Below are 121,896 nucleotides of genomic sequence, written 5' to 3'. Positions count from 1 at the left end.
AATGAATAACAGAGCGGCGCACCGCATTGGTCAGTGCTTGTGACTGACAGCTCTGGCGTTGCACGTTAATTGGTCGCAGCTGGGCACTAGGGGCGGGGCGGAGGCTGGCTCCGGGATTGGCTGCTCTGCTACTCGCCGGTCGCGCGTGCAGGCGGTGGGCGGGATTATAGGCGGTGCCGCCGGCGGCGGGTGCGCTGTGGGGCTCCATTGGCCGCCGGGCCCGGCCGGGGCGGGGCTGCGGGAAGCTGCGGCGTTTCTGCGGGCGTTGAGGCGGCGCATGGGCCGGGCCGTCACTTCTTTTGCCCGGCGTGCACGTTGTTTCGGCTCCGCGCAGCAGCAGGGGGCGGTCGGGGGAGGAGAGGCGGCCGTGCGAATGATGACGGGGCTGGTGGGCAGCCCGGTGGCTGCCGTCATGCAGGAGAACTTCGGGTGCTCCGTGGCCAATCGCTTTTACCAGCTGCTGGACGACGAGTCGGACCCGTTCGACATCCTGCGCGAGGCCGAGCGCCGCCAGCAGCAGAGGAAGAAGCGCGACGAGGCGGCGGCGGTCGCCAGGAGAGCCGTGCCCGGTGGCCGTGTGGGTGGCAGCAGGAGGGAGACCCAGAAGGAGCGCAAGCAGCCGGAGAGCTGTCCGGCACCCTCTCCTGCGGCGCCGCCGCAGCCAGGTACGCGTCCCGGCGGGGCGAGGGCGGGGGGACCGGCGGCCGGTGTTGGGAAGGAGGGAGGGAGGCTGCCGGCGCTGCCGTGCCCGGTGCGGGCCCTGCGGCGCGGCGTTGGGTGGCCGTGGGCTCCGCGCTTCACCGGCCTCTTGGCAGCCGCGGCGTGGCGGGGGTAGCGCTGTCATGGTAGGGCCGACAGAACTCGGTTCCTGGTGTGGTCAGCGTGGTGAATGCGCCTGAAAGTCCCCTCAGAGGAAGCGGTGACACTTGGGCACCGTCCCGATACAATGTTGCGGAGCGCTTCCAGCCGAGAAGGCCTTGAATATGTAAATGAAAACTTCAGCAATATCCCCAAGAGACAAGTGCAAGAGCATTTACTCCTACGCTGTGGCATCTACAGTTTTCATGCTGGTTTAGCGGCCCTGTTGCTGCCTTTCATTGCTTGTCACCCTGGACAGTATCCTCCCGTGTCTGAAGTTTCCAGGCGTGAATTCTCGGTACCTGTGAGTTTTCTGGCCTTTCAGTGTCTTCAGGATTCTTACGTCTCCAGGGATCTGTGCTTATCTTGCCATGAGCTTGCCTTGATGATCCAGCCTTTAAATAAAAGCTGATTTCCTCGGGTAACTCTTCGGCACGGTGTTCAGAGATGGTCAGCTGCAAGGTTTTGATACATAGTATTACTTGGGGAAAGAGGGAGTCGGTTGGCTTTTGTACTAAAAAAAGTCTGTCGCAGTCCTCTTTGCAGCTGGAGGCTTTGTGGGCTGTAGCTCCTTGCATTTGGAACTGATTGTTACATCTTAGTGAGTCTGATTGGTACTACTTACTCGGTATTGAGCTTCAGGTTGCTGGATTCAGTATCTAAAGTGTCTGAGAATTGATGGATTGTTTCCAATTACTGAGAATCTCAGCGCAGAAGATCTGATTTCACCCTCTTGAGTTGTGAATTCCCGTTGTCCTGCAGGAAGCAGTGAAGCCTAACACGTAATCTATTATTAAGATATTTTCTTCCTGTAGTAAAAGCTCCCGTTAAACCCACAGTAATTGTACTGTGTGTTTTAATACCCTAGAAAAAGGCCTTTGAACTGGCGTTGTTGCTCTATCAAGTTGTTGCCAGTGCTACAAATTCTGTTGCTTACGCTTACAGTCTCCCACTCTTCCCAACAGCAGTTAGTTGATGCATTTGTAGCAGTTTGTGGAACAGAGAATCTTTCAGTGCTAAATATGTGCTGGATAATAAACACCTTTGTAGAGGCAGACATCAGCAAGTTGTCACTGTCTTTTTGAACAGTTATATGAAACTAGTCTTTTTGAGGTTTCTCTGCAGCTATGTGACTTTGTCCCCTAAGACCAATACTCAGACAATAACAGCTTATTTTATTTAAAGGTTACTTTACTGTGTTTGTCAACAGAAATTGAAGGAGTCTTTTCAGTGAACAGCGAAGTCTTTAAGTTCTGATGAAAAGTTCTTGAACAAGAACTGGTGGTTATTAGTAACTCACCAGGAGCATGGTAGTACGTGAAGACCGTGCTTTACCTCCTGCTTGCCTGTAGGTGTCTTCATTCTTGGCAATACACAGTGGCCCTGTGGAGTGTCTTTGACTTTTCTCTGCAGCCTTGGTGTTAAGGAATCTCTTTTCTCATACAGAGACAACAGGCACGTGCACCTTGTTTCAATTTCCGGCTAATTTAAAACATAGAAAAGACTGCTGACTGTAGTATCCTTAGTGAAAGGGCATAAAGATATATTCTAAGTAGAGTTATTTCGCTTCTGTATTTAAAAATGTACTTTCTTCTTTAAACATAGCATCTGTTCTGGGTTTTGTCTTGGGCTTGTTAGGAAGTAAGGACTATAAAAGTACGGTGTTTAAGATGCTAAAATCGTGTGGATAGTCAGGATTTCGTCTTGACTGTGTGTTCCTCCTTTGAATGTACTGTCTTAGCAAGTCTGCTCTGAATGGCAGAGAACTCTGAGTTAGGGTAAACACACAAGTGGTGATGTAGCTGACAAATGTTAAGCAAGTGGCACGTTGAGAGAAAAATCTTGTGGTTTTTTGGAAGGGAGGGGTCAGCTCTTTATTCGGACCATACGAAGTTGGTTTGTTACATAGGGTTCAACCAGAAGGCTTCTGGATTTTATATATGGTTAGGGTGCTATCAACTTAATAGTTGAGAATGACCAACCTCTGGGGAGTGTCCTTGTACCCGCACGGTTTGGCATAAAGCTTCTAATAATAGATGCATTTCTAGAAGAGTGCACCTCTGTTTGGGGAAACAAATAATAATGATTAAAATTACTAAATTGATAAACTAATTGCTTAAATTTTCATTAAAAAAAAAAGAAAAACAACATACTAAGCTTAAGACTTTATTTCTAGACTTTCTTAGTGATTTTTCCCCCCTGATTTTGGGCATAACTATCTCTAACTTCATTCTACTTATTAGTAATTAAACACCACAAAATAGCATCTAGACCCATGTGAACAGCAGAATCAGATTCTGGTGTTATTACAGTTGAAATGATGGAATTCACTGTATTGTACTGTGTTCTTGGAATCCTCTCATTATAGAGTAGGGTTGAAAGTCTGTGTTGGAAGGGACCTCAAAGGATGGTCTGGTTCAACCTCTTCTAGGAAAGGCAGCCTTGAAGAGCCCATCTGCTACTTTGTCCAGTTACATTTTAAAGCCTTTTTTGACGGATGCTAACCCTGAGAATGTTGTTTCTGTGTAAGGTAGCACTAAAAAGAAATCCTTAACACAGATGAAATCTCTTTTTGTGCAACTTGTCCCCACTGCAGCCACTCACCCTCATGGGGCTTCTTGTGAAGAGAGCCTTCATCACTGTAGCCTTTCGAGTACCTAGGGTACTGTGATGTGGCTTATATGAAGCCTTCTCCAGGGAGAAGAGACATGGCCCCTTCAGTCTTTTCTCATAAGGCAGACTCACCAACCTTTTCATAACCTTCACAGCCTTCTTTTGGATATTCTGCAGCCTGATCATCTTCATAAACCCCCCCTTTGGACCCTTCCAGACTGTTCTATCTAGTTGCTAGGGTGTTTGCTCGTTTGGACTGCCCAAAGTCTTGTTAAGTTTCACGATTTGTTTTATTCTAGTATTATTTCTTGAGCATATTAAATCTGTAAAAAAGGGTCTTTAGAAAGACTTGAAGCACATCTAGTCGTCTATCTTGCTTTACAGTAGTCACATTTTTCTGATATTATGTTATAATGTTTGGGTGGAAGGTTTAGTCAAAAAGTTCTGTAAGGTAGCTTTTTTTTTTTTGTCTTTTAATGTAGTTCTTCATTGAGTTTTTCAGAGCAGATTTTATTAAATTTCTGGAGATACTTCCAGTTTGAAGCAAACCTCCTGAGAGGACTTTGCCAGATAATGCAGTACTTTGACCTTTAGAATCCAAACTATTTATTATGAAATGACAGAACTGTAAGGAGACAACTTTTTAAACTTTGTTTTTTATGGAGAAAATGGTCTCCTATTTCATTGTCCACCATAACCTATACTTTTGACCTTAAAGGTGTATTTTTCTCTTCTACTGGCTGTTGTTTTGTGACTTTTAGACTATATTAGCTGAGGATTTGGGTAAAGGCTGGTTGTAGTTATTGCAGCTCTTGTAGTTGCACCACTTGATGTTAACTCGGTTCATACTTGCTATAGTGACCAAACTGCATTTGCCAGCTCTTTATTCAAAAGGCCCAGTTGCAGAGCTTGCATTCTTTACCAGTACAGGAAAATTAAATTTGTTGATCATGCAATAATACTCGGTTCTTTTGAAATCTCTAAATCTTTGTTGCTAATACTTCTAAAAGGTTTTCTTCTTTCATGACTCTGGTAACATTTATATATAGTTCCTAAATACTGTGCTTTTAGCTGTCGTTTTAAAATGGCATGCAAGTTTCTATGGAATTTTATCTTGGACTGACTGTAATTTTCATATTCTTAAAAAGTTTATCCTGATAGCATTCTTTCAACTAGAGCATCATAAGGATTGTCTGGAGGAAAGTTGTGGTAGGCAATTCTGTAATTCAGTAAGTACTGGCACACATGAAAACAAAATGCCACAAGATAGAATCTTAACTCCATGTACCTCTTTGGTGTATTGCTTGCAATAGCTGAAGCTTTTTTTTTGTATTTTGGGATCCTCTTATTCTTCTGCAAATCTTGTAATTAGCCATGCTTAAATTCATGAAATTAATTGTTTGAAGTTTGGTATTAGAATCACATGGTCACACACCTTTAAAGGGGAGAAAATAAAACTGGTTTTGGAGCCTTAATTCTTCTACACTCTAAAATACAGCAAAATAAGTGCCTGAGTGTCTGAATTGCCTTTTACTGTTTCCAGTTATGAAGTTTTGTTGTAAAGGAAGATTATTTGCCTATGTATAGGTTGTTAAAGAAGTTTATTCACCCTAGGCTTCTCACAGCTGAGTCTCTGACATCAAGTTTCTGGGGAAAAAACAATAATTTTGTGGTACTGCAACAGGAACAGCTCAAGCTAGGTGTTTCACCAGAGGGACCCAGAACAAAGAAATATCTGGGATTTTATACCCTTACAACCTGTGCATCTATTCTGTGCATACTTCAAACACCTTGCATGCACCTCTTACTCCAATGGTGATTTTTGTTTTGAGGTCTTCTTGCTCACATGCTTATCACATTCTTTCTCTGTAGCTGTTTTTAGCTGGATGAGTTGCAGCTTCTGATTATAGGTATGTCTTCTTAATCTTCTAGCTTGGATTCTCCTTTCATTGTAGCTAAATAGTACAAGACTCATTCAGCATTTCAAGGTGAAAGTTTGCAGCTTGTGGCTAAAACTTCAGCACTTTGCTTGTGCTAAGCAAAGCAACTTAGATAAAAGAATCCAGCAAACTAAACTCAGTCTACAATAGTCCTCCCTTTGTTTTTATTAAACTTTCCCACTATTGTCAGAAAGAGGTCATGGAGTCTTTCAAAGCATTTAACTGCTGTCTATAATGTCACATACGGTCTTATTGCAAGTAACAGGCATAATATCTTTAAAGCTTTAACGGCAAAAAAAGTACACAGTGGGATAGTATGTGACTGTTTCCATTTAGGTTCTGATTTGGATTTCTGTGAAAATACTGTAAATAATACTTCAGTAATACCATTGGGCATGCTTTCTCTTCTCCCCCCCCCCCCTTTTCTTTTCTCTTCTCCCCCCCCTTTTCTTTTCTCTTCTCCCCCCCCCTCCTTCGGTTTCAAGTGCATCAAAGTTTCTCACCAGTGCATAGCCTCTGTTTTCCATTTACACAGTATGAAGGTGCATTGGTGAACAGTGTAAGATCTAAGGTCGCTAGAGGCTGATTTTACGGATTTGTCCATAGCTGGCTGGAGTAGAACACCTTGTAGAAATCATGATGTAGCTCACTGTTGGAAGGAGCAAATAGTAGAATTGCTGAATTCAAGACATGACATCCTTTTAAAGTAATAGTAATTAAATTAGTGATTTCAAATTCGGAACAATTAATGTTTTGCGGTTTGTCTGCTATATTGTTTAAGAATCAGTTTGTGTTACACACACAGATATGTGACCTATTACCAATATTCCTTTTACAGCTTGGAATATTCTTTCTTTCTCCAGACTCAAATTCCACTCCCTCTGCCCAGATAATTTCTTTCAATGATTTCCTTAACTGCCCCAGCCTTGGTAGTTGGTGTCTTCTCTTACCCTGGTGTGCTTAAAAAATTCCTCAAAATTGTTTTCTTTGTTGCTTTGTTGCTGCTGCCAAGCTCCGGTTTGGTTTGCACTTACATGCAGAGCTGAAAGCTGTGCTGATTCACAAGCAGGTCACACAAACTTCTGCCTGGAGGGTGACTTGTCCTTCTAGAGAGATACAGGTGCTGCATACTGCTTTAATCCACTACTTAATGTCTGTCATACCAGTTAAAGATGTTTTTGTGACACTTACTACCTGTAGAACATAGTCCTTCTAGTGTTTAAAATCCGTCTGCAGTAAATGAAGCCACCTGTTCGAATCAAAGTGAAATAGCCTTGCAATGAAATTCGGAGTAGAACAGACAGCTCCATCCAGTATGCTCAGTGCTGCTGACATGTAATACACTGACATGTCTGGCAAAGAAGACTTGTTTTGAAGTACTTCTAAGTGGTACTGGGTAATAGAATGAAACACTATATTTTTTGAAATTACTTCTGCATCTTTTTTTGGGCATTGTTTTGCTAGTTCTAAGGAGCGTTTTGAATCTCAAGGTGAAACTGAGGTTAGTACTAAGTATGTAGGGATGGGTGTCTCTACTACATTCTTGCCAAAGGCATCTTTTTAGAATAACTAATGCTTCTGATAGCCAATGAGAGGATCAAAAATAAATAACACCATAGTCTTCTATGCACTGTTGTGCATTCAGATCCAAACAAAATAACTGAAATGAGGTCAGAAATTAGTAGTTATTTTTTTCCACAGCAAGATTCCGATTTAGAATTAACAATTGCAGAGTTGGTAGTCTAGTTGAGATGTGTGTTGCGCAGGTGTTTCCCAACAGCATGTACAAATCTGTATCTTTTATAATTTTGCATTGTGTTAAAATGTCCTGATTTGAAGAACTTGATCAGAAACTGATTTCAGAAGTTGTCCTTTATCCAGAGATTACATCATAATTTGGGTAATACAAATATGCTCACTGCTCTAAGGATCAAGTAACTCCAAAGCTTCAGAAAAGAGAATTACTGGAATGTATGATGTCAAGTAGTTTGTAGTTTAAAAAAAAGCAAAGCTGAAGTCGCTTAGCACCTCATATAAAACTATCTTCTCTGTACAAATATGACTTTTCTTACTGCATAACAAAAAGGTTTAATCGCCAGTTGGATAGTTCCTTGAAGTTTTCTTTTTACAAATGATATTAGACTTCATCCTCACCACCTAAGCTTTTATCAAAAATCTTGTATATGGGCATTTCTATGGAGCTGTGAAGTAATTTGCATCTTAATATTGTGGCATGAAATGACCTTTTTTCTCTCTATATTCTAGCAACACAGGTAGAGTAGCCAGGACTGTCACTTGTCCACTAGCCTGAGTTCAGTAATCTGCTCAGCATTCCACAGGTACTTCTTGTGGAAACAGTAGCCCAGTTTTGTTTGACACCAGTCTTGTTCCTGGCTTGATTGACTAACATTATTGTTTAAAAAAGGTGTTGGTTTAGATATAGAGGCCTAGCAGACAAAATGGCTTGCTTGCTTTCTTCTGGAGAACTTGGTCCTGGATAGAGAACAGAATTTAGGAAAATGGGAAAGGAAGCACATAAAGAACCTTAATCTTCTGCTAGATGTATACAGATTGAGTGTAAAACTTCAGTTTACTCAGTTTTCAAATTACAATTCACAATTTCTTTCCATTCATTCTGCCCAACCTGATCCTTCTCGACCCCAACCATGGCTGAACAAAACTCTAAAAACCTTAAATATATGTTATCTTGGAATATGTTTATGTTCTGGAATTAGTAGTGTTGAAGTCTTTCTACTTTTTATTTGGGTCTCTGACACCTGAACTCAGAGACCTTTAGTGTTGTTGGATATTTCTTTCCTCCAGGGAACAGCAGTTGTGAGGAGGTGACCCTATGAGCAAAAAGAGATTTCTTTTTTTAGACTGTCTTTTCTGGAAATCTCTGACCTGTGTCAAAATCCATAGTATTTAGCAGGTTCATCAATACAGAAGGAAAGATAGGTGCGTGTCTTTCAAACAAATATTGTGTGGCAACATTAGCTATAAGGACTTTTAATATTTTGGTGGACTTGGCTTTGGATGCATAGGCAACTCGCTTCAGTCAGTAGTTTGGTAAGTGCAATTGTGTTACTGTTGAGCTGTCAGTAATCCCTGTGTACTTTTGTGTAGGTCCAAAGCGAGCGCCCAGGCAGGGAGAACAACAAGGATTTAGCGGCAGAAGTACAGAGTGGAAACAAGGCAAAACTGAATGGAGACCATCTTTCAGGGAATACCGTCCCTATGGAGCCCAAAGACAAGTGGAATTCTCAGTAGAACGGTATGTATTCTGCCGAGAGAACTAAGGTCCCTCACAGCAGATCTGTGCATTATTAGTGTGCAGGTTTTTTTGCAAGACTACTTCATGCCTGTCAGAGCTGTAGTTTCAGGACTTCCTTGGAGGTTGACTTGGAACATTTTTGTTGAATGTTAGAAATGTAAGGCAAGAGTGAAAAATGTAAAGATCTGAAAATGTACCCCCTAGTCAGCAGCATCTTTATAATGTTCATTTCTGAGCTCACATAGCAAGCTTTGCAGAACATGTGGGAGGTTCCAAGTTGGAATTTACTGCTCAGACAGTGAACGCATATTGATTTTGCTTTCTTCGTAAGTACTAGAAGATTCCACCTAATCCTTTAATACTTCAGAATGTGGCTGTTCTTATTTTATACCATGATAGTTGATATTTAACAAGTTATCTGAAATTTTTAGCGGTTGCATATGAATATGGGTTTAGATGGTGGAGCTATTGCATAATAAAGTTGTGAAGATTTGACAGTTTTATAATGTTTTCTTTAATTTCTGTAATGTTTTCAGTGTTAATAATTGCTGATCTTTCTGTTCCTGTGTGCTGTAATGATTCCTCCAGTTTATGTCCATTTCTAATGACAGAACCAAAACAGCTGTAGTGTGTACTGTATCCAGATGCATGCTAAAAATTGTGCAATAGCTGTTATATACTGATGTGTCCCACAGCTGCATAAATATAACAATATGATTTTTTTCTTATGGTTAAAAAACAAAAATCTGACTAATTATCTTCTTTTTAGACCAGTGGAAAGATTAGACTATGAAAGACCAATAAGAGGTCGTGGTGGTGGAAGAGGTGGAATGAGAGGTAGAGGAAGAGGTGGTGGATTAAATGGAAATTTTGATGGGTTTGATCAAAGAAGAAAACGAGAATCTGAAAAACAAAGTGGGAACGATAAAACGTGAGTGTTCTGTGTGCCATTTCTTACAAGTAAATAATAGTTAGCACTGCAGTAGTGTCTTTTAGGTATTCTGTTCCCTTCTACTATGTCTAGGTTGGCTGGCAAAAAGTCAATACTGCTTTTAGTTTAAGGTCATAAAAAAAGGAAAAAAACCTCTTAAACTCATAGAATTGTTTTCTTCTCTAGAGGAGTGAAAGCAGATGACAAAAAGGGTGAAGGTGGAGCTCGCAATTGCAGAACAATTAAACATGATGTGAGGTATGTCATATACTTGTGCCCATCACAGATTGTAATTTTTTGTGGCTGATGTTAGATCATAATTTTCATCAGTTTCATGGCCATTTTGAGCTTTATAAGCATCACTTTCTATTGTTGTTGTAATTAATGTAATTTTAGTTTTCTTAACTTGGCTCCTTCATGATGGTGAGATTAAATTGAAGCAAAGGCATGACGATATTGGTTTACTCAAGACTGCCAGAATCCTTTGACTGGAGCTGAGTTGTCTTTTAATGGAGATAAGTTATTACTTTTCTCAATAGTCAAATAAGTGTGACTGATATTTAATGGAATTGCTCCAAAATGCTGATTCTAAGATTCAAAGTCTATTACTGGCCTTAAAGTCCAGTCTCTCTTTGGGACTTTTATGGATAATTTCTAAATTGCAAAATTGTAGCATAATTCAGTGTGGCTCTGAAGGTAATATTGAGCTGACTGTGCCACTGAAGTACATTTTAAAGTGCTAGAAAAATCACAGAAGCATAATGTGACTAATGACCACTTCGAGTTAAAAAAAACCCCAGGGATTTTCCATTTAGTTCTGTATATCTCTTAGTGGTACTGGTTTCTGTTCAGATTTGTTAACACCTTACTGATTATGTTGGCTTTTGTCTATTCCTTGCATCTCTTCAAATAGCTTTTGTTCTTGTATACATCTAGAACTCTTTAATTGAAGGCTGATAAAGGATGGAGAAAAGGCAGTGCTTTTAACTTATTGCAAATATCTTTGGCCACATACACATGCACTGACAAAATTGTTTTAAAAACAAAATTTTATTTTAGAATGAAATCTAAGTTTTAAAACTTAATGGATTTGGACAATAATGCTAAAAGTTTGAAAAATACAGTCTTGGTGTGTAATTTTTGGGCCTTGATATTCCAAAATCTTCTGAAAGGTTATACTAATTTCTCTCCCTTATACAGGATTTCACATTAAGAGTAGACTGATTAGGTATTCTGGCTTTTCAAAGGATCAGTTAGGTTAACATTGTTCTGAACTGATAGTACAGAACTAGCTAGCAGAAAACTGTTTTCTGTAGGATATCAGAAAAGGCTTCATAAACTTACAAGGTATTTATTTGCCCTTACATGTTTTCTCCCTAGTTAAGGTTTGGTGTTTTTTGTTTTTGTTTTTTTTCAGTTCAGTAGCATCAGAACTTATATTAACGGTTTTGTGATATGGTAGAAGTGACATAAAATTAAAGCTCTGAAAAATTCTAAAAGCATGTCTGTGCTCTAATTGTGCTAATCATGCATTGAAGCTAAAAGGTGTTAATTTTAAATATGTATGCCTGCTGCTGGAATGAAAATAAGTTCCTGCTGTCATTTGCAAGTGAATTAAAGTCCATGTTAAAGAAAATGTAAACTTTAATTCTTTAAAAGAGGAAAAAAGGCAACCCCTTATGTCAGTGTTATATTGACAACTAATACTAATCTTAATTAGTATTCAGGATTGAATTATTTCACCTTCATACATGTTTTTTTTTTAAAGGAAACAGAAATTGTGTTTTCCCAATATTACTCATTTTGTTAGTTGCTCAACTACTTGCTTAATATATCTTTCTGCTTATGATCAAAGAGTTTTCCTTTTTTTTTTTTTTTTTTCTCCTTACCAAGGGATTCTGGTAAAAGGAGTATATTGATTTGGTTTTCTTCCAGTGTGACTCATGAAGACTTTTGATTTTTATTTTTTTTTTGTGTGTGTTTTGTTTTGGTCTGTTTGCTTACTGTTTTAGTGGGACGGAACAGACTGCATATGTGGAAGAGACTGTGGAAACTCCTGAACAGCCAGGGACATCTGAAGGGGAGCCTCTGAGCAAGTACAGTCAGACAAATATTTTCTTTCTAAATGCAAAGGAAACTATTAACTCTTACTGATGTACTTGTATTGAGAGATACACTTGAAATGTGAAGTTTTGAAAGTGCATGTATTTAAAAATAGAAGAACTTTGTCTTATATTTGTGAATATGGGAAGTGTGCCCCTAATTCTGACTAAAACTTATACAACCAACAGTTGGAGATTGCATTTAATTGCACAGTGATGCTTAACTTCCTAAGATTTGGTGATAATTTAAGGGCAAGCTACATACTATGTTTTACCTTTTTAGCTTGTCTGACAGTAGAAACTACCATGCTTTTTGACATTCTCTGAGAACAGATATTCAAGGTGCCCATGCAATTGTACACATTTAAAATATACACTGAGCTACTCTAAGTTTGTATTCACCAATCACTAATATCATGCAGGTATCCACTATTCATGAGAGGCCACGGCAGAACTTGGAAAGACTTTCTAGAAATGCAGTGAGCCTTAGAAGTAGAGAAATGGGAGAGAAATGTGCCCCTCGTCTAATGACTTTCATTCTAATCAGTGTCACAGCAAATAAATGAACACTGGCTTAGGAAAAATAACTGGACAGTCTTTAAGTCTCTAAAGAGACTTAAAGAATGATTAAATAGCATGTGGTGTATATCTCCTAATGAGTGAAAGATGGTTAGTGAAGTATGTCAACCTCTTCTATTGCTGTGAAGCCTTTTTTTACCTCATGAAACAGCTCCAGATATTAGTGATATGGGTTCATTTCTTAATTATAAAGCTAACTAGACAACAAAACCTGTTTTATATGTTCAGGTTGTTTAACCCTGCAAGAAGTTCAGTTTTGATTCTTTTAATTTTAGAGTAGGTTTTCATATATATTAAAGGTATATACACATGGAAAAATTATGACTGTAAAAAATGTTTCTAGGCTAACTTGTATCAGCTGGTCAGTGTAGGTACTGGATGGACTGTATTAGCTAAATATGAAAAGTGTTATTCAGCTTTTAAATTTTTTTTTGTCAGTTGCTTTGTTTCACACTTGTACTTGTTTCTACTTCAATTCAAGCTCTCTGTAGATATGTCCCAATATCAGTTCTTTCTAGAGCTTAAGGCATGAGAAGTGTATACAGTGGAAAAGGCCTCTGGCAAAATCTGCCAGTTAAATTAACTCTTTCATCTTTCTTAGAGATCACTAAGTATTCAGTCGGACTGAGAGCCTTTCTGGCGATTTTACTCCTATTTGTATTTTTTTTTTTAATTAATTTAGGCATAGTCCACTGAAATTCAAATGGTTCAAAAAAAGCAAGTAACCTACAAGTACAAAAATTTGCGCTGTGTACTCCTTTCAGTGCAATAAATACTTTCTCAAAGGCTTACAAATCTATATACAAAACATGAATTGCATAAATCTCCCTGCACTTCTTTTGGGGGGTGTCACCTTCGTATTTTACATGAGGAGATATTGTGTGAATAGTGCCTAGTTCATTCGGGATGGTTGTATGGCATATACCTTAACATGATAGAATTGTTGTTGTTTTAATGTTTAAAAGCAAAAGCTTGTAGGATATGGTGTTCAGGCTTCAGGATGTATTTAAAGGATGTATTTACATGCTTAGAGGTTGCCCCTGCTGTCCAGATAGCCTAATTTGTGTTACCTTCTGCTTTTGGCTACAGCCTCAATATTATAAAGGGTTGTGTGTTTGCTTGGGCTGCTACTAGGATCTTTCTCATTTTCACTCTAAAATGCAGTGACTATAAGGAAACCATTTATTTTCTACTGTTTTATTGCAGTTGTGTGCTTGCATTGAGAAAGAGATAGAATGAGAAAATAAATAAACCCAAGTCTTCATTCTTGTGTTTCCATTTAAAATTGCAAGTAAAAAACTGTACTCTTGGAAGTTGGGAGTAACATGTCTGTGTGAAGATGGTGTGTAGCTTTCTGATGTGATACTGGCTAATTTCCATGCAACTCTGGATAAGAGGTTCTATGGGCTCCTGTAAGTTATGGGCCTTCTTCTTTAGGACTCTGTTTTGCCATTCCTGAGCTTCTATTTGCAGAGTATTGTGGGGAAAGAGTTTCTTTAATATTTGTATAATAAATCAAGTTGTTTTTTCCTGTATCCTCAAATCTTCTTGAATGGATCAGCAATGTTTATCTCTAATTATATCATCCCAAACTGCATGCTAATACAGGGCTTTTTGCTGCAAAAGCAAAACCTAACCTCAACCCTGTATGAAATACACAGGCAGTGCAGAATAAACTTTCCTCATATTCCTGATTTTGGTTGAACTTTTCTTCACAGTCTAAACTCACTTTTGTTGACCAATTCAAATCAGATTTTTTGGTTTTATTCAGTACACTACATGGGCTAATCAATTTCTATTCCTAAAGGCATTTGCAGAGCTTATATTTAATCTTGTGGGGTTTTCGATCATGTGAGAAAAAAAAAGTAAGTTTTCCTTTTTGGTGGAGCTATGTATCATTGTGGTTATGTATTAGGAAGCTTTAACAATTTATCTTCAAGATCTTTTAGCTATTTATAGAATTTATTTGTTTTGTTGTTGTTTATTGTTCTTTGTTGTTGTTTAATGGTGATATACCATTCATAGATCAGGCCAGAGCTTCAAAAGTATTTGATTCAGTATTTTTCTTCCATAGTAGTTTGTGTGATTGTTGTTTGGTCCTACCTTGTTTAACTTTAAATTTTTCTACAGCTGGTGATAATGCTCTTGTGTGTTTACTGGGAAAGCTTCATGTCATTGACTTCTTGATAAAAGCTGGCTAAGCATTTGCTTTGTGCAGCTGAATAATACAAAAGCTGATTGGAGAGAGACTTCATCATTATCTTTAATGATACGAAAGTAATAGCTGAGCTAAATGGCATTCCTTTCTATTTACCTTCTGGTAAAAAGAAAAAGTATTTTGTTTACTGTATCCACAGTAATCAAGGCATAGTTAAAGCGTTATTGCCATCCACTGGAGACACTGAAGCTGTAGGAACCATTACTGAAGGCTCTCATTTAGTGATTTGGTAGGACTTTGTGTGAATTCAGTTTGTTCACGTCCAGAGGTTGTGCTTAGTTGTCTGCAGTGTTTTGTAAGCATGATTGCCGGTGTGCCAAGGAGCTTATTAATTTGATTAATGAAAATGCACATCAAGCAGTTACTAAAAATGTATAAGGTTAGGAGGTAGAAAATAATGCACAGAACACTCTTCCATGCTGGCTTGGTGCCCAAGATAACTTGCTGCAATTGAATTTCTGTCCAAAATGTGACATGCGGGTTTCTGTTCCTGTGCTTCATCATAGGTATTTCCCCTTGGGAGTTTTGACATCCTAAAACAAATTTGTACTGCCAATAACCTAGCAGTTAAAGCCAGCCTTTGCAATAAAAACCAAAACTGTATTTTGCAGTTGAAAAAAACCAAATATTTGCAGTGTAAATCCAGAGGTATTTCCTTTGGAACTGACAAGTGGGTGCTTTTGATGTATGTGTACTTTTCAAAGCAATAGCTCTGTTTGCTTTTTGAGAGATCAAGTTGCTGTGTGGTCAAATGTCCTCATGTTATCTTATGATCATAGCAATTTAGACCTGAAAGGGGTCTTTTGGGGCCAAGGCATGATCAATTTTAGTTGTAGCTTCTCATTGTCTAGTTGATTTTAATGTACTCTGCTAATCAAGATTTCAATGTCCCCTGATGTTTTTTCTAATACTTAGAAAAATAGAAGCTAGTATTTTAGGTTTTTTTCCTCCATGATATCTTGTCTTAATGTTATGGATATGCAAAACTTTTAAAAGCATTATTTATATTTCCTTTGCACTTCTTTAAAGGCTTCCCATGTACATCATGTGTTCTAGACTTGTGTCTTGCAGTGCTATTGTAGCCTTCTCACCTGTTCCCATGCAGAAGACATTATTCAGTTGAGATGTTGCTCCACCCAACCAGCAATAACATCTGTTCCAAACAAAACTGTTGATGTGGCTCCTCTTCATACATAGTATATTCTTGCAGTCAAGTATCTGTTCCTTCTTCAATACTCCTGCACAATCTGGGGAATTGAGGTCCCTCCTTTAGAGCTTCTGCCTTGTTAATGCTTCTTTCTGTGTTTGGGTGGCTGATACTTTTGCCTGAGTATATATTTCTAGTTGTTCTTGGGACTTTCTGGTGATTGTTGTTTTGGTTGCTTGTTTTCAAGTCACTGGATCACTTTAGCATCTCATACCACTGAGTGGTTAGCCATTCAGTGTTCTTGAATACTTACATTATTGCCCTTTTTTTGTGCAATCTTTGTGCCACAAAAAATGCATTAAATATTAATTTTCACTGTTAAACTCCCGCTCACGTTCTTAGTTCTCTTTTGCACATTGAAATATTGATAGCTAGTTGTCAAGTACTTTTTGCTATCAGTTCTGTATCTTTCTGCAGCTCTTGCCAAGGATTGAAACATTGTCTCTGTAATATGGTGAAAGGTTCATGGGAGAGGAGGAAAAAAGATTTCCCAAAGTTCAGATATGCGATTTATTGAGTGGGTTAGGAAAAATTAAACCAGTTTAATAGACACTTTTATTATGTTATGTTTCTCTGTAATTCCTCTGAGTGTTTACCACTGGTCTTGTTTTTCTAACACTTATTCCCAAGTTGGAAGCTTCATATAATTGATCAAAAGTTATCTGGCTTCTTACTCTTGAAGATAACTAATTGAAATGTTTTGGGTGCTGTGTGTTCTTAGTACTCTCACAGGTGCAACAGTATCCGTTGGTGTTTTCCCAGAAGTAGCTGCTTTTTTCACCAGTACCCTTTTTATGTGACTCAGTAAACTATTTATTGTTCTTCCCTAACAGTCCTTCCAACACAGTTTCAAATTGTTGTGAGCATGGAACTACAGACTGCTTACCAGTCTTTTAACCTTGAATTTCTGGTAGATAAATTAGGAATTTTCAAAATAACAGGGCATAAAGGCATGTCAGAGGGCAGGCATGTAGTACAGGACTTCTGTATTTGTTACTCTTCTGTGAAATGAATTTAGAACTGTGTTTATCCTAGAACTAAAATTAAGGGTTGCTTTAGTGTTCACTTCTGCTTCTCCCAGTCATATGCTGAATGTTCAGAAAAATACTGTCTAATTTTGACTGGCAAGAAATAGGAATGTTTTACTGCAGAATCAGGTAAGAAGAGGGACCTGGCCTGTTCCTATATAGGTTAGTTCTACAATGTACAGAACAGTCCTCAAAAAATTGTATATTCCAATAGGTTGCTTTTATAACTTTAAAAATAAAATACACACAATCACTGATTGTCACTTGAGTCTGCATATTTCCATGATAAAATTCCAACTTGCACCTAAAAGAACTGTAACTTTACGTTGGGGAAATTATAATTATTTGATAGGACTGTGGAACTATGACTGAATGAGGAAAACCAAATCCATCTCCATTCTCCCCTAAACAGGTTCTAATGAAGGGACTTCCCAGAAAAGTTGTTAGGGAAATACTTAGTCAGTTCCAACTGCTATTGTAATTCATAGCAGTTTTCTGCGTAAGGAGAAATGGTTTCTCAAGTGTCTTGGAGTAATCAGTGTGGGCTTTCCTGTAGTTCATAGTATTTAGCTTGTTGATGTAGCAGACAGTTATGGTGATTTATGAAGTTGTGCTCCCTCTTTGTGATGCTGGTTAGTAGCAAATAGCTTTCTGTAGGTATCAATAAATGTACACTTTTAGTGTTCTAAAAGCTGCTCTCCCGGGCAGGCCGTGATCAGCAGCAGAAAAGTGGCAGAAGAGTACTCAAGCAGTGGAAGAGAAGAGTTTTTTTGCTTATGTATCTTATCTCTCTTTGTCTTACAGACATAAAACCTTCTGTCTTTGCAGTTCAAAAGTATGCAAGGCAGCCTCTGACGTATTCCATATGTTTTTCTAGAACATATATTATTGTACTTAGTGACAAATGAAAATTTGACTAGGATTAATCTGGTTTTGCCAAGTGATAAATATTCTCTGCTTGTCTGTTACTACATCTGACAAAAAAATCCAAGGAAGCATCTTGTGAAATTAACAAAGGAAATGTTAATAATTACCTGGAAGATCCCATGGTGCGATCATCATATGATGATAATTTTTGATGACTGAAAACTACACTGAAACATGAATTCATCTCATATCTTCATTGTGCAGTACAAGGCAATGAAACCATGCAGTTGGGGTGTTTTAAAACTGCTCTGCGTGTTTTTGGGGTTTTTTATTTACTGTGGCTATATTTGCTAGGGGTAGATCCACTATTAAACTGTGGGATTAAGAATATGCCAGATCAAAAGAATGATTTTGTCTAGAATCTGATTCTGCTTGAATTCAGGATGAGACTAGGTGGAGCTGCAGAAAGCATTAGCTCATATGACTAATTTCAGAGTGCATAAATACTCTTAAGCTACATTAATGTAAAACTATCATGCAAAGTTACTGTGGCGAATAAGTGAAATTGACAATAATTTGGTGAGAAACATTCTAAATGTTTTGTTTAGTATCCTTATTTTGGAGATAAGTGTTCTTGTTTATCCTGGAATGTTGCAAGCTAATGCTTTTTACTTTAAAACTGTAAACTCTAGACCTGCTGAAGGAGAGCCAATGGAAGAAGTGGTTCAAGAAATGACATTAGATGAGTGGAAAAATCTTCAGCAACGGAATCGACCAAAGCCCGAATTCAACATTCGGAAGCCAGAATCCACTGTTCCTTCCAAAGCAGTGGTGATTCACAAGTCAAAATACAGTGATGATGTAAGCATTGACCCAAGAATTCTGCAAATTCTCCTTTATGCCCAGGGTTAGGAAATGGTATCTATGGTTTTTTTCCTACTAGTTTTAGTATAATCTGAATAGGCAAGAAAACAGTATGTAAGCTTTATCACTGCAATGACGTGTGCCCTAAAACTGGCTTTAAATTGTATGTTCAACTTTTTTGTCTCAGATCACTGCCCCTATTTTCTATGCAAATATATCAATACCAAGTTTTTGTACCTTATGGCTCAGCTGCTGCCACCCGTATAGGTCTCTGGTAATGCTAAAAAAACTTGATTTATGAAACTTTTTGGTTTACTATACACTTCTTTACTTCTATAAATTACTTTACACTTCTGTACACTTGGTTTACTATACACTTCTTTTCCTCAGTTTAGCTTACTTGCCAGTATACACTTGCATGTATCTCATTGTGGACTTGGAAATATGAATTTTTCTTTTTAGGGTGTGTGTTTTTTCAAGTCCGGCTTCTTAGAGCTTGTGGTGCTGTAGTGTGCATTCCCTCCCCATTTCCCCTAAATTTTACTCCGTGATACTATTTAGATTGAAATTTCAGGGAGAACTACTTGTTCCGAGGAGAGAGGGGAAGCTTCTTTCAGATTCTAGCTTACTTAGATTTCAGATTTTGGGGGTCACTATATATATGCATATAGTCTAGCACAATGGAATTTTGATCCTTGAAGTCTACATGCATTTATGAATGCACAGATTTTCTGTACTTATATTAAGATCAGAACTTGCTTAATCACTTTTAGATCATTGAGTCTGCATTCTTTTTAGTGAAACTTTTTAGGTCAGAGTTGCCATTATCCCCTCTTTTCTGCGAGAGGTAGTGGTAGAGCTGGGGGGAGAGTGCTTTCCATAGACTCTGAAGAGAGAACACAGGTGTGTGAAGAATACATACACGCTTCTGTTCCTTTTGCCCATGAAGTTTCTGTTCTGGTAGTATCAAGAGACCTTGCTAAAATGAACACAGAACAGGAGGTACAGAAACTGTGTAACCTAGGCAAGTGAAATTCCTGAATTAGACACTGAATAAATGATTAATCAGTGTAAGGGATGAATTAACATACTCATACTTTATCATTACTACAGTCCCCCTTAAAGTTATGCTGGGCAGTAGTCTGACAGTAGCTATTAGGAGCATGCAGTTAAAACCACAGTAATCTCATAGCTGCAGGCATGTAGATGAATACATCAATTAAGTACCTTTGGTATGACCTTTTATCTATTACTTTGAGATAACTGTAGAGGTAAGTAGCTTAGGTTTGATGCTCTAGTCCCTTTGAAAACCTCCTAGATTATATTTCTGACAAACCTCTTCAGTATTATGGAGTTGGTACAGAATCTTTTGTTGCCAGGAATATCTGAGCCAGCAAAGAACTATCCCAGGCATCTGGGAAGCTGCAATTACTTCATCAGTGTTAAAATCCTGTGCAAGTTAAGGCCTGTCTTCTTCTCCAGATGCCATCTTGGTTCATCTGCTGCTAAGTCTGTAATATAAATGTGAATGCATAGCTGGGAGGGGAGAAGCTCATCCATGGAAACTGTAGGCTTTAACCATATCTTCTCTCTAGTTGCAAAAAGAAGACTTTGAAGATGATTCTCATGTCTTTCGAAAACCAGTGAAAGATATAACTTCTCAGCTGGATATTCATTTTGGGAGTCTTCCTCGCCCTGGCCGTGGATCAAGAGGAGCACGAGGTGGTCGTGGTCGTGGCAGAAGATCTGAAGAGACAGGGCCTCGAACAGAAGTAGTGGTAATGGACTTCATGGTTTTGTTGTTTATTTGGATTTTTGTTTGTTGGTTTGTTTTTTTCTGTTGTTGATGGTGTTTGTGTGTGTCCTGCCCCTTTCTGTGTAGAATTTTGATTTCCGTAGTAACAGGTTTGTTTCTAATTCCCGTCTCATACATAGTATGTTGTCCTGCATATTGAGTTCCTGGCCCATATTATGTTACTTGAAATTAAATACTGATTCAGGCTCACAACCCTAAATACATACATTTCAAAAGGTCTGATTACTAGATGCTCTAATGGTTACTAGAGGAAAAAATGCAATGAGTTTTGATGTAAATTGCGAAGTAATTAAAATAACTAAAGGCTTGTATCTCTTTGAAAAAAATCAGTATGAAACAGTAACACTTTGATTACTGACAGTGAGATCAGTAAATCTGTGATCCTACAGAATGATTCATGTGTTCAATATAACTATTATAAAAAGCTTCCACTTATCTTGTCCTTTGTGAAAAAAAGCATTTGCACACTGGAAAATGGCATCTTTATTCTTTATACTATAACAGAAGCTTTACTGTGACTAAAATGCTTTAAGACCGGGAACTTTCAGAATAATATGGATTTGTTTCACCTGGAAGAAAAAGGTTCTTTATGGTAACAGATCACAGAGATTAAAATTACAACCCAATATGTTCAGTAGTCCTAGAATACAAAAATATAACAATGCTGCTTCTAAAAATATGCAGTATTTTGCTTGAGACTGCTTTACTTTTTTCTTCATTCCATGCTGCAGAACTTGTGACCTTCTGGTCCTCTCTAGGCAGCATTATAAAAACATTCACAGAGAAGGAATTATAGTAATCATAAGTTCTGAGGTAAAAGTTTGTGATAGTGATAGATACAATTTCAGTAGAAGTAGCATTTAGTAGTAGTAGCATTTGAGTAGAAGAATGAACCCTTTTGAGGGTAAAATATATATACATAGCTGTCAGATACTTTTGAAATGCATTCGTTTTTATAAAACTTCTTTTCTTCCTTTATAGGTGCAGCTTGTTGCTCCAAATCCTGATGATCCTGAGGATTTTCCAGCTTTAGCTTGAAGACCCATCATGAATGGTGGTATATCTCAAAGTCAGTTTGTAACTATGAAGAGACCAGCTCTATGCTGGTGTGGATTAAGGAAGCCTGTTTGTTTCCTTTTGGAAAGTTGTTTGGGTGTTTGGTGTGGAATGTTTGCAGCTGTCTGCTAATAGAGTTGGGTTCTCGAAATATGGGTGGACTGGGATCCTGTCACAGGTTCCAGTGTCTGCCTCCATTTGTGAAACCTATGGGAAGGCTTACAGTATTTCCCTACTAGGCTTCAAGTGAAGTTAAAGGGAAGAGTGTTTAAAAATGTATATATAGAGATTATATTAAGTTCTCCATGACACCATGGTGAAATGCAAACTGTACAACATGATCTACAATTGGGACTCAATTTCACTGTACATTTGAAAGCTGTTTCCTTTGGGTGAAGTGTATACTTCAGACAGTTGCAAGTTGCCGTCTTCAGTTTGGCAAATAAAGAAAAGTGCACACTGGTTTGGGTTTGAGGTATTATTTTAAGAAGTCAGTGGTAGGTAGAAGCTTTTGCTATTTGGATGTAGTCTGGGGGAATAAAAGTGGGGGGAAAAAACCCAAACCCTAACCAGCAATCTGTACTCACCAAAAAAAAGTGAACGTTTCTCTAAATGGAAGTGATCTTTAAAATCAAGGCAGCACAGGATTTTTGAATTGACACCTAACCATAAATCCTACTTCAGTAACAAGATATAGTCTGCAATTACTTTGAAAATTAAGTAAAATAATAATTATTAAGGAAGCTCTTAATTTTAGCAGGAGCAACTGCAAACTGAAATGTTTCATGCCTTACCAAGAAATTTGTTGGGGATGAGATGCAATGTTCTTTCATTGCAGCTTTAACATACTTGAGCCAGATTTTTTAACTGTTTCCTGTCCAAGGGGGACACTGAGAGCTGTTCTGGGGGATCTGAGAGAAAAAAGAAAATGGTGCCAGAGGTGATGACAGAAATGAGAGGACAAATACACTGGACATTTTGGAAGTAGCTGTCAGCCTCACAGGAATCTTCAAATGCCTGCTCAACTTGAACACATTCTTTCAAAGCAGATGATATAAACCTTTCACGTTTTCTAGTTCTGTGCCTCACTTCTGAGTGGTCTCCTTTGAGAGCAAATAGTGGATACTTAGAAAAAAAGTTTTGCTTTGGAGTAAGCTCTAAGAATACTCACAATCTTAAAAGACTTTTCTCACTGATAAGGCTTTCTTCAAATAGGATGTAGTCATCCTAGAAAGACTCTTTTCTATATGCTTCAAACTGATGGTCTGCAGAGTAGTTAAGCCCAAAGAATTTCTTTTTACACTGTTAAATTACTTATATGACAATTTGCTATAACATGAGATTTTGTATTCTGCAAGAAGTTCATTGTAATGGCATAGAGATGCTCTGACTTGTAATAGGAAGAACGTGCAAAAGCAAAGTGCTGGTGTTAGAGGAACCCATGCTACTGCTAATTGAGTAACTGAACTGGATGAAATAATACATGACTCCTTCACTTTGTAGTCACAAGGTGTTACTTGAAATCACTGCAGTTTAAGATTTGCCTGATGTCGCCCTTTTTACAAGTAAAGTGTTGTTTGTTTCTGCCAAAAATGGCAATTTAATTAATGTGTAATGGAAGTGATTTTTGTCTGTGGGGTTCTTGGAATATTTTGCTTGTTCTTCCCTTCTTTTTCCCATTTTCCCATTGGACAGGGAAGGATGTATCTGAATTTTTATTTATATTTTTACTTGCTGGGGTGAGTATATGCATAGAGATGTGGAGAGCTTCTTTGCAGGCCTTCCTTCTATTTCCTGTCATGTTTTGAATGTAGCCTTCTCTTCTACTAAGGCCTCTTTTTGCTAAGGAAAGTGTTCATATACTTAAAAGTAACCCTCCCTTTTTCTACTAAAAATTTAAATCTTTGCTATGTTGTGCTACTGGGCTCAATCTTCTGTGATGCAGTCAGTATATTTCTGACTGTTCTCTGGGAAGGCTGACAGAATTGTTTTATTTTCAGTCTTCTTCCTGCTGTTGCAAAGTTACTGTATATTCCTCTTTGATCTGCCTTTCAAAACAGAATGACAAATAGGTTCTTTGGGGAATGCTTTAAAGGACTTGTGAAAATGTATCTGTATAATCCACTTTTGGTCAGCAGTTTGTTAAACTCCTGGTTAAAAGGAAAAAAGACTCATTACAAAATAGTTTAATTAAAAACATAACAAACCAACCAACCAAAACTAAAAAATACAACCCATTGAATCCAAAACTTTGTGATAATGAGATTTAGTGTAAATGATTATTGCTTAAACCAGAAGTTTCTTACAGCACCTATGTGTGACAATTTTATTTTTCAGTCTGTCAGACTTGAATATGACCTAACAGTTTCCCTAGTTGATGGTATACCCATGTATAGAAAAGAAATTAATTGTGATGACAGTGATGCAATTTCTTTGCCTAGCTGTGATAAAAGAACTGTAAATCTCAGTCATCTGTCATATTTAAGATACCAAAATAGCTGTATCTGTTAAGCACAGATTTGCTGCTGTCACTCCTGGTGTAGCTTTACTCCTTCATGTAAAGCAGTTGACAGCAGGTGTAAATATATACACAAACACTAGTAGAACATAGCATGCCTATTAAGAAGAGATTAAATTGTGTTGCATATCTTAGTCACGTTATTCTTTAATGCACTACTGCCAGCTACTCTTTGGAATAATGTGGTGAGTGGCCTAGGAAAAACTGCTACATTTCAGGTTTAAGTTTTAGATTCATGTAAGTTGCAGTAAGTTTGCAAAAAAAGGAATTTGCCTCTCTCCGTGACTTTAATTTATATATGATAGTATTGATACCATGTAGTTCAGTTGAATCATATGCAGTACTATAGTTTAGGATTGGCAAGCATATATTAATATGAAAGTGCCTTTAAAAGAAAGAGGAGAGAAATGTCTGTACTCAAGATAAGAATACCAAAGAATGAATAAAAAGACTCAGAAGTAAAACCCCCTGAGTTGATAAATAAGAATATTGGGCATTTGAGCCCATAGGAAATGAGCTTTCAGATGGTTGCACTCTTTTTGTATGAAAACAGGCCTTGGAGTATAAGTTTGCTTTGGGCCCAACCCCAAAATCTGTACCTCTAGTACACTTATGCCATTAAGATTATTTTAAATCTTTCACAATTTTAACATCGTTTTTCCTGTTTTTCCCCCAGAGCTGTCACAGGCACACACACGTGCATTCATAAAAAACTTGAGTATGTGTGTATATATACACATATATACATATATACAAATATACACATGCAGTGTTGGAAGTAATGCAATGCTGACTCATTATCAGTGGATCAGTAATTGAATGTGAAACATGATTATCTTTGCATAAAAAGTACATTTTAATCACTGAATAATGAGCATGAAATCAGAGCTTTTTCTCTTTGAGGAGCATATGCTGAGCAAGTACTGAACAGTTTGTGCTTGGAGAGGGGCAGCCTTCAGTCTTTGGAAGAAGTAAAATCTTACACTTTGGCTGTGTTACTTAGAATTTAACTTGAAATACATTAGATCTTCAGCAGCGTTTTATTTCTCTGAAAACAAATGCCTTTTTGAATTTGTGATACAAGTGTTGCAGATAGCTGTGTCTCCAGCGCAGCTTCAGATACTGTATCACACTTAATGACAGTGTTATGTTGGGAATGAACCAGCCCTAAATAAAAGAAGTAAAGTTTCTGCTCTTCCTGTTTAGGTAACTAAACTAGGTACTAGTAAAACAAACCAGTGTGACTATTCATAATCTGTATTCTGTTTCTCTGCGATGTTTTACAGCTAGTTAGCAGGACTCAATAAGCTGTTGCTTGCTTTTAGCAACAGTAGTTCCTCTGAGATTTGTACAACAGTTACTGTTTAAATGAAAGATACTGAATTTTGTGTACTATAATTGAATCAGCAGGATAGCTCTGCCAAAACATAACAATAAGGTAAAAAATTGTATTCTCATGCCAGAAGAGAATAACAAGCTGACATATTCTGATCCAGGAATTCTCTACCTTTTAGTCATTTGGTTGTATTTCTGTTGCTTATGGATAGAGTGCTGCTTTTCAGAATTTTTGCTAGCTCTAGCAAAGCCTTGGAATCCTAGAAGCTATTGTGAGAAAAGTAAAACCTAGTAACCTTTTCAATGAAACTGCCACCAGAGTGAAAGAAGACCAGAGGCTGGAAAGGTCTGATCAGTGGGAGGAAAAATAGAACTCAAAAACCTCAACATTAAACAGCAGTTCACTTTTAAGTAGGTATGATATCTGGTTAAAGAGGTGGACAAAAAGGACCCAGAAGCATGAAAGCAGGACAAATATAATGTGTTGCAAATACTGGCTAGAGATTCAGTCCAGTGAGCATGCCATTTTGGGAAGAATGGTGAAAGATCAATCTAGTAATAGCAGAACATGAACTCTGGAAGAAATACAAGGAGGTCTAGAGAAAAGCTGCCTTTTAAGGAGGGATGATGAGGTTGAGCCCTTCCACAGAGTAGAAAACATGGAATAGAAAAAATGGAATTATTCTGCTATCTTAAAAGAATAGTATCAAAGCACTGGCAGAGGCAAAAGCAAGCTCACAAGGGTAAGAACTGATGTCTCATTATTTACCCTCCTGCTATTGGCATCACTTACTTAGGATTTTGTTGCATTAGTAATAGCTGATGCTAAGGATCTGTTCCCATTCTGCTGTCAGGGTACAAGGACTTTGGGGTTTGCCTCTTTATCCTGTTACTGCTGCAACTGAGCTGCAGCAACTGGCATGGCTGGAAGAGCTTGGAGTTGGAGGTGCTAGTGGCACAGAAGAGCTTTTCATCTGCTGCTATGCTCTTATGCAGCAGGGCTACCACTTGCTGAGCTGAGGGGTCAAAAACACCTTGGCTGCTTGGCCTGTCTGGACACCATGTCAGGTGTCCCCAGGTGTCAAAAAGGAAAGGGAGAGTTGATCAGTTGAAGCCCATTGCTCTTTTTGCAATTCTTATGGCAGCTGTCTGGCTTTTATATTACATGTATTCATTCTACCCATGCTGGCCTGGTCTTCATTCTTGCTAAAGAAGTCGTGGTTGATCCACTCAAACTTTGATAACCATTTTTCCAAAACAAAGGCTACCCCATGTTCCCTTTGAGTTGAGATAAAATCATGTTTGCAACTGCTCTGTGAGCTTCAAATGCGTATCACCCATGTCTATGTTCTCTTGGTTGTATTCTATATTTAGGACTTACCTGGCAGTCACATCCATATAAAACCAAACACAAAATCAGAAATGCAAGTAGAAAACTTCCTCATCAAACTCTTGGTCAGGTAGGTTTAAAGCATAGTTTCTCTCTAAAACCTGACTTAGAATGCACTGTTATACATGAAATCTTTCTGCTATAGCATGTTTTTGTCTACTCTCATGTAAGCAGTGTAGAAACTGCAATGCAAAGGAGGCTAAATAGATGCAAATTGAAGTTACTCAGAACTACTGTGAATATTCTTGCAGTGCACTACCTTCTCAATGGAATTGTCTTGGGCCACTGTTCAGTTTTTCTCTGTGGGATTCTTTTAGTCCTCTGCCCTTCCCTGCCCAGTGCCAGTACTCCTTAAACTGCTAATGTGTGATAGAGCTTAACTGTGTTTTCCTGTGGGCATCACATACATAAAGTGGTATTCTCCCAGGCAAAACACACCATTCACTCTTCATCAGGCAGCTTGTTTGTCAGGAAAAGGTGCTCAAACTTGAATGTAAGTTTGGAAAGTATCACCTTATAATGGAAGAACACAGATTTTCCAACTATAAAACCCTCTCTTTAAGGCAAGCAGAAGTTTACATGTTTGTCAAACAGGCTCTGCTTGGTGTATGCAAATTCTGCATTTTCTAATATAGGTAAGGGTGATAAGTAATTTAGTTGGTCACTATTTTTTGCTGTTGGATATTTTTTTAAAGACAAAGCTAGGCCATCACCAGTGCTTGTGCAAAAATCAGTGTTCCTAAAAATGTAATTCTCTTGGGAAGTCTTCACTGTCATGGTAAGTATCAAAGTATATAGTACTTAAGATAATGCCTGTTTTTAAAAATTAGTAGTATATAATAATAGAGGAAGGGGAAATAATAACTAAAACCTCATTGATCTGTCTTACTGTGCGTTTTTCACTGTGTAACAGTATCCCAACAATTCAAATACAGGTACTGTTTTCCAGTGTGAGTTCCCAGAAATGTAGAGCCAGAAAATCTATTTTTGAAATTTTAAAAATGTGTTTTAAGAATCTGTGCTACAATTAAAGGTTTTCAGGCAGCTGAGTGTGTTGTGTTTTTTCAGTGCGCATATGAATCTGTCTGGTATGGATATGATGGGTTTGTGATCATACTGGAAATAAAACAGAAAAAAATCTTCTGATTAATTTTATACAATTCATGTTTACACTTCTCACTATTCAGTATTTTGTATAAAATCAAATGCATTTTCAAATGACACACAAATTCATATTGAACTAATTAATATTACAAGATAACATGAAGCTTTATCTTAAAAATACCTTCAGCAAAATAAACTTTCATTCTGTCAATCCAAGTTTAAAAAATATGATTACAAATATACAGTTTAAAAATAATCAGGATGAACAGTACTGATTAGTCAAGAAATTTTAGGCCTTCATAGCCTGTACATGAGTTTACGTATGACAGTCTGCAAACAATTAATATAAAAACTGCAGTGCAACAAACTGGTGAACATCACATTTATGTTTTGTTGGTTTGTTTTTTTTCTACAATCTCTTACTGTTTTAAATCAGCAGTGCTTCTTCTACTGGAGCAAAAGGACAAGGTCTAGGTTAATTTTTTTTTATGCTGTAATGAAAAGTAGCAATTTCACCCAAGATACTACAGTTTTTGAGCATGTAGTATCTTGAGTTAAGAGACTGAGGAAGACTCCATCTGTCACATATTTGAAAGAGGAAAGAACTTCTAAGGAGAATCTCCTAACTGATGACAGTAGAAATAACTTCATTCAGCTGCTCTGTTGTACGAAGGTGGTGCAGTTGCCACATCACAACCAGTTTTGGCACGTAATACTTCACAATTCAGAAAAAATTTAGAAACCAAGGACTTCCTCACCCATGCCCAGTCTTCATTCTTGTACCTAAGACACCTTTGGTATGGTATATTAAAAATGTTAGACAAAGTAATAAAAATTCATAACAAATTAAGCAGTACAATTAGAGGGGGCACAATGAGGTACTGAGTTAATTTTCCATATAAGGCTGTTTGGAAAGTTTACATGTAAAATCCCTTTGACATTTATGTATTTTTCACTAAGATACTGGGTGGTTGATGGGGTATCCTGAAACACATTGATGTCAAACGTGCAGTTTTGGTTTAGCTAGAGTTGCTATTATTTGTGCACTTGCATTATGCAAATTTACTTCTGGTAAATCTAGAAGTGCTAATGACTCTGCTGGGTACTTTAAATGAGGCAAATTCTGATTTGGAATTTAGAAAGGATGAGAAAGAGACCAATTATTTTTAGCTGTAAAAAAAAGATGCTAAAAGAAGCAGCTCAGCTAAGAGAAGGGCAAAGCCAAACACAGTAAATATTACTAAATCTTTGATTCTCACTTCAGTGTTTGCATCCCTTTTGCCTTCCAAGATGATAATTTTGTTCAAAAATAAACATAAATTCATATATGCACAACAGACTTACTATTGTGGTTACTTGTACATAAGCTTTTGCACAAATGGCTTACTTAAAAACCCACCCAACCAAAAAAACCAACCTGAACCACACAACCCCCACTAAAAAACCCTAAACTGAAGCAACCCCCAACAAAACAAATAGCCCGTCCAAAACAAAGAAACCAACCCCATTCAAACCCCAAGAAATCTCATCTGGATGCGATCAGTCCCTCTCTTTTGGATGCTTTTTATCTAGAAGAAAAGGAAGTTTAAGAAGAAAAAAAAAGATTGAATCTGAGCCTTCAATGCTCCTTTATTTTGCATTAAACATTTTATTTATAATTTGTATTTCTGTTTGCCGATTTTGACTATCTAAGTGCATGGATATTACCTGTAAGGTTACTTACACTTCACATCCTGTTTCCTCTCTAGTTCATGATTCTCTTGCTGAAAAATGTTTTGAAACCACTGTGGGCTGTTCGTACTGGCATTCAAAAGTCACCAGCCTAACAAAAGGCTTAGTTTCCATTTAAAAGGATGTAGATTGAAACTAGTCACTGAATATTTACATTCATTGAAATAAACATCCTTCTCTCACAGAGGTAATATGCATCTTTAAAAACTTCAGTTATTCCATTACTAACATTTTAGATTTCTCCCACTTTCTACTATAAGAGTCATTAAATCAACAGCAACTGACTGATATTTAAGGCTATGTGGTAACAGCCCTCATCTGAGGGATATACAGCTACAACCATCAGCTGGTGGACAAGGGAACATCAGTTTTGAAATGCCATAATGGGAAAAGTTGTAGGAAAAAAACACTGTAGTCCTGTAGGGGATGAAAATTTCAGTCTCAAGCAGATTCACTAAAAATTACACTGCTTTTTAACAGAGATAAATTCTAGTTCTGAAAGTGTCAAAATCTTTTCCTGCCCCTCACTTCCTCTACCTCAGTTGTATGGTGCCTTTATTTTCCCTTTTTTTGGTGTGCTGCACTCATTAGCTGTCCCAAAGCTAAAAACCAGCATTACTGGTTTTACCAAGCATACCAATGAAATCTGGGTGTAATTCTTACCTTTCATTTACGGTAATTTAAAGTTTCACCTAAAGGACTTGATAGGAGAAGAGAGCAACGTTTCAGTGATTAAACAGTAATGACATTTCAATATGACAGCACTGCTTTAAATGGTAGTGTTTTTCCTCCCCTTTAAAATCATACCAGATTTAAAGCAGTTATAACTAGTTCAAAGAGTAATTGGTTGTGAACAACTAAAAAGCTGTCACTATTAAAAACAAGTTAATCACTTACAATTAGTTTGTCCTAAATAAACCACACAACCGTTGACAATAAAGCACTCTTTGGTGGACAATAGTTACATTGTGTACTCAATACTGCAGCTTCATAAAAAACTTCATACAAAGTAAGAAAGAAATCAACACAGGAGAGTACCAATACTATTAGAAAAAAAAAAGCTTTTGTGGTTGATTCTCAGACTCAAGACTTCAGCCCAGTCTGAATGCACAACACAGATTATTTATATACTTAAAAGCTCCCACCATTTGGTAGTCAGCAGCTAAGTGATTGCCATCACAATTCATACACATGCATCATACATACTAGCAAGCCCTCTTTATAATAGAGAGCTTAAATATTTACACCTGAGTCTGAATGTATGTTGATTTTGTTGGTTTTGAGAAAATGTTAGCACAGTAGAAAAAGGTCTACCAAACATTTTGACCTTTCATTTTATTCTACAAGTAAGAAAGAGATTGTTCTATTTCGTTTTTTTGCTGAAAAATAGAGCCAAAGTGATCTTCCTTGAATTGCATCAAGTCCCCTCTATATCCCCTTCACTCCTGAATATCCTCTTCAACACTGGTGGCTTATTCGAAATTCAACGCAATACTGTTCTAGTCTTTGTGACGGATTGGCTGTTGAAATAAAACATATTTGAGGGAAAAAGTTAAAGAAATGCAAGCATTTCTGGCAAGGTAAAATAAGCAAATGGTACTTCAAAGAAAGAAACAAAAAGTCACTGCATTTAATAACAGCTATAGTGATTGTCAAGAATGCAAAGACTGGTCTGATCACAGACAATATGAGGAAAAGTCTCTTCCATACAGAAATGTGAAAGGGGATTCAAAGCACCACAATTTCATTAAGTGCATTTGTGTAAAGCATTCCTTTTCTTTTTCTCCCTCTGAGGCATCAGGCCATAGGAAAAGTAGGAAGAATAGGACAGAAATATTAATATTTTTTTAAAGCTAGGTTTAGATTTAGATTACATGTAGAAAAGTTCTGAAATGCTGCAGGTGTTTTTCAGTATTTGAACAAGGATGTAGAAGGCTGCTTTGTAATAACTGGCAAAGCAAATGCATATGAGATTTTTTAACTGTATTCCTCTTTGTTAGCTTTTGTGATCTTTCTCTATACAGTTTTCATACTTTTTTCCCCATACTCCCCATTTTTGTAATAACTTTACCTGAATTCCCTTAAGCACCTCTACCCATCAAAATGCCTTTACCACTTAAGATTTCATTTCTAATCAACTACTTACAATAAATTAAATTTAATTCTGTTCTGTGTGGAAACATGGAAAAGACTGTTTAGCTTGTGTCTTATGACTTAGTTGGTTTGGAAGTGAAATATGCACTTTGTTAAAATACAGACACGAACTTCTCTGTAACTGGCAAATTTGCAAGGAAGATGTCTTAACTGGAGAAATAAGGGCATCCACAGAGAAATACTGGGTTATGGGCTGGCAGTGTGATTTCCCGCAGTTCAAAAACAGTATAATTTCAATCACAAGGTATGTGCTTATGCCCATCAGTATCTTCTTTCATAGAAGGCAGCTGACGTCTAAAGATGTTCCACAAAGGAAATGCAGTGAGTGTTAAAGAGAGTACTGAATTTCCCTATGTTCTCTTTAAAAAGCCAGAATAGTGTTTTAGCTGTGAATAGCTGTTTTGGCTGAAAAATCATTCTGGAGACAATCCATGGTAGCGCCTCCAACAGTCTGAAGGATGAAATGGCAAATGAATTCCCTACCTCTGAAGATTATACTGCATTAGGATGGGTCACAAGTGTGATTCACATACAGAAAGAATTGACTAAAGTGACATAAAGCAGCACATGAGATTGATGTAAAAATATGCAAGATGTTTCTACTGGAATGTATCAGAAAGAAAATGAAATAAGGATACACAGTAATGTCAGAAGTTCAGTGAAGTAAATGAAGTCTTGACAAAGACAGATGTTGGTTAGGGCAGGATGTCAATATTGTAGAAATAATTATTCTCTGCCCTGCAATCCACTTGATCTGGATTAAGTACAATGAATCTGAGCACTATGAGATAGTGCAAACTGCTCATACTTCAAGAAATTAAACTTAAATGAAAAGCCATGCTTAAAAGAAGACTTGCACTTTTTCAAATGCTACAGGAAAAATGAAAGGACACCTACAAGACTAACAAGGTACTGCATTCTAAATCCATTAAATGATATGGTCATACCAAAACATCCTTCAGAGGGACCAGCACCCAATTAGCCCTCTCAGATTATAAAATAATTAAGAACTCCATGACTGTGACAGAACAAGGACAAATTTGATTACTGGATGGAAATACAAAAGGAACTGAACTTCTTAGACTTCCAAAGTTAGACGAAAAGAAACAGTATATGGTGAAGTATTTGGGGTAGAAGTTTTAGAAAGTCCATTAAAATATGAAGGAAATAATCAATGAAGTTTGAGACCTGGTCCTTGGTCTTCAGAGCCATAAATCTGGCAATACACTAAAAGGACTTCTTAATGAAATTAATGAAATCTTCTGTGAACTCTATTTTTGGGATGCTGTTTTTTCCTAAGGATAGGTATTCACACAAAACAAAGGTCAGCTTGGAGAAGTGCTTTCCAGGAATTGAAAATCTCTCTTCAGATTACCCACATGCATGAATACAGCTACAAAATATTGCAAGAAAGTTAGGTTAAAACTGGGAGAGGCACGAAGAATAAAAACAGCAGGCAGAATCTCATCAATTCTATTCAGACCAAACATGACATGGTGAAAATAAGGCGAAATAATAAGGTGAAAATGGAGAAAAAAACCCAACCAACCAAAAGGAAAACCTGGAAAAATACTACTGATTTTTAGTAAAATACCTATTTCAGGAAAAAGATACTATTTTTAATATGTTCAATAAATCAAAACAAAGCCACAACAAAAAAATTCTCAGAATGGAATTTACTGCAGTCTACTATTTCCACTGACTAACAGAGTGAATTTTGTAACTTCATTACCTTCAAGGTAACAGGATGAAGAAAGAGAAAGAAGAGCTCTGTGAGGAAAAAGCTGCAAAACAACTTAAATTTTCAGTGATATTTATAAATCAAGCCCCATAACATAGGAAGTGATGTGCCATCTCTTACTCTTTCCAGTCAAAATCTCTTCAGCACCTGACAGACACATTTGAAAGTTTTTCACTAAGAGTTTAAGACAAATACCAGCAAATTGTAAAGAATGGAAACTGTTTGGATATTGTTTTAAACTATGCTCTCCGGCCCATCTTTTATAATGACCTGGAGAGTTGCCACAGAGGGGTGTGATCACATGCATATACAAAGATACATAGTAGTAGTCTGGCCATGTGTTTCTGGGCCAAAAGGCACTTTCAGTCTTGCATAAATCAATTAGAATTTAAAATTTCAGTAAGCTTTATCAAACAGGTTTAGTTCAGATTATCAGCCAAGCTTTCAGTAAAAAAAAAAAAATCTCATACCAGTATACACATGCATTTTATACACTTTACCTTTCCACAACCACTGCATTTCACTTGTCTATTGAATTTAGTTTTGACTTAATGCTGTAATTTTTCTGTCTCTTACTCCATGCAGAGGTGTTTTCATGTTACCAAAATCCCTTGCATGCAGTAATTCTCATTCAGATTAGGAAATACTATATAAAATTCTTAAACTTGGAAGACTGAGCAACATAAATAAATTATCTAAGATGTAAGGTTCCAGATATTTTCAGTACATGACACAAACCATATAATTGTTTCTTATTTTCCATTGCTAGGAGAATGAGCTGAACTATGGCAAAGCTCCTGCCATCAGTGGATAAAACAGCTCAAAGTATTTGCCTAGAACACAGTTACAGGATCTGTAAAGAGGGTCTCACCTTTTAAAACTGTTTTTTCTTGCAGCAGACCTGGTAGTTCTTTTAGTAATGTCTGTACTGTCAGAAATGTTAGGTTCAGAGGTTTTATTTTTCTGAACACTGGACTGCAGAGTTACTCTGTAAAGAGTAGGAAAAAAGAAAGATTATATAATTGGACAGTTTCTAAAAACACTGAAAAGAGGGTATTACAGTTGCAATAGAGCTAACAAGTATCAGCTGGCTTTTCACAAATCCTTCCACAAAGCAAACTCTTTTGCCTGAAACACATCTTTCTCTTTCCTAACATCCCTGTTATAATCAGGGTAATGCAAGTTGTTTTTATTAGGAGCATAGCAGCCTGCTTTGCTGGTTGGTTTTGTTGGGCTTCTTTTGCTTTCAAAGAATTGATCAAATTAATAATTTTGAATTTTCTGTTAGGTTTTTGGAAGACAAAAATATCCAAACCTGCATTTTAAATTATGCTACAAATTAAAACAAAACAAAACAAAACCACAAAAAACCCCAGATAAAATCTGAAGTATGCAACAAAAATAAACATTTTTTAGACTGATATGGAATACAGAGAATAAATTCAGAATAAACCCCAAGTAATTCAATTTGTGAAGATCTAAGCCTAAATCTCCTTCAATTAACCATGAGATTTCCCCTTCAAATAGGAAAATAATTGCAAATATTAGCATTTTGCTCTTAGAGGGACTGAGTTTGAAATACTCAAATCTCAGCTTTACACCCTGGTTGTGCTCAAATGCTTCTCTAAAAGAATCTAGTGTGATATATTAACTATTTCTTAAACAGGCAGATAAATCCTAGTGTTCTTTACATTAAGAAAGAATTTCACATTGTGAAATGCCAACAACTATTTTTATCCACCAGACAACTGGTTCACAAGAAAATGATGTGTTTTCTCTGCCAATATACTTCTAATGATATTATAATACTATGGAGACAGAAAGTGACATCTGGTCAGTGAAGTCCATGGAAATCTATTTAGTCCTTCATTTTATACACCTGTTTTCTACTCCATCTGTGCAAGGTTCCAGCTATGAAAGCATGGACCATTTTAGAGATTCTAACCTAAGAGTAACTTAGCTATTCCTCTTTATTTTCCTGCTATTATTAGACTAATTTTCAGTGGCTTCACTGAGTCCAGTCATATGAGCAGATTACATTAGACTGGGAACCAAAACCTTCATTAAATTGAGTAAGTTACAGTAACAGGTTGGTTAATACTCTGAAGAAACTACTTTCGCAAAATTCTATATATGAATACTGAATGCTAACTTTTAGAGCAAAAGTGAACAGGAATATATGGGGAGAAAATATACCTTTACATATTCATGTAACATACTCACCAAAAGCAGAAATGGAAAAAAATTTCCAATGTTTTCATTGTTTTATAAGGGTTTGATTTCAGAATTAGCACATGAATTTGAGATAACACAATTTCATCTAAATATATCCTTTATGCAGTAAAACTAATCAGCAATGTTATTTTTACCATACACTTTTTGATTAGCAAACAAATGACTACATAACCATGAATTTCAAGTATTTTAAACTTGTACTTGAAAAATCTCTCTTAATAGTTCAACCTTGCAAAATATTGTCACTTGATTTGCAGATGTTCAAACAAAACAGCCAGTTGCTCTGAGGTAAAATACAAGGTTTCACAAGTACTACCAAAATGCAATGGAAGTTCTACTGTAAACACAGGACATTCAGAATTGAAGGGACTGCTTGTACAGGAGGCAAAAAAACCACACCCCCAACTTTCAATCTCAAATCATACTTCTTTAGACAGAACAAATTCTTTTAATGAAAATGGTTTCCTTGCATGCCCAAGGTGAAAACATTTAAAACCTGAAAGCTTATGTTATAGTTTCTACTGTGTAAAACACTTGTAAAATAGTTTTAGCAAGTTCTAATGTTAAAATTCTTTTTTCAGTGCTGCAGTTGTCATACAGAATGAACAAATTCCGTTTACGACACTTTCAACCGAGCTAAAAATTACAGCAATGGTGAAAAAAGACTTGCATTATACCTTTCGTCTGTGCTGACAGAAACTTCTAGGAATGAACAGAAAAGCACAAAGTCTGCTTAACCTCATAACATTTAGTCACTGAAATATAAACATTAACAAATCATGGCACATACTGGTTTACTAGAGCTCATGCAGCCAGAAATAAGGAAAAATCATGTTTTCTCTGTAAATACATACATTTGGTGTCTTTCTGCATAAAATGCATGTAGAGTACATATAAAAGTTAATGGAATGTAATTTTTGTAATCTTTCTCTCATTTTTTCTAGATACCGGAAGTTCAGAAAACTGGTCAATGTACATGGCTTAAACCCGTTACTTATCTAACAGGAACTGAAATAGGAGCCAGCAGTGTGCCCTGGTGGCCAAGAAGGCCATTAGTGTTCTGGGGACCATCAGGAAGAGCATTGCCAGCAGGTCAGGGGAGGTGATCCTGCCCCTCTACTCAGCCCAGGTGAGGCACAGCTGGAGTGCTGTGTCCAGTTCTGGGCTCCTCAGGACAAGAGAGAAATGGAGCTCCTGGAGAGCGTCCAGTGGAAGGATATGAAGATGACGAGGGGACTGAATATCTCACTTTGAGGAAAGGCTGAGGGACCAGGGTCTGTTCAGCCTCCAGAAGAGATGACAGAGGGGACTTCAGCAATGTCTGTCAGTATCTGAAGGGAGGGTGTCAAGAGGCAGGCTCTGCTCAGTGGTGCTGAGCAATAGGACAAGAGGCAATGGGCAGAAACTGATTTCTAGGCACAGAAAGTTCCACCTGAATGTGAATCTGAACTTAACACCCGAAATTCTTCACTGAGCAGGTGACTGAGGACTGGCACAGATTGTCCAGAGAGGTTGTGAAGTCTCCCTCACTGGAGATTCAAGAACCATTTGGACACAATCCTGTCCCATGTGCTCTGGGATGACTCTGCTTGAGCAGGGAGATTGGACCAGATAAGCCACTGTGGTCTATTTTAGCATTATCCATTCTGTGATTCTGTGAAGCACTATGAATTATCATGATAGCATTTTGCAAAAACACTTAAATATTCCTCTTTTCAACATATCATAAGGCAGCCCTTACTTCCCAGAGAATTTCATCTTATCTGTTCAAAACAAAGAAAAAAAATAAAAGCTGTAAATGGAAATGTGACTTATAATAAAAATAGCCACCATGAAACCAAAACGATCATAAAAACATCTTTGTAAGTTTGCTACATTTGCCAAAGGGAGATAACAAGATGCTTTATGGGATCAGAGCAGAGCCAGCTGTGAGCAGGGTAAAATCTTTAACATCATCTACTCTTCAGCTGATATGTCATTTTTACATCTCAGATATAAACAACTTCATTAGGCTACTCTACAGTAAAGAATAATTGAAATCACTGTGAACAAACCATTTGCTAAATTATCACACAGACATTTTAAAATCGGACTAGAATTCTAGACTTCCAAGGCTGACAGCACCTCAAGGAAAACAGGCACGGTTCCATTTAAACCACTGTCTGACATGTTATTGCAAATAAACACCCAGAGCTGTCTTTGAGCCTGACAACTGTCAGCTGAGGAGCAGCAACAGGGCTATCACAGCTTTTATTAGAATGCTACTGCATATATATTAAAGGTGAGAGAAGAAACTAATGTATGGAATTTTGGTTTAGCACAATTAGACTAACAGCCTCACTTGACAGCAGGTTCAATAGATAGGTTTTATAATGGATGTGAGATGAAGCCATGGTAGAGGAAATCCTGTCAAAATGTCAGCATGAAAAAGATATCCAAAACTCTATTAGAGAAATGTAAGATCTCAGGACACCTACCTTACTGTTTTGTAGCTCTTCACATAAAATAGTATGTCCTACAACTTCCAGATACAGCAGCAAACCCACCTGATGTACACAGAGGTTTTCTAACTCAATGGGATATGATAAAAATTTTAAAAAACCAGCCAAAAAACAACAATAAAAACAAAAAAAACCGAAACAAAAAACCACAAAAAAAAAAAATCCTACCAAAATAAAATCCCCTGTAGGCTACAGAAAAACCTCCACAGGCAACAGGATGTTGTAATAGTCACACTACTAAACATACATTTACATTGTAAGAATTTTTCATGTCCAGTTTATCTGTAATGGAAATATCACTTGGTAGTTCTGATCCTAACTACACACGAAAAACGGCAGGCTAGTTTATATGCTGCTTTCTTATTCAAGCTAATACCTTTTTCTTTAAACAAATAAGAACCTGTTTAAATGGAACAGTGTTTGGGTCAGCAGCAGCAACTTTTAAATAACGCACAACTTTTTTTTACCATCTAACTCAGTGCAAGGATGGAACATAGGCAGAACACCAGGACACAAAAACTCAAACTCCACAACCTGACACAAAATCCACAAAAACTTGGATTGCAATCACTGTAATACAAGCTGGACAGAAATCAATCCACACAACAAGCTTTTTTAGAATACATGGTTGCAGTATCCTAAGCAGGGATAAAGAAAAGAGAAGTTACACAGGCCCATGTCTTCTCTGTCTGCAAAAGGCATTTTAGTCTTGCCAACCAGTCTGGGCAACCTGTCTGTCAAGTGCAATACTGCTTTCTCCTTCATCACCACATGATTTTTAAGAAAGTAGGCCTGAGACCTCTACTACTCTTCCAAGTCATTGACAGGCAACAAACGACTGATAACTCCTCAACATACAAGGCTCCAGCCAACACAATTGCCAGGCTAGTCCAGATTGATCCATGATCCTTATTGATAACTTGATCTCTTGAAACACATGCGACATTAGCTGCAGAATGGAGAGAAAGTTAGGCAAACTTTTAAGAAAAGCCTAAGTGTTTTCTCTCCCTATACTGAAACCAACATTGTATAATTGTTAATCTTGAAAACAAAGCAGCAGCACCAGTAAAATTGGAAGTTCACAGCAAATGGCAGTAACTAAATTGCTTGCATCACATCTACAAACATCAGCCTTTTTTCCTCTAGTAAGGAAGTGTTTCTAGTTTTTAGACAGAAAACAGACATGGTAAGAGAAAGAAAGGATGATAGTTGACTGAAATTTATCTTACAGCACAGTACAGCAAAACAAAGCACAGATTGCTTCACCTCTTTAACCTCTTTTTTAGTTTTAAGTTTAGGTTTTTAGTATGTGTTCAGAAATCTGAGGTCTGACTTCCAGAGACCTCACTGAGAAAAGAAATAGTGCTTCATTCAGTGTAAAACTTTGAAAACACGCCTCTCATGTTATTTGGAATAATGCTTCTCGAGTATGTTATTTGACAAAATTAGGGAAAAAAATTAAGCTGAAGGGATTTTTATTTATTTATTTATTTTTTTAAAAAGATCAGATTAAGATGATCTCAGTGAAGGCTGACTGAATAACTACCCTGTGCAAAGTCTCCCAGTTCTGATTCTATAGCTATTCAGTCACTTAGGTTAGCAGAAAGACTTTCATGCTTTTTAAAAAGTGCAGACAGAAAGTTGCAAGGCCAAAGATAAGGATGACAGAAAATCTCAATCTTCATGCCTGCCAGGAGAGAATGCCAATTCTTACTTACCAAAAGACTTTTTGACCATTTTTTAAACCTGTGAGCACCAAGGTCTCAGATTAATGAATTTCAAGCATTCACCCAAAGTAACCATTCTACTTCAAGGGTGGTGATGACAGAGGAACTCCAGGAAGACTCAGAAGCAAGCAAAAAGCTCATTTGCATGTCCTGGTAGTTCTACATGCTGTTGGAATTTTCATTTGACCGAAAGATGTAAGTTGTCATCCTTTGATGAAAACATTGCACCTTTTAAGTAGAAGCAAAGGCACAGAAATCACTGCAGCTACTCTGATGAAAGTGGAGTGAAGAAAAAGTGAAAACTGTACTCAAGGAACTTTTATGCTATTAATGTTTCCTCAGCTGCTGAATCCAAGTAACAGAATAAAGGAATGTAAGAAGTCTCCTAAAGCTCTAGAAAATGTAATTGTGAACAAAAGACGATGAAACCAGACTGGCTGGGTAAACAAATGAACCTAAACAAATGAACCTTGACCTAACACTGCAACCTGTCCCATCTTCTAATATGTCAAAAAGATAAAAGGATTCATGTTTTATGTGATGGCTTAATATTAGATGCCTTCTTTGAAACAAAGACCTACTGACATTCCTAACAAATTCTAAATCTTGGCATTTCATGGGAATAAAATAATGTGTTGGGAAACCAGCCTACTTTGCAAGTTCATGCACTTTGAAGTAAAACTGAAGCAAGCATCTGTAGCTGCAATATGCAAAGGATAGGATCATATTTTAAAGCAGTACTTTTTCTTTCTTACAGACAATTTTGCTTACATACTTTCGCTTATCTGCAGTGAAGAAACATTTAAAAACTAAAAATTATTTTAATTATAAGAGTTCTTTGCCTTTGTATATTGCAAGCCAGCCATAAAAATCACTCAATTATTCCAAATAATACACACAAGAATATAACAAAGCCAGAGCAGTGAAATTCACTCTTGCAACAAAGCCAGTAAGAAACATGACATGAAAACATGCATTTATGAGACATACTAGACAGCAAGTGTGAGCTATTGTAGAGAAATGGAATGGGACACTTACACAGTGGCTCTCTCTCTGGGGGTCCTGATGGTTACTATGTTCTTAAACCATCTAGACAGAATAGCAGGCTGGGCAGAAGGGAGCCACATACAATCCACCAGATGACAATGCTACACAGTGTAGAAACCAGCATAGCTAGGAGCCATCTAAAAAGGGATTGGAGGGGGAGGTAGAGATGAAAAAAAATTCAAAAGCAAAAGCTTTGGTGCATTTTAGCTTGTTTCAAGTTCTTCAAAACGATGCTGCTCTATAAACTTTGCCAAGCATTTCTTACTTTCTATGACTAACAATCTGCGCAGCCATAAATTGCCAATGCAGTACCCATGTGCTGCTGGAATGAAAAGCAAATCTTCTGAAATCCTCACCAAAGTCACCTATTTTAAAGAAAGTCTGTATCACTCTTGGAAATAAGTGCATGCAGGACATCTCTAACCACTTGCTGCCATCTCTTACACAGTTGGATCAGCCTGCATTCACACATCCTACTTCACAATCATACATTCTGATACTAAAACATTACATCAGAGACAGGTAAGTTTGCAGAAACAAACAACTTATGTAAATAACCGGATTGATGGGTGGTATTACCTTTCTGTGTAAGAAGAAAAGATTCATAATCCTTTGCCACAGGTGCAGAATATTGCTTATTAGAACATACATAAAATATCCAGTCATCAATGCATAAGGAATTTATACAATCAACTTCAATAAAAACTCTACACAAATCTCTTGTGACTTAAAAGTAAATAATGCATCTAGTTTTCAAAGATTGTAACTGTCCAAGCTCCTGGTGCTCTTAATTTGCCCGCCTCCCCACCCCCTTCTTTTTTCCTCTGAAATAAAATTACTTGGAAGATTTACAAGCTTCTGTCTGTTTGCTTAGATAAAAGTGATCAATTTCAGAATAATTATTTTAACAGACTAAACTAAAAAGGAAAGAGACAGACACCTCTTGTAGTAGAAAAACCTCACTCATGTAAAGCAGCCAAATATTCCTTGCAATAAAACAACAGTAACACAAAGAAATGTATGAATTTACACATTCATTTTTCACTGAATTATTTCAGTACAAGTTTCAAACCATAAGAGTAACTCAGGGGAACAGGAAGAGGTATATTTAAACTCCTTGAGTGACAATGCACAACTTAAAAACCAGTTATAAACTCCAGGTCAATTATTTTAGTTCCACACAAGTACAACCTAACTACAGCAGGCACGTTGCAGAACGTTTCATAAGCCAAATAATATTTTAATAGTAGATAGGTCTTTTATTAAGAAGCTATTAAGACAATGGCTCTGAATAAGTTACCACACAGTCTACATTCATTGTATGGAACATAAAGGAAGTGTGTGGCAATTAAGCCCTTGACAACTAAGGCTCTGTGCCTTGGAAACCAATCTGCAAGGTAGTTGTATTTTACTGTGCTATTTGAGGTGATTTGTTTAGGCATTTTTTAAATGTCAGCTGAGCACAGTCTTTGTTCTTGTTTCTTATATGGCTGCCTGTGTAAATGATAAGCATGAACAGAAGACAATAATTTAAAATAAAAGTAGAAATCAGACATAGCAGTATGTGAACTGTGTGATATGTTTCCAAAGATATATTTCTTTACCTTCAGCACATTTTTACTACATAATTCTCACTTTTTCTAAAAGTCTGATGACAGTGCTGATCTTAAAAAAGAAGAAAAAGAAAATAAAAATGCCAGCAAGGTAGCAGCATCATATCCTACAGAAGGACAACACAACAAAAGCCAAGTTGATTGTGGCGTGTGACTTTGGTGATGTGTCATTTGCAAAAGTCTGACAGCCAGGGGTCACCATTCCTTTCCTCGCAGTCAAATGAGATCCAGCGAAGTTTTGCAAGTGTTGCTTTCTTTTGCAGTTTTTTTAAGGGCAGGTAGAAAGATTTTGTACCTACAGTTGATACAAACTACAATAGATGCAAACTTTCATTTACAGGTAGTGTTTCAGGACTTGCCTAAAATAAAGAGACTACCAGTTTCACTGACAGAAATGCACTTCTTTGAATTTGTTTACTGAAAAAAAACCAGTGGCCACTCTGCCTTCCAGATCCACCAGATTTCACCACATTATCACAAAGCCCATAAGATTTAGGGAGAGTTCTTTTCCAAGGAAGAGAAAATGAAAGGAACCTAAAAGTTCTTCTTTCAACTCTTCTTAGGTAGCTGACTTTACTTCAAACACCAGCACATATCTTATTTGAGCCAATCAAACAAAACCACACAGTCATATTCTTTCATTTTTATACTACCACAGGAAAGACAAGGGAATGTTTGTGATTCAACTATAACTAAAGCATTCAGAAGTGCTATAGGAGCTTGTAAAGTGCAGAATAACAGCATCAAAAACTATGCAGAAAACTAGAAATTCAGTCATGCACTTCTTTAACCAAATCTTCCTGCCTCCTCAGCATTCACCAAGGCTTCAGAGAAATGGTGAATTTTGTACTTGTTTTAGAGGAGTAAAAGCAGCATTGATAACAAACATTTGGGGGCAACAGGAATTATGCATGAAGAAGAGGATAAAAGTGCTTCTGGAATTTTATATATTCAGAAACTGACTTACGCTAGTGGAGATGTAGTTGGAGATTTTGCTTGCCTTTTGCTTTTCAGAGCACGAAGCTTATCCCCTTGTGTTAAACAGTTTGTTTCATCATCATCACTGTACTGGATAAGTGGAGGGGGGAAAGGGATAAATCAAGATTAAATATAGACACTTTGATATTTAAGAATTAACCTTATCTTAAAGCTTAGAATTATCTTGACAGGATAAAGGAAATTCACTTGCATAAATATAGTTCTGTTCCTTCCAGTTTTCTGTTTGCTGCTTTTGAAGCTGTAAACCATTAAGTGGTGTCATGAATTACATGCATTGCAATATTGTCTACTTTTAAAGCATTGGAAGCAATATATTATAAAATCTTTGCTTAGGTATAGTATAATCCTCACTAAACACAGCATTTCCCTCCTTCACTTGCCTTTTCACAACAGCAGTACTGCCTTTTTCAAAAAGCACCATCAAAAGGTATTACAGAAGTTGCAATTACTTAGAAACTAAAATGAGTAAAAAACCCACCCTTTCAACCCCTCCCTTTAAATACACACAGTGAAGCAACAGACAATCCAAAATGAAATCAGTGTTTTTGACTGCAGAATGTGAATACTTTTTTCTCTTACTGACCTAATTACAAAAGACTAAAAGCATTATGATGCTCCTACTTCACCTGTGTTCTAAACTCCATTTTTCATAATTGCTGTCCCTAGTTTCCCCCCCATATCCTTTTATACAAAAAGGATGAACAGAAAAAAAATTTGATTAACAAAATTTTAGTGTACCCACAGGTTTTTTCAAAACCTGAGAGATTCTCAACAATTCGAACTTTTACAAGAGCACAATATTTGGGTGGTTACCAGTTCAATGTCCTTTTGGATGGTTCTCCTGTTTCTTGTGTTATTAATTGAAATATCATCTACTCCTGACAGAATTCTTGTTACAGCAATTTTATGGTTTCGTTTCAACTTTGCACGGAAAATATCCCCTTCTGTCCAAAGTTCTGCCTGTTTGCTATCATAACATGGAAAAAAAGGCCCAAAACACAACAAATTAACACTGAAAATTGTTAAGTGTACAACAGCAGAAGAAGAAGAAAAAGACATCTAGATTTATTTTTGGCAATAATTTACACTCAATCTACTTACTCCATCAGGAAATGCTGTTGTGGCCCAATCACAGAACCAGGTCTATTTATTCTGATCCAGGCAATAGTTTCAGCAGCTGTCATCCGATAATGCTTCATGATGTAACAGGCAATAAGTGTGCCAGTTCGTCCAAGACCAGCTATGTAAGATAAAAGAATGGCTTCTTTTATAGATCCATCTTTTGTATTTATATATCCATCTCCATCTGGAACCTGTTGTAACTACAGACACTGTTACTTGGGCAAGTAGTTACCTGCCTAATTTATCAAAAGAAATCTCTACTTATCAAATGTGGTAAGGGAGAGTTACTCTTTCATCTTTTTCTTCATATATAAGGTTACTAACACACTGTTCGTATTTTTTTGAGTGAGGCAACCTTCCAAAGCCAGCAACTTTACAAATATCCTTAAGTTTAGCCACCTTTATTTACCTGAATATATGAATATGTATGATGGTATGAGAATATTTTTAAGCATGGGATAAAACAGTTGGTCTTTTTTTTTTTTTTCAGAATTCTCCCAGCACCTTCTTGCAAACTAATCATATATTGCACTGAAATCAGCTGTTCTTCCAGCCGCTCCTGTAATTAATCTCTTTAATTCTCAAGAAAAAAACCAAATTTGCAGTAAGCACGTCTGGGCTCTAGCTAGCACAGGCAAGAAGTACTCCAGAGGGAGAAACTGTATTTAAAATGGCCCTCAAAACAGTTCTATTTCCCTCGGGAAACATGAGCAGCAAAAGAAGAAAGCTCCAGCAACATGGTATCTCTCCTCAATCACTTGCTGTGCAAATCACACACCACCTTCTCTCATTTGCCAATTGATTGATCAACACCAGTGTAAAATCTTCTGTATAACACAACAGCCAAGACAACCACACAAGATTCCATCTTGCTCAGCTTTAGGAACAGGTTACAGCATTCCGGACTTCCTCAAGAGTAAGTGCAGGCTAGACATTATTAGTATGACATCTACCAAAGAAGACCTTAATTTGAGTGAAAACAAAGCACTAGTATCACTGATACTCAACACCCTGGCATAACCAATTAAGTGATATGCCTGAATTTATTGCCTCAGTGAAGAATAAGAGTATGCACTTGTTTCCCCAGAGTCAAGACGCTGGTTTCAACAATTCTTTCACTTTCCAATTTAATTCTGTTAAATGCAGCAAATGGATGGCAGGTACAAGAACAAAAATGCAGTCTTTGCAGATCCAAAGCAAACAGGTTAAGAAAAGACCCTTCTTCAATCACAGCTTTATCAGGTACACTAGTGATGCAAAGTTGTGGAGAAGAAATGTCTGATAGACTATTAAAGATGGTGTGGGAAGGAAAACATTCTTCCTCTAGAACCACAGAAAACTGAGTAACTATACTAGCTGCATTGGCTAGGCTCTTAAAATCTTTGCAGTCTAACTCTGGAGGAATGGATATCTAAAGCATGCCCAAATTAGTATAAAGAAATTCTGAGGGGTGAAGATTTTGGTGATTGTCAAGGAACACCCATGTATTTTGAGGAATCTTCCAAAATGCTGCACTGTTTCCAAAAGTTTATGACTTGGTACATTTAAACATGTATTTTCAGAAAGAACTTGAAAGGACTTCAAATGCCTGTCCGAAGCAACCTTTGAAATTACTAACACTTTCTAGCAGAAGGAGCTATTAATATTGGAAATCTCACTTTCCCTAATCTCATTTTGGGAATGGCTGGGAAGATTTTTCTGGAATTCAACAAAATTAGAAGATGAAGTGCTGAACAGAACCATAGAAATAATTTGAATGGAAAAGCTGCAGCTTGGCTGAGATGTTAACAAGCAGACAGAGTAGAATTATACTGCAAAATACCTCAGGAACTGTAATTATAAACATCACTTGTAATATAAACTGTTTTTTACATCATACCTTTGCAATGAACAGCTATTACACCTTCAGCATTTTCACAAATATTTAGAAATGTTTTAACTATAGTATCACTAGGTGTGCTTCCATCAGCAAAGAAGAGATCAAAATGCTCAAATCCAGCATCTGTAAATCGTTTGGCATCATACAGTTTTTTGTTGAGGCGTATTATAGTGGTGACCTTATGTTGCTTGAAGTATGGGAAATAAGCCTCTGGAGCATGGTGGGGATAGCCTATTTGAGAACAGAAGATTAGAAAAGAGTAAGCCTTAAACTGAAAAATATAAAAAAAGAAAAGACTAAAAAACAAGATATGAAAATACTTTCAAAATAGAGACAACATAAAGAAATAGACTAACTGAAAATGGAATTTTAATACAGTCACCTAGGTTAGATACAATTAAACCAAGCATTAAAATTTTACCAGAGTTCTTATAAAAGGAAAAGAGCCAAGGAAAAAACACACTGTTTGAGGAACAATTTTTAAAGCTTGTTCTTACTGATAACAATCAACTAAGAAAGCAGTGGGCTTGTGTTCCCCACCTCCTCTTTTAAGCATACCATTTTCAATTTTACTTCTTGAATGAGGTCCACTGAAGGCAATGAATTTGTTTGGTATTATCCAGTTAAAATCTCCATTTTCTGCTCTCTGTCAAGAGAAAATGCTTGGTTTATCATTATCCCTGTATTTTCAGGCTTTTCCTTATTGTTTCAAAATACATGCTATATAGAATTGATGTATAATTTTTGTCAAAGGAAGTTATGTTAGTTGCCTGCTTTCTTTTTCATCATAAGGATGACAGATGCTCTCAACTTCACATTTCTGCCCTGTGTTTCTCTTTCTAAATCAGAATTTTAGAACAATGCAACTGATGCCCTTCAGATGAAGAGCAACTTCCAATTTTTTATTTTTTATAGGATTCTAAATTGGTTTTACCAATTGGTCTTACCTCTGTTCACAAATTAAATAATGATTTTTTAAGCTCTAGGAGAATTTAATTTTCTCTTTACAGATATCTTGCAGTTTTGCATTTCTGAGACTGCATATAGTCAAGAGTTGCAGACCTTCTTGTCACACTAATTTCCTATGTCCCAAAGTGAATTTTATGCACTTGGAGTTTCCTTGCCCTGTTTCCTTCTTTACCTGAAAGAGTGCTATTAAATTTTTGCTGAGAGTTCTGAAATGCATACTTTGATTGTTCTCTAGCATTCAGTTATACTTGAGCTTTTATGCCTTTTAGTTTTTTATCAATACTGCTCAAAAATATCCAGGGATTTAATAATAATGGACAATCCCATTTATTTCCATTTTGTTTTCTGTTTTCCCCCATGTTTGAGCATAATTATGCTTAAATCTGAATTTTAGTATTCTCTCTTGGACCTTTATGAACCTTTATTTAACTATCTTAACTTAAAAAGACAAAACAGAAATGGAACTTAATACTACAAAACAATAGCACAAATTATAAGCAATTGTTTTAGCATTAGTAACAGCAAACAAATCAAAATATTGATACTGAACACTTACTTCATAATGCTCATATTCATTTACATCAAACGTACTAAAATCCAGGAAACCATGCTGCAAAGCCTAAAATTCAGAACACAGCTCTTAAAAGATGCCTCTTCAATGAGGACAGTTTATCACTCTTTTTGGTGACATAAAGTCCTTTAATACACACTTTCCTCTTTCTTCACATAATTTAAGAAATACAGATAAACTCAGTCTTGCTTCAAAACAGGTCTGTAAATTTCAATAAGTGAAATATAAGTGAAGTTAGATGAGTAAATTGACTTTTTTTGTTTTCGCCAAATCACTACAAAAATCCCAGATTACTGAAGCATTTGGTCTTTTCATCATTGTTAGGTGCACAAAATAAAAAGGAAAAATAACCAGAAAAAAAAAGATATTGAAGCTGTGAGTAGATTCTAAAGACCATATTCAAGGACTGGAAACATTTTTTGTGCATAAATGCTATTTGCTAGTCTCTTCACTGATTTCAATTGTTTGCAGTCACGAAGTCCTAAGCAGATATTAATGTGAGTCCATGATGTCCTTTAATTAGCCACAACCATAATAATTAACACTGTATTAAAAATGTAATCATCTGGGTAACTAACAGTTTATCCACTTGTTAAAACAGGAAGCACAAGCACAGATAAATCCCAGATATTAAAAATACTACATTCTAATTTTCTCTTTTACTACCTCATCTTTTGTAGCTCTCCTTGCTGTTCACCTCAGAATAGCAATGCACCTGTCTTGGTATACAAGTAACCATTTTCAAAATACCCAAAAAAGCACCAATCTTCAAGAAGCTCTGGCTTAACCAGTAAAAACATCAGTAATTTTGTAGAGATACCCATAATGCAAAAGACAATAATATAGTAGAGAGCTGGATAATTCCCCATTTCAATACTCATACAGACTAAAAAGAATGTGTTTTGATTCTCTTATCCTTCACTGCTGCACTACTTCACTGCTATATTGCTACAAAATACAGATTTTACAATTTTCTAGTTAAAAAAGCACCTACCTCCTAACATGCGTTCTATTTCTATTACTAAAGCAAAACTTGAGATCATTAGCATATGCTGCAAATGCCTGAAGTGTATAGCAAGCCCATTCAAAACCACTTTCAAAGGCTATGTTCAGCCTAATACATAACACCAGGGGGCATATAATAAACCTGACGCACAGCTTTAGGATTAGAGGTGTCTCGAGACATTGCCTAAGTAAAACTCAAAATTCCCTCTGTAATATCTTCACTTCTTGATTCTATAAGACATCAGCTGACTTCTGTGAAAGCTGCATCTACTTTTGTGACAATGCATAATGCATAGTAAACTAGGCAACAACCATACCTGCTACTTCACAGCCCTAATTGGATCTCAGTTTCCTAAGCTTTTTTTCTTCTGATGGGCAACAATTAGCTAATTTTTTGAAATGTGAAAAATATTAGTTTACTGACCTTGTTTATTGCATGAAAACAGTCCAGTAATGTCAGATGAAAACTGCAAGTACCAAAGGAAGCATCCCTGTAAGATACGATGACCAAAACATAATTACTGCATTTTAATCCAAGTGAAAGCAATTGAAGATACTTCTCTAAAACACCTTTTATAATTACTTCAAGATAATTATCATTAAACTGAAATAATTATGTCAAATATTTCATTTCCTGTACCTTGAATATTTTTCTTGCATTTTTTACAAGAATAAAAAAACATAAAATAAGTTATGTTAACAAGATACAACAGAAAATCACTCCACCTACAGTTCTTGTAAAGCTGAAATGTTCAATTTCTGCCATGGACCGTTAGGATAAACATCGTAATAAATAGAATATTTTACTTAAGATGCATAATAGTTCACTCTTGAACAAGAGGAGAAACTGGTTTCATTTAAACAGCCTCTTTCAATTACATGTTTTCTAATTCTGTTGATCCAGGAATTGCATGTTTTAGTATGCGACCATTATCAAAATTTGTAAGCACCAGAGAGTAAGAATTCTACTGAAATACTACAGTGAAGTAAAGAAATAAATTAAACTGAATCTACACCAGGGAATATTTTGCCCTGGCAGAAGACCGTGAGACCATGCAGCCATTATCAGCTAATGCTTCTAATAAGTAAAAAACATATCGTGTTCAAATTTCAACAGAGAGGAAGAAGAACTTTTGAAGAACTTTGAAGGATGCCTGTCTCTAGTTATTTTTTCTATCCTTTCCTTCCTTATGAATCAGTGTGAAAAGGGGCAGAAATTAGGAGGACACAGAAATAATAGAATTTTATTCAAGTAAAAGAAAAGACACATAAAGGTAACATGGTAGTAGCATGTGTCTCAGACCACCTGATGAGAAAGAACGAAAGGAAAACGTCTTCTACAGACAGATAGAAACAGCCTCATGCTTTCAGGCTATGGTCCTCACAGGGAACTGCAACCACTCTGACATGTGGGAGGGACAGCACAGGAGGGCACAGGCAATGCAGAAGGTTCCTGGAATTGATGCCTGATGCACTGATGACAACTTCCCATTTGTCAAACATGTGTAGCAATCTGCAAATACTGTCTTGTGCATAAGGAATGCTATTAAGTACTGCAAGCTCTCTGTGGTGAATGACAGATATTTTGATATGTTTAACTATCAGCTACTGGCACAAAATCAGACTGCCAAATGCGAAGCAATGCAGATCAAAAAGCTCAACGAGTGGATACAAACAGTGGGGCTTCTTCACCTTCTGCTGGTACACTTCAGTTCCAGCTGATTCCTGAGTACTGAAGGTTCAGACAGTGTGTCCCAAGTAAAAACTTCAACACAAACCCTCCAAACCACCCCAAAAAACCCAAAAACCAACCAACCAACAAACCAACCAAAAAACAACACACAAAAACCCCAAACAAACCAAAAAACTACCCCAAAACACAAAACAAAGTAAAATAAAACAAAACCCCATAAAACCAACCCAGTCAAAATTAGTACTGAAAAATGTTACATTCTTCTTCAAAATAACAAGGTACAAAAAGTTCTGTTAACTTGTCAATTTACCTGAAAGGAAGATATGAAACAGTTCCTGACAATATAAGCCTGTACACGTCTTCTGGGGATTCTCTCAGGTAAATTATCTGTTATTGGAAAAAGACAGAAAAGGAGAAAGATTATTTTATGACAGGCTTCAATAATTTCAAGTCATTTGTTTACTACAGAAGTCATAATTAATTATCACAGTGCTGGAAAAGAGTAGCATTATGAACAAATGTTTGCAAGTGTGCAACAATAAAACTAACATAAACAATAAAAAAGCTTGTCAATCTAAAGAGATATATGTTTAAAACAAACTACAGATTTGTGCAGGAGTTGTTCAACTACAGGCTACAGTAAAAAGGCTCCTGTTTATCTGGATTCTTACATTTCTGCTACATCTCTTCTTGACCACTTCGTAGATCTTTTTTAATTAAGCTTTTAAGATGTAAATCAAAACATAAAAACTTGCAGAGATATCAGCAAAGCTATGAGTCATCTGGTAGACAAACTGTCGTACACTCAGCAGACAAGACTAAAACAGTTATTTCTGTATGTTTTAATTTTCCTACATCAGAACATTTGCATTAATCTGAATTCTGTACTTCCTCTTTTGCACTGCTGAGGCAATATTCAGTAACTAAAATCCAGATGCCATAAACTAAGAGAAAATAAAAATTAAAAAAAAAAAAAAGAAGAAATCTGTAGCTTCAGAAGCAAAATACTAAGAACATAATGAATTGAACTTTCTAGTGTCAAAAACACTCAGAAAAGAGTTCACAAAGGACCAACTTACGAGAAATATCCGTATGGTCTTCCATCACAACATGTCTGATCCCTCTTGGATAGCCTTTAACACTAAGGTCGCCTTAAAGAATATCTAAAACTCCTCTTTTTTGCATATCTCTTCTTCAAATACCATTAAACACCATCCCCAGCATGGCCAGGAGGTACCAACTGTTAATAACAAGCTGTCATTAACAGGTCAATATTCAGTAATTTCAAGTTAATAATTATTCTTTGAAATTGCTTGAACACTCTACAGAAAGTTGTGATTTTTTCAGTAATGTTCAGTAAAATTATTTATTTCTTTTCTACTAATGACATTTTCCCTTGCAGTTATTTGAAAGTAAAAATCCTCAGGAGTATTAATTAAACAACTTCCAAAAATCAAGGCACGGTGTATTTACTTTCTGCTGCTTTGGATATTTTTTCTTTAAAAAGTTGGCATTGCCTGTCAAATTTCTTTGATGCTGCTGCAGTCAGTTTGAACAAATGGCTTAACATACCTTAAACATTGTCTCTCCCCACACACACAGAAAACATGAGTAAGAACAGATGTTGCTAAAAAAACCCAACAAACAAACCCAGCTTGAAACACAACCTAAACAGACAGCTAAAACAGACATGGCCAACAGGTGACCCCTTTGATTTTCCTGATTCAATTAGTTTGTTAAGCATTTTCTGAGCATTCTTCCTTGAAATTGGCAGAAGAAAACAGAAAAATGTAGCTTTCTTGAGATGTAGCTAAGTAATGAAAACTGCATGTTTTGTGCTTTCACTGGAGAGAGATAAGTGATTTCTGCATTTGTATTCGCAAGTATACACTCAAAATAGAAAAGGTACTTAAAAAAATCTCTCCAAGTATCATTGACTAGCTTATCCTCTGATGACAAAATTAATTTGATATTCTGCAGGCATTCACTGCCTGATTTGGATGTAAAGGTTATCTTCCAAGAAATTTTAAACTGTGTGCTATAATACATTTGCATCTTGCAGCACAGTGAACATATATTGCTAGCAACCATACAAATCAACCACTTCTTGTTTATCAGGAAAAGAGCCCTGTCCCTGAAAAACTTACAAACCCAAGACATGTAATGTCAGAAAAAGAGATACCAATTAGACAGAGTTTGTAGCCAGAAATAAGTCACCTGGAAAAAACAGGATTACGGAATCACAGAATCAATTAGGCTGGAAAAGGTCTCTGAGATCACCCAGTCCAATATTTGCCCAAACATGACCATATCACTAGACCACGGCACTGTGTGCCACGTCCAGTCTATCCTTAAATATCTCATCCACCATCTCCCTGGGCAGCCCATCACAGTGTTTAATCAATCCTTCACCCTTCCTGTGAAGAAATTCCTCCTAATGTCTGACTGGACTTTAGTGCTATCACACTGTGTAGCACTGTGTAGTATACAGAGTACTAACTGTACCACAGGCAAATAGAAATGCAACTAATAATAGCTGATTTTGTAAGCACATATAAAAGCTCAGCTGAGGTATGGGAGAAATCCTCGGCCTTTCTGAGTTACCAGCTTCTTAAAGGAAACAAGATTGAATCCAGAACCATTTGTTTACAAGTATAACAGCCGCAAGAGACAATTTTTTTTCCATTCACTGTGTTGTATTAAAATAAGTTACTTAGGTATAATATGTTAGATCTCAAGCACAGATCCTGCTTCTGAAATTACATTACCAGTGCAACTGCTAGAAACACCTTTATAACATACATGCATATGTGTATGGACTTCTCTTAACACAGCTACATAAGAATACTTCCTCCATACAAGGACATTTAAAAAAAAATCTGATTTTGCAGTGCAAAAATACAACTGAAGCAAAATACAGTATATTTACTGAAGAAGGAAACTTATTCTCGGAGATCCTGCTACACTCAGCTGTGACACTACTACACGCAAAAGACACAAGTGAACAGCTGAAGAGACAGCAGTTGATGAAATGGTCATATAGTGTACTCAGTGAAAAGTGTTTGCAAAAAAATTAGGTTAGTATGAGAATAGCAGGATGAGTGCAATGGTGTAGAGTGCTTCAAAGGGGAAGAATGACATTTACACCTAACGGGAAAGACCATAAACAGATAATTACTTCACAAGGAAAGTATCCTGGCAGTAGCACAACACAAGAAGCTGTGATAGTCAAAGTGGAGACAGGATCAGTTTCAGTCACAGCTAGAAATCCTGTTAACCGAGGATGTAACCAAGGCTGGATGAAGGCTGAACATGGGTGGGGCCTGCTTTTCAGTTGGGGTGCACTAAATTCCATGTATGGTAACAGGTAAGACCGAAGCAGCAAAGCACAGAAAAGCAACAGATTTCAAGGCAGCAGAGGCCACACATCTGCATTAGGAAATGGTCTGCACCAAAAGAATTCCATCAGGAGACAGAGAGCCAGCACTGAAGATCTGACATCTTTACTATGTACTTCCAGCAGCTTTTAAGCTTAACAGCTGGATTTAATGTGGTCCTGTGGACTGAATGGCCATTATGTGCTGAGATTGCTCTGACACTGCTCCATGAAGTGAACCAAAATACAGTAGTCAGCATTTCAGGAAAGATTCAGTTCAAAAATATATTCCTGACACATCTATATCTATATAAAACTAAATATAATACTATTTCTGACCTGGAGGAGGCCAATGAAACCCTAAAGATGAACAATTTCATTGGAATGATGTGAGTGAACAAAGGACTAAAGAAAGCAAACAAAAGGGAAAGAGAAAGTAGTAGTGATCAAATATCTGCAGCAGACAGAAGTGTTCAAGGAGAGAAGGACTTTCTAAGGCAGCAAGCAGAACTGAAGTTTTAGAAAAGAAGAGAATGGAAATGTTGATCTGATGAATAAAGAAACAAAGATATATTTGCAAATTAATGAGGTATGTAGTGGGGGAAGGAGAGGAAATGAGAGAAGACAAACTCCAGAAATCAAAAAATATAACAGCTGAAACTAATTTGTCCAGATGCTGATTACAATTTATGTTTCTGCTGTGCTTTCGAAGATGATGAAAACTTTCACAAATCAACTTTTCACAAAGTTGTTTTCTTATGCCAGTAAAGCAACCAACAAAAATGACTAATAAAAAGATAAAAATATTAAAATAAATTTTGAACAATATATTAGCTGTTACTTAGGAGAAGCAGGCATTCTCTAGGATAATTTTTATCCTTTTGTGTATATACAAATGAAGAAAAGACTATTAGAATTTTAAAATTATTTCCCAAGGGGCTCCTTTCCTGAAGTTAGGGAAATATTAAATTAAAAAAATGCCTTCTTTCAAAAAAATCTTAGTCAATGCAGTATGCATCTACAAGTTCAGCTTTTAGAACTTTCCTAGAGTCATATGCAAATGCAGATACATACATATCTGTACACATACAAATACACAAAAACTTTTAAAATCCTTTAATTAAGTACCTTTCAGGAAAATTGTTACTATAAGGAATTGATATCTTTCTAGTCAAACATCATTTTATCACAATCTGCAATAATTTGTATACAGCCAATTAAGGAATTTGTTGTTTTTATGCATACAAAAAATATCCTACTGAAATTCAACATATAGCCAGGAATTTGCTATAAGCAGTTGATCTACTAACAATGCTCTAATCATCCTTTTCATTTAGGACATCTGTTTCTAATTAAGGAACTACAGGCACCTCTGTGAATGGTCAAGAACCATTCAAGCACTGAACATTGGGAAAGGTGCACTCAAGCACTATTCCTGCCAACATTACTGCACAGTCAAACAGCTGCTTTCAAGTTCACTCAATGAAATACAAGGGTTTCAGGATTAGGTGACCCAGTCTTTATTTATGAGCATATAAAATCAGCCAGACAATGAGAGCTTTTAGCAAGCCATGTTTTCATCTGATTCATTAGCGTTTTCAATCCAGCCTTAATTTTAAGCAACTACTTCCTAGACTGGAGTTATATACATTGGAATGGTATTCACAATAGGATGTAAAGTACTCCTGGTGGAAAGGGAAATGAGTCTCTGGTTAAAGAAGTCAGCTTTCAATACATGGCACTGCCAAGTGAAATACTAATGCTGCATGTAAGACAAAACATGTTTAGTAATAATAATCTATGATACAACTTGTTGCTTTTTCAGGAAAATTAAACAGGCTATTGAAATAAGCTTTACTGTTAGAAACTATATCAACTGAAGTCTGTGAACAGGACTTTGAATTCATATCTATGAAGTACTCAATACAATCATGTTTATTCACTTGTTCACACTTAACTGAAAAATGTGCTTAAGGCTGCTACCTAAATAATCCATTTTATCAACCGTGCTGGCTTAGAAGCGAGAAAGTAATGATATAATTAATTTTAAACTGCTAACAAGCAATTTTATGTGATACAACTATGTTCCAAAAATGTCACTCACCCAAGACAGCTTGAACTGCTGTAAACAGCAAATAATTAAACCTACACATTCTGAACAAATGCAAGTAACTGCTGCATGTGATGAGACTCAAACATAAGCTCATACAGTTGCTATAACTTTAAAGTATTCAATATTTTATTTCATCAAAACCTTGACTGGATATACCACTCAGTTAGTAGATTAAATTTCTAGCAATATTTCTTAGGACAAAATGTTAGATGTTATAAATTAAAATAGAAGTTTATTAGAACAAAAAGCTTCCTGTATGGACTTGTGTTATAGTGAAGAAATGCATGTGGCCAACAGTTTCATTATTGGCAGAAACACAGTCATTAAGTGCATAAAAGGCACAGAGAGTGAATAACCGCCTGTCTCTGGCAACTCTGTTCATCATAAGCAAAAGCAAGAAACCTCCAATTACCTTTTAAATAGCAGAGGGAAAGTATAAAAAACCCTGAACTGACTGGACTGGGCACATCACTACTTCATGCCAGGTAAGAAAGCAACCTAAGACTATAGAGTGAGGAACCTCAAAAAGAACAACCCTTCTTCTCCTATGGAGACAAGCAGTTTTGTTGGAGCATCCTGGAACAAAACCTAGTACAAACAGCAGAAAAATCTGTCGCTGTGAAGATTAATCACAACTTCCCAAATACAACTTAGAGAAGGCAGCATTTCAGAGGACACAAACTCAGAGACAGCCAAGACTCCAGGCAACTTCTGCTTAAATGAAAGGTCAGTACTTTGTCCATCTTTCTGCCACTTGCTCGTCAAGCACCTCTCACCAAAGCATAGCTGAGGGTAAGCGTGGTTTACCCACTCTAAATCTGAGCCCTACGACAGTTACCCATTCACCACCACCCAACCTGGATCACTAGACAGGTTTATCTCAGGCTTAGCTAGAGATAATTCTGCAAGTGTCACAGTAAGAATAGAGCAGTTCAACATCACACCAGTGGGTGCCAATTGATTCTCCAACCTCCAGCTTCTACCCAGCATTAGGCCCACTACTAGAAAGGACACTAACAAATTGAAAAGGCAAAAAACCAATACTATGGATTAGAACAGACGAAGGAAACGCTGCTTACCCTGAAGAAAGAAGATGAGAAAATAGACAAAGTACAGAGATGAGTCCTGGAGAAGGTGACCTGAATTACAGCAGTTCATGGGGCGGTACCCTGGGAGGGTCACCCTCCAAGTACATAATTAGTGCCAGGCCTGAGAAAAAAAACACTGTTACTAAGTTAATGTAGCCAAGGGGAGAGGGGGGAGCTTGGGAATTGGGTGGACAGGGCACAGAGGGTACATTTTCTTTCGTAATATAGAAGGAGAAATGATGGAAGAAGCAGACTTTCCTCACCCACAGCCAAGTCCTGGTGAAAATCAAGAGAAGCCACTGTAGATATCAACTCAGAAGATCACTGCTGCTTTGGTAGTGTGGTAAGGCCTGAGCAGTGCAGATAGCTTTCAAGGAAAAGATTTTTCTTTAAAAGGTGAAGAACAAAAGCTTCCCCCCCACTTCTTTCCCTTTTCCCCCTCCACCCAAATAAAGTGTAAACATTCAACCCCAACACACTAAATTCTGGCTACCCTCTGTGCGGCTGAATGTGTGAAATTTTTGCTAACCTACATAGAAGAGTATTATTCCCATTATGTCTGTAAAAATGTAGAAACAAAATACAGAATTAAAATAGATGAAAGATGAACAATAAAGGGATTAAGGTATAAATTGTTAAGATTTACTCTAAAAAATTAGTATTTTATTTCTAAAACTACATACACAACAATGTGTTTGTAAACTTAGTTGTTCACTCTTAAGGCCATGTTATGCTGAAGAGCTTGAGTTAGGTTGTGCTGTCACATCAAAGTACACCTGGAAGGAAGCAGCAGATGCAGTAGGGGGGAGAAAGAAGTATGTAGTCTGGAGAGTTCATAAACTATCTCCACTGAAGAGGAAAGAAAGACAAGTTAGATGAAGGGGAATGGGGGAAACATTAAAACACAACTGTGAAGAAAAGACTGAGAACAGACTTTGCTTGAAAACAAGAACAGTAACAGCTGCCCTTACCACACCACAGTTAATGAAGACTTTCATAATTGCCTTAGTAGTCCAAATGAGCATATGCCCACACGATATAAATACACATACACATTTGAACAAAAGATGACAAATGATAACTCACAGTAATATATCCCTATTCCTTTAAGCAGAAGTTACAATATTCTGTTTAAGAATACAAATTTGAGGTCAACAAGCCTTTGAAAAGACATGCTCAAAGGTTGAATGTTTATGAGGACATAGAAGTCCCAGAGGAGAACTAGTCATACAGTTAATTACAGTTTTATAGTTTAAATATAACTGTTAAAAACAAAAACAAACAAAAAAACACCAAACCAAACAAAAAAAAACCCCAAAAAACCAAAACCAGAAACCACACAGACTCACTGTGCTTCACTCTTCTTGAAAACTTTGCAGCCTGTTATTCCTAAAAAGTAACTTGTAGGATCTGCACCTACAGAGCAACTAGCATCCAAAACTATGCTTAAGTTATTGAACACCTTTCAACACAAGTAGACAAGCACTTATTTTGTGACTAAATTTGCAAAGGCCATGTTCCCTTTCTACTTCCTTGCTCTTCCTTGTATGAACTGGAACTCCTTCAAAGTGGGAGTGCACTGCTTACCCACAGAGTTCCTCAACCTAAGGTAAACTGTTGAAATGACAACCTACCATGAAGCTAAAAAAATAGAATCAAGTCAGAAAACACATTACATCCACAGAAAACAAAATACAGTATCAACCTACAACTTATACTGCAAGATCAGAAAATAATTTATGACAATCAGCTCAAGCAACAAAGAGTATTACCAACATGACACCATCTGATTAAATAAAATGACAGAAAAACTCGTTAAAAGATTTGATAGTATCTGGATGGCTCTTTCTTCAACAAAAAGCGAAGCATTCTGAATTAAAGAAGGTAGACACTTAAGCCTACATATGTTTTAAATAAAGAAGTCATCAATATTTCCTTTCAATCAGGAAATACGAATATAGACATGTTTATCAGGCATTCCAAAGAGATCCCATATCATTGCTTGCTCCACAGAGAACGACCCAATTCTCCCTGCAGAAGGCAGAAATATGGGACAAGTATGTGTGAGCACTTGAGCAATGAGCTCTGTAATTAAGCTTGCCTCTTCATGAAAAATCATCAAAGCATGCCACGGGAAAAAAAAAGCCTCAGGGGCACAGCTTTTCTTCAGTCATCTTTCTTCTGTGGAATCCTTCCTACATGAAACTGGGAGGAAACTTTACCCTACTGTGAAGAAAAAAGCAGTACCAAAGCCAAAACGTATTGCACTGGAAAGAAAATCAGCATCTAGCTAGAGCTAGCTAACTGTCTTAGACTTGCAAATTTGCAAGCTAGACATGCCTACATGCAGGGAAGTGGCTGGTACTCGTAGTGTGCTTCACTTTCCCCTGGGCCTTTCAGGGAAACTGCCAAAATATTCGCTGTGTACCATACAGTAACTTAGCACTTCTCCAAAGTCTGAGAACTACTGGTGGTTTTGACTAGCCTCTTCCTGCCATATGCCATGTGTCTGCAACTAGCTCTAACACATGCCTTGGCTAGGCAGACATGATCTTGTGTCATGGATCTCTGTGAGCATCCTTTCTTAACTCTGCAACTCCCACTTTCTTCACTGCAGCTCTGTAAAGCAAAAACTGCCTACTCATCTGTACAACAGCCTCCATTTCTAATTACTATGCTTCGGATTGTTGTAAGCCATACACATTAATCTTAGAGCTTTATTCGAGACTGTTGAAGCATTCATTTTCACCTGGATGTTATAACTGCAACATGGCAGGACTACCAGGTGATCAAAAATAAGATTTATTTTAGGTTTTCTGTATACTTTTGCATAGTCAACCACAGTATTTTCTTATTAGATTGTTTTACCATTAGTTAATCTTCTGCACCAAAATTCTGCTCAGAATGTCAGCTACTGTGCCATACAATGCTACCACAACACATATTTAGAAGAAGAGTAGGAAAAACAAAGCCCACTTTTTTTCAAATAATGGCTGATAACTGAAGCCAGTCCCGTCTTGCTCTCTGGGCCTCAATTATGATCAAGTAATTAGGAAGCAGTAGTTTTCCTAAAAGCTGCAGCTGTTTCGTCAACATAATCCCTTAACAGCAAACAAGCTTAGTAACTCATATTTCCAGTCTCCATGTGGTTTAAGAATGCACAGGATTACAGCAACATTCCTAAGAACTTGTGTTTCAAATATCAAGAGTGACATGTTTTGAAATTTAGTTCTCGATTTGTAAAAAGTGCTATAGAATATAGACAACAGAGAAACCCCAGGGAACAGAAAATGGACATCCTGCATGATGCAGAGAGGCAGCAAAGAGACTGCCTGCATCACAGAAAGTAGCCTTTGCAGCCAATAAATAGGAATAACCTAAGGCTACATGAACTTCAACCCCTCAAATCTCCAACATCAAAAAGTGCACAGCTTCTCATTTCATTACTCAGTAAACAAGAAAAATGGTTACAACCAAGGTGTGTTACAAGTCAGAACATGAATATAGTGCATCACAGCTTTCATCCTGAAGTATTCAGCATTTTATTCCTTGACTATATTTTTGTGTACCAAATACATGCAGTTGTGAGGTAAAGCCAGTCCTTTTCCCCTCTGCAATCACGAACTTAGTACCTTTCCAGCCACATTGTATCTTCCCAGGCTTTACACAGGCTCTAAGCCCATCACACATTCTCACTGCTTCTCCTGAATTAATTGAAAACATTACCTTGTATTAGAGAAGAAGCAGCTGGGGAAGGAAAGGTTTATTTAAAGGAGCGTTGGCAAATGATACATTATACCTTGTACAAGATACTATTTTTCTATTATAAAAATGAAAAAGAGGTTGTGCGGTTGGGGAAACGCAAAACTTCAACAAGCAATCATTTTTTCTAAATGAAAATATTAATACTGATTTTTTTCAGTGATGCTCTCATTTCTTAAGAACTGAAATGGCAGTAGAGGGGGAAAAAAACAAATCATACAACTTCACTCACATACCTGCTAGACTTTAGCAACTCTCTTATTATGTGGTACATTACTGTAATTACATTAGTAGGATGATTATTCAAGAGAAGAGAATTGTTTTTATCTTGCTGTTCTAAAAATTGAATATGAAAAAATGAACACAGTCAGCAGCTGATGTAAAAAGTTAAATACTTACTGCGTAGGAGCCTATGAGGAATGCAGCATTCGCTTGCTTTTTCTGATCAAAGCCAGTATAATGAATTATTTTCTTCCTTATCAATGAAAATGACTGTATCAAGAAATGAACAAGATTATGATTTTGCATTTTAGACCTTTTATACCTTCTTTTATAAAATCAGAGGAATGCAAGAGTTTGTTTACCTCCTTTCATCCAGCTGTAGTCAGAGAATCAAAAATACTGTAGAGTAGTCCCTCAGCAGCTTTTGAAAACTGTATTGCATCCCTACCTAGATTTTCCCAGTATTTTTCCCAATATCCGACCGAAATAATTTTTGATACAAATTACTGAAATATTTTTTCTTCCTAAATGCATTTGTAATTTTAGTTAGCATTTTTTACTTCAAGCTTATGTAACAGATAGCCATTTATGAGAATAGAAGTGGTATTCTCAAAAGCATCACATGTATATTAAAATAGCAAACATTTTTAAAAACAGGCTTTACACCTTTTCATTCATTTTTCAATATCAAATGTAAATAAATCCACAAGCATCAGAACCATGCTTAGATTAAATATTTTGAAAGTATTTCTAAACTTTATCATAAATAATTTTTTCAAGTGTCATCTTAGCTTGGCATACAGTTTCTCCATTTATCTTAGCATGTGGGTGGAGTGGTATTTTCAACAGAAAGGACATACACATGTGTGGTGGCAGTTATCTCCTAACTAGCCCTTGAAATAAATTCTGAAGTGTTTGAGACTGCACACTTTGATCAACTACTAAGCTATCATAAAATGTCATTTAATGCATTTGTTCAAGATACCAGATTCAATGCATTCAAGACCAAAAAAAAAAAAAAAACCAAAACCAAAAAGCCCCAGATCAGTAGCAGAAATATGTTCTCAGAAATCCTAACATGTCAATCACAAGACATGGAAAGGGACCGACATAGACTTCTGTTGCTTCAGAGCATCTTGTATACACAAATCAGAGAACATCATCTCTGGCAAACCACAGTTATCCAGATGGGAGTTTACCCCCTCCCAGCCTGGACCACAAAACAGCAACATCACACGTGTGGGTGCCAATTGCTTCTACAAGTCTGAATTATGCAAACTATTCTTTGTGACAGACATCAAGGTATGAAAAAAAGAAAGGAAAATACACTCTTATTCTATAATGTGCTGTATATTTCCCACTTTTCACAGTTCAGTGGCAGTTTAAAGATCTAAGCAGTTTTGAAGAGGCAAACCATGATTGACATTAACAAAAATAAGCTTTTTTATATGCCGAACCTGTTTTATACCCCAACATCTACTGGTTAACTAGCCTGTACTCAGTTTAGTTAATTAATTTAATAAATGCATTTTAAAGACACTACGCTCTATCAAGAGCCCAATCCCAAAAAATACTGAGCTCCTGTAAGAGAAAATAATCTGCAGTTTGAGCAGAGCAGCCTCCTTGAGGCCCATGCTATCAATGCTAGTAAAGATCAAATGTTGCTCATTAGTGAAGAATGTCAGCATCGGAACAGAAAACCAAGGGAAAAAACCCCTATTTCAAATAAAAACATATCACTACAACCTCGAGCTCACTCAATATTGGCAGATTGCCAATAAGACAGAATTCCAGGAAAGAAGCTTTTCCTATAAAAGAGGCTGTATTCGTTTAGCAACTAATCTTCTAGAACCTTAATGATAGTTACTGCCACAGTTGTGCATATTCTATTTTTTTAAAGTGGGTTTTGCACCCTGATCCTCCTCCTCCCTAAAGTAACCTCCCTAAAACATAACATTCGTATTCAGAATTCATCTGGATTAAGAAAACTGGAAAGCACCTGAACAATAACAACAAAAGAAATTTTGGCCTGGTTGTTTTTGCTTTTTAAAAAGCCAGTAATACTGGCTTTTGAATAAAAAACCCAAACATTACCTTTAATTTCTTATTTAGCTTGCAGCAGTATCTGTAGACCATTGCCAGATTGAGTGGTCCAAAGTCAGCATAGAAGCTGTCAGAAGAAAGGGGGAAAATTGTACATGACCCCTGCAAATGCCTTTTTTTTTAACAAGATGCACAAAGCAATGAGTAATAATATAAATGTGATATACGTACATAATTCTAAAAACAAGCACGCTTTCTTACATAAATACATACTGTTTCGTTGGAGGAAATGTTTTGTCATCTTTAAATATGGACTATTTTTTTTTGTTTTCCACACAGCACCATTCAAAACCAATAACCCAGATTTTAAGAACTATTTCTCACTACTGTATCACTCTGCAACAAAAGTTTTAGTAACTCTATTTTAAGAGGAATTCATAAGCTTTACTTTAAAAGGAGGCAATTCACAGTGCTAAAGAAAAGGGAACACAGAGAATAAAGACTGATTAGTGCGTTAAAAAAGAGCAAGCATGCCCTTGATCAAAACTATTTGAAGAATTAGCAACATTCCACATCATGTAAAAGACAAACACTGTTCACTACAGGGGAAATAATATATCCACTGTCAGCTCATAAAGGCCTAAATTGACTTTGCCATTTTCTTCTGTGACTCTAGGAAGTTCAGACATTCCACTTAATACATGAGGAACCAAAGACACCCCTTTTAGTCTGACATACAATGTGCACTTCTGAATTTATATGGCTGCATCACGTTTTCATGTCTTCTAACAGGAATGGGCACAATGAAAGCTTCTTTTTTGAAAATGTTTTTAAGAAATTCTGATGGGAAAGCAAGAAACCCTTCAAAGGCCTATAAATCATCATGGCATGTAAGTCTTAGAAGAGCAAACTCGTAATTAATTCTCCAATGAAACTGATTCTTTGCTGCTGCTGTTCTGACTAATTTACTTCTGTATAGAAACAGGAAAAAGAACTAAGTCAGTACTTACTTCTCATACACAAGTTCATCATCTATGCAGAAATAATGGGTATTTGCAGCTCCACTCTTTGGTTTTTGGTAGAGAATTGCAAAATAAAGGCGATCTGAAATGCAAGAAAATTGGAAGCTTTTATGAACATCATGCTTTTCTGCTGAAAGTCTGAAGTATTACTTGTCAATGGGACAACTTTAAATGGTTTACAATGAAGAAAATCTTCTTTTAAGTATTAAATTAGGTATTATTTCTCCAGTGTTAAACAAACAAGGCACACAAAGACTGAGGCTTTTTATTCAGCAGCATTCCCACAATCCACAGCTCTTTAGTGTTCTTTCCCAAAGTGTTCCTTATTTGATGACTTCACAAAATAGCAGGAGCCTGACTTGCACCCACACACACAGCAGACATCTCCTTTGGCAGGTTTGGTTGCACTCCAAATACCAGTGAACACACACTACCCCCAAAAACTAAACCAAAAATCCCTCTGCACTGCTAAGCACCGATATTAAACTAAATGATGAAGCACACACACACCAAACACCGGCACTTCCTCCTGTAAGGCCGTGATTTCAACAGTAGTGCCATGCAATTAAAGCCTGCAGGTAAGAGGGAGGGAGGCAACTGGGCGGCCCATGCTGCCATGGGAGCCCCAGCCAAACCTCCACCTGGACGTCTCCAACTGAATTCCCATCCCCACCCCTTCAAGCTGCCCCTTCAAAGTCTGTGTGCTTGCAGGCAGGAGGTATCTTGTACTTGCCCTGGCTTCCTTTGTTAAGCTGAGGGGGAAAAAATACCAGTGGTAGTCACATAGATATAAATTACTTTTATGACTGGGGAAGCTGAAGCCCCAGTGAACTTTAAACACTGACTGTGCTCCTGCTATAAATTGCTGTGCTTGCGGTAATTGGTCAATAAAAATTGAGGCTTGCAGCACCACTGCAATACTTGTCTTCCTCCTGCAGAGAAAATATCATCATAAAATATTTGGATTAAAATTCAGACCTAAAAGAAAAACTTTCTTTTTTTTTTTTCCCTGGAAATTAGTTCCCTAGAACAGATATTATTTAAATATCAAAACAGATCACGTGCATGTATGATTTCAAAACATGATCTGTGATGAGGAAAAAATGTATGTCAGCTTTTAGACAGCGAGGGGGGGAAAAATTCACTTTAAGCTTCAAAACAACATCATCCATGACCAGCACTTAGAAACCATTACTTGTATCTTGAAAATACATACTCAAGTATGCCATGAAAGGAGTTTCCATATCTGTATTTTAACAGTCACATGCTCAGTGCTCACCTACATACACTAGTATCTCAAGAGTGAAGGTAGGTAAATCCACCGAAAAAAAAAAGTACATTTTCTTAATGCTTTATTCAGTAGAACAGCAGTCTGATGTGAATGGTTTGGCTTAAACATTTACAGGTCAGGAGCAACAGTGGTATGTATAGTACCTCCTAAGGAAGTCAGGCACTTACTTCCTTGCTCTCTAGCAGAAGCGAGGCACCAAACTTGCTCGTTTAATTTCTAATAGTCCTATCCTGTAAGCAGAGCTGCTGCAAATACTACATGTGAAGTGCATTACCTGCTTCTGTACCTCCCAGCATTTACCAAATCATTCCCTGAAAACAAGCCAAAGGATAAAATTTAGAGTAATGTGTAATCACTGAGCTGCGTCAAGGTGGATTTGCATGAATTAGAAACCGTAACAAGTATCCCTAAGCAATACTAAAAAAAACAGAAGAAAAGAAAAAGGAAAATGAAAGAAAAAAAAGGGGGGGGAAGGAAAACAATAAAAAAAGAAAAAAATAGAAAAGAAGGTAAGAAAAAAAAAAGGAAAGGAAAAAAAGAAAAGTGGAAAAAAGGTAAAAAGCTGCCTTGCTGACTTCCCTCTTCTCTGAGACAGAGAGCTAACATGTGCAGGACAACTGAAGGCAAGGGAGGAAGCAGAAAGGAGAACTGAGAGGATGTGATATCTAGGGATTGTGTTTAAACTGGCATTGCTAGATTCAACACATGTCACTGCAGCCCCAAGCTATAATTTCACACCACTTCTAAACTGATTTAATGGCTAGCTGCCACCAGGTTCCTTAGAAGGAAAAATCTTCTGAGTTTGCTCACTGAACTAGCCTGCTGAGGGTTAACAGCAGGAATATGCAGCCAAAATGTTTCCCTCCATGGCATCTGTCCTTAAGTGCCAGTCTAATTATTGACTAGAGCTGGACTGAGCTCTCCCTCTTTATTGTACACAAACAATAACCACATCAAAGTCTGGGAAGAATGGCAGTAGTACTCAAACTGAGTACCTTGAGTACTCAAACGCTACCTTTTGGCACTTCAGCTTCTTCACAGAAACTTTACATCACTTTTGAAAATATAAAAGTACTTTGCAAAGAGCAATCCAAAATCTTCAAATACAAAAGGAGGACAAAAATGAAAATAAATATAATTTGCACAGGTCAAAGACCTAAAATAATTTAGCATTTTGCTCCAAAACAGGATTTGGAATAAAGAATCACTTGCATCCTCAGTGCTCGTACTGTTACTGAAATGCTTTTGCAGTGTGCAAAAATGTCCAGCAAAAGTAAGAATTCCTGTCTTGAGCAGGCAGTGTGTATGCGGCCTTCTGAATTGCCATTGGCAATGGTTCTGCTCTGGTATCTCTGAACTGTGTTCACTGCTGCTATTAAAACACCTGAAAGAAACTTGAATTTAATGAGTTTACAGAAGTACCTCACAATAAGAGCAGTGTATGTTAAATGCCAATATCCTGACAAACTGTCCATTCCTGTGCAGTGCTAACAATTACTCCCTATTATGTAAACAGCAGGCTCCATCTTTTTAACATGTTTCCTATGGGGAGATTTTAGAATGAAGAAATTTCCTGTAAATGTATTTACCCTTCTACTGATTTACCAGTCCACCATCTGACAAATGCTGTATTACTCACCATGTCTGTTTTTACCTGTTTTTTTTCAAAACACATTCCAAGCTCTATTTAATCAAGGATTAGTGTGTTGGTTTTTTTTAACAGAAATTAAGAGAAAGGAGAATTCCTTCATTAAGGATCTGATTGCAGGATTGAGAGTTTATACATAAAATACACTCAAGCATTGATGATTTGATTTCACTAGGATTCTACAAAGGTTTGGACTGCCAGGAGCAAGGCTTCCCTTTCATTATCTTCATGTTTCCTTTGCTAATTTTAGCTTTTTAGTATTTCATTTACATATAGTGCACTTGAGCACTTTGCAATTTCTGCAAATTTCTGATAAAAAATCATTCTAAAACTATCACAGTAGACCAGACCTTTCTAATCATCTCTCAGAAGAACGACAGGCTGCATCTGCTCTGCAATTAGGAGATATGGCTGCAGCATGTTAGATATACTTCAAATACACTTAATTTTTTCAGCCTTATATAAGAAAACAGTTAAAATACATAAGCACGGATGTCACTGCAGGCAATTAATTTGGGTTAGCATCCAACGTACAACAAAATGAGCCTGCATACCCCTAACTGAGGCACAGGTAAGCACAGCTGTGTTACTGCTGGCACCTCAGCTAGTGAGACTAAAGCTAGCACAAGAATGACTGTCCAAGCTGATTGTAGAGTGTTATAGAAGGGAAAGCACTCTGCTTGTTTATCAGAGCTACAGTGTTCTGTGGAAATAGATGTGCAGAAAACTGAGAGCTACTGCTTCAAAATCACATTAATGTGAATTTAGAGATGAAAAAAATAATCTCCTTCCTTTACTCTCAACAAGACTGATGCTTCTCAGGTTGTGCTTCACAGGCCTTCAAGAAAGAAATTTCATTAATTCAAGAATTACAGTTGGACTTGATGATCTTAGAGGCTTCTTCCAACCTAATTTATTCTATGACTTTAAATGACAACTAAATATTAAACAGGCACTAGTGGCAGGACAAGTTTGCATATGATCAGCAAACACTGCTTAATACAAACAGAAATTCTACATTTCTATTGTATTGTTAAATAGATGAGAAACTCAGCAACTGACAGTAAAACAAAACCCGGTGTTAGTCTCTTTTGGATCACCAGGAAAGTAACCAAAGAGTTTTTACTATTTTAAGAGGAGTGTATTTCTAAATTCAGAGTTGGTATATGGAATTTTGTTAAAAAACTTCAAAATATTTGAAAGACGTAAGAGAAAACATAAAAGGCAAATTCTGTTGCAATATCAAGGCAAAAAGAAAAAAAAATTATTTTTATCTTTCTATCCTTGAAAAAATTCATTCAGTCATCATCACTATGGTATTTCAAATTTAGCTAATGATAGAGTTGGCAATGGGAACAGCCTGGACTCTGAAAAAGAAAATGAAAGTGCACTAAAAAGATAAAGCAATTTTTTAAACAATAAACTATAAAAGCATTCTTTTCAGTGCCATGTCATGACTGATCAACACTGTTACTTCACCTACACAGAGTGCTTCCACTCTGCTGCTCTTGACTGATACATGAGACTGCATATGTTCACGCACTTTCAGTGCTGGATTAGACAATAAAAGCCTTAAGCATGTATTTAAAATCTTAGCTTTGGAAAAGACTCACAAGTAGGTGAAGTAGTATCGATAAAAGAGCAACACAGTTTTTGTACTGAGATAGCTGCATAATAAAAACTAATTGAAAATGCTGACAGTCAAAATATTGGAAGCTTAATGATACTTATTAGAAGTGTCCTTAGCATTCTAGAAAAATAGTTTTCTATTAGGTACACAAAGGTTAAAATGACAAGCCAGGACTCCTGGAAAAAGACAACTTAATGGTTCAAAAGAACCAACAAACCACAATACAAAACCAAAATAACCAACTTGCACATCAATTAATACATTAAAATGAATATTTAATTATCAACTCCAACTGACAGTATAAGCAAAATGATTCTCAATGAAGAAAAAAAATAAGTATGTACACTGTAGCTTAGAGCACCCTTCAAGATGCTAGTTCTATTTTGTAAACAAATTGGAAATACATTCAGCAGGAAGAACAATCAAATGCCACGAAATTACCCTTGACACATATATCACTTAAAATTTAATTCCATATATTATTATAGTTATTGTAGTTATTTCATTTTAGAATTAACTACTCAAAATAGGTGAGAGAGAAACGACATCTTTTGCCTGAGGTTTATGCATTTTAATTTCACCTCTTCTTTAAAATGTTTCTTATAAAATCAAAGCAATGAGAAAGAAAAGTAGGCAAGGAAAGGAAATGAACAGCTTTCAAGCATCTCACAGAGCATTGCTACATTTTATTTAGATCATATAAATTACTTCTTTCAGAGATCAGAAGGATATGGGAATATGCTTCCAATAAACAGAAGAAATGCATTCAGTTCCAACAAATTGAATTCATACCAGCAAGCCTCACGCACTAGTTGACAAAGAGAAAATGATAAAGCTTACTAGGCAGCTTAACACACCAAAATAAACAACTTGTTAAAAGGACAGCTTTTCTGAAGTAGTCTTAATAGTAAACAAGAATATTTAGCCAGTTCTAATTAACAGTGATTCTGACATATGGCTGATGCATAAAATTAATTATAAAATAAAGAAATGCAATGATTACTGTAAGTATTTTGGGTATAAAATTCCTAGAATGGATTTAAAACTTTGTTTTTTATGAATGTAACATCATACAAGAAAATATCCATAAATCTTTACAGAAATTTGTTCTGCTTTTGTCTTTTGCAAAGATGAAAATAAGGGTAACCTGCAATGTTCTTAATAAGTTTTGCACTGTTTCTGTAAGCAAGTAAGCTAACACAGATCTCTCAGCCTTTACAGTGGTTCAAATACTTACCAGTATGTCCATTTTTAAGAATAAGACCTTATGCTTTGTCTCCAGTCAACAACTATTAATTAACTTCTCAGCATTGCCTTACGAGACGGCAGAATTGATATTTCAAACCCTGACATAACTTTAAAACAGCTGAACAAAAGGGTAAGCCTGTTAGCTTATTCTTTAAAGACTTCACTTTAAAAAACCAAGTACAACATAGCAGCAAACAAAACGTTAAGACTATAATGTGAATCAGAAATAAAAACTGGATAATAAACAGTACACACTGCACACAGCAAGATCAAGACAAAATGATGTATTGTTAAATATAATAATCTAGTGCACTTTAATAAAATTTACTATACTAGGTACTGCTGCAAATGGTGAAATCCCACTGAAAAAACATAGGTTAAAGCCTAGGTGCTCTACTGGATTTAAATGGGTGAATAATTCCTTGAAGGAAAAAATACAGTAATTTAATGGGCTTGTTGATGCCAGACACACATTACCAGATCCAGGCATCTGCTTCATGAGAATGCTTAGACAGATGTGTTTGCTGGAGATGTGAGCTGGACAGGGTTGCATGGTAATCCAGGTAGTGCAATCACTTTGATAGCAAAATGTCATCTGTCACATGAGGGGTTTCCACAACTGACCTTAAAATCATACTATCATCGTATCCTACATAAACAGTTGCTGCTATAGAAACAACGCACATATGGAGTTATTGGAGCCTTAGAGTTCTGTAGATAAGTACACCATTATGTTTCTCTGTGTAGATTAGGCCTAAAATGCTGAATTTTTGCTGGAATATTTAGGATTTTACTCCCTGACAGTACTAAAGCTTTTTAAAAAGAATCTGGTAAGCTCTGGCAGTTTACATTCTTTCTACGTTGCTATGCCAAATTTTCAAAACAAAATCTTAAGGTTTTCTAAACATACCGTTATCTAGGAGACACACTAGTTAATATATGGAACTATGCTTCTTGGCACAGAAATAATAGGTACATTGGTGCCTTTCTGCATGTTTGCTCTTTATATTTTTGCTTGCTCCATCCAGATATTCCCCACGCCCTCCACAGAGATGTGCCTGGAGGTTTATTTCCTCCTTTTTATGAGAAGTTGCAAATACACTAAAATTCTGAGATTATGACATATTACTTAGAAAATAATTTTTGTTGTTGTTGTTGCCTGTAGGCAAACTAAACTCAAGGCTGTCTTTTAGCTAGGGAACTCAAACCGTAAACACGGAATTTTCTGGCTGTGATCCAACAGGCTTCTTAAAAGAGGCAGACTTATGTGCCAGAACAAAGCGCGGCTAGGAGCCTGGAGTCACGAAAAGGAGGGACGACACTGAGCAATCCTACCTGCACGAGCTGCTGGCACTTGCGTGTCAAGAGGAGGTGCGACGTTTGCCCATTATTCTACCCATTAGCCAGCCAGCACGGTATTACGGCACCGGGAGGAACAAATATCTCTATCAATCTATACATATATATGCGTGCGTGCGTATGTACATATTCCCCCAACACATGAAGAAATACGCTACTTTTTTTTCCACCCCGCGACGTGTCGAAGAGACAGAAACGTGTTTGACATTGTTTTCCGTTTACTCTCTCTGGCAGGCAGAAAACGCCAGCACGAGGCAATCGATGCTGGCTACGGCTCGGGCTACCGGGACATCGGCAATGAGCTACCCCGCCGGACGGGTGGTGCAGCTCCCAACAACACTTCGCTGAGTGCCACGGCAGAGCTCCGGGCTCGGGGACTGACCGGCCGGCCCGCCGCCCGGACACCAGCGGCAGCCGAGCGCCCCGGGGTCCCGCCGGGAACCGCGCCGACGGCAAGTTTTCCTGCCCACCCGCAGCCAGCGCGGCACCCGCCGCCGGCGGGACGGGACGCGACGGGGCACCGCGGCATCGGGACACCCCCGCCCCCGGCACAAGCCCCCTCACCCGCGATCCTCAGGCAAGTCTCCAGCCCGGCGGGGGGCAGCTGCCGCCGCCGCTCCGCTTCGGCCCCCGCCGCCCGCGACGCCGCGCTCCGCGTCCTCTTCAGCGCGGGCGGCGGCGGGGCTGCGCGGCGCCGCGCCTCGGCCCAGCTCTTCCGCTTCATGGCGGAGGCGGCCGCGGCGCTACGATCCCCTCATCCCGCGGGGACCGGGCGGCCGGAGGGAGGGAAGGGACCCCGCGGCGGCGAGGGCGGTGAGGGCGCCGAGGGCGGCGGCGGCGGCGGCTGACGCGTCCTCGCGGACACCGCCCCCTCCCGCCGCACCTTCGCCCCGCCGCCGGCGGAGCGCCCGCCGCACCCCCAACGGCCGCCCCTGATTGGGGCGCGAGGTGTGGCGTCACCGGCGCGGAGCCGCGGGGGGGGTGACGTCATGGCGCCCGCGGTAACAGGTGGGCCGGGGCACGCGCCCCTCCCGCCCCCGCTCGCGGGGCGCCGCCTGTCTGGGCGCGCGCCCGGGCCCGCGCTGCTGACGTGGCGCCGGCTGCCCCCGGTATGGGGAGCGCGCCCCGCGCCCAGGGGCTCCGCTGCCCCGCCCCGCGCTGAGGGCTCCGCTGACTCCCCCGGGCCGAGGGGCTCCAATGTCCCTCCCGCGCCGAGAGGCTCTGCTGATTTCCCCGAGCCGAGGGGCTCCGCTGGCTCCCGCCCCGCGTCGAGAGGCTCCGCTGACTCCCCCGGGCCGAGGGGCTCCGCTGCCCCGCCCCGTGCTGAGGGTCTCCGCTGGCTCCCCCCCGGGCCGAGGGGCTCCCTCCGCTGGCCCCCCGAGCAGGCCGCGCTCGCACTGCCTTCTCCTGGGGCCGTGCAGCCCTCCCCGTGCCCCTCCTCACATGTACCGAAAGAGTGGCCCGAGGACGTGGTACTTTGTAAGGCCAAGGGGAAAACAGCCCAGTGCATGCAGGCTTCTGGGTCTGAACGGCAAATGGGTTCATCGGAAAAGTTTAAATAACTGAGTTTGAATTTGCTTCTCAGATACAATGATACTTTAAAACACGCAGTTATTGCCGCAGCACTAAACCAAGCTAGTAGGTAACAACTCCTGAAAACCACTCCCTTCCCACCTCCTGGTCTAATTGGCCATGATGAAAGCCGTTGAGAAAGTATTCTAGCATCTGCTGGGTGCGCATATTTATGGAGAAAAACCTGTTGGAAACGTACTAGTTGCCACTTTTCACTGCATGACTTTTCAAAAAATATCCTTTCTGAATAACACCAGAGACCTAAAATTCTTCTGGCACTTTGGAAAATTCTCCCGAGGATGAATGTCACCATCGTTGTTCCAATTCATTATGAATGTGGGAGTCATTGTCTCACAGCAGACTCTCTTAAGCCGTGGCCACATGCAAAAGGCCGGGTCTACGCCCTGATTAGGACACTTCAGCTTTTCTGCTGAATTTTCCTCTCTCTTCCTCCCTCCTTTTGTTTGTCTGCAGTTTGTGAGTCTTTCTGAAGAAGTGATTTTGCTGGATAGCACAGAGGTTGTGATATGGTTCCTGTCAGTATTAAAATAGCGAGGGTTGGATGACTTCAAGCTAAAGAGCTTTAAAACTACAGTTTAATAAATTCCAATCTCTTTTAATAGTCCATAGTTCTTTTAGCTGCAGTTAGTTTTGTTAAATGTGCTTAGTAGGACCAACAGAACTATTACCATTGTATATTGTTTTAATTCTACTAAGAGCAAAAGAAGCAGGAAGACAGCTAGAACACTTCTCTTAAAATCAGAAGCACCAAGAACAACTGCAAAATAAAAGTGGAACGAAAATCAGTGTCCTCGGCTGTGATTATCAGGTGAATGAAAGCACTACAAATAAACGAAGTATTCGTCATTCATTCGCTTTGAAAATAATTTTTGTTTATTGTCTTTGTTTTACAAACATACAACCAGTTTTCCAATCTGCTTTTGGCTGTTGCATAAGTAACATGAGGCAGAGAGGCAGATGCATTCCAGAGTTCCTGGCATGCTGAAAAATATTGAGCTGGGGGAGTGCTGGAGGGAGGAGGCAGCTCCTTATTTGAGACTGTAGGGGCAGTGGTTCATGAAAAGCAGACTTCACTCCCCTGTGAGCCTGATCTGCCTGTCCCAGTCTGGTATGCCAAGTTTGAGGAAACCTCTGGCCAGCCCTGAAATCACAGGGGCTCAGAGCCTGCACATGACTTCCTTTAGCCCTGAGCAGAGTGCTGTTTAGTCAAAGCAAGGAACTGACAACACTATTTTTCCGTTAATAATATCCTTCTTCTTAACACATAATATTAAAATAGAGGTGTAATGAGTAAGCTGCTAAGGCATAGTGTCATTAATAAAATTAGATTGTTTAGTATTGTTATGTTTCTTAAGAAAGCCTTTTATTTTCCATCAAGGAGCAGTGCACTTAATTTCACATGCTCTTGATGGTGTAAAGCTTTCCAGACGTTGCACTGGGCCTGCCAGTGACCTTAATGGATGCAGGAACAAACATCATGCCATTTCACAATTGCATTAAAGCTTAAAAGGGGAGAAAATTTGCAGTTGAGACATGTATGTATGGTAGCATTTTACAGTGAAGGTCAAAGATCAGAGACTGCAGAGAAGGATATGCTCCTCTATAAATCTTGGACAATTTTTTTTTTTCAAATTGCTAAAAAGAAGTGTCTCCTAGATGAAAGAGGGCACGTCTACTTTAATGAAAGCAATAGATGTTGAACATAAACACTTGTAGATAAATGGATAATATGAAATACGTCAGAACTGCAAACCAGAATGCTCTTATGCTTCCTTCAGTTGTCTAAGACAGAAATAACTAAGGACAATTTATTCAGAAACCTCTTGCTCTGAGAGAAAATACATATATACAAAGGAAGAACATTCTGCTGCAAATCTTCATAGGAATAGAATAATTTGGCTTACTCCAAAACCAATTATCTGTTCAGATACAAATTTAAGACACACCTCTCTCTGGTATTACACACCCATGTTTTTGTATCACACAAAAGAACTGCAGACAATACAAGATGATGTATTTTAAATATTTATTTGAATTTGTGAAATGTATTTCATAACTTCTGCCAGTGCCAGATGCTAAAGTAGGCATAAGCTTAAGTCCAGGTGTTCAAACTTGTGACTTTTCAAGGTGTATTTCAATACAAAATTGTCATACTGTGCTGGAAGCTTTAAACCAGTGCTGAGAAGCCTTGGATTGAAAGCCAGTGTTGATCTGCTGAAGGCAAGAGTCACAAGTTTTTCCTGAGAAAAATCTGATTTCTTGCTTTAGTGCACCTTGAACAGTGATTTTTAAAATATATTAGCAAAATTGTTTGATGAGACAATAATAAGCTCCAGGATTTTTTGCAATCAGTCTCCGTTGTGTTTTAGTTTTTATTATCTTGTACTTAATGGAAATTGCACTTTTGTATCCATCTCTAGTGTCAGGTAGTTTATTCTATGCTCTGATTTTCTCCATAAGGTTTCAGATATCCCACAAAAACACAACAGAAACAAGGCTTGTTGGAATTCACTGGAGAACTGTTCTTGTAGAGCACAAATTATAAAAAAATGTATATATTACATCAGTGTCATATGTCAATAATCTGGGGTTTGTTTGAGAAATTCACTGTTTTAACTCCTGCCAGCTGCAAAACTGTATTAATGGGAACATGATCCAGCCTGTTTTTATCAAGGTGCAAAAAATGAACTTCATTGCCTGGAATGAGAATAACATGTAAATTATTGAATAACATATTTATTTATTCAAAGATGTAAGTGAATCGAAGCAGCATTCTGACTACCTACCAGTTATCATACAAATGTGTACTAGTTCTGTAGACTGCACAATGTACTGTATTTCAAACAATGGCAAATGGTTTTTTAATTATGTTAAAGAAGTAAGGAACATTGAGGCAGCTAACTAGTTTAAATCTGTTGTAGCATGATGTTTCCTAATCATGTGATGACTGTCATGTTGCAATTCCCCCCTCATGCTCTACCTCACTACTGAAACCATATTAAATACTTCAAATCAAACGTGAAAGCAGAATGTACGCAAATACCACGATGTCAAGAAAACCCTCCAAACTTTGAGCCAGTTGTTCCATCAGCACTACAATTAACTTCTGCACGACTGTGATCAGCTTTATGCCACCTCTGAGGGAGATGGGACTACACAATGTCACTTTGCAGATTTCTTCATGTGACAGAAATCGCGCAGTTCAACACTAGACTGTCTCCTTGGGACTCACAGGGACATCGGGTGAAATGGCAGCTAACAGCCAAAGGAGACAGTTGCAACTTTCACACAAAACTAAACAGCTCACCTGGGCCTATAATCAAAGCTCCTCCCTGCTGCGCAGGGTCTCCTTGAAAATCAAAAGCTGGGCCAGTCATTGCTCTCCATATACTCCTAATACTTCCCAGAAGTGTGTTTGATTTCACATGAGGGCTCCGAACTAAACAAAACCACAAAGCACTTGTTATCTAGAAATACGAAAGTATATAAAAACAACAACAATGAACAGCTGCTATGAATAGTTTAGAGATTCCTGATTACCAGTGTTTTCACAAAATATAGCCTATGAGAGATAGGCTAGTGGGCAACTCACTTTCTCTTTACATTGCGAACATACTATTTTATCGGAGCTTTTTTGTTTTGTTTGTGTAAGTCTAAATAAGGTGAGAAAATGATTCTTACCTGATACTTTATTACCTTCACCTCTTTTCATGCCAAGTACTTTATAAATTTCCCTTTGTGGATCTACATACATTTCATGTGTATACCCAGTTAAACTGCAAAAGGACTGCAAAATACAGGCATACACACAGACAGACACACAAAAAGAAAGTAATATTTGTAAGGTTAAGATAGTAACTAGTTAGGCTCTACCGACAACAGCAAAAATACTGATACCCTGCCAGCTCCATGCTCCCCCCTCTTATTTGAAAACTATGTATTTGTTAGTTATGTTAAATTGGAAACTTTTCTAGCCTCAAAGCTTCTATTAAAACAAAGCTTCCTGTGAAATCAAGAAAAGATGCAACCTTAGCAACCCCTGGTGATTTTTAAACAGCAAGTTTTAATTATTTGCTTTAGTCATGTATTACTATTAGAATTGCCACATGAATATTATCCTTTTTTATTGTCGCTGCAAAAGACTATCTTTTCATACAAACCAAATTCCTCAATACAGACCATTAAGACATAATAGACGATACATTGCATTTAATGACTACTTTATTTACCTTGATGTGATGATAGGACGACTGCCCAATAACTATAAGCCTCACATTTGATTCCTAGAACAGAACATGGGTATAGAAGCTGTAAAGAGGAACTGGGTGCTCCTACTTGACTTCAAAGCATTAACAGAATCTGATGTCCCAAGTTAGTGATGGCAGTACACTGACTTAAAAGTATTTGAAGTTAACATAACTTACATGAGTGGAGGCTGCACTTTTGTATATAGCCTGCAGTTAGCAGCTACATTAATTAAGTGAAAAATTATTTTTAAAGATAACTTTTTAATTATAGTTGTGTAAACTTTGATTAATTGCAACATGCTATGATTTTGGAAACTCAAAATTTCCACTCAGTTGCACCTACATCTAAAGAAGTGGCACACAAATGATGGTGCCCAAACATCCGTGATTTACACATATGGACCCATTGATAGATATAACTTGCATTCACACGCACTGTCTTTTGCAGGTGTAGCCTTAGGCCTGAGTCTAAAACAGAGTCCAAAACTGAAGTTCATTTAGATATCAGTAAAAACAGTTAATAAATATAAGGTTGTTTTATTATATATTTGCCTTTCCCATATAGAATAATTTCCTATATAAAACCATTTTGCTTGTAATGAAAAGAAGCCCTCCTGAAACTAGAATACTTGCACTAAGAAAAGTGTGGACATTTTTGACTCTCTATATACATTTATTTGAGGAGCCAAATTAAGAAAATATCCTTTTGAGTAACACTGATCAAACAGTTTAGAAATATCTGTCCTGAGAAGGGAAACTGACAAAGAGATTCTCCGTTTGTCCTCAGATTCCTAGTCCATCTCAGATGGACTTAGATGGATTTGCTGTCAGCAATGACTTGAGTCTCTGTCATTGGCTGTGTTGCTGTTGGGAATAAAGTATGACAGAATTTCAATCAGCAGTCTAGAAGAGACAGATTGACCTTCCACATTTAGCAGGAGATAATTGTCTTCTCTAGCGTCTCCTACCACCCAAAAAATACATGTTGATAGCAACCCTTGCCCACTCTACTTCTCTTTTCTGTCACTATCATTCCTGTTTGTGCAGCTGCCCTGGAGAGCAGGACACACTACTAATGCAGCTTACAAATCACCATAGAAAAAGATACTATTTTTAATCCAGATCAATTTGCTGATCTTGTTCTGTTCACAACCATCAGTCAGCCCTACTAGCATAATGGAAAGGGCAGTAGTTAGCAGTCAGAAGACAGCTGTCCAGGTCACTACTAATACTGAAAGAAATGCCTGTAAGATGTTGTCTAACTGTTCTGAATACAAGAGTAAAAAGAGCATCAAGCTAATAGGGCAGGGAGAAATAATGCTGTTGCAACAGAGTGTTTAGTGCCGTAAATCCTTTCCTCTGTCTCCTAAGCAGATTCATTATTGCTATTGTAGCAAGCAATGAATGTGCTTCTTCTGAGCCTTTTTTTTTTTTTTTTTTTTTTTTTTTTTTTTAAAGTTCCTAGAAGTCTTACATAAGCCTGTAGCTGGACATAACAGATCTGCCTGATTGCAGCCACAAACACATTAAGGGCAGACTACTTACTTGTAAAAACGCCTTGGGGACTTTTGCCAGATCTTCTACGTACTCCTTACAGGTGTAACACAAAAAATTCTGCAACACACCCAATCGAATGTATCAGAAACACATATAATTGCATAGCTATGAAGCAGCAGATTGGGGACACAGCACTTTGGAGGTGATCAGGAACAAGGAATGGGAAAGATTCCAGCCACCAAATTTGGATTAGGGCACTGGTTTAATCCAAGCCTGAACAAGCACACTGGGCCTGCAGCCTCGCAAATATTTTTATCTCTAGATATTTTAGCTGGCTTGACAGCTGGGAAATCAAGGAACACGATACTTGTTTCCCTGAATACCCGGCTGAAGAAGTATTTCCTTTCTGGTAAAGAGTGTTTCACTTTACCAAAGAGCAGGGGGTCTCAGGAGCAGTAGTGCTCTCCTTTGTGCTTTCTTCTCCTCCGCTCCGGCCCAGCCCGTGCTGAGCTCCCGCACCCCCCGCCCTCCCCCAGCCCCGCCGGGAGCCGGGCTGGGCCCCGCCACAGCCCCTCCTCACCCGCACGAAGAGCACGATGGCTTTCTGCTCCGCGTACAGGGCCTGGAAGGGCAAGCTCCTCCCGTCCGCGTCCAGCACCAGGCAGCGGGCGGCCTCCCGCAGCTGCTCCTGCTCCGGCCGCCGCCCGCAGCCCCGCGCCCGCCCGACCTGCTGAGTGACCGGCGGCGCCGGCGGCCCGGCCATGGGAGCGCGGAAAGGAAAGGCGGAGCTGCAGCGGAAAGGCGCGGGGCGTTGTGCGACGGCGAGGAAGCGACGGCGCTGGGATGGAGGGGAGCGGCTCGTTCCCGTCCGTGGGAGCCACCTCGGGCAGCCGCGCCGCCGCCCAGGAGGAGCTGGTGGGTTCGGATGGAGGGAGACGGCAGCCTGCGGCCAAAACCGCCGCGCGTCCGTCTGCCGGAGCCGGCATGCAGTTTGTGCCCGGGAAACATAGCACAGTCACCCAGAGCTTCCCAGGAATGGTGTGCAAGCAGGAGCAGCCATGGTCATACGGCCTCGAGGATGGCGTTCTTCTTGCGGGTGGCCGCAGCCCTGCAGAGGGCCGTAAGCGAGATAGAAAACTGTTCTGCAGGAGCTGTCGAGCTGCTGTATCAGACAAAAACCACACCAAACCCGCTGCTCTTGTTCGTGCAAAAGCAGAGCTTCACCGTGTCTTGAGGGCTGAATAGCGGAAGTGCTCGAGTGCACGCAGAAATCAGTGAACAGTTCTTAAAATAAGAAAAACACTAGGTCGATGAACAGAATTGTAGTCTTTTAAATTGTTGTGCCAGCTGAAGGCTTAGGAGGATGAGGGTACTTTTCGTAGTGGGCAGAGGAAAAAGAAGTATCAGAGAGAATAGGACTGGAGGGATCTCCCTAAGTTATTCTGCTTTGTGAAACTCTCTGACTATTTTAATTCCGGAGTTTTCTCTTGGCAGACTATCCCAGGGTCGATAGGTTAATGTGATTCAAACTTGCATTCCCTGTGCTTTGGGTTAAGCCTCTGCTTTTATATTGCCAGGAGTGAGACACAGAACAGGTTAAGTCTTGCAGTTCAGTATGTCCTCACAAGGATTTTGATTTAAAAGGTGATGAATTCAAATTAGTAAAGATGAGTACAGGACTTCAGAAAATTGTGAAACTTATAATTCTCCTAGAATTATGAGTGGGACCCAATGATTTTAAAGGTCTTTTCCAACATAAGTGATTCTGTGATTATGGAAGAGTATGGGCAATATTCCTCACTGTTGTTTTCATCAGGCTTCCTTGTTCACTTGCCTGTATGCTGTCCAACACATTTCTTGCTCTGGCAGTCTGTAAGCCAATCTGTGCTGTGCAGCAGCACCCTGCAGCTCCCTCAGCAGTACTGATGGGAATTTGCTGCCTACCCTTGACTACTGCGAGACATAGCAAAGCAGAGAATGACAGCTTTTGACAGGCTTTGGTCTTCATCTTGAAGCTGAAGGGGATAGGCCGTAACCTCGTTGTGTTATCCCTGCAGTAAAACCAGGAAACATTGGGCAGGACTCCGGGGCACACAGCTCAGGACTCAATCATTAGTAGAGCTTAAACCAGGGCCTTTGCCACTGCAGCTGGAAATCAGAAGAGGCAGTCATATCACTTTAGGGGATCTACTGCTGCAGCCTCTGAATAGGAGCACACATTGGGATGACACTGCTGATGAAAAGAACTGGGCTTTGTGGTGTCACAAACTCAGAGGACACAGCCCTGGGTCAGTCTGCACATAGCTGACCTTATGCATCTTGTTTGTTCTTGATTTGAAATGAAATCTGAGGAGCCCAAGAGAGGTACTCCGCCTGTTTGTGAGAGGTGGTAATCATTCCTGCTAGACCAACGAAGACTGCCTGCCTACTTTGCTTTATTTATGTAATTTGGTCCTCTTAAACTAGCTGAAGAAGCATATCCTTAACAGCTGGTTTCAGCAGTGTACAAGTGAGAAATAGCAACTTTCTTCTGAGCATATTTGCTAAGCCATTCTCTAAAGCCCCTCAAGCAGCATGTTTCTAACTTTTGGTCGAGAAACTTTAGTGTTGTGAGAATACAAATATAAATTGCTGTCACCCCCTCTGTTATAGAGAAAGAGCAGAAGTGAAGGCAGTACTCTGACATATTCTCTGAAAGAAGAAACATTCAAAATTAGGAATCACATTTTGAAAGCTGAAGCTTAAAGCCTTTCATTAATTCATGCTTGACAGAAGTGCAGACATAAGTTTCATTTAGATGGGAAAAAAGAATCCATATCTGCTGATACTCTGGGTAGTGCTAACTGTCAAAATGTGCAGTCTACTAAAACCACATAATTCTTCAATGTATGCTGTGAATAGGGAAATTCCTTTTTCTTTCCCTTCCCCTCTTTTCTTTATAGCTCAAAAATATAGAAATGTGGATAACTTTAAAAACCACATTTGTCAGAGTGATGTATCTTTCATTGTCCTAAGGAGAATCAATCAGTGCATTTACATTATTAATTTTGATTCAGAATTCAAGTCACTCTCTTCACTGAAGTGCAATTTACAGTTGTAGAGAGAAACTTAGCTAATATTTAATTAATCAAGGGTTGGGTTACTTTGTACTGTGGATAAGAAATTCAAATTCCTACCATTTCAAGAGGGAAAACAATAATTATGCAAAGATGGTGGTTAATTTATTTGTTCTGCATTGACTAGTGAAACAAAATACCAGCTGTAATTATGCAACATTAATTCCTTTATATACTGAACAGCTGAACAAAATATTTGACAAGAGAGGTGTAGCCTGTATCAATACCATAAATGCACCGCCTAAAGTATATGCTGCTAATTTGTAAAGAAACATGTTATTATCAGTTTACTGCATGATATACATGATATTTATTTAACACAAGGATGTTTGTTCTTGTTAATCTAATATTGTTTAGCTAGAGATAACAAGGTTATTACTTATCAGCAAAAATAAATTACTATTTATAATTCCCGGGAAAAACATCATGCTAAACACCAGCTAAGAATCAGTTGTTTTAAACCTGTTGTTGTAATTACAAAGGAGTAAAAACGTGTACTGTTCTGTAAATGAGATATATTCTTCTCTATGAGGGTAGTGAGAGAAGTATGCCAGAAAAGTTGTGGACTCCCTGTCCCTGATAGTGTTCAAGGCCAGGCTAAATGGAATTGGAGCAACCTGGTGCAGGGGAAGGTTCCCCAACTGTGGCAGGCGGACAGCACTGGATGATCTTTAAAGTCCCTTCCAACTCAACCTATTTTATGATTCTATGATAAGAGGCTTTTTCTTTTATGTCTGCCTTTGATTGTTCCCTTAGCGTCATGATATCCTGGGGGTATGCCTGAATAGCGTCATGGAGTGATTCTTCTGACCAGCAAGGACAGTAATTTGCACCTTGAAAGTAATTTTGCAAGTGGTGGGATCATCTCCCGTTTTGCTACCTGCTGTGTGTTCTCATCCCGATGTTATTTCTCATTAGTTTTGCTTCCTATTCTTTGTTTTGTGATTTGTTTGTTTGTTTGTTGGTTTTGTGTTTGTGGTTTTTTGTTTGGTTTGGTTTGTGTTTCTCTGTTTTTGTTTCTGGAGGTTGGTTGGTTGGGTTTTTTCCTGAAGGTGGAGTTATTAAGTTATTACTGTTTCAAAGCTTGTCCAAGTTTTCCTTTTTGGTTCTCTTTAAAGTTCAAGATTATTTAGTAGACTAAAGGGCTTTGTAAGTCTGGCTGCAGTATCACAGTATCAGTGTCTGTTTCATATTGACTGTTATTTCGCAATAGAGATAATAGAAATGTAATTTAAAATTTACTCAAATAGTCCAGAGATTTTAATGACATAAGGAGAGAAAATATTTTTCCTGTTATATCTGATATATCTCCCTACAGGGAGAGCAGCACTACAAACTTTACTCCACAACAAAATAACAGTATTAAGTAAAATATCCACAATTTATTTAATATAGCCTCAAGGCACAGAGAGAACTTTTAATGCATTTTGTAAGAACTCTCTGAATTTGATCTATTTCTGTTTTGCAGCTACCTACTCTCTGCGCTGGAAATGAGAAATAGAGATGACCATCTATGTGTCAAGAAGAGTAAATTATGTGTGAAGATGCTGTTTATTTACTCTAAGTGCCACTGGTTTGAATCTTTTTATAAGAACTAAGAGGAAGAAAATACTACATAAATAGAGGAGTCGTGGTCAAAAAGCAAGTACAAGATATGCTATAATTCAGACAGGCCAAACAGAATTGTCTTTTATCTTGTTAGCAATAAGGCTCTTAGAAAGTAAGCTAATTATCATTAGTGTAAACCAGATGAGAGGATTAGAAAATAAAGAATGTGAAAAAAAGCAGAGGTGATTTCATGGAGCATTCAGGGGAAATTAATCCTTACTTAAGGCTGATATCTTGCAAGGTAAACAAAAACTTTATTGAAAACTTTAGATGCTGTTCCTTTTTAAACTTCTCTTCTCCCCCTTCCCATCCCCCGTTTTCGTTTTTTGCTTTTATGGAAAAGCAGAAAAAAGTGTTGTGAGAAGGTTGTAGTTCCCAGCTACTATTTATATTTTCTCTGTTCATAGAGAGTTGAATGTGTACTTAGCAGTAGATTCAGTTCAAATGGCTCTTTTCTTTATGACAATATTGATATTTAGCTGCAGTTAGGAATTCCCTTCTTGAGACCAGTCGATGGTATCATATTTTTGCTGGAGGCTAAGAGCTTGTGCTGGTTATAGCACACACTTGAAACAGATCTCGTTTTTTTCTTGCTATGTAATTAAGAGTAGCATCACTTTAGCATCAGACATGTCTCTTGAGCCTCTTTGCTAGAGGGATCAATTAGAAACCCAGGCCAGTTCTCATAAATGAGTAGATTTGATTTTTTCACAAGCTTGCCTGACTTCTTGTATCCTAAGGACTACAAATGCATTGGACCATGTCCAATCTCCTGCCTTTCAAACCGGCTAAAAAGTGTTGCCTCTCTTAATATTGACTGACTGAGGTGATGTACATGCCAGACTCTGATGAAGTAAGCCATAGTTTTCATTTGGGGGGTACTTCCTTAAGAAATAATTTAAATAAGAAAAGGAGTCCGAAGACAAGGGCCATGTGAACCTTTCATCAGAAGCTTTATACATTACAGCTTTCCAGCTGGCTCTCCTAGGAGGGCCTTTAAAATCCTCTGCAGTGGAAATAATGTGTTTGGTTTGTTAACAATGAAAGCTTCTACTGGAGCCAGTAAAATTCATGCCAGAGCAGAGATGGAAGGCCTAGCCCTGAAAGCCTTTTCGATCTGGAGTTCATGTGGATGCTGGCGTGAATCCTGCACTTGGTGCTTTGAGAGATGATCATTGGCTTAAGGCTCAAAAATATGGCCCCTTCTGTATCTTCAGTGTTTAAAAAAGAAAGCTGCTTTTCCTTCTGTTGTTTGCACCGTAATTATGTTACTTACTTCAACAATGATCTGCTCCAGATTTTTCTTTCTTAATGAAGCTATTTATTCTTTCCCTATTTTTCAATTGCTATTTTCAATTATCTTTTTAATATATTTCTAACACAGTCATTCATTTATGCACAAAGCTGGCAGTTAAAGTGAAGATCAGAATAAAAAGGCAAATATAGATACATTGAAAATACTTTAGTCGGAAACAGCCATAAATTAACATATATTAACATATCAGCTAAACCACAAATTCTTTAACTTAAATGTCTTTAAATGTAAAACAAGTGTTATCTTTCTTTGCTTGTTGGTGAGAGGTCATTCAAATTAATTCAGATTTTTGTACTGTTGTTTCATTACAACATCATCTTTCATGTTGGAAGTTAGAATATGAAATGTCCCTCTCTCTGCAACCTAAGATTTCACATGTAAAAGCTGAAGAAAGTGCACAAAACCAAAATCTATTAAAAAAAAAAAAAAAAAAGAAGAAAATAATGGGAAAGGAATGAAAATTCCCACTAAGCTCTATTTTTTAAAAATTTTCTTCGTTGTTCCTCTCTAAAATATTTGCAAAATTTTAACTGTCTTCTTGATGCTGATGTTTATGCATTAATCATTTGTTAAATGCAGCTACTGCCGTTTCTGCACAGTACATGAGTCAGGTTTTTTTTCAAACTGAATTGACTTGTGCTCTCTCCAGAGAATGATCAACAGCCCCTGTTTTAAAATTCTCATTAGGCACTTCAGTATTCAAGCTGTGGCCCTGCCATGGTTTCCAGTGTCTTGACATAGAACCCTCATGATTTCAGTATCAGTTTGATCATACAAATAATTAGCTAGGTGTTGTAATAATAAATCTGCAAAACATATGTGTTTCTATGTTGCTGCTATCATTAATTCTACAAAGGGAAATCCTTTAAAGAAGTAAGAGTTGTTGTTTGAAAATATCAAAAGAGAGAAAATATCTGGCTTACAGTCCAGATGGGATCACCACAACTGTGTCTGGAATTGCTGTACTAGCAGGAATCTCTTCTTGCTAATGTGATTCGTGTGTCCTTTTCTGTGTAGTAATTGCTGTGTTGCTTTTCTTAAATGAAAAGCCTGTACAGCAGAAAAGAATGAATCAGAATTAAAGAATTCTTATTCCTTCCTACTGCTTTGTGGACTGCTGATTGCTGAAGCAGGCGAGTCTAGGCAGGGATTGTTTGTATGCATTTTTAAACTTAAACATGAGAATTTAAAATATAAAAATTTAAATTTTTAGAATAATTTTTTATTGTCTTAGTCTATGGGCATATTTATCTTACTCTAAAAATGACTTCAGGAAGTATAGTCCACTTGAAAATACATGTATAATTATTATTTTTCTCCATGATACATTTTTCACATGTGCATATCTACTTTGGAATGCTGTTTCTGTGGCCTGTCCTGTGTGTCTTGTGGCAGTGACTTTTGCATAAAAGCTTTGATAAAGTGCTAGTGAAAATCATACTTTTTAGTTATTTTTCCTTGTATATTTGTGTAGCTGTATTCTAAACAGGTCGTTGTGATTCAGCCTCTGATTTTGACAATGTAATAAGGAGATCGTTTACACTTGAAAGTTAATTCTGACTGAAGTAGAAGTAAATTTAATTTCTGTAGCTATTGCAGGATAACTCCACTTGTGGTTGTGCTTATTTGAAATAACTTTCGAATAATGAGACTAAATCAAAATAAGGAATGATTCTCTAGGAAAAGACATGTAAGAACATGAGGTGTTCAGAATACCTATAATTCATATCGTGGACAAGCTGTGAGAAGTCTTCAGTGGGGCACAGTCATAGCTTTGTTTGAGAATTTCAAGTGATAAAAATATCTTACAGTATCTCTGTTGTTATCTCTGATGTCACTTAGATAAGAGAATTTTTATCTAATTTGAAATTTAACTAAGAATTCTGCTTTCTTCAAAGGAAACTGGTGACAATCTTCAAAAGCAAATTATTTACTGGATTGTGGTTCCAGAGAAAAAGAGCATTAAGAGCAGGGAGTCAACAGCTTGCTGAATGGTGGATAGACCAGTCTTTACATGAAGAGGATGATAAGAGTATGTCTGCAGTTTTCCACACAAATTTAAATAGTTTATGTAATTCAGGAAAGATTTTATGCCTTCCTTAAATTCTTAGAAAGAGATGTCACACGTAAAGTGGAAGAGCTATCTGCTGTGGATATGAAAATTCCATTTTTCTGGATGCACTATCTGCTTCTGCACATTTTTGAGGCGCTTGTGGGGTCACAACAGTGGTTTGCTTTTAAGCATAGCGTGCCACAACACTTGCACTGGAAGGCTTGTAAAAGATGGAGGAGATGGGAAAATAGTGTGTCATGAGCACGGAAGTCTCTGTTGCTAGTTCTCTTCACTGCTTCAGCAACATGTCAACCTGGAATCACAACATTTCACTAGAAAGTTGTTGGTTCTTCTTCTGTAACAAGGAGAAGCTTGAAAATAATGACCATGAATGTAAAAATCCAAATTCTGCCTAGAAAGAATCACCAATGTGACCTTTGCAGAATCACCTTCAAAAAGATTCTGCTTGAAAAGCAACCTTTACTTAAAACTGGCAATACTGAAGTTACCACTGGCTACTACTTCTTACTGCTTTCTGTAAATGCTGCAATGTCTAGCCAGTCCCACTTCAAATTAACAGTGCATGACTTGTACTTCTAGGGGGAAATGTAGTTATACCACTCTTCTCAAGTCTGAGTGAAATAAAAGCTCTTTTCTCATTGAAGCAGTGGCATGACCTTGTCGAGCACTTCTTGACATGTGGGTTTCTAAAAGTGTGCACAACTACAGCACAGCAGTTGAAGACAAGAGGCAGAGGACTGTAGAGTATTTAAACAAAAATGAAGTGGAAAATTTAGTTTGACAGAATGCAATTGCAAAAATGTGATTTAGTCAGAACTCCAGGGAAAACCTTGTTCACAGTGCAGTGGAGTTCTCTGAGGACCATAAATACTTCAGATATAAGTTTAATACTGCTTCTAAAAGACAGTAAGCTGAAGGCAATAATTCAGCCTGACACCATGCTGGCATATTATTTAATAGTACATCTTAAAGGTAAGAATACTACCTGAGAAGTCATTAGTGTTAATGGCTGCTATCTAACTTAGAAACAGGTGCTATTTGACAGTTACTTGTTATCTTAAAAAGAAGAAATCATACAATATATATTTCGTGTGACTTACACATAAACTTCCAGATTTAATAGTCTTTCAGAAGATTGGAGTATATAGTAGCACTTGGAGGAAACAAGCATTTGTGAAACTTAATTCTAGGCCTGAAACAAACCCATTGTCTCTAAGTGTGCAGAAAGAGGCGGTGGGGGATCCACCTTTCCTGTACCCCTCACATGATTTCATGTAGGATTATCTTGAGCTGGTGGGATTCCATTCGAGGACCACTCATAAGCAACAGTCACAATCTGGGGAGCTGGAGTTGGGGTTTTACACCTAGTGTTTTCTTTCTGCCAATCTTTTCTTCTTGTTTTCCTCTGCCCCAGTGTGGTTCATGCATGGGTAACTATATCTTTGGGAAGTTTCTGCCCTGGCATATGTTCTCTCTGGGTCGTAGTCCCTTTGGAAATGTCTCAGTACTGGTTTGTATATGGTCTGTAGCTCTTCAGGGGTGTCCCTATTTTAGCATGTGTCACTAGTGGGCCAGGGTCCCTTCAGGGCATCCTCACTGTGGGCTGCAATCCCTTCAGAGCACCTCCTCTCTGTATGGAGAGCCTCTGAAGAGCACATCTCCATCCATGCCACCAGCAGTATCCCCATCATATGTCTTCCCTGTTCATCCTTTCCTGGCAGCATGTCTGAACAGAGGCACCATGTGGTTGGTTGAAGTTTTGGTGAGGGACATGGGGTGCACAGTGGTTGCAGGGCCAGCTAGAAACAGCTATGACTATGCAACACATCTGTTGAATTCTTCCCCGCAGGACACACTTGCACCCCCTGGGTATGGAGACCCCCACATTTGGGCCCAAAATCAGCTGAGTACTGTCTCTTGGTACAGCATGCTGTGCCCCTCCCAGACAAACCTTTACTGAGTGGATTCCAAAGACATCCCAGAGTGGTTCAGGTTCTGTCTAAATAATAAAATCTGTTTTGTTTTATTTATTCTGTAGTTGTGTCTTGTTACTTGATATCCATGAAATACTTAAAACTGTAATAGAAATCAGTTGCATTTCTTGTTTGTTAGTAGAAAAGTCTCTTTGAAAATGGCTCCTCCTCAAGGATACATCCACTGGAAGTAACAGTTTAAAACAGAGAAGAAAAATTAAAATAAATGGACTTGGAAGTGAGTCTATTCGGAAATTATGTATGATAACGGTATGTTTATGACACTGGCTTTCTTTGAAGAAAGAAAGTGCCTTCAATTACCAAAGATGAGTCTTGCAAAGCAATGGGTTAATTGCTTTGACTGAGGAAGACTGAGGAAATGCTGAAATGCTGATCGTCACTGGAGCAAAGCTGCTGCAATTATTTATATCTGAATCTAGTGATAGGCACCAGCTTTACGTGGTATAAATGCTGCAGTTAATTTCTTCTTCATAAACAAATACACTACTAGAAGTTGCTATGTTTTCCATGATTCTATATAGTCTTTTATTTTACCCATTCAAGAACCTTTAATCTTTTTTTAGATTTTTTTGGTTTTTTAATGTTACATCTTGATGTGAAAGATCAAGATGTAAATGCTGTTATTAAAAAGCTCTGGGCAGATGAGAAGGGTTGTTCAATGAAGTCACCTGACTGTGAAGTGCATAAATGGATTAAATAAAAATGAATTTAAACTGCAATTTGCGATGCTTGCCTGTTAGGAAAATCTTTTTTTTGTGTGTATGTTACTGCTGACAGAATTATATTAATAGAAAGATTAAAAATTAAAGAAATCAGCAAGAAAATGAGAATTTGAACACGCTTGGTTTAAATGTCCACTGGAGACACAAGTAGTTCAGGGTCCATTGTGCACCATTCATTGAATGACCTAAAGATTTGAAAATGCATAAGGACTGTGTTGATGGCTGCGTTACATGAAGCAGAAATAAATATAGTTGTACTCATTTTAATTGTTAATTAGATACAAACATTTAAAAGGAAAGTGGATTTTTTTTTCCTGAATGCTGATCACAGTTAATAAGAGCAGAATTTTTACAGCTGAGAGAGTTTGAAGACATCTGAGTCTCAATAATCATTAAATTTGGGGCACAAATTGTCTCAACAAAATGACCATCATGTTGGCATTTGTTTTGCAATTCTTCTTGGCTGATATGTTTTGTTTTCTGGCTTGCTTCTCTAATAGCAATATGGGAGAGGTCAAGTCTGTCATATGTCAGGCTTGGGCTTAACTTGTGTTGGGGCTCTTTTCTGTTGCTGTGAATTTGTTTTTAAAATTGTAGGTGTTTTATTTCCCAGAATGTGTATACGGGTCCTCTTAAATAGAATATTTTAAAATGCTTAATCTGACTTCTGGATTGATGACTATTTTGAGTATGAATGAAAGAAAATTAATTTGAAATATAAAGAGCTGGAGTGAAATAAAAATAAAGTTTTAGGTGGCATAATGTGGCTCTTTTATGAAAGACCATCCTAGGATGTGTAATCCAGACGAGAGTGGGCTGACGACCATTGGGTTTAAAAGCACCTTTAAATACAATTTCCTTTCAGCAGCGCTTTGTGGGCTGTTCAGAATGCACCTCTGCAGCCGAACCACATGGTGTCAGGAAAGCATAGCCCAGCGCTGCTCCGCTGCTGAGATTCAGTCCGGCTGGATGTGGCTAATGTTGTGTAATCGTATTTTTGTTATGTGGCTTCAGTAAAAGGCTGGCCCTTCTGCTTCTTTATTCTTACTCTTCTTTCTTTCTTGTTTTTCAATCTTTAGGTTTTCTTGACCCCTCTCCCCCACGCTCCTAGAGTCTTTATCTTGCCCTTTAGCTGCATAATTTTTTGCTAAAACGCTCATATAATGAAGTCCTGCTGGTAAAATAAAATCCTGCTGGAATACATTTGGCAGGAGTTGTGTGCAGGCAACACAAGCCTTTCCTGCTTTTTTTTCTGTGTTCCGAATTTTTTCCCAGAATTGCAGCTTGAAAGAATGAGTCTTTAAAATAAGCTCTCTGGCTTTAAAATTATTTATACAGGGTAGTAAAAAAGTAGATTATGCATCTGCTCAAAAATTAATAAAAATCCCCATTATTTTAATTAGGGAAGAAGATGCTATTAATTGAGTAAGTAAACATCAAGGAGAGCTAGGTAACAACCTGATTTTTTAAAAGGATTTAGATTAGTTGCCTGTCCCTTCCCTCCCTTCCCCCATACTTTGTTTCTAACCTTTGCACATGCTTTCAGCAAGATACTGATCAGTCCTCTCCATCCCTCCCACTTCATGAACATTTTGCAAAGCCAAAGCAGCAACAGTTTTAGTATCTCTCTACTGGAAAAAGCACAGCTCTTGTTGCAGCCTGCTTACCTACCACTGTGCTGCTTTGAGCATGGAAGGATGAAAAAGAAAGTAAGGAATGGATCTGCTAAGCCAAGATGAGAATGTAATATAGAAATGTGGACACATTTCTAGCCAAGAACTTCCTCTCTAGAAATATGGTATGCTATGTTTTATGTATCTCAAATTAAAACATAGAGCCATATCTAATACCAGGGTGTTTAAAATCTAGCTGTGTCCCTAGATTTAACATCTTGTTTATGTTGGAGAAGTATTACAGCTTCTTAGAAGGCTTTGCTTCTCCTTCAGACAGAGCAGAACTTACTCTGACACCAAGCTGGTTCTTCTGGATACTCAGTAGTTGCCAGGTGCACGAGTTTTTGTGCCGATATACTTAGCAGAGAATTCACAGTTCAGTTTTGTGCAAGTGCCTGCTGTGACAATAAAAGAAATTTAGGTTGTGACTGCCCTTTCAAGGAAGCATTTATCAGAAGATGTATTCTTCCAATAATTAGTTAATTTTAGACTGGAGTGGTGATTTGAGGAAGGCTCCCTCTGAGAGAATAGAGGCACAAAGCCAGGATGGAGTAGATCCTATTAACTGTAGTTTGCCACAGCCTAAAATGAATACTGTCTGAATGCTGGTTCTTTCAAGCCACAAGAAACCCTGTCAGAAAAAAACCCTCAAACAACTAAAAAGGACAATAATGCACTTTTGAGTAAATAAATGGAAGCTGTAAAGAGCTCCAGAAAATGGAGTCCTCAGACTCTACTCCTGATTGGTGTATTAGTTGTGGTATTTTTCAGTATGTGGAAGGAAAAAGTGATATATGCTAATGCAGATTGTACGTCATGAATGCAATCTTTCTAGTTATGTAAACAATTGGATATTTGCATCACTAGGCTTCCTATTGCCTAGCTAAAGCTTCCTGATCCTTTGGTGTTGTAATTCTTTGAAATCTGATGCAAATATATTTAGAACACAAATATGAGGTTACATAGCATTGTGGTCTACATGGAATTTCCATATACCACACTTTTAATGGAGCTTCCTATCCCTTTCCTTTATTATTCAATCAATCTCCCCAGCCTTTGACATAGTATCCTAATGCATGGCAGCTTTTCCTTTTTCCTAAATGAAAATTGGCCTGTGGGTATATCTTGACCATTTTGATGTGGAAACATCATTTTATGTCCTCCAATGCTATCAAAAATAGCCTTCCTTTCAAATCTGGAAAGAAAAAGTCTATATGAAATAAAGAAGGAAAATGAATATATAAAGCTACAGTGCATTTTACACTTATGATATGTTGTGTCCCTGTCGCTGTCCTGACTCTTTACACATCCACTCTGATTTAGTTTCAGTAGTCATTAACATTCCACAAAGTGCAGCATGTAATAGGGATTGTGATGGTGATTTTGGGTGAGTGGCAATGTGAACTTCAGGGGATTGTTTAATATTCATTGTATACACATCGTAAAAAGTCAGAACGTGTTTTTCAACTTCACTGCACATCTGTGCATGGTTGCATGTGTATTGCAAGCGCTGGTGGCCACTGAACAAGCTGGGCCAAATCTGCCATTGGTTATAATGTTTAAAGTCAGGTTAAATTATATTGTTTGAAAACCAGACATAATCTCTTTACACCACTGTTGTGGAAGACAGATCAGAGGCCCACTGCTTGTTTTTGACTGCTGTGATCGGTTGATGGTCTGGGTTTAATGATATTACAGGTCTGCAGTCTCAATTAAATTTGTTGTTTTTAAAGACTTTTTGATACTATCCTTAGGAAGAAATTAAAAATAAAAAAAAAAGAAAAAAATGGAAAAAGAAGAAAAAAGAAAAATAAGGAAAAAAAAAAAAAGAATGCCGGCCTCTTCTGCTTTCAAAAAGGATCTTTTAGCAGAGCCTCCTGGTCTCTATCTTCTATGAGCCCATACTCCTTTCAGGAGCTTTTCTTGCTGTCCAGGTCAAAGCCTTAGATACTCTCAGATTTTCTTGGCTATGATGCTAGGTTTTAGGTAAAGGTTTTGTATGGTTGTGTATCAATGTACTTTGTCCTAGAAACTACAACATCACCTCTCATTGTGTATATTCTGCTGTATATCCTGCTGAGAGCTAGAAATCCAACCTAATTCTCAGGTGACAATACATACCACTGCATAGAGATGTGTGACAGGTAGTCTGATAAGCTGATTTTGGTTTTTATTTATCCAGATGTATGTGGTTCTGGTTGTTTTTTTTCTAATTTGCTTAGTCTATGTTACACAGCATCAATATGATTATTCTTGTAGCTATGGAAGTTTTTTAGTTAATTTTATACTGAGCTATAGTCAAAGGAAACTGAGATGCACAAGAGTGTTACAGGGATAAGTGTTTTTTGTTTGTTCCTGTAGGTCTACTGTCAGCAGAAATTATGCTAGTAAAGCATATATGAGATAAGATTCTCTACTTCGTGGTCCATAGTACTTAGACCATTTCTGAACTAGCTGTAATTAGGGAGAAAACTTTAGTGCCAGCTGTTGTTGTTAACTAGTTTACTGTATAAGTATAATGTATGGTGATTGCAAGAAGTGCATTGTGACTGTGTCAAAGATATATTCTTTTTAGTTACAACTTTTGGAATTAGGGGAATATATTGAATCACCTTTATATAACAACTGGAAAAATAAACCTAAGATATTTTTCTAATCCTTGCCACCACCGTTTGTAAGAATTGACATTTATAACACTTCATTCTGAATCACTGACATTATGTGACAGTATATTTATTCTTTCAATGATGCTGGTAATAAAATTGCTCAGTTCATAATGTAGGTTGTTGATTGATCCTATCTGCCAACCCAGTCTGTGGCTAGAATTCTGAACATTTTTTCCTAATTTCTTTGGGCCCATCCTGCTTGGCAGCAACGATTATTTAAAAGAAGGTATATAAGGGAAAAACAATTATATGATTTCTTCCTTGGAGCAAAAATTGAGGAAAAACACTGCAATAAAAATTGGAATGTAAAGCACCAAATTTATAGAAGTATATAATGCAAGATGTAGTTGATCTGTACAGAACTGCAATCAGCAGGTGTAGTTTTGCCTAGTTTGCTGAAATTTAGATATGCTTGATATATCAAGTACGTGTGACTACTAGCATGTGCTTCTGGCACCTCTGTTTATGGTTCCTCTTCTTTCTACTTATATGAAAGCAACTGAATAAACACTCAGTAAAACCTTATTGATTGTAGGTGGTATTCAATGTAGCCTGCAAAGTCTTCTTCACAAGTAGAACTTCATGTCAGTCCAAATCTGTGTTCCTTCTGCTCAGTGAACAGTGATACTCATGTTGTTTTTACCAATACGCTGCTCTGCACACCTGTAACATCCCTTCCTGACGCCTCTGATGACATCACCTTGCAGCAAACAATGACTGTTTTTATCCTTTTCACTGGGGGTAGTCTACAAAAAAGACCACTATCTGTTTAATCTCTAGTTTGAGCAGTGCATACTCTGTGTTGCACTGATTAAAAGTGAGTGTCTTCACCTTTGCCTAACCTTGAATATATCACTGAGTTACCCCAAAGCTGTCTTTTGAGGTGCAGCGGGTTTATCTTTGCTCCTTTCTTCTCATGCTGCAGCCACATCTTCTTGCTCAGCCAAACCATGTTATCTGCTAGAAATCCACTTGTCTCATTTTCATGTGGGGATCTTAGTTGTGTTGACCCCAGAGTGGCTGTCCATCAACGTTATTGTTTTTGGGGTTCAGTTTTCATTAGCTTTTCAGCAAATTGTTGATTTAATTATTACGGAACCTCTGTGAGGATAGCCTTCGTCAAAAACAAAAGTGCAGAGGGACAGGCAATTTCTTGCACTGTTCCTGTCTTTGGCACAGCTGTAGTCTACCAGCTGTCCCAGTTGATAAATTTAATAATGATATTGCTAGAGGGTGTACTGGGCTTTGTTACTTCACAGTTAAAAGGCTTTAGGGCTAATGCTAGTTTACTCAAGAGAAAAAAAATTGTGAGTTTGCAGTTGTTTAATACTGCTTCAGGAGGACAAAACATTCCTTCATATGTGAGTTGACTTTATAGAAAAAATCCCAAAGAAACTAAAATTGACGTGTAATAGCTGGAAATTACTCTTAATGACGAGAATAAACAGATACAAAAAGAGTAAGAGCCAGAAGGACTAGATGTTTTATTTCCTCTGTATTATGGTGATATGACTCATATTTCTGTGGCTTGCTTTATTTGATATTGATTGATCACTCCACAAAGAACTCCCTGACTCATCTGAGCCTTTTGCTAAATATCTCATTTTTTGAAAGAAATTTCATATTTGGAAACTCGCCAAGCTGACAAAATGGTATGTCTGTGTCTACAAATTGCTAGTTCTTAAGTAGGAGAGCTTCAGATTTTTCCCCATTGTCCCACTGTTGTTCTTCACACATGCCCTAAAGGATACACCTCTGAACACGATAAATCACCTTGCTTGTTGAGTTTGGTCTTAAATGTGAAACAGAACACTTTAGCAGTTATATGGGTCTTGTAAAATGGAAGAGACAAGTGTATTTATTTGTTTTACTTCTGATTTGAAGTAGTGCTTTAAGAGTGAAAGGGTTTTTGTCTTACTTCCCAACTAAGATATGCCAACAGAGATTCAGTAGGCCTGAACTGCAACATTCTATCCGGCAGTGCACTCTGCATATAAGAATATCTGCTTCTTATGCATCTTAGAAAACTCTTTTTATGCTCAAAATCCGTACCAGCTCCGACCGGAGTGGATCTCGAGTAAAGCAAAACCTTCAGGTCTCTGCAGCACGCTCTGTCAGGGAGGGCTCCACAAGATGGCAATGTGTATCCAGAATCTGTTTCCATCTGCTTTAGATACAGAGATGTTCCACGTGCATCAGCAGATTTTGCTGGTGGAATAAAATATTTAAAAATTCCGTATGACAAAACCTCGATTTAATTAAATAGTTTTGATTATTTTGCTTAAATTAAAATCATTGTGCATTGTTTTAATGTTGCTAGATTAATGTGCAAAAATAGAATTGCTTTGTACATTTTATGTTTTCTTTCTTGACACATTCCATATCATAAAATTTATCTTTGATCAGACAGTATTATTTTATTGAGATAGATGACTCTGTATAGAAAATACAAGTAATTATGTCCATTCATAATTCAAGTAATGCACTTTTTTAGAGGTGGAGACACTGCAAATTAGTTGCTCCTGTCTTTGTATCACTTTCTCTGCTCAACTTAGTTGAAGATTGCTTTGGAGAGAATCCTGACTCATACACATAAATTGTAAATGACCAATCAGTCCCTTAGATTAGGAATGTCTTTGTGGGGCCTACCTCTTGCTAGAAAGAGGTAGGCAGAGAATACCTTCCTGTTGATGAAAGACAGGGAAAACTCCCTTTCAGCCTTCACAGAAGGCAGTCCTTGCTCTTTTATTACTGCTGGGCTTGAGTGCCTTCCTTCTTTGCATGAAGCAATGGATAAGCAGGGGCTGTCGGTCCCAGGGGCTGGGTGCAGTAATGCATGGGGGGCAGAAGGGCTCAGAGGCTGCATTTCACCACAGAGGCAAAGTAGAGTCTGTTTTAGCAGATTTTTAACAGTTTATCACAGACACACAAAAAATGAAGCTCATTTGTGAGACAATGAAAGAAGAGAGAGCAGGACTGTGAGAGAGAGAGGGAGAGAAAAACAGTTCCTCCAGAAACTACAATGCTATTAAGACCTGGTTCCCAGTGGATGACTGTGCCTTATGGGGTCTAATAGGTATGAGCTCCAATCTAATCTTGGCTGGCAGTTGGAATATTCAGAGACTTCTGGGGAACACCAAGTTTCTCTTTCTGGGGGTATCTCAGGTGATTAATAATGTCAGAATGCATGCCTTAGCCTCTCCATCTTTGGGTCACTAATGCAGCCTCTGTCTTTTCCTTGCCTGCCTATTTCCAAGAAACTTCCTTTGAGACTCCTTTGTCTTATTTGGCTGAAATTGAACATAAAGTTCAAATATTGCCAAAGGGAAAGAGACTGGCAGAAACACACTGAGATATGGGCACATAGCAAGAGTATGTAAAAGCAAGTTTTCATCCTTCATGGTGGTAGTGGCAAAAACAGAGTGAAAAATATCAATTTCTGTTCCTCAGTTTTAACTTTTTTTGAAGAAGAGGAAATGAGGCCACACATGAAATTATATGTATTTTAGCAATGATGCAACTATTTTGGGAGATGAATGTTTACCTTTATCGGGTTCCTCAGGACATATGGAAATGCACTTCCAATGCTGGTGGGCTGTTTGTCTCTCCTTTTACCCTCCTGGTCTCCTAAATTGACAAGAGCCCGCTAATTTTCACCACTGAAGTATCTGAACAGTTCTTATTGTTCATGGTCACTGCTTTTCCTATAATAAAGGCAGCTCTGTAGAAGTACACATTGCTGAGGAAATCCAAAATATTTACTTCTGTGTAACTTAACCTGTGAATTCTAAGCATGCATCTTTAAAGATTTCATTCTGGCATATTGTTGAATTTGTTTTAATTACTTCAGCCAAGTAAGAAACTCTTCACACAACGTTGCTAGCTTGCCTCATTACAGAGTGTCTATAAAATACATAGGAATTTTGTGGTATATTGAAGCACCTTAATTTTCAATTTGCTGAAAACACTCAGCACTTTCTCAGGAGCATTTCAAAAATACATATTTGTTAACATAAATGTGTGAGGTAACGTGTGGTCTTGTGAAGTTATCTGAGTCAGCAAAGGAAAATGCCTGTTTATCTATGCTTCCATCTGACTGGTAGCCCAAGTGATTTGGATATTACTATGAGACTGGCAGTATGATTCTCATTTCCTGACATTCTTTGAGTCATGCAAACCTAAAGTGACCATTCTTGATTCTTGATGTATAAACAGAAGTTGAAATTTTGACTTCAGTGAAGTTAAAACAATATTCATATGTACCTCACTAGAAACCCAATAGTCTAGTTTCAGCCCTACTGTTCTGAGAAACTTGTTCTAAAGGACTTAAACTAGGCAAAATGAACTTGGGTTGGTTTTTGTTTTTTTTTTTGTTTCTTTGTGGCTTTTTAATTGTTTGTGGTATTTGATTTGGTTTTTTTTTTTTCAGTCTGAGGGTAGGTAACTGAAATACAAGGAATGTAAGTAGGACTTTTAAAAAAGTGCACAGCTGATAAGCAGTAGACCTAAGAATTATAAGAAATGCCTCTGTATAACGCCTGTTAGCTATCTTTGTCAGTGATGTGGGCAGTGAGATTGAGTGCAGCTCTGGCAATTTTGCTGAAGACATCAAGCTCTGTGGTGCAGTCTCCTGATGCTGGAGGGAAGGGATGCCATCCTGAGGGATCTTCACATGCTTGAAAGGTGGGTCTGTGAACATCTCATGAAGTTCAACAAGGACAAGTGTTGTGAGAGCCCTGGGAGAAGGAGCTGGGGATGTTGATGAGAAACTCTGCACAAACCGTCACTGTGAGCCTGCAGCCCAGAAATCCAATTGTTTTCTAGGCTGCATCCAAAGCCGTGTGGGCAGCAGGGGAGGGAGGGGATTCTGCCCCTCTGCTCTGCTCTGCTGAGACCCCAGCTGGAACCCTGCACCCAGCTCTGGGGTCCCTGCACAGGAAGGATGTGGAACTGTTGGTGTGGGTCCAGAGGAGGGACGTGAAGATGATCCAAGGACTGAACACCTCTTCTTTGCAAAAGTATCAACCCAAAACTGAAAGGCTTATTTTAAATTGGAGATGTGGTAGGTGACTGCATCAACAACATATATAGCACAGCATATGAATAGATCAGGTTCCATCGATGGCTAATGAAAGGCTTTTCGATACACTTAACACTAAATTACTTTTGATTAAAAAGCTTACTGGAGAGATAAATGTAAACTATAGCTAGGTGCAGTCACGTTAGACAGTTAGGTGCTGAATCTAATTTGAAATGGGTAAGTGCTAACACATTTAATTTCCTGCATACTCAGTGAGACAATGTTCGCTTTTTTTTCTAAACAGTAATTTCGAGTGAGCCTTTCAAAGTGCTTGAGTCAGCATCATAGCAAGAGTGTTTGGAAAGATGATCATGCAAATGGAGCTTCAAGTGATTTAATATGCTCACCATCACAGGTAGATAGCTTGATCTATGGCATACTTAGAATGATGGAACAAGCTGTATACATCAGTGGTGTATTTCAAGCTGTTAGTATTTGCCGCAAATAATGTTTAATATGGGTTTATCTCTAGTCTGGAAAACTTACCAGAAAGTGTGATGAATAACAAAATTATGGAAGCAACAAAATAAATGAGAGTGGATATCTGGATGTAATAGCAGAAAGGAGAGAGAAAATAAACTGTCTGCACTGTAACTAGTTTTGAGCTTTTTATGCTAAATCATGTCTGAGTTGTGATTTCTTTTGATTATTCCTCAGACTGGAAACTTGAAGTCTAAGAGAAATAGCATGTATGGTACCAGTCATCACAGGAGGGAAATCGTATAGCTATGTGGAAAAGGATGCAACACTGAGTTTAGGGTCAGTCAAAGAGGAGAAACAAGTACTACACTAATAGATGAGAAAGTAGTAGAAATAGGTAACTTTATACTAGAAAAGGGTGTTTCTTAATGGGAAAATCCTTGAGATGAAGAAAGAAATGCTGTTCACTGATAAAAGCTTTTTAAAAAGGGGAGTCTGTAATAATTTTCAAAAATGTAGCCTATTCTCTTAGTGATTGTTTTTGCTCAAGAGCTGCAATCTAAACAGATATTGCATTCTAAACAAACTAATTGGCATGCATCCTGTCCTAGCATCCTTTTCAAACTCCCAGAAAGCAATGAGTATGCTCACTCTTTACTCAGCAGCACTCCCAAATAGACTCTGCCCTTTCTAGCAATCAGTATAAGAAGTACATTTCAAAAACGAAATTAGTGCCTATTTAAGATAGGATGTAGTTCTTACAGCTCCGAAAGTCTAAATAGGTAGATAGTATTTTTTTAATTTTTAGATGCACTTAAAATGATTTTGAAATATACTGATATTGCTAAATTTTTCTATGCAAATTTGTAGTTTGAACATAACTGATTTTCTTATTTCTGTCCTGGCCAGACAGACATCAGCCACAATCTCTGTGATGGCAGCAATCTGCTATCTGTTTTGGTGTCTGGCCTGTAGCAGAAAAAGCAGCCTCTGGACTAGAGTGAGGCAGGGCAGCAACTGCACAGACACAGGTCTGTGCTGAACTAAACATGAATAATAGATCTGAACAGCTCCAAAACCACGGTTTATTATCCTTTTTGTCCCTGAAATTTCTGCTTCAAATAACTTTTTTTTAAAATAATAGTTTTTCTTTTGTTCTAATCTGGTTGCAAGGAAATTACAAATAAAGTAAATAGATATGTTGTATTCCATGTTATAGAAATTACAGACAGGTTTACATTGAAGGGAACCCTTGGAAATCACCTGGTCCAACTTTCTATTGAAAACAAGGCCCTGGATTAGATTCTGTAGGGCTGTATCAAGATGATTCTTCAATGCCTCCAGCAAGCAGCATTCCACCACTTCCATGATTTAGTTGACACAGAATCAAAGAATGGTTGTGGCAAGATGGGACTTCTGGAGGTCATCTGGTCCAACCCCCTTACTCAAACATGTTGACTAGGACTGTGTCCTCATGTAAAGTATTGTTTTTGCTATATCCAGTTGGAATTTCCCCTGAAGCAACTGCTGTATCTTGTGTCTTCTGGCACCTGTGCATTCCTCTGCAGAGTGTGATTTCATCTTCTCTGCATCCTCCTGTTAGCTACTGGAAATCTGTCATGAAGTCTCTGGTGTTCTCTCCCTCTTGTAGGCTGAGCACATCACGTTTCTTCAACATTTATTCTGTATATCATATTCATCAGTCGTCTAATCAACTTGGTGGATCTTTGTTGGGCCCTCTCCAGCTCTTCAGTGTTCCTCTTAAACTGAAAAACAGGCTGAAGTGTTCCAGATGTAGCCTGACAAACACTAAGAGGAATAATGGCAGCCCTCAAGCTGTTGAGTCACCTCTGACTGACACAGTCCAGGACTCTCCTGGCCTTGTTACTGTCAGGGTACTCTGCTCACTCAAGCTTGCTGTCCCACGGGGACCTTCCTAGCAAGGTATTAAGTGTCGCCAGCTGAGCAGTCAGGTATGTCACCAGCCTCATCCATCTGTCTGATCTTTTCTTAGGATATCTTCCCAGGTTCTCTTCTACCACTCTTTACTGCCTGTGTGTGGGTTTCATGTGAGAAAGATTTAAAATATGAGTTAAAAGGTTGAATTTTTCTAGTCCAAGGGAAATAAAATCCACTGCTCCTGTCAGAGGAAAGATACCTCAAGCACAGATTGTACTTGAGCCTGGCCATTAATGAGGAATCAACCTGAATACTTAACCATCCCATCTTTGAGGAAGGGATGACATGCTGTTCTTTTTCTGTTCAATGAATGAATTAATTAAAGATAGATATGTGCATTTTATCTACCATTTACCTATCTGCTGAGATTTTTTCTTTAATTTTGAAGTATGAAAGAAGAGAGTCAATACGAAAGAGATAAAACAGAAGGTACAAAAGAAATATAACCAACATAACCATCCAACACACGTCAGCCCCTATGACAATTCCATTGTACTTCATGTGGTTGAAAATTCCCAGTCCTTCATGCCAAAAATTGATTACATCATACATCTTTCTGTTTTTTGATGCTTATATAGGCTCTTTAGCCTACTGAGACAAACATTTGTTTTTCATGTTTCATCATCATCATCACCTGTGGAAAAATGTGAACTCTTACTGTGCTCAACCCAGTTTAGTATTAAAAAGAACTGTTTTGTTTAAATTCCATGTTGTGGGATAACAATAAATTGACATATTGTTATTAATCTTCTTTTAGTAAATCTTAGATTAATCCGTGCAGATATGCTTTAAACTTTCCTTTACATTTTCTGTAACTAAGAGGAGAACACCTTGTTATCAGGATATTGCAAATAGAAGTGAGAGAAACTATAGTCCATACTCCATTCGCAAAAACCTTTAAAAATCTGTACTCCATATTTAATAGAAATAAAAGACAAAAGTTAACATTTGAAAAGGAAAAAATAAATGTAATACATATTACATGCACATACTATAGTTGTATAAGTAATCTGAAGTCAATACTTTAGAAGAAAACATGACTAGAATTTGTATCAGCAGCTGATGTTCATCAGATCAACCTGTATTCTGTAGCTGGGTATGAATTCTCAGATAGCTGGATAGTGCTTGACATAATAGCTGCCTTTTCTAAAATAACAATATAATTTGCAAAAGCAAAAAAACCCCCCAAAACAACAACAAAAAACCCAACAAAACGAACAAACAAACAAACAAACAAAATGTGTGAATTGTCTATGCTGCAGCTGCAATGATTAAAAACACCAACAGATCTGGTACCAGAAAAAAGAAAAAAAAAAACCCATGTAAATAGGTATACATGAGCTGTTATATCAATGAACTCAGTACTTGTTAACACTAATGCTTTCCTGTAAAATCTTTTGTTACCTGGCAATACGTGGAATAGAATCTGATCAGTAATAATCAGAATCTGATCAGATCTGTGCTTAAAATCACCTCCCAGTTTCTGTTTTATTTGTAAACACCTACAGCCCCCACAGAGTGATACAGTTCCCACAGAGTGCATAAAGGACTGCATTATCAATTAATTTGCCTGACTTAATTTCCCAGCTGTACATCAGTGTCATGCTATGCATTAAAATGTCTGTCTTTGTAGGTTTTCCAGTAGGAAATAAAACTAAAATGATACATTTTGAAGCCTGAGAAACAATAATATAGACATACAATATATTCAGTACTGCAAAGAGAATACTGAAATTTCATACTGTTAAAAATACCTTCTGTTGAAAATTATGAACATGCTCCCTAGTAATATTTTCCTAAGAGGATTCAAATTTATTTTTCTCAATCCTTCTGTATTCTCTACTGCAACACATGTGTGTAGATTATTATTTAAATATTTTATAGTATTGTATGCATTTCAAAGAAAGCTGTTTGTAACCATAATATTTTCCTCATAAAAATGATTTTATTTCATAAAATGATTGTATGTTTTAACCTCTCATCACCATGACACTGTATAATTCTGCATTCTCCTTTTTCAAAAGATTTCTCACAGGTCTGAATCCTCACTTTAGAGAGCTGAGTTATCTACCACCATGTGTGGAACATTAATGCAGGTGGTAAAAGCTGATCCATCTAACGGGTTAAATCTGCAGGGAGGAAGAGCTTGGAGTGGGTGTTGCAACATTAACTCAAATGAGCTGGAGATGGCTGGCTGAGGAATTCCAAAGGCAGTGCCTTGGAATTCCAGTTCCTCCAAGGCAGTGTCCTGCATGTCCACTCTCTATTTCCTGGCTTGGGAGACTGACTTCTGCCAAGTGAAAGCTCATGAATGTACAATGCTCATTTAATCTTTGGCTGACTTGGTGATGCCACTGACAGAAGGGCAAGTTTGAGCCATCTGCAGTGGTCACGTTCTGGTGGACAACTTTTCTGTAGGATCTGATCTGAGATAGCCAACTCATTTCACAGAGATTCCCCAGCACACAGACACAGCAGTGCAGGTTGTTATGGGCCTGGGCTGCATTCAAGCTGGCACTTAGAGCATGAAGGGCTCCATATGCCAGAGTGTCCCCTGAGCCATTAGGTGACATATGGTTTCACTCTCAGAAAAATGATGCTAAGCTGATCTGAAATTATGTATGCAAAGGTTAAAGGCGTCTTTTGCCATACCTCATGGGAGCTTTTTACAGATATTTCTATCACAAGGGAGGGATCCATAATGTGGAAATTATAAATCCCCTCATTCATTTAGTATGCCTATTCATGTAAAAGTAAATGAGCATTGGTATCCTCAAATGACTGAAGAAGCCTTTAGGCCTTACAGTATGTTTTTTTTCGCTTAAGGTTTTTGGTGTGTGGGTGTGTGTGTCGTTTTTTGTGACTTGAGGCTCTTTGGTTTGTTTTGGTTTTGGTTTGGGTTTTTTTTTAGTGGTTCTTTTTGATTTGTTTTAGGTTTTTCTGTTGTTTTTCTTATTGTTTGATTTGGTTGGGTTTTTTTTTGTTTTTTTTTTTTTGTAACTGGTGAGAGTAAAGATGTTTGCATATTTTTTAAAATTTTCATTCAGTTCTGTTAATTGCTTATGAAAAATATGTCTATTAATTTAGTTTCTATCTACAGTTGCCATGTCACCTGTAGAGAATTCTTGTATAACCTAACCAACAGAACTCCTAAATCTACATTTGTGGCTTTTAGCTAGTAGGCACAGCTGAACTCCTCTTTCTGTACTACTCCAAAACACATTCAGAAAATCTTCTGAGAAAATTGCCAGAGATGCTTGGAATATGCTCTCTACAATTGAAGATCCTGTTGACATTGTAATTTCTTCCAGACTATGGATAAAATTTAAAATATTCAATTTTCTTTTCCTATTTGTGTGAGCCCTAGTATCTAAATAACACAGATTAGCTTCACTTAACTTACATTTCACACAGTCCAGCAGAAAGAAAATCAGCAGACTCTTTCCCCTTCCCTCACCAAATATTTTAGAAAGTTACTAAAATTGGGCTTTGAGTATATGCATATTTAGAATAATGTGATCTCATGGCTAGGTTTTTACTGCCAGTCTGAAAGACACCAAGTGGGGAACAATCTCAGGTTCATCTATACCTATGGCTAGATCTGAAAAGAAAAAATTCAGCTGGAAGGAAATGGAAGACTAGGAAGAGCCTAGGATCTCATACAAATCTGGTTGCAGATGAGACTTCCAAGGCTTTTGTTAGCACCAGACAATTGCTGCTGTGCTTACCGTTACTAGTTCTCACCTAAAAAGCTTATGGCATAGTCATTCAAGTCAGAAATATGGCACAAAACCTGAAGCAGGCCTGGTGATTTCACTGAGAGTTTAGTGGTGTTTTTATTCTCCTCACATTTCCTTCTTTTCAGTAAGCAATGTAAGTGCAGATACTACAGTGGGCATAGGAGACATGTCATTATTATCAGATGTGGGTCTACAGCTGTTGCACCAAAGAATTGTTACTTCTGATGCCTCTAAACTTTTGTTGTAAATATGTCCCTGGAAGAATAAAATAAGATTGTTCAAGGAGGGAAGCTACATGTGAGGGCAAGCCTCAAGAGGGAGCAGAGAATGATTGAAGTTTCAAGAGAAAGCTATAGGAGAAAAAGTCTTTTATAAACCACAGAGAAGCCTGGAGCATACTCTGTGGGATCTGGAGGAAGAGATAAAACCAAGGAATAAAAACATGTTCACTCATAGAATGATGTAAGCTACCAGGAAAAGAAGAAGTGGTTGTAAAGAATGAAATTATGTATCAGACATCTGCTAGAAATGAAGGTGAGACAGACTAGGAACTGATTTTGAAAGTGATCCTGTCAATTTATATACTGTCAGTATATATATATATATAAATATATATATATATATATATACTAGTTTATAAGCAGCATAAATGGAAAAGATGTTTTTAGCCTTTATTGCAGGTAAGAGTAAAGAGCATGTATTTTAGTTATTAATTTCCATATGCCATTTTTGTAAACACATAAATAAATAAATAAATAAATAAGTAAATACTACTAAGTCCAAAATTTGAGATGAAAATTTTATACCACCATGGACAACTAAGCAAACTGAAATTCTGGCTGCTGGAATAATCCTGAGGACTGGGGATATGAAATAGCCAGTACCCAGTGTATTTTGATTTACTTTGTTTTTGTGCCATGTCACACTTTTATTTCTTTTTCTACTCTATGCTAACGTATAATTAACTGCAGTTTGTTCTGTTTTCTGTTTTTTTTCCTCCCCTGAATCAATCTACAAAAGCTACCACTCTGTGTTTATGTAGCTCTCTTAATCATAACCATGAAAAGAGATGCTACAGAAGCTGTCATGAGCTGGTCAGGGGTCAGAGCTAATTAACAGAAGAACTTGTAAGAGGAATAGTGTGACTGAGATCAAGGCAGGGATGTTTGGACAGAAAAGAGTTGGGCATTGCTTTGCTGCTTTTAGTGTGAGAGCTCATAAAACCACGGAGGAGGAAGCTGCAGTAGTAAAGATGAGGAAATGGAACAGATGTGTTAGGATTTTGTAGTGATGCTCTTCAGGCAACGACCCTCCCAGTCTGCTGATTGCTGGGTGATAAGGGAGGAGTGAGGGCACACAGCTCAAGGATCAAGTTCAAGGTTCAAAACTGGGCCAAATTTTTCAGTTGCTTTCTGTTGTTGAGTAATTTCTTTCATTTTAAAGTGTACATCTGCATACTTTCACTTAATAGCAAAGCTGAAGATATTGCTGGGAAAGTAGTAAGGAAAAATCCATAAATTTATCTGTTCATGGGAGACAGAGAAGTCATTTATGCCATTGCCTGAGAGTCTTCTGAACAGAAATGACAGCTGAAGACCATTTTATTAAAACTTCTTGTACTGTCCCAGACTGATTCATAAGGTTTCCATGGGAGGTCAGGGTTGTTTTATCTCAAGGTGACAGTTTTCTATATGGAAAATTAATAATTTATATTCAGAGTCTAAAACACAGCTGAACGGTGTGAGATTAAATATTGCATATATCTCTGCAGAGTGAAAACCAGGATCTGACATGAAAGTATTTACACCAGCCGTGGCTATACAGCTTAGTTAAGTGAGTCAGGTTTTAGGCAGGTGACTATTCTAGCAGGTCTGCTCTGATATTTGCTATTTTATAGTCCAGGGCTATAAATCTTTGCCACTTTCTAGCGTTTTTCTTCTTAGAGAGGCTAATTTTTTTTTTTTTTACATTACAAGCTGATCTAAATTTAACCATAATTATGAATGGAACATGATTTATAAGCATTTAAAAGCCTCTTAACTTGATCTAGTTAAACCAACGTTTGAGTAAAAAGTAATTATTTTATGCAGTTAACCAAGGTCTCTTTCATTTGTACGTGTATTTCCAATAGGTGGCACTCCAACAATTTCTGTAAATTTTATGCTGTCTGAGTCTGAACTCTTGTCAAAGCCAAGGAATCTGTGCAAATAATGAAAAATTGATTTGTAATTTTTTTAAGACGTCATACAAAAATTTTCTGTGTTTATAAATTATATGTTTAAGGGTGTAAACTAGGGAAATAGCAGAGGAAAACAGGGGAAAAAATCCTGAAATGGTTTGTTTATAAAATTCTGTGAAATGTGTTGTGACAATTTTATTTTGTATTCTCCAGTTATCTCCCAAAACTACTACAGTCCTTGCCCGGGATGTCTGGAGTGCCTGACATGGAGACAGCTCTACTGGCTGTGATACTCTGGAGCTTGATTCCACAAAGCAATGATTCTTCTATCCCTTAGAAGAGCTTCTGCCAGGGAGAGAAAAAGGGAAAGAATAGAGTTAAAAGAGATCGGCTTACAGGGGAGTGCAAGAAATAATTTTGAGTCTGGACTTACCTAAACGCACAAAAATGGTAAAATATTCTGAGCACGATGATATGGTTGCCCCTAAAGCTGAGCTGATTCCAATTCCCTGCCATTCTCTGGCTGATGAATAAAGCTGAGAAGAAATCCTGGCAATACTGAGCACAAAGGCAAAGCTCCATTAAATCGATAGAAGCTCAGATTTTACTTTGTAGCACACATCTTCCATCCATTGTCATCTCTTGTGATAAAGGGAATAGCAGAGCTTTGGGAAAAACCATAACTGCTTCTGAATACTCTCTAATTCTAGTTTAGCCAAGGAAACAAGTGCATGCTCTTCACATAAGGTAAATTTGGTGAGTCAGTGTGCTGAACAGAGTCAGTAGCAGTTTAAAAGACTGGGGCATCTCATTCTAGAAAACTTGATCTGCCAAGCAGCAGTAGTGTTATGACTGAAAGCTTGTTGTGCTGCTGGTACAACATGTGTTTCCCATGGTCCTTTATTCAATAGGATAGTCAATCTTGTGCAGCAAAACTTTCTTAAAGATAATATTTTGGTGATTTCTTAATTAATGGGTGCTATTTGAGGCATCTTGCCTATCATTCTGGGCAACAGCTCATCCATCATTCTCCCCAAAAGTTGTCAATTTGAAGGTAAAATAGAATTTTATTTAATATATAGTGTAGTAAAGTTGGATCTCAGGAATCTGGAGTTTTTGAGCTTTCTGTGCTTCCAGGCAGACGCCTTGGAAAATACTGATCTGGATCTGAAACCTTGGAGAAGGCTTGTAAATATGATTAGTGAGTTAGAAGTCACAAATGTGTAGTGGGTTAGATGTGTGTATTTTCACTGGATGATGGGTTTTAAATTTGAGGTTTTTGTAGTATAGTGGTGGTTATGGGACAAGATGGAGAATTTTGGGTGGTGTCTTTTTTTTGTCCATCTTTTTCCTTCTTCTTCGTGGAACTTAGGTAGTTGTCTTTGGTTGGTCAGTCAAATGTCACTCTAAAGGTCGTGGGAATCTATTATTGGGTCACAATTATAAATAATGTAGGTGTTAGACTTCTATTGGTTTGTTTAGCTTTAAAAGGCCTTGAAGCAGGCTCAGCTGTAGAGCCATTTTTCCTACTTCTAGCAAGGAGCTAGAGGTGCTGCCATACTTTCTGTAATTCTTTGATAAGATATAATAAACATCCAAGTCTGAACACGAGAAACCATCTCAATCTCCTTTCTAGTAGCCCTGGCTTTGAGGGAAAACAGGTGAGACTGATGACAAACCACTAATAAGTGGTGCAGAGCCCAGCATGTACCCCCACATAGTAACAAACATCTAACTCCATTTCCTGAGGAAGTTTGACATGGTTAATGGAGGCTGAAACCAAAATTCCTGAAGGATAAAAGTGGCTGGTTTTTTAGCTAAACTTGCTGAAATCTGACAAGACAGAACAAGATATAGTGTTAATTTAAAAGTTTCATCGTTGTGTAGAGTTAGTTTCATGTTTGCAGTAAATGGCACAGGACTTGCCTTCACTGAAAATTTACCTGGAACACAGAGAGATTTACTCTATATTCAATTAATATTTTTTGTTTTGATGGGATGTGGGAACATTAGTATGCAAACTAAATACATAATTATGCATTGTCTTATTGTGAAGAACTGTTTATAAGCACATACTAAAGAACTTTTCTGAACATTAACTGCAATGTAGTAAGACTTCCCTTTTTGTCAGTTGCTCCTTTACCATGACCTCCAAATCATGTTTGGTCAGAAAACCTCACTGCCTTTTTCTGCTTCTGTATTTGATTTGATCAATCTGTCAAAACAAGTGGCAGCAATACTAGAGCTTGACTGTGCAGCTCTGTTTTTAGGTTTCTGTAAAAGGTATATGTCCTGTCTAAGAGCTGTGGAGGAAAGGCTTCATTAAGGAGGAATCCTAATTGTAAATTGAACTACATAATTTTCTCCACCCCAAATTAACAATATAAGGTAAGACAGATTGGATTTCAAGATCTGTGTCACTCTTCCTTCTGTTCTAGTTCACTTGTTCTTGTTTCATCTGGAGTGAAAACAAGCATGTTAAAAGGCAGTATAAAGAAGATAACTGTCAGGAACAAACAAGCATACTTCAGCATCAGAACAGTTTTAAAAAATCCAGCTATTTACCATGTTACATATTTGTTCATTGCCTGGTTTCAGATATCAAAGCAATAGGATCATACTTGTCAGGCAGAGAAGTGGATTTCTAGTTGTATCTTCCTGGTGAAGGGTTCAAAGTTTTAGCTCCTCTTTTGCGTGCTTTTCTAATCCTTTTGCCATCCTAAAAGGATTAAGATTTGGCTCCTCTGATAATTTACTTGCCTTAATAAACCTGAAAAGTGGCTGACTAGACTCCATAGACTAACCCCAACTGTTCCTTGGTTCTGACCAGAGTGGTTTGCACAGGCTGGCTCTCTGTGACAGCTTCAGCTGAGGATTTAGGACTCCAACAGATTAGCTATGTCATATTTAGCTGCAGGAGTTTTGGACATTACCACCCCCACCTGCCCATTTCTCCTTACCGCTGCAGGTTAGTGCATTTTCTAGCCAGGATGATGGAAGGGAAATTACATCTGTACTTCAGTTCTCCCAGGTCAAGGAACTCACATTGCAGTGTAAAATGTTCACTCTTACCTTTGGCTGGTTCACCAAATTGTGCCTTTATGCTTAGATGGGCTGGGAGCCTGGAAGCCAGAAAACTGGTATGACAATTAGATGTTGCAGTACTAAAGCTGCTAAAACATCCCTGTGGGAACCCTAGAAAACACCACAATTGAAACTTCTACCTGGTGTTGCATCAATAGAACAGTTTTTAAACCACAGATATTAAACTCCTTGGAAAAAAAATTACGTTTATGCAAGAATTCGGACTCTTTGTTTTCATTATGCTTTGAACTCATCAAAACCCATCTATATTTAGCTTTTAATTTGGCTATTAATAAATGTGTGAAATGTTAAGTGGGCAAAATCTATATGCACAATTGCTAACATATTTTTGCTTAATTTAATATCAATATTTAGTATATTATTTTTAATATACCGAATACACAGATCATATTTTGGTTAATTATTGCTCATAATTTTATTTTGTTCACATGTATTTTTATTTTTTATGACATCTAAACAAAGCTATTTTTTAACAGAAAGCATATCTTGCATTTATCTGTATTGAAGATCTAAGGTATACAAATAATTGTGTCAGATTGGGTGTTTTTTTAAGATACAGAGTTTTCACAAATATAATTTAACATGAAACTTGAGGATCTCTTAGATTTCCTCAAAAAAGCAATACCATGCATGCTCCAGGAGTTCTGCATTGCAATATAACAATTTCTTTCTTCAGGGAGTACGTAAAATAATGTCACTATATTTCCTGGCAGTTAGGGCAAAATGCCAATTAAAACTTGAATTTGGTTACCTGTGCTTATTAGCCTATCCCTAACTAATAAGGCAACAAGCTCTTGAGTTTTGGGAACTGAACTATATTGTGTTTAACTCTTTTACCCTGTGAGAATTTCAGAGCTGAATCTTTTAATGATGCTTCTTCTCTTTGGAGACAAATAAATGTTAAATGTTGTCAGTACCCTCCTTCATAGTTTCTCTTTTAGCTCTGTCTGAATAGCTTTCTGCTATTACTTATTCCCTCGATGCAAATTTTATTGAAATCTGAATTCCTTGTTAAATTGGATCTTAAACTACCTTTTGAATTTTATCTAGAGGAAACATGAAGCTGCTGTGAATGACTGTTCCTCTTTCTCTTTTCATGCATTCTCAGTAACTCCACAGACAATTATTTTACTCACTTGTGTGGCATCTTTGCTCTTCTAGCTGACAGAGATATTTATGTCACATAGTGCGACTTGGAGGTCATTGATGCTGGACTCTGAGAATCTGACAATGAGCAGAAGATTTTTAAAACTCAGGACTTCTTGCTAGAGAACTTAATCAGTAGAGATTCATTATGAATTTTCTGGATTTCTTTTACTGCTAGAGGTAGCCAGAGGAAAACTCAAGAGTGCTGAATCCCTGGAAATCAAGGACTTCCCAGCCCACCTTCTAAGCCTTGCCAGAATTACAAACAGAAAAGGTTAGCTTCGAGATGGCTTCTCATATGACTCATGGAAAGAAAGAAGCGTGGAGGCAACATACTGTGGTTGCATGTTCACACTTGGCAGCACAAAGCTGGAATTAGGGAGCTATACGTTTTGTGCGTGAATTTATGATGAGTGGAAGGAAATAGCTCGGTGTGGGTGCAGCAGATTGCCCCTGGTGAGCCGATCTGGATGTGAAGGGCAGCACATACCTCTTCTCCCCTGCAGCCCCACTCCCAGTTTGACTCACTTGATCTTTCACTGTGCTCAGCCAAGGCACTTGTCCTGGGAAGGACAGATCTCCCTAACCCAGCAGAAGTCTCACCCAGGAAAAGTCTCTCTGGAGTTCTCTGGAATCAGAGGATTGCATTAGTGTCGTGTTTGCAGTTAGTAATTTGACTATTTTACTTAAAAGTAGAGCTGAAAGATCTTGCCTTGACTTCAGTTTCCATCTTCTATTTCTTTGTTGCTTAGATATTCCCTCTCTTGTCATGGAGCTGCTAGGGAGCACTGAAGAGAAACATTGCCTCATGTGCTGACCACAGTTTGTCTTGTGATTGTTGTGCTGCTGCAGATGGTTGAATTTGGAACTGACATGAGAGCAGCCAGCAGTTGTCAAACAACTTCAGTCAAATGCCATTTCAGGGTGACAGAAAAGAGAAAATCGAAGAGCCTCCTAAATTCCTGTCCTCAGGCCCTTTCCCATGTTGCCAGTCACAGGCCTAGTGGGCTGCTGCTGCTGCTGCTCTCAATATCAGAAGGGCAGCTTCAAGTAGCTCGGGAAGGCTCTGAAAAGTGGGGCCAGGAGGTCACTTTGTCTCAGCCCTGCTAGCACAGCCTCGGCTGTTTGGGTGGTCTGCTATCTTGCACGCGTTCCTGCAGAGATCTTTAGCATTCAGAGAAGATGATGGAGCACACCCTGCCCCACTCCCCAGTCACCCTCAGTGACACAGAATAGAGGTGTAAAACAGGTTCTGTAGGAAAATGCAGAACTCGTTTCCAGACTGAGGGAGTAGAAGCTCAGCTTGCCACTGCCAGGCACTTAAAAGCCCTTCTTTGTACTTACTCCTCTGACAGACCACCCCCATACCCTGCATAAATACCCCCCATAAATAAATGAAAAACAACAAAAATATTTTAAAATATTTTGCTCTATAAGCAGCTTTATTTTGTGGTTAGAACTTCCTAGAACCTGTGTGCCTGAGGTTGCTGGGGATGAGCTGAATCTGTGCTTTACATTCCCTAGCATGGTGTTGCTTTCTGATGTATTACTCCTACAGCAGGGAAGCAGTCAGGTGAAATTGTTCAGAACATCAAATATTAAGAGAACAGGAGATAGAGTACACTCACTGTGTTGACATGGGGCATTAGAAACTGAAATTTTTTAAAATTTAGATTAGAATTGCTGAAGCATTTAAGATAGTATGTCTTCATGTACTTCTATTTGGAACCAAAAACCTTATATTTAAGTAAAATTCCAGTCCCCTATGTGAAAGGCTTTAATTGTTTCATTTATAAGTGATTAAATGCAGCTACTGGAAAAACTATGTTTCCTGCAGGCAAAATTCACATGTATGTGTTTAATTTGGTTTACATTTTAATCAACATGTTAATCTGGAATAATTTGGAGCATCAAAAATATTATTGATTACTTTTATTTCTATTTGTTTCCAGTGATTAAAAAAAATTTCTCAATCCAGTCTTCCAAGTAAAATCTTCTTGTTAGGAAATATATACATGTGAGAGTCAGGAATTGCTCTGCAGCCCAGGAGATACAGCTTGGAGAATAGAAACAGGTAGGAATTACATGCCAGACCATAACAAAGCTCCTGAAGCCTGTCTAGAATTCAATAGAGTTTATTAGAATTCATGCTATCCCAATTCAAATTTTGATTTTGTTTCTTTACAACAAAAAACCCCAAACTCTTTTGTTTGTAAGTCCTGTAGCCTACCTATGCACTCTTGTTGCCTACTTGCCAGTGGAAATACCAGATTTTCTTAAGGCTAGTTGAGGACTGTCAGCCAGAAGAATTTGCACTTGGATGGTAGCCCTTAAAAATAAAGTGCCAGCTATTCCAAATAAGAAGATACCTCAAAGAAAAGATAGCATAGATGGAACTAGACAGGGTAGCTGCTCAGATTTTCTGGCTTTTGTTGAAAATGATAGCTCAAATCTATCAGTATTTGGTCTAGTCAGTACTGTATTTTTTAAAACTAGCTCACTGGGAGAAATAGTCTTATTGTCAGAACCAGCTGTGTTCCCTGATGATTCCAGAGTATGTAAAAGCAGGGCTTACACTTAAAACTATAAATATAGCAGCTAAAGTAGTTCAAGGTATACTTATTTTCTGCATCCTTAATCTTTGTAGTGATACATTAACAGAGAGCTGTCAAAATCTCGGCAGTAAAGCTGTAAGATATGTCTGAACCTACTTTGAAATGTTCTTCAGCGATGTCCTGTAATAAAAATAAAACCCTTTTGGTTTTGAGATGAAGGGATATTTTAAACTGCATCCACCAATAAAAGCAATAAAATATCCCATGGGACAATAGTATTTTGTCTGGACATAGTGAAATGTTATGTATTAATCACTTCTAGGTATTGCTCCTCATTAAGCGTAGTGGCCAAAGGTAACCAAAATTAAAATAAACAAAGCATGTACAGAAATTGTCTTCACCAAACACACGCTATAGAAGTTTGAAATGGCTCCAAAGGGGCTTTTTATAGGAAGCACTGAAATTTGCCTGTGATTTAGGGATAAAATTTTTCAGACGTGTGCACTCAGTTTGTTGATCCACTCATTCCACAGTCCTCTAGTACATATAATAGAGAGGTCATTTGTTCTGGGAAAATGGAGTATTTTTCATCACTGTAGCAGGAGTGTGTACATATCATAAATGGAGCCTGAAGGGATTTAGTTCCAGGTTATTAAGTGTTCATTTGAGGTGGTGGATAATAACTGCAGTTTCTGACATTTTAGATTAGATGGCCCTTATTGTTTAAAGGGCTTATTTTCAGTGACTGTTAGTCTTATTATTACAAATACATATTTAATGACTGAGGCAGTATCAACAAAATCAGTAAACCCAGGTGCTATCCAAAAGCTGGAAAGTATTGATTCATTACTAAGCACTTTATCATTAACTGAACTCTAACAGAAACTCTGCTGCAATGATATTCCGTAATTAATGAAACAACATTGTTATTTGAAACTTTTTACATGCAAAAATGAACAATTGTGTAGTATTTGTTCACTTACTAGGATACATAAAAGCACCAATAAAAGCCTTATAGAAAAATTTTCCCTAAGAGAAGCTGCAGTGGAATCACTATAATGATGAAAAAAATATATTAAGACATCAGGGGAAACACAGGTAATTTTTCAAAAGGTTTTTCAGAAATAACATTGTTGACCACCTCAGTAATGTTGTATTTTCCTTGCAAAATTAGATTCATAGCCTGTACTGGAACCTCAAACCCTTAACAATGATGATGCAGTTGTTAACTGGAATAGCACATCAGAGGGACAAAAATAGCTTTAACTATAGCAAACTCTATTTGAAAACATAATTTTATTCTGCCTGTTTGTGAAGAGACAATAGAGACTAAGCTTTTTGTATGAGTATTTTGAAGATTCCTTTGATTTAGGTACTAAATCTAATAGAATCAAGAACTTTTCAGTATTCATTCATTTTTTTTGAACTGTTCCTTATGGCTGAATCATCAACATACATTGTGAAGTCACAAGTCTGATCAAAAGGCACCAATATTTATGTTGGGCATGTAGTAGAGTCATAGTGGAAATCTAACACAAAGGGACTACTTTTTAAAGAATTGGCCAAATAGCTAAACCAAAGATATTACCATTCAGATTTGCTACTGCATTTTTTTCTGCCCCTTTGATGCTTGTCAGATGATTTTTTTATTAGTGCCGTGGCTCTCCTTGATGCTGTTGCTGTTTGCTATTGAAAAGAACAGTGACCCTGATTAGGAACCACTGAAGTGAAATCATTGAGTCTGAACACTGGCACTGCCTACTAGTAGTCTCCCACATTCCATTAGGTGCTAGTCGGGTATTCTTTCATTTAAGGGATGGTGTTTGAGACAAGTACAGCTAATTATGGAGGTAGCACATGATCACCCACTGTTAAGTTTGGCTTCCCTGGTAGTATAATCCTTTTTTAGTTTGTTTGTAAGCCTATCATTTTTGGAGCTTGAATTTTTCCTGCCTTCTGTCCATTGCAGCTTGAAATATGTTTTAAAACACTGGCCACTAAATAACACATAGTTAAAACAGACAGTTGAAAGAATTGGGAATCATAAGTAGAGTTTTGAATTCTCTGTCCTGATTGTTGAATTTTTGTCTTCAGTTTTGTCTTAAATGTATAACATTATGGATAGATCCTGTTCTTGGTAAGAAATAAATAACCTAGTAATGCTTAATTCACAAATGGAAGCGTTCTCAGGAAGTATAAGACTTTCTAGAGCTACTCTCTGGTTCGTTCTTATTTATCTACAGATGCTTTTTTCAATCCACAATCATTTTTATGTGATTTACTGTTCCTTATTCACACTATGATGCAGTTAAGTGCTGTTTATTAGGCAAGGTAGAGAACAGCCTCCCTCAGGACACAGGCAGTTTGTAATTAGTAGGAACATTTGGTCTACAAAGTTGGTAATTATCCTCATATTCCTATCATTTAGCTGTAGAAATGAACCATACATACTGTTTTATGGTTTCAGAAGTCAGACCTATTCTGATTTTTGTGTAGGGAGGCTCTGTTCCATCACATGCAGCTCCAGTGGGTTAGTTGACCAAACTGTGCTTAGTTGTGCATAGCTACATGGCTAATTAAATTATCCTGAGCTCAAGATAATTCCTGAGCTCAGCTGAAGTCCACCTTTAGATCTACATGAAACATATTATTGTGCTTTGATCCTATCTGTATTGTTTTGGTTGGGTTATACTCATCTACATAAGCAGGTGACTGAGCACATTACCAGGCAGCTCAGTAGATCAAAGTGGCTGCTGCTAATGTCCCTGCATTAGACTATACATGGTTCAGGGGCTACATCAGACTCAATTTAATTTAGTTAGTTGGACCAAACATCCCCATTATGCAGATGTCTCAAAACTGTCTGAAGAGCTAGTGCTTGTCGCAAATCCTTAGTGGCTAGGGTCCTTTCATGTGCACTTGAACACAGATTTTGGTCTGGTTTTGGTTGCTCAGAAAGAAATCTGGTTTACAGGCATTAAATTGGCTCCAAACCAGTATATGGTACATGCAGACAGTCAAAGGTTTAGCTTAAAAAATGTCTTTCCTGCTCTGAATTTCAGTGCAAATTCAAGTGGAACAGCTGACAGGTGTTGAGTTGCTGCATCCTGCCTGTAACTGATTGTGTGAGTGCTTTACCATGGTGTCCAAATGAAGTCAGACTACAGATTAACGTGGTTTACAGTCTCCCCGTAGACTGCCTTGATTGAAGCAAGCCAGGCTTCAACAACGGGCCACAGCTCAGAGTTAGTTTAAGAAAGCAAACTCTTGTTTCTCAGGCGTTAGTCACTGGTTCCTGGATCAGACAGCCCTTAAAAAGCAGCAATGTGAATGGTTATAGATTGTGCTCACCATGTCTGTCATGCACATAAATCTGCTAAGTGGGTGCTCCACAGCTGACATCAGTATGCCAGCTTAAGTGCATGATCCACACCTATTGCATCATATATCATAAAGTTAAAGTCCCATGACCAAAATACTAGCCACTGACCTATCCTGTACAAAATTAGTTGCTTACTGACTTAGGCAAGTGCCAGGGCTGGTTTATGTCCTGATGTAGACATGGTAATGTCTTACTAGTGCAGGGTCAGGGTGGTACTGATTATGCAGATTATTATTAAGTTCTTCTCATTATATTCAATATTCATTCAGTTCATTTTTATTAGAAAAATTAATAGACCTTAAGGAAAAAATCTGGGCAATTAGTTTCTCTTCTCAAGTCGCTAGCCCAACTTTCTTAATATAATTTCCTTTTTTTGTCTTCCCATTGGAAAGATGGAGGAACTAGGGAAACAGGAGTTAAAAAATGCTGTATTCAGTTGAAGTAGCTTACTCTCGTAACAGATTATGCTTGCTGAATATCCTATTTTATAAATGGCGGTCATATATGTGAATAAAACAGTTTTTTAAAATATAACAATTCAACTTGAACCGACTTTGTTTGTTTGCTTTTTTATTGACAGCCACATTTAACATTTTCAGTTATATATAAAATATGTACGTTCAGGCTTGAATGTCAAAAATTCAGTGAATAAAGCAAAATGATGAAACATTATCTGCCACCTTCTTGTCTGCCTTCAGCTTTGCTATTTGCAAGCAGCATATCTGACTACATCTAACTGCTAGATTTTACTATTTCTAGTACCTGATACCTGTCTCAGTCTGTTTGCATGTGCAAGTAGCAGTGAAAATTGGATGAACACCTGTGCTTAGGAACAGAAATACCTGATGGTCAATACCGTGGAGGTGTCAGGTTACTGCTGTCATGTAAAATATGTGCTAGAATAGATAACCACGACTCATGCATATGCAGTTGAGCAATGCAAAAAGAGATGCTTTTTGTTTAGTGTGGGAACTTTTTGGGTTTTTACTTTTGTGATATGCACACTTTTTGCTGCATCAGAAATCCATTCACAACTAAAATAGGTTCTATGCACTTGAGAAGGTAAACAATACCTGCAACACTCCTTTGGTGTGTAGCTAATATGATGCCAACTGCCTGTAGTGGAAGTGATTTCACATATCCCTGGATGCCCTCAGAACTCCTTACAGAAAAAATACACCTCAGAGAACTAAGGTGGTTTTTGGGGAAGTGCTGAAATTTGCTTTGTGTGAATGACATCTACTTGTATAGTCCTTTTCCTATCTTACGTAACTTCATAAACAACCAGAAAGAGCATTATAAAAGTGTTCTTAATAAATAAAAACATTGACATTAAGTGTAAAGCAACAATAAATGCTTATTGAGCCAGGTTTTCTTGGATTTTCTCTTGTCACACTGACATGGAGTAAGGATAAGTTGCACTGATGTAGGTGGCATTACAACCCCATAAATCAGTGGTTTAAGCTAACAAATCTAATAGATCTGGTTTTCAGAAGTGGAGAATCTGGCATTTCTCCATTTCAATAGCCCATGTCTGTGTCCTTTAGCGATGGCTACAGTAAGGTTAGTCCAGTTTTTTTGTAAGTGGCAGCTAGTTTAGGTTGTGTTTGATCTACCTCACCAAAGAAAAAGTTAATCTTAGGCGTCATATTTTAGGATTGATATTCCTCAGTTTAGTACTCCTACTCAAAGGAAAACCACAAACGTCTGGAGACAGAGGAAAGGCAGAGATTACGTCTTGAGATAAGAACAATTTACTGGAAGTGTAATGAGACAGGAAAACAATACTAATAACAGAAGCATTCAAAGAGAGGGTGAAGTACATGCAAAAATTATTGACCAATGTGCCCAACACCAAGGCAATGAACAATGGCTGATGAGTTTTCCACCCAGACTCTTCCCCCACCCCAAGCCACTCCCACCTTTTTCTCAAAAGCACCTAGACTTCCCACCCCTAGAGATGGTCAGGTGGTGTAGAATAACACCCAGACATGGCCATGGAGCTCTAGGTTCCAATCCCTAGCAGCTACTGTGAAAAGTCAGTTCTGTCCTTGGCCAAACCAGGATACTGGGTTTCAGAAAGTGGGAAATAAGTGGATGCAGAAGAGAAACACCAGTCTTGCTGGGCAAAAGCAGCTACAACTTTATTATTTTTTCAGCATTGCTTTACTAATGGAAAAGAGCCACTGAAAAAAACAATTGCATGCTTTTTGGGTCAGTTTTTATGAAAAGAAACTGATACTACAATCTCTTCCATTTTCAATAACAGAACAACATTTTACAAGTTTTTAATTGTTTTAATCCTTCATGGAATAACAACATTTTTGTGACAGCTTGTTTTTTTTCTGTGGCACAATTTTAATTCGTAAAAGTGAGAATATTTGGTAAAACTTAGTGTTTTAATTGAATATTGTTTTAAAATTATAAAAAAGCATTTCTGTGAGGTCAAAATGGTTTAATTTTGTTCTGTTTTGAAATATATTGAATGTATTCTAGTCTGCTTCTTTAGTATAAGTATAGATTCAAATTTCTATCTGGCACAATACTGTTAGAGAAAAATAGCTGTTTAGACTTATAAGTCTTCTCTTCAAAATTATTTGAAGAGAAAACGAATAAATGTTTTAGTCCAAAAGACTAGTATTTAGATACACAGATATACAGGTAAATAGGGCACACTGTTATTACCCTGTGTTTAGTTATTCCAACCTTTATTTCACCTAACCCAGAAGCAGACACAGAAATTGTTTGGATTAGTGAATGTCAGGTATGGCAAATGATACTTTGCAAAGCATTTCTGTGCTGTTATGATTCACTGCCTTCTATTTCAAACTCTCACACTGACTTGCTCTTACTACTCTAACATTTGTCAGACTGGCTCACAATAAAGACTACTGGCTCAGTTGTCTTTTTCTTACCTAGAGACTAAAAGTAATTTTTTCTGTTCATTTAATTATTAAGATTTGTAAATGTTCTTGTACGTTGATCAGAAAAGTCTCATTTTTTCTTTTTTCCCCCTCATTCCATACAAGAATATGTTTCTCTTCCTGGCCACCTGATCAGGCTAATCCTTAACTCCCTCTACTTTGGTTCATCAAGACAGACAGAACATCTTACATCTGCATTAAGCCAGACTCTGTGAGCTGTGCAAATGGAAATGTGCAATTTCGCATGCAGCTGTCTGAATGTATTATTCCTATTAAACAAGCTGTCCTCTTTCCAAGCAGTATCTTCTTGTCACTTGGAAATGCAGTTACATAAGAGAATCCTGATCCATCACAGTAATAATATATAATGGAAAATTAGAGTTGTCTGCTTCTCATCTATTCCTTTTCGCTTCTTTTTCCCCCTGCGGCATTATTCTTGCACTGAATTTCAATAGGACTTTAATCGTAGTTCTAGTAAATAGTTTGGAAAATGGGCAGAATCTGACCTTTTGGCTGTTCAGCAGTGTAACTGCACAGGTTATAGGTGCATGCAGAAGGTCAGAATCGGGCCCAGTGCTTGCTTTGTTTGCACAGCAACTTTAAGCAACAGTTTTATCTGGTGAGGGAAGAGCCTCGATAGACAGTGGAGTCATTTGTTCTTCCCGAGTTTTTGTGTGTGCCTGGACCTGCCTTGCTCGACCTTCCAGCCGCAGAGTCCATTCCTGGCGAAGTCTGCAAAGAGAGTACAAGTGCTTAGCAGTTATTGAGCCAAATCCTTCAAATGTATCCAGGGCTTTTCAGCAGGGTTGAAGCTTTCCTCTCTTTCATCACCAGAGCACTTGTCCTGTATTTATTTACCAATTACACATCCCTCTAGCTTGCTAGTTTGGGAATGCAGGGGAGAAAAGGATAGTGCTGATACTATCAGTGGTTGACATTGCTGGATTCCGAATGAGTCAAACAACTGCTGAAATACTGTCACTGTGAAGAACTCTGTTTTTCCCTCTGGGGTATTCTCAAAACCACGCAGGAGTACTGACTATGCAATAAGGTCATTCAATGTGCAGATTAAAAAATACAGTTTTTCCCCCAACCCCTCAAGTTCTGCCTGTGGAGAAGAGCAAGATGAACTTAAAATATGTTCTTCTGGGTAAAAAATAAAACAAAAACAACCCTGCAGACCTTGTACGTATTTAATGAAAGGAATTGATACCACATGCAAGAGGAGCCACATGGCTTCAAGACACTAGTATAGTAAAAACGGAAGAGAAAATCTTTAGGGACCACTGCAGGATATTGCTGCCTGGGTTGTTTTCTGAAGGAAATGTTATGAAACACCTGACCCAGCAGTGTTTTAAGATTAGATATTATATAGTAATGGCAAATGCATCATAGAATATATGGGGTTTTAA

The 121,896-nt window shown here is 37.8% G+C and overlaps 4 protein-coding genes across 12 annotated transcripts in view; 1 reads left to right on the top strand and 3 right to left on the bottom strand.

Moving 5' to 3' along the window:
* The first annotated feature begins 231 nt into the window (after positions 1–231).
* HABP4 (hyaluronan binding protein 4) lies at positions 232–21,815 on the top strand. Its single transcript, XM_088156592.1, has 8 exons — positions 232–665; positions 8,538–8,685; positions 9,455–9,616; positions 9,803–9,874; positions 11,629–11,712; positions 18,310–18,478; positions 20,077–20,259; positions 21,279–21,815. Exons 1-8 carry the CDS (start codon positions 278–280, stop codon positions 21,333–21,335), a joined length of 1,263 nt encoding a protein of 420 aa, XP_088012718.1. The 5' UTR covers positions 232–277; the 3' UTR covers positions 21,336–21,815.
* Positions 21,816–27,734: 5,919 nt separating this feature from the next.
* CDC14B (cell division cycle 14B) lies at positions 27,735–72,333 on the bottom strand. 8 transcript variants are annotated; one of them, XR_015799495.1, is made up of 15 exons: positions 72,054–72,333; positions 64,302–64,395; positions 63,343–63,418; positions 61,426–61,518; positions 50,998–51,074; positions 49,419–49,485; positions 47,975–48,037; positions 47,008–47,095; positions 46,450–46,680; positions 44,550–44,688; positions 44,262–44,415; positions 43,417–43,517; positions 40,828–40,973; positions 34,198–34,314; positions 27,735–30,951 (listed from the first exon to the last, which is right to left on the bottom strand). XR_015799495.1 is itself a non-coding variant. In XM_014869162.2 (14 exons), the coding sequence occupies exons 1-13, from the start codon at positions 72,211–72,213 to the stop codon at positions 40,862–40,864; spliced, it is 1,455 nt and encodes a 484-aa protein (XP_014724648.1). In that variant the 5' UTR covers positions 72,214–72,333; the 3' UTR covers positions 27,735–30,951; positions 40,828–40,861. The 8 variants fall into 8 exon arrangements, 7 of the variants coding, with proteins under 7 accessions (XP_014724648.1, XP_014724647.1, XP_088012717.1 ...); XM_014869162.2 differs by lacking the exon at positions 34,198–34,314; XM_014869161.2 differs by lacking the exon at positions 40,828–40,973 and having other exon boundaries at positions 72,054–72,331.
* Positions 72,334–75,094: 2,761 nt separating this feature from the next.
* Positions 75,095–80,050, bottom strand: PRXL2C (peroxiredoxin like 2C). Of its 2 annotated transcripts, none has more exons than XM_088156593.1 (6): positions 79,444–80,050; positions 78,875–78,943; positions 77,312–77,365; positions 76,764–76,869; positions 76,390–76,521; positions 75,095–75,779 (listed from the first exon to the last, which is right to left on the bottom strand). In XM_088156593.1, the coding sequence occupies exons 1-6, from the start codon at positions 79,810–79,812 to the stop codon at positions 75,652–75,654; spliced, it is 858 nt and encodes a 285-aa protein (XP_088012719.1). In that variant the 5' UTR covers positions 79,813–80,050; the 3' UTR covers positions 75,095–75,651. The 2 variants fall into 2 exon arrangements, with proteins under 2 accessions (XP_088012719.1, XP_014724558.1); XM_014869072.2 differs by having other exon boundaries at positions 79,407–79,734.
* Positions 80,051–121,083: 41,033 nt separating this feature from the next.
* The window catches only part of LOC148219821 (protein FAM240C-like), a 1,807-nt gene continuing 994 nt past the window's right edge, over positions 121,084–121,896 (bottom strand). Inside the window, exon 2 of the mRNA XM_088156194.1 lies at positions 121,084–121,216. Coding sequence (XP_088012320.1) covers positions 121,084–121,216 — 133 coding nt within the window. The remainder of the gene's footprint in view (positions 121,217–121,896) is intronic.

The sequence above is a fragment of the Sturnus vulgaris genome, chromosome Z (assembly GCF_052056855.1).
Source record: "Sturnus vulgaris isolate bStuVul1 chromosome Z, bStuVul1.hap1, whole genome shotgun sequence".
Taxonomy (NCBI): domain Eukaryota; kingdom Metazoa; phylum Chordata; class Aves; order Passeriformes; family Sturnidae; genus Sturnus; species Sturnus vulgaris.
This window is presented reverse-complemented; position numbering and strand designations above follow the sequence as displayed.

Bases quoted from the DNA above. Each gene is read 5' to 3' on its own strand.
- HABP4 (XM_088156592.1), top strand. From the start codon at position 278: ATGGGCCGGGCCGTCACTTCTTTTGCCCGGCGTGCACGTTGTTTCGGC. The intron at 11,713-18,309 runs GTACAGTCAGAC...TGTAAACTCTAG, and splicing joins GAAGGGGAGCCTCTGAGCAA to ACCTGCTGAAGGAGAGCCAA. The intron at 18,479-20,076 runs GTAAGCATTGAC...TCTTCTCTCTAG, and splicing joins AGTCAAAATACAGTGATGAT to TTGCAAAAAGAAGACTTTGA.
- CDC14B (XM_014869161.2), bottom strand. From the start codon at position 72,213: ATGAAGCGGAAGAGCTGGGCCGAGGCGCGGCGCCGCGCAGCCCCGCCG. The intron at 46,681-47,007 runs GTATGCTTAAAA...GTTCTCAAATAG, and splicing joins AAGAAGTAAAATTGAAAATG to GCTATCCCCACCATGCTCCA. The intron at 43,518-44,261 runs GTAACCACCCAA...CCACTTATCCAG, and splicing joins TCCAAAAGGACATTGAACTG to TACAGTGATGATGATGAAAC.
- PRXL2C (XM_088156593.1), bottom strand. From the start codon at position 79,812: ATGCCGGCTCCGGCAGACGGACGCGCGGCGGTTTTGGCCGCAGGCTGC. The intron at 76,522-76,763 runs GTAAGAATCATT...GGTTTTGTTTAG, and splicing joins TGAAGGTAATAAAGTATCAG to TTCGGAGCCCTCATGTGAAA. The intron at 75,780-76,389 runs GTGAGCTGTTTA...TTCTCATTCCAG, and splicing joins AGCTTTGATTATAGGCCCAG to GCAATGAAGTTCATTTTTTG.